Genomic DNA, 144179 nt, shown 5'->3' on the forward strand with positions numbered 1-144179 from the left:
CCTGCATCCAAATTCCAAAATGCATACTCTCGGGATCTCCAAATTTTCAAAAGTTCGATCGATCGTAAACCATTTCGATCGATCGAACTACCTTTCGATCGATCCAACATGTGGTTCGATCGATCATGAGTCCCAACACTTAGAAAAAATTTGGACCTGCATCCAAATTCCAAAATGCATGCTCTCGGGACTTTTCAAAATTTTTCATGTTCGATCGATCGAATTCCAAGTTCGATCGATCCAAGGTTCCAACACCTGTCAACTCTTGAACCCTTAAACTTGTACATTCTTTATCCTCTTCGATCGATCGAAATCTTTCTTCGATCGATCGAAATTTGCATCTCATTAATTTAATTTCATTTGATTTTTCAAAATTTATTTCAACAACAACAACAAAAAAAAAAAAAAAAAAAAAAAAAAAAAAAAAGAGAAAAAATATCCAAAATTTCAAAAAAATGCCATTAAGAGTGGAGACATAAGTTCGATCGATCGAACTCCATCTTCGATCGATCGAACTCTGCATATCGTGTTTTTAAAATATAACCGAGTTGGATCAATCACTTTGGATCGATCCAACTTCAAAAGGAAACCAAACCCTAGTCTCCCTCTTCTTTCAATCTCATCCTAATCCGGCAAAAACCCAATTCCCAATCATCTTCCCCATCTCCGGCGAGCAAATTCCGGCTAACTCAAGCTTCTTCTTTTTTTTCACCGCGGCTTCGCCCCCTCTCTCTCATCTCATCCCTCTCGGTTTTGAGGTAAACCGCGAGCCATTTCTTAATTTAAAAGTTTAATCGATGTATGATTCATGATTTTCTACATTGATTTATGTTGTATGTGTATTAATCATCCATTTTGAAGCATCAATTTCATGATTATGATATACATATACACACATGCATTCGGCCAAACCAAAATTGGGGATTTTTTATTTGATTTGGCATTCGGGGAGTGTTTGGGTGTTGAGGATTAGATGTTTGGTGTGTAGATAGGCCCACAAACACGTTTGTGTGGGCCCCGTGCTCTAGAGCTCACAGATCTGCGACTTTTCAGATTCGGCATTCGCACAGTTCGATCGATCGAACTTGTGCTTCGATCGATCGAAGTAGTGAACTTCATCTCACTACCTTCGATCGATCCAATCTTATGCACTTTCATGCTTCGATCGATCCAAGTGTTGGATTGATCCAATTCACTTCGATCGATCCAACTTTTGAACATTTTTCACTTCGACCGATCGAAAATTTCTGTGATCGATCGAACTTTCAAAGATCACACATACACACTCCATTCATCTTGTGTCGTCTTCATGCTATCTTTATATGCACAATGCCTGTGATATTCCACATTGGATGTATTTTATACCTACATTGCTTAGCATGACTCACATTTCATCATTATCATAGATTCATGTCATCCATATTTTGTCTATCTTATTTGACATACATGTTTCTATTATGCATTTAAAATCTTATATATCTGGCACTGACTTATATATTGAAATTTTCTTGTCTTTTTACAGATCATGCCTCCGCGGTTCAAGACAGTAGCCAAGTGATCTTCGGGACCACAGCGACCCCGCAGACATATACGGCCCAGGATAGAGATGGTTGTAGAGCCATCTCATGCTCAGGAGGAGCCCGCACAGGCTACTCTCCCTCAGTCCCCATCCCACGAGGCTGAGGAGGGAGCGGACCACGTGCCATCTACATCCCAGGCTCCTCCAGCCTTCACACCATCACCTTCTCCTACGCGCCATCAGGCAGATGCAGCCGCCATGCCATCACCGCAGCCACCTCTACCGGCTCAGCGCCATGACCAGTTGCTGCCGAGATATGCAGCCATGACCGTGGCTCAGGAGTCGTACTTCGATACTGAGTACTTCTCCGAGTCTATCCTGACCCGGTCTGGCTATCAGGATATCATGCAGCGAGGCCTCTCAGCCATCCTTGCCCCAGTCACCGGCCTTGTATACCCGCGACTGGTGCGGCTATTCTTTCAGCATCTCCAGCCCTCGCCACGATCTACTGCAGAGATGATCACTACACTGGACGGCCACGAGATTGTCATCATAGTTGACACTCTGGCCCGTGCTTGCCGGTGCCCACACCGGTGTCCACCTGAGCTTGCAGAAACATACCCGAGGCTGCATAGGCCTTCATCTTCTGACATGGCTGTCTCCTTGACAGGCCATCATGCCGGTGGTCAGACATTCGCCACCAGGACCTTCTTGCCTGACGACCTCTGGTTCATCGACACAGTTCTCATCCAGAACATTTACATGGCGGGCCACAAGATCCAGAGGCGTCATGACTACTTGACAGCTCTTTACGCTTTTTACACGGGCTGCTGGGTATCTATCACAGTCCTCATCTAGAGCGTGATGAGGTTGCTGTATGATTCTTTCATTTCCAGGAAGGACCCTAAGCGGTCCAAGGTCCTGCCCTTCGGACACATCATCACGCAGATCCTTCTTGACCAGCGCTACAGAGTGCCCCCAGATGAGGAGCCCCTTGCACGGTCCAGCTTCTATAGGAGGAGCGACTGGAATAAGAGCTACAATGCTCTTATTCGGAGTCTTCAGGAGCCAGCTGTAGAGGCAGCAGCTGAACTAGAGGATGAGGAGGCAGCCCAGGCACAGCCGGCACCTCCAGCAGCAACAGATATCGCAGCGGACGACGCACCAGTCGGTCTGGCTACCGATCGCATGGACATTGACCTGGAGCGACCTGCGGAGGAGTATGCTGATGCTGCAGATGATGCTAATGCCGATGATACCAGTGATCGAGCCGCTGCTCAGGAGCGAGTTCGGGAGTCTTCTTCAGAGACATCTCTGCCTGAGTCTCTAGTTCCCACTCCCGGATTCGGAGCACGCTTGCAGACACTGGAGGAGGACGTAGCAGCCATACGAGCCGACATCACTGCCCACTGAGCTGAGTTCACCTCTTTCAGGGAGGATGTCATGGCTTGCTTTGCCGATCTCTCCAGCCGACTCCCTGCACCTGCACCCGCACCTGCACCTCCAGCCACTGCAGATCTTCACGATCAGGCCTCCTGAGACTCCACTTCCAGTTATTCTATGCTTTCATTTCTTTTATTCTGGATCTGTATTATACTGTCACTGTTACTGTATTATACTTTGCGACCGGTCTGTCGGCTTTATTATTTTATTGATGTACCTGCACTTTATATTCTCTATATATTGCTTTTTGATTATAGATGTCTCTTAGTATCTCATATTTGTATGTTTGACTCCATCAGGTACACCACAGTGACCTCAGTGAGAGAGTGTTGCCCAATTTTTCAGGACCACTCTTACACCTCTCTCTCTATTCTCTATTTATCCCATTTTACACTTGCATGTCCACTGTGCACTGATTATCCTATCTTGTTATCTAATGAGTTTATCCGAGTGCAAACTTTTCAGGACCACAGTTTATCCCAAGTTTGGAGGGGCCATGCCACCCACTTTGGATACTTCTATCCCGATCATTCATGTCTAAAGCACTGGTATACTCTTTCCTTTGTTCTCTTCACACATTGAGGACAATGTGCAGTTTAAGTTTAGGGGTATTGGTGTATGTTTCAGAGTTACTTTAAAATTCAAATTTTGAGCATGTCTTGTGTATTTGAGGGATATTTCTATACTTGGTCCATTTTTAGCTATGATTTTGATCTTTTGAGGACTATATTACTTAAAATTTAAAAATTGCTTGACTTGAGAGTCCAATACTCCTTGTATGCCTTGAGGATGCCATTTAGGAGTAAATTTTTCAAAAGATTGATATCTTGCTTGCATTTGTGGTCCGCATCATCCTGAATTTGTGATTGTTTTGAGATTCATTCTAGGATTCTACACTAGCACCGGTGCACACTAGCATTCATTTATGGGGTACATGCTTTGTTGATTATTGAATTGGTTATATCCCAATTGGGCTAGTAGTGCATTGAAAGCTTTCATTCTTAATAAAGGTAGATAACAACCCCTTTTCATTGAGTAGCCGGGATTCTTGCCTCATTAAGCAGTGAACTTCTCGCACCGAAAGGTGGAGGGCCCAAACTCTAGGTTAATAATTGATTATTATAAAATAAAAAAAAATAAAAAAAAAAAGAAGAGAAAAAAAAAGTTGCAAAAGTAATAAAAGTGAGGACTTCTCCCAAAAGGTGAGAAGTAGGAAATGATTAGATAGTTGTTGTCTTGATTTGTAGCCTAGTTGATTTGAGTTTGTAAGTCCGTAGGGGTATCTTAACACCTAATGCCCTAAAGCCATCTGGTTTGGGAGTCATTGACCTAAAGCTCGCTACATGAATCTTCTAGAAAGCTTAAGAGATCAACACATTGCACAAAATTTCCATCTTTGATCCTCAATAAATAAATAAAAAAAGAAAAAAAAAAAAAGAAAAAAAAAATAGAGTGAAAAGAATAAGCGCACCTAGACCAATAATGCTTTAATAAAAGGTCCAATCTCTTATCTTGATGATCGGTACTAGATTTGTGTGCTAGTTTGAGGGTAAGGATGTGATTACTTCTCTAGTTGGCTAAGATAGCAACACACTTGATGCCGGACCTCTCACATGGATTCTAGACTTGTTTCGATTTTCATGATCATTTTCTTGATATGTGGAGGACCATACTTGCTTGCTTGATATTAAAATTTTGGGAGATTGCTTAGAAACGGTTGAAAAATTGCATACTTGAGGTAGTTTTCTCCCAATGCTTGTTTGTAATATTGGTGCCTCTTTTGAAAGAATGAGCTTAATGTTTGTGGGTATCATTTCTGGAAATCCTCACGAGACTTCACTCGTCCACTAGGGGTAACCTAGGGGTTTAAAAGGCTTGTTGCATATGCTAAATGCAATCGTGTTCCCTACGAAAATGGTGTTATCATTTTACTTGCTTTCCAGTTTATACTTGTTTAGTTGTTCATTTCATTCCTTTACTTCTTAGTTCACTGCTAGGGACTAGCAATATTTAAGTTTGGGGGTGTGATGAGCACCGAAAAGTGCGCATTTAAACCCGTTAAGCTTAAGCATTCTAGTACCTTTATCAATCTTACTTTGCCGTTTTAGACTTATTACGTGTTATTTATATTTTCAGGCACTAATCCCAAAATTGAGCTAACTTAGCCAAATAAGAGCTTAATTGAAGCAATCCTGAGATAAACCAAAGAAGGGAGCAAAGTGGAGAAAGAAAGAAGCAAAAAGGAATTAAGTTGTACAGCTGAAAAGTTCGATCGATCCAACTTAGAGTTCAATCGATCGAACATCTATGATCGATCACAGTACTTCTCGATAGATCCAACCTTGGCCTTTGCTGAAATTCCAAGTTCGATCGATCGAACATCACCTTCGATCGATCGAACCCTATTTTGTCCTATTCAAATGATTGATCTTATCCACAGCTGTACGCCTACCAACCACTTTTGTCCTTTTCCCCATAAATATCTTTGAAATATCTCATCCTTGTCCTTATCCAGAGGAGTCAGACCACTTCAATCGATCCAAGATGCAGTTCGATCGATCGAACCCATCTTCGATCGATCCAAGTTAAGGTTCGATCGATCGAACTTCCTCCAGCGAGAAAAAGTTAAAGTCCAGCTCATTTATTCCGTCCTTCATCCAATCATTGGAGAATATGCCTTGCACGACCACAGCTTATCATAGGGTGTATTTGACCTACCTATATAAGCAATATGATACACTTTTTGGAGGGGGCTCTAGAGTCTCTTGTCACACATTGAAAATCATCTTGGAGGCTATTCTTGGAGAGGAAGAAGGGAGAAAGCTAGAGCAGCCATTGGAGGAGATCTTCACCAACAAGGAGCAGCCATGGAGTTAGCCCTTGAGGGTTGGATCATCACTACCATGAGTGGCTAGACATCTTCTTGGGGCTAGAGTTAGCCCCAAGCATGCTTTCTATACTCTAATCTTGTGTATTATTGAGGGATTAGTGTTGTATGATACATCTTGATATTCATGTATATATAAATCTTGATTATTTCATGGTTTGTATGGTTTAATGCTTCCAATTGACTATTATATTCTATCCATATGTCTATGTATGCTAGAGTAGGATATTCATGTGCTTATCTCTAGATTTAGTGTTTTTGATGCATGTCTATGTGTTTTGATGCTATAGATCTAGAGATTATCAAGATGATATGCTTAATGAATGCTATTTTGGTTCATTTGATGGTTTATGCCTATTCTTGATGGTTTGTGCCTCTCCCCTAGTCTAGATAGCTTTATTTTCATGCTAGTAGTGTAGATTTAGTGTAGTGGTAGTGTAATGTTAGATGGGAGGAGAATCTACTCTTGATATTTGATGTTCCATGCTTGTGAGTCCAAATGGCATATTCCTCTAACATTGTGTTGCATGTGGATTGTGAGCTTAATGAAGGATTAATGACTTGTTTTGATCTATTGTGCTATCCCCATGTTGTCTAGACAATATATGCTCTATTGTTTAGATATATTGTGCTCTTTACATGATGTTTAGACAATACTTGCTTGATTTGTCATCCTTGCCAATTGAATCAACCTAATGCACACACACCATTATCATATTGCAACACATCCATTACCCTCAATTGATCACTTGTTAGTAGTATAGAAAAGTATTGCTTGGCGGTGATCTCTACACCCCAAGACCTCTCTCTCTCTTGTTTACCTCATATTATTTTATTTAGTTGAATTCAATTTAGCTTAATCAACCAACCAACCAATTGTGTGATCACTCGACCTACTAACCCTAATTACCATAGTTTCACAATTCGATACACCATCAAATCCCTTGGGACGATCCCTACTCGCCCTATCTATATTTTATATAGAGAAAGGTAATAGTGGCTTTCTATAAATGTAAAACTTGGCCACCTCCTAAATTCACACACAACTTTCAAGCTTTGTTGGTTGTGGCGACTCCATCAAGGAAACCAACAACAGCCCGCGTGGTGGCAAGTTCTTACATTCTTAGATAAATCGTGAGCCCACGTGGAGGCAATTTACTTTTCTTTGCATATTGTTTAAACATGGGAGTATGGGACCAATGTTTGTGGAGAATGTTTATTGATTGATTTGTTGTGGGGGCGAAGTGATTGCTAGTTACTTGTTATTTGTTTCGCTAGTGCATGCATGGTCATAGGTCATTAAATCCTACTCTTGTCCCTCCTAATTTATATCTTGAATCGGTTGTTCGTAATCCAATGGGATGAGGTAGTTCTCATCACTCCATTTCATTAATGGAGGAGCAACATGACGACCAGTGGAGGACCTTGGTCACATAGACCAACAAGGCATCCTCCACCCTAATGTGCATCATGACAACATTCAAGTACCATTCATTCCACCACAGCAACAAGGCCAAATTCCATTGGGAATGCCTCGGCCAATTTTTGCTCCACAACCTCCCATGGTTCAAGTTAATCAAGGTGCTTATGTAGCACCACCAATTGTGAATCCTCCTCTTGCTTTAAGAGACCATTATGTGCCTAATGAATATAATACACCCACATGCATTCAATTTCCCCCATTTAGAGCACATCACTATGAGATTAAACCGCAAACCATTCAAATGCTTCCTAACTAACATGGACTTCCAAGTGAAGAACCGTACAAGCATTTGGATGAGTTTCTTGAAGTGTGTTCCACCGTGAAATACACAGACATGCCAGAAGAAGTTTTAAGACTCAAACTTTTTTCTTTTACCCTTAAAGACAAAGCAAAATATTGGTTCAACAATCTTAGACCTTTTTCGATAACTTCTTGGGCAGAAATGCAACAAGAGTTCTTGAAGAAGTACTACCCGGAATCAAAGACCTATGCTATGAGAACTTCCATTCGTGAATTTTCTCAAGGGGATGGGGAAATGTTTCATAAGGCATGGGAAAGGTTTAATGACTTGCTTAGGAAGTGCCTACATCATGACATACCTAAATGGTAACTAGTTCAATATTTCTTTGAAAGTTTACCAGATAATCACAAAGGTATGGTTGATACATCTATAGGTGGTTCTTATCTTGACAAGCATGAAAATGATGTTTGGCAATTGTATGAAAGCATGAATGAGAATTCAATGCATAGATTTTTATCTTCTAAAAATGGTAGAAATTTAGGTGGAAGAAAGAATGTTAGCTTATATCAAGTTGACAATTCCAATGACATAGCCGTCGAAATGAAATCCTTATCTCAAATGTTTAATCAATTTTTGATCAACCAAACTTCAGCGAATCAAATGTCTTCCTGCCTTAACCATTTTCATCGCAACTCTAATGAATCATGCATGGCTTGTTCTACTGTTTTACATTCTACTTCCAATTGTCCCCATGGACATGTGCCTAGTGAAAACCATGAGCAAGTCAATGATACATTTGTTAACCAAGGGAATAATCCCTATGGAGCTCATTACAATTCGAGTTGGAGGAACCATCCAAGCTTCTTTTGGATACTTATATATATGAATTCAGTACAGATCATACATCAATGTAATGTAAAAACACTAATTTCAATATAAACTATCATCTTTCCCCAAATTAAAATACAAAGAATTACATGCTTAAATCGGTGAAGGCTACCTCAATCCCATACAAGGAGATTTAGCTCATCTTGGTGGTGGTTGAAGCTCCAATGGTTGAAGAGGAAGCCTCCATCTTCAGCTCCATATCAGCCCCTCTCAAGAACATTCAAGAACCCTAACTATTCCTTACTTTCTCTCTAAAAGTATACAAAATTTGAATTCTATATTGATAGATGATGTGTGATAGATGATATATATTATAACATAGAGAGTTGTATAACACCCCTTCTGGCCAAAATCAGTCAAAATCCCCCCAAAACTCGTGCATTCAAGTTGGATAAAAGAGAGAAAAATAACTAAAAAAATTCAAATTCAACATTAACTCGCAGGTTGGCGTATAGACACTAGGATGGGCTTCCGGACGTAGCTTGTCAAGCTGGTTGTTAGGCCCGCGCTAGGTGCTGGTGTGTAAGGCCTCTGGCACTTGGTGTCCGGACATAAAGCTGGGCATCCAGACGCTATTTTGCTTGGCTACTGGAATTTTATTTTAACTTAAACTTGCAATTGTCAACCTCGATTACAAAGGGCGTCCGTAAGCCAAGAATGGTCTTGGAGGTTACATCCGTACGCCAGCCTTACTCTTCAAGGTGGAATTTCTTCTTTCTTGCTTAGCTTTTCTGGTCAACTTCCTTCCTCAAACTCAAAGACTTAGAACCACTTTGTTGGTTTCCATAGCTCACCATGAACCTTGTTCATTAAAAACCCGCAAAAGCATTGTTTTATTCCATTTTGGAGATAAGACCTGAAAATAGACAAAATACAACAAAGCCTGTAAAACATAATATATTAACACGCTAAATAGACTTAACTATGCAATTAAGGGCACTTGAATATGCAATATTCGGCGCTTATCACACTATAATTGCCACCACCACTGCAACCTTTCACCACCACTGCCTCACTGTCTTCCATCAGCGTCGTTGCAATCACCACCACCACTGTCACAGCCACCGCCTTTCACCACAACCACCTTTCACTACAGTTGTTACCACCACCACCATCACCGTCACCGTCACCACCATCTTCCATCACCACTACTTATACCACCGCCCACTATTACCACATTCCACCATCACCAGCTCTACTACCGTCCACCATCGCCATTGCCACCACCACCACCACCACCATTTACACCACTTCCACCACCACCACTTACACCACTGCCACCTTCCACCACCGCCGCCTTCCATCACCGTTACCACATATACCACTGCCATCTTCTACCACCAACGTCTTCCATCATCGTCATTGCCACCGCCACCACATACACCACTGCGACCTTCCATCACCACCACTTCCCACCATCACAATTGCTACCATCACTGCCTTCCACCACTGCCACCTTTGACCACCTTCACCTCCAATGTGTTACATCACCGTCATTGCCACCACCACCGGCTTCCAGCCACGACCTTCCACCACCACCACTAGCTTCCACCACAGTCACGACCTTCCACCACCACCTCATCCACCTTCCACCATTGTTATTGCCACTACCACTGTCACTATCGTCTTCCACCTATACCACCGCCACCGCCATCGCCACTGCCCTCTACTGCTACCATCGCCACCGGCTTCCTCCTCCATTACCACTGCCACCTTCCAACACCACCACCTACATCAATGCCACCTTCCACTTCCACCACCATTGTCCCCGCCATCCACCGTCGCTACCATTTCTTTAAAAAAAATTAAAGATGAATTTTATTTTGTTAATTTAATTTATTTGTCACTGAGAGGGTATTTTGGAGAATTTAATTTAAAATTCATTTCATTCTAGATTTTAAATTGGTCCAACCAAACACCAAATGATTATTATCATTCCATTTGTATATCATTTCATATTTGTAACCAAACAATAAAATGAAAATAACCATTTTATTCCATTCTCATTATCATTCCATTACTACTTACATTCTATTTCTTTTTATTCCTACACACCAAACGAAATATTAGGTCTTTTTATAAGTCGATAGGGGTTTGTGGATGCAAGATTTTAAAACCTAAGGGGTGTCATTGTAAAGTAAAACATTAACTTGCATCTAAGTGATATTGATCAAAACATCAGGATTGGCACTGCAATTAACCCTAATAAATACTATATATTAATAGTTTCATGAATCTTGCTTTTTGGAAGATACGTGTTGACAATTTTGACCTTCAAAGTTTCAATAAGAAGTGTGTGTCAGAGTGGCAGTTCGATTGGCGAATAATTCGAAATCACAATTTCAATGTGGTCTGCAAACTCCACAGTACCATGCCTAGAGTGTGTACAGGTATGTGTGTATAGACAAAGATATCATACATAGACGAAGAGGAACAGAGAGACAGAGAGTCATGGCTTCAGTCTCAGAGACACAAACTCCATTATTCATTCCAGAGGAGTGGTGCGACGCTGCGGACACCATAGCATACGATTCAATCACTTCGCCGCCTCCGATTGCCTTCATTTGCGGCGCCAAAAATAGCGGCAAAACCACCTTCTCCCGCTACCTCCTCAACGTTCTCCTTAAAAGGTTTTACTCAATCTCTCTCTCTCTCATATATATATATATATATGCATATAGATGTGTGTATATATATTTATAAACATATTCAGACACCTTAATGGTGTTTAAAGACCAGGTTTCTCTTTTCAACGTTCTTTCATGTCCATGAGAAGTTGGTTTCTGCCAATTACATGATTATTTGTGATATATTCTTCATAAACTATCTGAGTTTGCAATAAATTTAAAATATATGGTTTAGCGTTTGCTTTTCTTCTCTATTGTAGGAATTTGGTAATTTATATACCTGATTAGTACTTCAAGACAAAATTGAACCTGAAATTAATCTTTGATGTCCATGCTCAAATGGGTTTCTGGAAATCAATGTTATTATGATGCAATTACTCTTGAATTTGATTATTATATGTGATATATTTTCTATAACCTACTGGGGTAGCTTTCAATCTGAAATTCCTTCAGTTGGGGTATACAACTAGATTAACAATATGGGTTTATAGCTACTCTGGAGAAATGGGCGCAAAATTCATCTTTTATGTGATTTAATCTGTAAATTTTTTACTTTCAATTATATTTGGCATTTATATTTCTAATTTTTTTTTCCTTTTCTCCATGTACATTCATTGAGTGTGAATTTCATTAGTTCATGTTTGTGTATCAAAATGCTGAACTAAATTCTGAATGAGTTTGGTACTTTTCTTTTCTTTTCTTTAATCTATTTTAGAATTTTGTAGTTTCCTTTTGTATCCATTCTTGATTTTTCCAGTGCTTGATATGCAAGATTTTTTTATTAAATCTATTTTAAAACTGTATGCAGATACAAAAAAGTAGGTTACTTGGATACAGATGTTGGGCAGGCAGAGTTTACTCCTCCTGGTTGTTTATCACTGACTGTAATTGACGAAATAACTCCAGGTATATGTCTAGTCACTCTGTGTTCCACCAATCTGGCTAATATATTTGTCTTGAATTTTGTAAAGATGTCATTTTTGTGATGTCTAAGGTGATGTTATTTCTTCTATTTCTAATGTGTTATTTGTTCTATCTCTAATCATTCTTTTTTATTTAATTAGATTTGGCAATTCCTTGCCTGAAAACGCCTGAGAGGTACGCATTCTTGAACTTTTCTTGATTATTCTGAATAAATGTGACCTCCTGGTCTTTAAAGGTGTATTCACATTTAGTTCAGATAAGGTGCATAAATGAGACACATGTTTTTAAATGTGACTAATTAAATAGTATGGTGTGTATTGAGGTGCTGCATTATCAGGTTTTTAGATATTCAATTTGAGAAATAGAGGAATCATTTTGACCCATTAATTACCTATAACAATAATATGCAGATCTCGTTATTTGCGGCATTCAAAAAGCATAAATTTGGGATTTCTTATGATTTTAATGAAATTTTTTTCTGCAGTCCAAAAAATTTTGTCTTTCGTTTTCAGTTCAAATGAGAATAACTGGTGGGATGTTTACTTTAGTAAGTAGGATCCTTGATGAAACCCTTATCTTGTTTTGGAGAAAGAAATCAGCAAAATGGTTAAGTGAACTCTAACTTCTAAAAACATACGTTGAGATCAAAACACCTTCATTTAATGGAGCCAAATTCAATAAAATTAATTGTGCATGTGTTTTCCACTCCCAGGAGTGGGTCACTTATCCTTCAATTTGTGGAGCTTTATTTGTGAGAGTTGATGAAGCTCAATAAGGATCCTTTCTCACATTCAGTTGAGTACATTGTAGATATGGTTTGGTCAGCCTTCAATCCAGACAAACAAGATTTGGTCCTATCGCTGTTGGTTGATAGAGTAGGATTCGGGAATGAAATGTGTAAAAAAGGAAAAATGAATAGAAGCAAGATAAATGTTAAAAGTTTGAATGTAGATCGCCCAGGAAGTTACTGTTCTGTGTTGTATGAAACTTCTGAAAGTTTGAGGGAATTTTTGAAATGGTTAAATGTTGTCTTAGGAAATGAAAATTTGATCAAAAGCCTAATACGGTTGGTGCTAGAATTGCACATGGAGTGTTGCTACATCTTGTAAATAGTGTAATTTCAACATTTCCAGTGAGCTTTTACATGAACTCAATAATGTGTTGGCAGCTCAGCTAGGCAGGAATTAAGGTCAAGGGAGCAGGGAAGAAAATGCTGTTCACAATTGGCCCACCCCTGGAGCAAAACCCCTTTTTTTGCTCCATCTATTGATAGATCAAGGGCCATCCTTCCATTGTTTCAGTGATTCGTAGGGCTTCCCTTGTATAGACAAACCTCAAGATATGGTCCTATCCAGTGTTAGTTTTGACGCTTTTGCTGGAAAATGAATCTGATAATGTCTCATTGTAGTTCAATTTATTATCCCAGGCTTTTGCTGTAAAAACTTCTAATTTCTTATAGCACCTCTTAATATAATCTGCCATCTATTGAAGGCAGTCCATTCTCCATACACAGGTCATATTTCATTGAAGAAATGCATTTGAATTTAACTCTGCTTAGCAAAAATATTTTTATATACTTAAGAAAAAAGAGAACTATTGATTTATTCAGAATTAGTCTTTTTTCCTTTTTACCTAAAATTTTCCTTTCCAGATGCTTTTTCTTTGGAGATATTTCCTCAAAAAGGGATCCAACATCATACGTGACATATATATTTGCCCTATACGACTACTATCAGAAAGAACTCTGCACGTCTGATAAGAGCGGAAGCCCTGGTAACACCGGCTTGCCCCTTGTCATTAATACACCTGGCTGGGTGAAAGGTATGCTCATTCATTTATTCTTCTTTTTCTTTTCAAGTTATAACTATTAACTAGTTTGTGTTTGTCTTATAATACTTGTCTGCTTGATAGAATCACCTTGTTGAGTATTATTTCATTTGCTACAATGATCACTCTACGTTTCTCATTCCCCCTTTGTGTAGGTATTGGCTATGACATGCTGGTGGATATGTTGAAATATATTTCTCCTTCCCATGTAGTTAAGACATGCATATCTGCTGAGAGTAAGAATCTACCGGCTGGGGCATTCTGGTTGGATCAGGAAGTTGATGCGGCAGTGACACTTATTGAGGTCAATTCAGCTCGTCAGGATTCTTTCAAGAGAGTGTAATCTCTCAATCATTGCCATAATGGATCTAAATCTTTCTTTGTAGATGAACTTTCGATTTGTTTTTGGTATGATCTTTTGGAAGTAGTTTTTTACCCCTTGGAATTATTTGTCATCGTTACTAGTAGAAACATATCGCTTTTTCACATTTCTGGCCTTTTCTCCTTGTTCTGATTATTTTGCCAAAATTTTAGTCTGATTCTTGTCAAAAGATGATCTATGCTCAAGAACTAGACTTAATGTAAAGTCATTAGTTTGAATAAAAGCACTGTCTTAATTTGTCATAGTCTGAATTTGGTTGGTTAGATTTTTAATCAGACTAGATTAAGTCATTTGAACTTTTTCTTTGGAATTTGTTGCTTCTAGATTCTACCTTACTGAAAAGTCATTAATTTGTTTCAGAAAAGGGTAATTGCTTTATTTACCAAAAAAAAGGGTAATTGCTTTGACTATTCTATTTCCATTGATTTTATAAGTTTAAACTAATAAGCATCATGCTTTTGATTTGTTTGAAGATTTGGAAACTTTTTAAAGATGTATGTTCCTTTGTTGCATCATTTCTCTATTGTTTTCCAGGGTTCTGGCACAAAAAGATGCACGCCTTCTGCGGGATTTGCGTATGATAGCTTATTTCAGGCAGTGCTTTCCAAGTGACTTAGATATCTTGACGATTAAGAGACTTGCTGATGCATTGGCTGCTCACCCTCCTTATGAAATTCCAATGTCAAGGATCAAGATTAAACATCTCCATTGCCAGGTTGGTTCAGAAAATTGAATCAAGTGCTTCGATGTTGTTTTAAGAATACAATATTTTGGTGTATTTTACAAGAATACCACTTAGATAATTGCAATATACCTCTTTTTAGTTTAGGATTGCCTTGAACATGACAAGGCAGAAAGTCAATGATATTTTCATTAGTAGAAACTTTTTATATCATTGCTTTTTCTTTCTATATATATACAGGAAAGATTACTTTGCTTATTATACGACTTTTTTACACTAGGTCCCAAGCGCTGAATTATTCTGCAGTTTGAATGCAACCATTGTTGGCTTGGCAGTTAGTTCTGGAGATCCTGAGCATTTGCCTTCATGTGTTGGTTTAGGTGGGTTATTTTACATCTCTGTCTTGCCTATCTTCATTGGATATTTGTTAGTTTTCCTTACTATTTAGCTTCTCCTAATATTTTTCACTCTCATGGTTTATTGTAACTCTACCTTCTTAGAAATGCCGTTGTAATTATATCTTTCTTTTATCTGTCAAAGAAGTTTTAGATGTATTTATTTACATATTTTTCTGGTTGGCAAGACACATACTTAGCTGCACCCCTTAATCTTCCAATTGAAACTTGAAAGTAGAAGAGATATCATCAGGTTTTAAAGTTGCAGTCGCAGGGTGTAACTGGAGTTATATACCGGTTGTGAATTTTTTCAATGTAAAGAGCTGTTAGGAATTACCCCAAGATCTCACTCAATATTAGGAACAAAAATAGATGAAAGCAAACACACAAACAAATGAGATTTATGTGGTTCGGCAAATCACCTACGTCGTTGGGCGAAGAATGACTATTTTTACTTCAATTCTTTGATTACACACTCTTTCTCTACTCACAAACTCAACTAACTCTCTCTCTCTACAAATATCTCTTTCTGTCTCTACCTTAATCTCTCACACCCATCTCTATTTATAGATTCATCAAACCCAGTTCCTTGTTGGACAAGAATTCCCCAACTTGTCTACAAGGAGTTACTATATCAATCTTGCTCCACAACTTCCCAAACGGAATAGGAAACTCTTTCCCCCACATATCAGGCCGCACATATCAGGCACGTTGGACAGGTCCAAGGAAAGTTGGACTGGTCCAACTTTTCCAGAATCTTCACTTTAGTTTCCCAGGCATGTTGGACCAGTCCACAGAAATTGGACCGGTCCAAGTCTTCCAAAACCCAATTTTGGCAAAATATGAGCCACACTCTAACAAGAACTTGATTAGAACGAACCAATAAATAACTTCCAATTCTGGAATCCAATATAATCATGTTTGTACTGTTTTTTAATGGAATTCAATGGTGATTTTGTATGAGTAATGGCCGAGAAATTTATCTTAAGGTAATGACAGCAATATCAGTGTAATAATTTGTACTTCGGACTAAATTTATGGCCACAATTCATATTAAAACAACATGTCATCTTCACAAAAATCATATATACTAATAACTTAGAAGTTGCAACATAAAAAATATATAATGTTACTTATTTGCTACTTGTTTCTGATGTTTTACTAAATTTCAATGAATTTTATTAATTTTCAGATTTTTAATTCACTTTATTTAGTTTTATGCAAAACAAATATATATTTTAGCGTATGCATAATATGTTTTACTATACATATATATTAGAGTTTACTAAAATATAATAACTTACCAATTAATCTCGAGTTTGGGACACAAAATGTAAATCTATTGAAAAAGTCGAGAATTTTTGTCTTCAGTCGTAAACCTTTAGTTTGGTAGAGTAGGGGTTGGAATTCTTTGTATTGTGGTTTACAGATTTGGGAAAAATGAGAGGAGGTTTTTAAACCCAGGTCGAAATCGTGGTAAGAGATAGTAGTAATTTTTGTTCTGGATGAGAACTCGGTCTGTCTTGCTCTTGAACTCAGCCAAGTCCGGGATGACTCGGCCGAGTCGGCCAAGACACGTGAAGTTTTAAGACCTTGGATATCACTAGAGCTAAGCATTAGCTCTTAGAGATAAAATTTCTCAAATCCTTTTACGGAATATATTGCATTATTGCTGGCATTCATTTGAAATTATTGCAGTCAAATACATTTTTTATCACGCATTACTAAGTACCCAGTTAACTACATTTTATATACTGCATTACCAAGAACCCAGTGCTTGTTTCTCAGGAGCTCTCTCTCTCTCTCTCTCTTTATATATAGATTTGAACATATATATATAGAAGGATGATCGTATTGGCAATCATAATATGGCAGAAGCTCCAAGGTGTTTGACTTAATTTCTAATGACTATCATTATTTCCTTGGTGCTAATTTAGTATATAAAGATGACATGATTATAAAACAAGATGCAATATGGTGAATCTTCTTAAAGATACTGAAATTTTACTTTCCCATAGATTCACATCAGACATAGGTAAGGAAAAAGTGAAATTTCCATACTGCTGATTGGTACTGGTGCTGTCAACCACCTTCAGTTTTGATGGATATTGATCTTTAACTGCTCTTTTCAGAATTGCGATTTATCACTTTATTTCCGAGTCGTTTATTAAATCTACTTACTAACGGATCTGTGGTCTTCAAAATAAAGGACTCCAGTTAATCTTTCCTTTCACAAAATGAAACTCTATTTCGGTATGTTTAATTGCTATGCTAAAAGATCGGGTTGGTATATATGAATGGTCCTGTGAGCCTGTGATTATTGAGTCACATACGTATGCACTATTTATTGAGAAATAGAGTTGCACATCCTCAACGTTTGGGTGTGGCAAAACATCAAATCTAGAAGTTTGGGGCAAGGTGGATGTATACAATGGAGTAGGTCACTTTCTTGGAGTATCAGTGTATCATAAAGTGACCAGTGGGAGTTTTTATGTTATGTTTTAAATGGAATCACATCCTGTTGATAAACTGCCACTTACTGCTTAGAATTGTTTCCCATCCTGTTCTATTGATGATTTCTTTAAGGCGTACATTTATGTATCTTGATGGAAAATGATTGGCCCAACATAAATATTACATATTTGGTAGTCATATATTGGTCGCCTGTTGTATGTGTTGGTTTATGCTGCTGTAAAACCAAAATTTCTTTTACTTCAGAGACAGTCAAACTGTGTGAATGTTGCCTTTTTTGCCGGATTTATTTCTTATATGATTCACCTAGAATTGTATGGTGTTGATAATACCAACATCTTTGGTTTTATCCTTTTAATCATCAAATAATAATATAAATAATAAGTTAACAACATTTAACCTGAAATTGACTTCTAATGTTTTCTTATTACTTAATTCTGTATGAACCAGGAATAGTAAGAGGCATCGACACTTTCAAACGTTTACTCTCCATCATTACCCCTGTTCCACCGAACACTCTGGAAAAGGTTGATCTTTTACTACAGGGGTTTATCAAAATTCCTGATTGTTTGTCGCAGGTAACAAATTATGCCACACTGCTAAATTTTGTTTCCTCGAAATTCAATTTTTAAATTTATTTTCTTTGAAAATCCCTTGTCTTGTTCTCATTTATGTGTCAGATCATGCTTGATCTCCGTTTCTCCGCAATTATGTATCCCATAGTACAGAACTTGAGAGCTAGAATATTTTTGAGATTACAATTCTCTCTCTCTCCTCCCATTGTTCATTTTTAGTTGCACCAATAAGGTTACTCTCTTATTATTGGATATCTGTGGCGCTAATCTGTAGTCTGGGTGTTACATGAGTCATTTTAACATTGATAAGATTATGGCACACTGGGTCTCGGTTGGGGAAAGTGCTTGTCAAAGATTGAAATATATAGGAAGACCATTCAATTCTAAATAGGTAATTGTTAGAATATTTGCTGGGAAATTTTCTTATTTTCGTGTGTTGCTTTCTAGTAATTTTTTGTTGTCAGGCTGTGTTTAGTTTCACAGTTTCACAAAGTCCCACGATGATTTGGACCTTTATATGTTTTCTAGGAAGTCGTTTTGTGGACATTTAACAGGATAGTAGGATACTATACTGATTTCATACATCCGATTTATGTATTGCAGAATAATGAAACAATTGCTTGATAGCGTTGGTGTTATAATGGTTCGTGTGTAATAGAATAGAATAGCGTTGAGACCTTGTCCATTATACAGTTCCTTGATAAAACTATTATTTCTATCCAGGTGCAGGAATATGTCTCACCTTTGCCCACAAACTAGCGGATTCCAGTTGCTGATATTCAAAAACTTTTGCCAAGTCTCTCTACAGTTGATTAACTAACTACAGATTTAACAAACAAAATGAATTATATCAGATATATATACATGTTTGTAACACATGGCATATAGTTGATTAGATATGCTATTAATTCGGGACCTGGTGTTTCTGAATATTTTACAGGGTTTACTTAATACTGGAAACGATGTGCTATAAATTGATGCAAGACCATAATCACTGGGTTGTTTAACTGTGATTACTTATTATTACATTTCGGGATACGAAATTTGGTTGCTCTTGAACAATTATGGTAGTTGGTGTGTTTTATCTTATGAGCAAATCCTCATCATTTATGAAATGGTAAAGGTTCTGCTGAATCACGAATCACAGGATGAAAATTTGAACCGTTTTGAATGAATGGCGTATCACGATTTTTGTAGTCAGAAGACACGGGAACAAGTGTTTTTGATGGTCAAAGTTTTGCAGTTCTTCAGTCCTGTGTATGTTTCAAAACTCTCAAGCAGTTCTGATCTCTATGGTTGTAAGACCTTGATGCTGTGTGGTTGCTGAGCAAGGTACTGATCATATGTGTCATGCAGTTAGTTGCCAAATCAATGCTCTCTCTCTCTCTCTATCTCTCGCTCACACACACACACACAAGGCAACTCTGTAAACTAATTGGATGTCATGATGCAGACAACGGTATAAGCTAAGTGGTTGTCATGGTACAGTAAGTTTGGATCAGAAGATAAGTTTTAGAAATGTGATTGTTGATTACTCAAGGCACCTACCAGAGTCAAGTCTGTCATATGTTTGCTGGTTAATGGCCATAGTTTTCTTGATTCTTGCTATTTAACACCTTGTTTGAGAAGACCTTCAGATATTCTAGCTTGGGAAATTGTCACATTTTTTTCTCATTCCATATCAAATATTGTTACACCAACCAATTCTTAGTATATTTGATTTTTTTTTTTTTTTCAATTAGTATATTTGAATTTGCGGTATTATATTTTTTATATGTAAATTTGGTCCAATTCAAATATGGACGTGTGATTTGAATTTCATTACCATTATGCTAAAGCATGTCCATTCAGGCTCAGTTTGGTAGGGTGGAGATGGGATGAAAAGAAAAGAAAGGTTATGGAGAGTGATAAAAAAAACGTGTTTGGTATTGAAAGTTGGAAGGAAAGGAAAGGGAATGGAGGGTTTGGGAGGGATAGAAATAGGCTCAACAGTGACTTTTGTAAACCTCCCAAAAATGGGAGGGAATGGAAGGAAAGGGGAGGACAGAGCAGGAGAGAGCAATGTAATACCAAATTTACCCTTGATTCTAGGGTGCCAAAATTCACTACGTTGAGGAGAGGCTGGAACAGAATTGCAGTCGCCGGAGACGAAGGGGCGCGTGTGCACGTAAAAGACGCATTAGCTCTACTCGCGTGCGCGCGTGACGGCCAGTGGGCGGCGAAGTTCAGTCCGGCGATGAATCAAGCATGGTGATAGGTACATGGATGGAGCTAATTTCAATTTTGTAGCTGACCAGACCTCCTCACCGCTCATGAAAGCCGTCGGACCTAACTACTTCACTATTGGTTAATGGGTTTTGAACTTCTGATTCTTGTAGATTTTGTAGTTTGCAGTTGCAGAGAGAGAGAGAGAGAAAGAGTGAGAGAGAAGGCAAGTTCAGAGTTGAGAACGAGAATAGAGATGGAGGCGAAGGCTGAAATTATTTGCCCTAATATTTGTTTTTCGGGTGGCCCATCATCCATGGGCCTATAAATTATGAGGCTCATAACTTTATTTTTTATAATATAAAAGGGTATAATAGTAAATTTACAAAAATACTTTCCTTCTCTTTCTTTTCCCAAACATAATTATTATCCCTTCCTTTCTTTTCCTTCACTAATCAACCAAAAACGACAGGATTTAAAATTATCATTCCCTTCCCTTTCTTTCCCTTTCCCTCTCCCTCGTAACTAATATTATCCTACCCCTTCAAACCTACCGTATCAAACATAGCCTAAAGGCCCAGAGCTTAGTTATAAATTGGTGTCACTCTCCCACACACGCACTTCCGCTCTCATGTTTTGTACGAACTCTAGCTTCTGTTCCTATTCTATTTAGATTTTGCCCTTTTTGGGCTCCCGCTCTCGCACGCTCCCATTCTATGTAATTCTTGCTATGCGTGACTCCACCCGTATAAGATGTTTTCTCACTTTTGGCCCTGCTTGGCTTCATTCAGAACTGGAAGTTAGAGGCAGATTTTTGGAGGGACCCAAAAATAATCTCACTAAGGCAATCGGAAACTTTTAAATCAATATATTCCCCTAAACGACAACGTTTTCGTCCTTGTCTTTGTTGGTTAGAGAGTCCAGTATTGACCGTTAATTCACTTAAAAGATAATTGTCCACCTAATAGCTCTATTTTTGAAACAATAACGCGTGAGTTTTCTATACATAACCAAAATTTTGATATCATTGTATTTGACAGCAATCTCTCTCATTCCCAAAATCCAGAGAGAGAGAGAGAGAGAGAGAGAGAGATCATGATCTCGGTCTAGTTCTTCCCCACCAAGGTCATGATCTGTCTCATCAATTTTTTTACAATTTGATCTCTCCATCTCAATCTCTCTCAATCACGCACTTAGATTTTCACATATACATATATCTTTGTATATATATAATCAAGAAAATGCCATATTTTCGTATTCGAATTCCGTTCTTTTTAGGTAGAGGAATTATGGCATTGAAGCGTTTTGTTGAGCAAAAGTTGGGAAAGTTACCTCATTTCTTGCTACAAACCATCCTTGAATGGGCACTGATAGTTTTGCTATTCATCGATGGGTTTCTTGCATTTTTTTCCAACGAATTCGCCAAGTTCTTCAAATTGAAAACACCATGCTTGCTCTGCACGAGGATCGATAACATTGTCTTTAAAAGGAACTCCAAGATTTACTACAATGATTGTATCTGTGAAGCTCACAAGAAGGACATTTCATCTCTGGCTTACTGTCATATGCACCAGAAACTCTCCGACATTAAGAGCATGTGTAAAGGGTGCCTTCTTTCGTTTGCTGCTGAGAAAGAGTCAGATTGTGATGCCTACAAGTCCCTAGTTGGGGTTCTGGACAAGGACATCGGTTGCTTAGTCGAGGATGATCAAAAGATGCAGTTGAAATCAGGAAGGAGGGGTGATTTGGTGAAAGCTGAGAAGAGTAGTACTAGCGGTGTTGTTCCCAAGTGTTCTTGTTGTGGGGAGACCCTGAAGATGAAGCCCACTTCGAAGAGGATGGTTCGTAGTTCGTCACTGAATAGGAGTGCTCTTTTGCAAAGGAGTGCTCAATCTCCTCGATCATGGACACTGGCATGGAAAAATGAGGAATCCAGGAATTTAGAGCTGCCCCACATTCGTTGCAGGAAGCTCAAGAAGTTCGTGTCAGACAATGAATCAGAGATTCCAAAGGATGAGGATGGACTTAATGGACACAAACAATGTAAGTTTATCTGGGAGGTTTCTTTCCCTGTTTTATATTATTTGGAAATTTTTTTTTTTTAATCTTTTTCAGATTTCTTCTTCATGGAATGGATATCATAACATAATTGTTAAAAATCCTGAAATAGCCTAATTTTTTGTTTTTAACCTTGTTTCTTGTAGATGAATGTGAAAAAATGTCATTTCAATAGCAAATCAAGATTTGTATACGGGACTTCATGTAATAACGAGTTAGGATTGTAAAAGTGTTTGTGCAACTGGGTAATTGTGTATAATCCATGTAGTTGCAGAAACTATCAAAATGGAAGAATCAATGAGAGTAGCAAGAAATACCATAGGAAAGAAACAGAACAATTTTCTGTAAATTTCATGTGATCATGATTTAATTATGAATACCGGGAATATTACTTCTAAATCACGATTTATTTAGAAGTAGTTCCTGAAATATGATAAATCCTTTCATTTCCATGATTGCTTTAGTTTTCAGTGTCCTAAGTTCCTTTCTAGTAGTTATTTCTTCTGCATCAAGTACTAATTTCTTACCAAATTTTCCTGTCCCTCTAAGGGAACAACCTTACGGTATCATGACATTATATGATGTTTTTGTTTGATATTATGTAGCAAGAAAAGAAGGTATTAAGGATTCTACCGTGCCATTGCTACGAGAGCACAAGGATATGAATGGAGATTTCTCTAAGACCCCTAGAGGAAGCATGAAGTTTGGGATCCCACTTGCACTTTCAGCTTCAGCAAGTCCTAGGTGGGCTACTAGGCTTCAGAGGAAACTGCAAAGCGAAAAGCCAGAGTTGTTATTCGAATCCATTGACGCCAACACTACAAATGGAGAAGATAGTGACTCCATTTTGAGACAATTTCGTTTAGATCACAAGTCGCTTGAAGAATTGTACACAGAATTGGACGAAGAAAGGAGCGCCTCAGCTGTTGCAGCAAACAATGCAATGGCCATGATTAGCCGGTTACAAGCAGAGAAAGCTGCAGTCATAATGGAGGCCTTACAGTATCAGAGAATGATGGAGGAGAACGCTGAGTTTGACCAAGAAGAGCTGCAAGCTATGAAGGATTTGGTTATCAAGAAAGAGGAAGAGACCAATGCTCTAGAGGCTGAACTAGAGGCATATAGAGAAAAATATGGACACATAAACGAAGTAGGTACTGAGGAAGATGAAATTGATTCTAATGAAGATTATCAAGAGTTGAATTCTCATTCTTTCTCATCCATGAGTGAATGTGGCTGCCCCAGTGAAGTGGATCATAATGGTGGAAATGAGCTAATGAAGGAAGAAAATGGAGGGGAGACCCTTGATGAATCATTATTGGATTTTAAGCGCGAGAGATCTTATCTTTTCGGAATGTTAACAAATTTGGAGAAGAAAATTAATCCACCTTCAGATGATGGGACTCAATCTTCACACAATGATTCAGACATGGTTAAGTATGAAGATAAATACACAGGTTAACGTCTCTCTCTCTCTCTCTCTCTCTCTCTCTCTCTCTCTCTCTCTCTCTCTCTCGAAACACACACACATATTCCTGACTGGAGGTGTTGTTGCTTGAATTTTTGTTTCCATCCTGTAATCTATTCACCAAATGGTGTTTCTGGATTGGCAGGATATGAATATAAGACCATCCTTACAAGAGAAATGTCTCAAATTCGGGAGAGGTTAAATGCAATTGAAGCAGACAGTGGATTTTTAAAGCATGCTGCTATGACACTCCAGAAGGGTGGTGAAGGGACAAAACTCTTGGCAGAAATAGCCCATCATCTGCGGAAGCTAAGGCACTCGGTGAAAATGCCCCAAGAGGACATAGTTGCATGACTTCCATCCCCATTGCTTTCGTGGTACTTTCTTTTTGAAGTGCCTTCTTTTCTTTTTCCTTTTTATTTTTAACATGTTTTTGTTCTATACCTATTTATATTCTTGAAATTTCTTTGTGAGAGTGAAAATAAATATCTAGGTATGATCGAGTGAATTTATCCACATTAGGTTTTTTTGTAATAGTGGTGACACTTCCTAGAGTGCTTAAGGACTACAAGATGGAATGACCTCTAAATCTGTGTTCATTGATGGCCAGGTTAAGCATTGTATTGAACATTTTTGTCAGTCAAATATTCAATCTCGTGTACGGTTTTGAATAGTAGTTCAGTAAGTTTATCTTGTTATTGTTCATGAAGAGCGTGTTCATAATACGCTTGCATGTAATTGCTTTCTAATCTGAAATATAAACTGATCATTGAATGCCTTTCTCCTTCACATCCCACACCATTTTATCTCTTCATACTATATGTTTTGGATTGACTCCTCATTTCAGTTCATTTTCTATAATATACTAACTAAACCGGTATTCAGTTATTTATGTAATTTGCTTTTGTGGTTTCAGTTTTTCTTCTCTCTTTTTCTCTACTACAATATTAGGGTGTACATACATTTTGCCATGTTGGAGAGAGCATTTAAGTTCAAGCTTTGCATCTCCATGGAGCTCTCGGTTCACACTACTAGTGGTAATATTTTATTCGGAACTTTCTTTTTGGTGTTTGGCATCAGAAACACACACAGACTCGTCACAAAGTCTAAGACTTGAGAATACATAATTTTCAAGGAAATGTGGTAGCTCTGAAAGTCCAAATGATCTGAGTTGTATTTACTTGGTTGACCTTATGTTAATATTTTTCATAAATTAAGCTCTTAATTATTCCAACTTTTGCAGTTCCCAAAATTTTCAGTTTTCTTCATCCTCTAAATATTCAGTTTTTCTTTTGAAAGTTACTTTTCCAGAGAGGCCAACTGTCTGAACTACAGATGGAAGCTTAGTTATTGAACAAACCCCTTTCTGAGTTGTAATGTCCTTGATTTTGATAATATATATGTTTTTTCATGAAATTATTATTGGGTATGTAACTTATGTTGTGAAAATTATGGACATGTGTAGTTTTATAAAACTTTTATCAAATTTTTTTTTTAATTAAAAAAGAAACATTTATTTAAAATTAGTGAACAAGGTTATCAAAACCATTTGTTTTTGACATGCATTACTTGAAATATTTATAAAATTAGATCTTATATGCTAAGAATCTTTGATCTGTTTTCTGTTTCCGAATCATTGTTTACCTATTGCAATGAGAAATTAGATAGAAGGCAATATATCTTGATAAAAAAAACCTCAAACTTGCATTCTAATCCACATCTTTAAAGACTGAATGGTCTGCAAGAAGTTCACATATCTCACCAATTTGTGAAATCATACAAAACTAGCAAAACATATCAAGTTCAAATACAAAATTTGTCTTCATATATTTATAGTTCATTTTAGGTATAAAGAATCCCTGTAAAATCTTAAACTGTTCTCTTTTCAATCTTACTGCAGGCAAGTGGCATTGAAATTCAGCAGCTGTTGATGTCTCAGGCATGGTTTTACACCTCAATAGTCCAAACATCTTAAATTTAGAGGGAAAAACAGTCAACTAAGCAATGACAAGGGTGTGTTCTACATATAGTTCATGTACCTACTTGTACCTTTTTGATTGTTGAAACTTCAAAAATTGCAGTTCTGCTTAACTGTCATGCATGTCTTCATTGTTACAAGCTCCAAGGCCAATGATGGTCACATCTTGGAAGGTAAAAGAGGGAGCACATGGAGCTTCATAGCTGATGAATAAATCCAAACTTGGTGGACATAGTGGCTTGTAAATCCTCCAAATTTACTAGTCTGAATGATATTTGACTTTTATTTGAAACATTGCTTCATCTTTGGATGAAAGTTTTTATCTATGGTTGCATTAAACAGGAGTGTGCTTAATTTTATGTTCAAAAACATACTTATGAATCATTGCTTGTGGTAACATGCAGTGGAGTAAGTTGAGCATGGTGAAAAAAGTATTTAGGAGTTGAAGTAGCCATAAATTAAGATGATCATTAGTTTTTTTTTTTTTTTTCAATAAAGAAAATGGGACCATAATGTTTAAATTGAGAAAAAAAGAATATATAAATTGTAACAACCCAACCCAAACCCTTAACCGGGTCATGACCTGACCCGGAACCACCCAAGGGTAAAACGGTCTATTTGACCAATACCGCGTACTAAAGACTTTAATAATGTCTTAACACTCAATACAAACCACTTTGGTCCACTTGTGGTTGAAGAATTCAACTTAATCCTTAAACTGGTCCAATTATGGTTATAGGGGTAATTTGGCCTTTTTGGACTGTGCAACGCATCGGGAACCTTATAACTGTCTTCTAAGTCATAAATGATCATTTGGAATCGCTTGGAATTGAAAGAAAACAATTCGGTTCAATGTTGCCCATTTTAGGGCTAAAAAGGGTAAAAATGACATTTTAGACCATTCAACTCGTAACCGGGCGCAGCCATTAGGTCCCGTACATCCTAAAGGTCATGTAGGACCCACACGAAGAGGCTCGAAAGGATTAGAGAAAGTCAAAAAAAAAAAAAAAAAAAAAAAAAAAACAGTGGCTCGCTCCAAATAACGAACGCTCGCCCGCCCCTCAAAAGCGCTCGTGGGACATGTTAGGCACATCCGCGCGCGCTACGGCATGCCCCCATGTTGGATGAGCGCTCGTTCGCCCTGGTCGAGCACTCGACGCTGCCCAAAAATGGGGCTCCTTGCCTTTTTTTTTACCCTTGAAACCTGTTTTCGTCACGCCTTTTTGGTCGTTTTGACATTCGATACCTTCTCCCAACTCACTCCCATGCATTTGACAACATAACTCGTCATTTTAGACACATATAATCAAACATGCATAAGTATGGAAAATAAAATCAAGGCATCCATTTAAAACCTTTGAGTTACATCATTTACATTAAAACATAGTCCGATGGAATAAAGATACAAGTTTAGACCCTTCCAGTCACAATTACAATGTTTTACAAGAATTTACATTAACTTAAGCATCTAATACGAGATAATACAAATGGTGTTTCCATCAACCTAACTACACTTGTGAGGTTCCATCCTCAACCGCGTCATTGCTATAACCTGAAAAATATTAATGGAAGGGGTGAGCACGTGTAATGTTTAAGTTATTTTTATGTATATGTATATTAGTGGTGGGACCCACCACCACTTGCTTTTTAATTTAGTGGCCAAGAGGCCATTAAGCCTCATTAGTCTTTCTCTCCCCGACAGAAGCCTTCTGGTCTCACTTCTCTTATTTTTTCTTTTTCTTGCTTCATAAATTTCACTCTTTGATTGCTCTCTCATTTGTTCGAAATTTTGGATGCTGTTTGCGGCAAATTGAAGCCCACGACGAGATCTTCAAATCCATACCAACAATTTCAGCTTTTGGCTACTCTAGGGAGTCCAAAAATTGTGACCCATTTTGAGGGTTTGAAGTGAAAATTGGGGGTTTTGCATAACATAGAGGTAGGGGTCTCTAATTCTCACTACCTTGTGCCTTTGTGAGTCATTCTACCATAATTGTTGTCAAGCATAATCAATTTGATTAACTTGCCTCTTAAATGACTTGATTTTGTATATATAGCATGTGAGTATGTGAAATTATTGAATTGTATGCAAAATATGCTTGATTATTGGATTCTGTATATTATTGTGTTGATAAAATTGCTAGAAATTATTCATGGAAGTTTATGGAATTTCTCCTAGAATTATTGTAAAGTATGCTTAATATGTTAATTGTCATGCCTAAGTGTTTATTATATGGATGCATGCTAAATTGTGTAGTAGAACTTTTTTCTAATTTTTTTTTTTTGTTTTTGAAATGCTAAAAGCATGTGACATGCATCCATAACATTGGGCATAAAAGAAAAGGGGTACAATGTTTTGATAAGAATGAAAAAGGGAATTTTGGGGGAGAATTTAATAAAACGGTTTTTGAGAAAAACCCGGTCGCCGCGGAGTCACCAAAGGGCCGGTGTGTTAATATAGCCTAAAGAGAATTAGGGAGATTGCCTTAACGTGGTTAAGCTATCTGGGCCCCAAATGACGCTACGGAGGTACCAAAGGTCAGGGACAGTAGCCAATCCTTCTCTCATGTCGCTGCGGAGTCACCAAAGGGCGGGTTATATTAACAGTTTGTGAAGTAATAATGTTTTTCTGAAAATGGGGAGTGACATGTATAACATTGCATTCATGGCACGAGATTTATTTGGTTTGAACTTAGAATTGATATTATATTTTCCCGGCTTTGCATGACCTAAAATTCCTATTGTCCTATTCCTTGTTTGGATTCACGGGGACACAAGAGGTGTGTCATAGGCACTACCTACTGAGCAATTTTGCTCACCCCTTTTATTTAACATTTTTTCAGGAAACAGGAAAGAAGTGGTGGATGACATTCTACCACAGACTTAGTATGGATTAGAAGCTTATTTTGTTGTTTTTGTACTTGGGTCTCACTATTTTTGTAAGACTAAGCATAATGTATTTTGTACGACAACTTATGAACTTTTAATATTATAATTATACCTATGGGCTGTAACTTTTATATAATCTGTCTAAATGTTGTAAAGCATGGACATTTGATATTAATCTTGTATTTTGGGACTGTAATTATGATACCTGGATGATATAGTATGTGGTTGTACCACCATGGAATGTATTAGATGTTTATTGTGTTGTGATAGATTAAAAATGCATTTAAACAGGTTGTTGTAGGACAATTTTTAGCGAAGGTCATGCCGAATTTTTTTATATTATAAATAGTATCAATTTAGGGTCATTGCAAATTTGGTCTCAAAGCCTTAATTCGAAAACCATTAGGACGACGGGTAGAGGCCTACCTCTGGGAAGTCATTTGCATTGTTAATTCCTTATTTGCAAAAGTGTTTTGCTACGTGAAAAGGCATGCTTAACTGTTTACTTGTTTACGTGCTTATGTGCTTATATTAATGTGTTCATTGCATAGTATTGCATGCTAGGTGTTAGTATAGCATCCTTTTATATTGAGTTGTTCACGGTTGGACCTTAGTGTTATTGTTATTGAACTGTTTTCTTTGTTTTATAGAACGATGTCACGGCGTGAGGAACCAAGGGAAATTGGCCCTAGGCCAACAAGGGGTGATGTTGACAAGAGGTCAAGCTCTAATCCGGCGGAGCCAGTTAATGAGGACACACTTCTTAGGAATTTGATTGCCCCTAGAAGTGTTCCTACAGGGAGGGATAATGTGGAAGCACCCGTTGAAGAGGGTGAAAGTCCGGCGAAACTAGTATTGAATCGCTTGTTGCAGAGGGCCTTGAGGGCCACCATTGCTACTCAGCCGCAGCCGATACTGCATCTGGTACCACAACCGGTAGTGCAAGTAGAGGAGACGCTAGCACAGAAGTGTCTCAAGATTATTAAAGGGTTTTCTCAGTTGATGCCAGTGATGTTTGAAGGTGGTGCAGATCCCATGGTAGCGGATGACTACATGGAGCAAGTTGAAACTCAATTGACTTCTATAGATGTGACGGAGGATCACTTGAAAATCATCCTAGCCACTTACAAGTTCACAAAGGATGCCAAGTTTTGGTGGAAGTCGGTCACAAATCAGTATAAGATTGAAAAAATGAGTTGGGATAGGTGCAAAGAGCTTTTATGAGAAGTATTTTCCTGCTCCCAAGAAGTGGGAGTTAAAGGATCAGTTTATTGACCTTATCCAAGGCAATATGTCAGTGACAGAGTACGAGAACAAGTTCACTTCTCTTTCCCACTTTGGTCCAAAGATGGTGAGTGATGAAGTTGATAAGGTTCGGAAGTTTATCTCCGAGCTTGACTATAAAATAAGGCCGTTGTTAACAGCACAGGGCATCAAGGTTTATTCTGAGGTAGTGGAAAGAGCATTAATGCTAGAGGCGGAGGCCAAAGATAAAGATGCAAGAAGGGAACAGTGGAAACAAAAGAGGAATGCAGGACCATCTACAGAGGGACTTTCAGGGAAAAGGAATAGAGGTGGTTCATTTCAGTTTCAGGGGCAGCAGTCTGCACGATCTGCTCCTACCACTCCTTTGCCAGCTGGGTTTGATAGGAGTGGAGTCGTTTGCTTTCAGTGTCAACAACCTGGATATTACAAGTCCAATTGTCCCATGAGATTGACTTCAGTTTCTTCAGCTCTGAAGGCTTGTTATGGGTGTGGCCAGCAGGGCCATTTGATTCGAGACTGTCCGAGTCACGGAGCAGGCACCACTAGTGGCAGAGGGTCACGGTAGAGGCCGTCACAGTCGGCTACGGTTCAATCAGGTTTCAGACCACCGCCACCACCATAGTCTGCCATGTCTTCTCAGGGTTCATGACCAACTAGGACGGATACTCCTACTGTGTCGGCACAGCAGTCTGGTGTTCAGATTAGTAGTTCACAGGCACAGGCACCATAGGGACGTGTCTTTGCACTTGCACCGACTGATGCATCTCCTGGATCTTCAGTTCTCCGAGGTATATTTCCAGTGTTTGGTTCTTGGGCCCATGTTTTGTTTGACTCTGGTGTATCTCATTCTTTCATTTCATCATCATTTGCATTTGCATCGGGGTTAGAGATCAGTTTCATAGATCGGGCGTTATGTGTTGATACGCCAGTTGGGGTTTCAGTGTCTTTGAGCCGAGTTGTGCGGGATTGTTCCATTGTGATAGTCGGGCGGACCTTTGTGTTTGACCTTATCCTCTTAGAGATGACTAGCTTTGATGTCATTCTCGGGATGGATTGGTTAGCTTCCTTTCATGCCACGATCGACTGTTACAGAGGAAGGGTTACAGTTTGCACTCTTGAGGGAGACTGTTTCTTTTTCGTGGGAGATCGGAGTGATTCCCACATTTCATCATTTTATGGAGTTCGTGGATAGGCTAGCCTTATAGTTAAAGAAGATGATGTTGTGGAAGAAGATTATCCTGCAGTTGTTCGTGATTTTCTGGATATGTTTCCAGAGGATTTGACAGAGTTGCCTCCACACCAAGAAGTGGAGTTCACTATTGATTTAATGCCAGGTATCGCGCCGATTTCTATGGCACTGTATCGTATGGCACCAATTGAATTGGAAGAATTAAAGAGGCAGCTTGATGATTTGAGGATGAAAGGTTTCATCCGACTGAATGTGTCACCGTAGGGCGCATCAGTCTTGTTTGCTAAGAAGAAAGATGGTTCTTTGAGGTTGTGCATTGATTACAGGAAGTTGAATCATGCCACCATCAAGAATAAGTATCTTTTGCCAAGGATAGATGATTTGTTTGATCAGTTGACAGGAGCCAGTTGTTTTTCGAAGATTGACTTGAGGTTAAGCTACTATCAGTTACGGGTTAGGGATGAGGATATCCCAAAGACAGCGTTCCATACACGGTATGGATACTATGAGTTCCTTGTTAAGCCTTTTGGCTTGACTAATGTGCTAACGGCATTCATGGACTTGATGAACTGCGTCTTTCACGATTACTTGGACCAGTTTGTGGTAGTTTTCGTGGATGACATTCTCGTGTATTCACGATCTCGGGAGGAGCACGAGGTCCATTTGAGTATTGTTTTACAGATTTTGCAGGAGCATCGATTATATGCCAAATATGAGAAATGTGAGTTTTAGCTACAAGAGGTGAAATTTTGGAGGCATGTTGTTTCAGAAGGTGGAGTGTCAATAGATCCATCAAAGGTTGAAGCAGTTTTGAATTGGGAGTAACCCAAGAATGTTTTTGAGATTTGGAGTTTCCTTGGCCTAACAGGTTACTATCGGAGATTTGTGAAGGATTTCTCCCGTTTGGCAGCGCCTATGACCCGTTTGACCAGGAAAGGGATCAAGTTTGTCTGGAATGAAGCCTGTGAGTCATCTTTTCAGGAGTTGAAGACAAGATTGACTACAGCTCCAGTGTTGGTGATACCTGAGCATGGTTTGGGTTATGTAATTTATTGTGACGCTTCACATGATGGCTTGGGATGTGTGTTGGTGCAGGATGGTAGAGTAGTAGCTTATGGGTCTCGATAGTTGAAGACTCATGAGCTTAACTACCCTACTCATGATTTGGAGTTAGCGGCAGTTGTATTTGCCTTGAAGTGTTGGAGACATTACTTGTATGGTGAGAGATTCGAGGTGTACTCAGATCATAAAAGTCTCAAGTACCTTGTCTCCCAAAAGGACTTGAACAACAGACAGAAAAGATGGGTTGAATTCTTGGAGGACTATAACTTTGACTTGCAGTATCATCCGGGCAAGGTAAATGTGGTAGCAGATGCCTTAAGCCGAAAATCTTGTGAAACTTTGGCTAGTTTGGCATCCGAAAATGGAAGATGCTTAAGGATTTGGCAGAAATGGGATTGTATTGTTTTGATGACGATGTTGACAGTGAGCCAGCATTCTTGTTTAGTCTTATGGCTTAGCCTACTCTTGTTGTACGAGTGATTGAGTCACAGAGACATGACCCGGATTTAGATGCCATTCACGTTTTGATCTCCAGTGTTAAGATAGTGAAAGATTGGGCTTTGCATGCAGATGGGGGTCTACGGTTCAGGGGTTTGTTGGTGGTTCCCACAGGTTATCGTGAGGACGTCTTATGGGAGTTTCACACTTCCCGCTTTACAGTTCATCCAGGTGGTACCAAAATGTATCACAATTTGAGACGTCAGTATTAGTGGAATGGGATGAAGAAAGATGTTGTACAGTTTGTGACTAGATGCCTTACCTATCAGTAGGTGAAGGCCGAGCATCAAAGACCAGCTAGTTTGTTGCAACCATTACCTATAGCACAATGGAAATGGGAACATATTGCTACGGATTTTGTGACAGGTCTTCCAAAGTCACAGAGGGGCAATGAAGCTGTATGGGTCATCGTTGACAAATTGACCAAGACGGCTCACTTTTTGCCTATTAAGGCAACAGACGATGCAGAGAAGCTTGGTATACTTTATGTGAAAGAGATTATAAGGTTGCATGGAGTTCCAGTAACTATTGTCTTAGATAGGGATGCCAAGTTCATTTCGAAGTTCTGGGAAGGACTTCAACAAGCGTTTGGTTTAGCGTTGCATCTTAGTACGGCATTCCATCCACAGACAGACGGCCAATCGGAGCGTACTATCCAGATCTTGGAGGATATGCTTTGGGCATGTGTGCTCGACCTGGGTGGTAGTTGAGAAGATCATCTACCGCTTATTGAGTTTGCCTACAATAACAGTTATCAAGCGAGTATCCAAATAGCTCCATTTGAGGCATTGTATAGTAGACCTTGTAGGTCTCCTGTTTGTTAGACTGAGGTGGGTGAGACCACTGCCTTAGGACCCGACATAGTACTCGAGACTACTAAAAAGATTAAGCTGATCAGACAGAGGTTACTTATAGCTCAGAGCCGACAGAAGAGTTATGCGGATAAGCAGAGACGGCCGTTATCCTTTGAGGTGGGAGACCACGTTTTTCTACGAGTTTCTCCACAGAAAGAATTGATGAGATTTGGAAAAAGTTACAAGTTGTCGCCACGATTCATTGGACCGTTTGAGATTTTGGACCGAGTAGGAGAGGTGGCCTATAGACCTGCTTTGCTACCACAGTTGGACAGGGTTCACAATGTCTTTCATATATCGATGCTACGGAAGTATGAGCCGGATCCATCTCACATTTTGAGTTGAGTTGATGTGGACATTGATGAGGATGTTTCCTACGAGGAGGGACCAGTTCAGATCCTTGACACACAGCAAAAGGTGTTGAGGAATAAGACGATACCAATGGTGAAAGTTCTTTGGAGACACCACGGAGTCAATGAGGCTACTTGGGAGCTCGAACAGGAGATTCGCTCCAAGTACCCAGCATTGTTTTCTTCCTCAGGTATGTCTTGATTTCGGGGACGAAATCTTTTAAAGTTGGGGAAAATGTAATGTTTAAGTTATTTTTATATATATGTGTATTAGTGGTGGGACCCACCACCACTTGCTTTTTAATTTAGTGGCTAAGAGGCCATTAAGCCTCATTAGTCTTTCTCTCCCCAATAGAAGCCTTCTGGTCTCACTTCTCTTATTTTTTCTTTTTCTTGCTTCATGAATTTAACTCTTTGATTGCTCTCTCATTTGTTGGAAATTTTGGATGCCGTTTGCAGCAAATTGAAGCCCATGACGAGATCTTCAAATCCATACCAACAATTTCAGCTTTTGGCCACTCTAGGGAGTCCAAAAATTGTGACCCATTAAAATTGGGAGTTTTGCATAACTTAGAGGTAGGGGTCTCTAATTCTTACTACCTTGTGCCTTTGTGAGTCATTCTACCATAATTGTTGTCAAGCATGATCAGTTTGATTTATTTGCCTCTTAAATGACTTGATTTTGTATATATAGCATGTGAGTATGTGAAATTATTGAATTGTATGCAAAATATGCTTGATTATTGGATTCTGTATATTATTGTGTTGATAAAATTGCTAAAAATTATTCATGGAAGTTTATGGGAATTCTCCTAGAATTATTGTAAAGTATGCTTAATATATTAATTGTCATGCTTAAGTGTTTATTATATGGATGCATGCTAAATTGTGTAGTAGAACTTTTCTCTAATTTTTTTTTTTTTTTTTTTTTTTTTTTGAAATGGTAAAAGCGTGTGACCTACATCTATAACATTGGGCATGAAAGAAAAAGGGTACAATGTTTTGATAAGAATGAAAAAGGGAATTTTTGGGGATAATTTAATGAAACGGTTTTTGAGAAAAACCCGGTCGCCGCGGAGTCACCAGAGGGCCGGTGTGTTAATATAGCCTAGAGGAAATTAGGGAAATTGCCCTAGCGTGGTTGAGCTATTTGGGCCCCAAATGACACTACGGAGGTACCAAAGGTTAGGAACAGTAGCCAATCATTCTCTCGTGTCGCTGCGGAGTCACCAAAGGGCGGGTTATATTAACAATTTGTGAAGTGATAATGTTTTTTTGAAAATGGAGAGTGACATGCATAACATTGCATTCATGGCACGAGATTTATTTGCTTTGAACTTAGAATTGATATTGTATTTTCCTGGCTTTGCATGACCCCAAATTCCTATTGTCCTATTTCTTGTTTGGATTCACGGGGACAGAAGAGATGTGTCTTAGGCACCACCTACTGAGCAATTTTGCTCACCCCTTTTATTTAACATTTTTTCAGGAAACGGAAAAGAAGTGGCGGATGACATTCTACCACAGACTTAGTATGGATTAGGAGCTTATTTTGTTATTTTTGTACTTAGGTCTCACTATTTTTGTAAGACTAAGCATAATGTATTTTGTACGACGACTTATAGACTTTTAATATTATAATTATACCTATGGACTGTAACTTTTATATAAGCTGTCTAAATGTTGTAAAGTATGTACATTTGATATTAATCTTGTATTTTATGACTGTAATTATGATACCTGGATGATATAGTATGTGGTTGTACCACCATAGAATGTATTAGATGTTTATTGTGTTGGGACAGGTTAAAAATGCATTTAAACAGGTTGTTGTAGGATGATTTTTAACGGAGGTCATGCCGAATTTTTTTTTTATAAATGATATCAGTTTGGGGTCGTTACAGCACGGAGGCTCAGTAAGAGATGCCAACTTTGGACTCCATTGAGCCACATATCACACATACGGGATAAAAGAAAACCGGGATCATACTTGGGGTTTTCATAACATTTACTTCACAAATCAATCTCAACAAAAATGTTTAGGCATTTTAAAACAAGTATGCATAGAATGTAATACAATGAAATACCCCAAAATTTCCCAACCTTAGTCTCTACCAACTCCAAACTTGGCCTTTACCGGCCCTAAACTTGGTCTCTACCGACCCTAAACTCAAATTTTGAAAACCGCTAACTGACTTTACCGAGGCGAGATTGATTAGTTATCATTGGCCTCTAAATCGACGACCATATGGGACCTAGTAATCAACTTTATGTGTCCTAAACCGGCACGTGCTCCCTCTAGATCAAGTTAATACCGGAATCGCGAAATCCGGTTCCTTTTTATAAAATCATTTCAAAACCCTTTTCTTATTCTCCCTTTCCCACCATGTAATGCACATGTACCAATCTCATCAATTCAACTTCAATTTCATTTCCATACTAACAATGGTATAAGCATGATAATTTTTATGAACTAAGTACAAGCATGACATTTTCCATGAATTGAATACAAGCATGGCATTTTATATAATATAACCACAAGGAAGGATTTTTGTAAAAAACAATTATAAGCATGGCATTTTCCAAACTTTGGCAATAAGTATGCTCATTATAAAGATCATATCAATACAACCAAGCTAGCACTTAGCATCTAACATAGAATAGTGACTCTTTTAACACACATATGAGCATGCTTTCACACCTATCATCGTACCATCATCATCTAGCTCACAACTTCACATTTAGAGAGAATTTAAAAGAGATCAAAACATAATTACTCAATGAAAGACGAAGCTTAGAGCATTAGGAAACCCCTACCTCAATTTGGTGCAACCAAACAAGCCCTCAAGCCTAGCCAATTTTGAAATCCCACCAAGCCCTTTCACTTTGCCTTCTTTCTCTTCTCCAAAAACCCACTCCAAGCACCCCAAATATAAGCTTCAACAATGGAGGACATGCATGTGCATATAGATGTAAAGATATAGAGAGAGAAGATGACGAGATAGGGAGTGTGAATGGGTTACCCGAAATTGGAAAATCAAAGGAAAAAGAAAATGGGTCACTTGTCATGCATCCTTCCATGCCACAATTATGCCAAGTGTCCAACTTTGATCGGTTATTAGTTATGCACAAGTTACCTTTTTGCTCATGCCCTTTTCATGAAATGCCAAACCTATCCCCAAAATATCTCCTCTAATATATAGACATAGGTGTATGTATATATTTGTAAAATGACCATAATGTCCCTCAATGCAAATTGCCCAACCAAGAGAAGTTCCTGAGCTCGAAAATCACCCCGACTTCCAAAATATTCTAAATATAATCCTGTCAACTGTAATTCACTTAAAATAATTAAAATGCACTTCTAAAATCCTCGGCTCAAGAAAATCACCTAAACGGCCCTCGGGGCCCGCATGACAGGCAAAACGAGAAAGTGCACCTTTTCATTTATACAATTATATACACCTACAGAAATCAATCACAATTGTAATTACATGATTGTAGAAATTATTTAAGGAATAAGAAAACATATGACAACTATAGTTGACTAAGAATTGATTTATTTCCTTGAATAGTTCTACGATGATAGCCTTCATGAGATTCTCCATGATCTTCGGTGAATGTTAATTTATTTCCCTCAACACCTTCAACAGAATTTAAGACATACACCAACACATTTTACAATAGTAAACTTAAAAAAGATTTTCTCTTACAAATGGGATAAGTACATTAGGCGACCCTTTTTTTTTTTTTTTTTTATCCAGAGAAAAAAAAAATCGTGTTTCACCTTGCTCTATCCAGGTCTGTGTACCTTAACCATCTCGCCACATCTTCAATAATGGCTCACATTGCAAAAATTAAGCTAATGGTGAACGAGCAATTGGTGCGTCGCTTGCTACATTATAAAAAATATTGAAGATTTCAACAACTGAGTTGAGAGTAACATTCAACAATATTTGAGTTTGCGATTTAAGAAGGTATTTAGTTTGGTGGCTGAAATCCTAAACCCATCTTTTAGCTAATGCTTTGAGAGAAGACCGTTGACTTCCGCACATCCCAACTCCACATTACCTAATGTTTGCCTTATTTATCTGATTAATTAATTACTCTTATTACACTTACAGTTTGTTCAAATAAATTGCTCTCAATACTTTATAATTTTTTAATTTTTTGTCACTATAACAATATTCATATAATTTACCTAAGCATAACATCATCCACCCTCCAATAACATCATCCACCCTCAAATTTGATCAAGATTTGAGTATGAAAATGACACCTTACCAAGCCCAAAGGGTGGAACCACTACTTTGATTCATGACACCTCTCTCTCTCTTCACCTTGGTATCTCACCTTGATATCTCTCTTCACCAAGAAAAGAGAAGTCAATGATTTTGAAGACTAAGTACTTGCCCACAAATAAATAAATGTGTCAGTTTTGTATTTATTTATTTATTATTATTATTTTTTTTTTGTCAGCTAATAATTGATAAGGACCATTTCTCTTATATGGCACACTACCATCTTCTCTTTATCAAATTTGCCTCTACCCTACCAATGAGCACTAGTTTATATGATATAAGCACTTCTCCTCAAAGAGAGGTGAATATTCCAATACAATAGAAACAAAATATAGGGTAAAGTATAGTCACACTCTTTGAGGTTTGACAAAATAACATTCAGAAGAAACTTATCTGTTTTTTAGACAAATACACCCCCTGAAGGTTTAAAAATAGATAAAGACACCCCTTTACATGAAAAATTGACTAAATTACCCTTTGACCGTTTATGAGACTTTTTAATTTTACAATTTAATAAATTGGACCAATCTACCCTCATGAACAATTTATGCATTAAAAAAATAAAAAATAAAAACAAACTTTATATTGTTCATTCTTTTCTTTTTTTCTTTTTTACTTTATAAATGTCCTAACTTCTTAAAAATGTAGACGTCTAAAATGATTTTTTGATCCAATACATATATTTCAAATAAATTATATTTTGTTATTACTTCTTTTCTTTTTCTTTTTTATTTTTAAATTAAGATGCTTAATTCTTTCATCTAAAAAAATTAAACCAATATCTTTTCCTTAAAAATAAAAAATATAGTACCAATATAACTTTATGTATCTTAAATTATATATCAAATACTATGCATTTCCCAACATAAAAGGGAAAAAAAATAATAATAATACTAAAACAAAGGGAAAAAAAAATAATTAAAAAAAAAAAACAAAGGCATGCATAAAGTTATACTGGTACCTATTTTCTTTTATGTTGGGAAATGCATAATATTTGATATATAATTTAAGATGCATAAAGTTATACTGATACCATATTTTTTATTTTTAAGGAAAAGAGATTGGTTTAATTTTTTTAGATGAAAGAATTAAGCATCTTAATTTAAAAATAAAAAAGAAAATGAAAAGAAGTAATAACAAAATATAATTTATTTGAAATATATGTATTGGATCAAAAAATCATTTTAGACATCTACATTTTTAAGAAGTTAGGATATTTATAAAGTAAATAATAATAATAAAAAAAAAAGTGAACAATATAATTTTTTTTTTTTTTTTTATGCATAAATTGTTTATGAGGGTAAATTGGTCCAATTTATTAAATTGTAAAGTTAAAAAAGTCTTCCAAAATGTCAAATGGTAATTTGGTTAATTTTTTATATAAAGGGGTGTCCTTGTCCATTTTTGAACCTTCAGATGGGGTGTTTTTATCCAAAAAATAGATAAATTTTCTCTTAGTGTCTTTTTGCCAAACCTCTATGGATGTACTTTACCCCAAAATATAAAAAGAGTATGAGTTTGCTTGGACTTTAAAAGAAATAAAAATAATAATAATAATTTTGCCTCCCATGCATCCTCTCATCTATGATTGGCTATATTAGTTTGTTGGTTAAATTTCTAGACTTGTATGCTTCTGTTCATGAATTTAAAAGAGCTCGTGAGATGGACATAGAAGTAATTATTTTAAGGGATAATTTCACTGACACCCCCAGTAGTTTGGCCAAATATCAATCTAAAATATCTTTCGAAAATAACTATCACTCACATTACAAACATTTGCTCCGTTTTTCACTCACACCCCAAAAGTTAGTTGATAGGTATGTCAGACCACTTTTTACATGTAAAAAGACATTCTTACCCTTTGACTTTGGTTTGACCCATTTAATTATTTCTTTAATGATTGAAATGACATATTTATCCTCATTCAGATGACATATTTACCCTTCTTTGCCATTGAAATCAACTAACCGCTTCAGCCATTGTATATCTTGGCTCCAAAAGTAATTAGTGGTTGAAAAAGTTGCCTTGGCTCCAAAAGTGACTCAAAAAGTAGCCGTTGCAATTAAATGACTCCAAAGTAGCCGTTGGTAGTTGCATTATAAATACACACTGCACTTCTTCATACATGCGTGAACTGCTTGCACTTCATACATGCTTGAAGGCTCCAAAGAAAGGAATAAGGTGTGCATTTGGTAAGAAATTTTTTGTGAAATTGTAATTTTGTTTGTAACATGTAATTACAATTTTTTTTTACAAGTAATTCCTTTATAATTGTTTGTTGATTTGAACCTCATAAATGTGGAAAAAAAATGTATTTAAATTTGAGGGTGATATTTTGAAAAATATTTTTAACCTGTAATTACAAATTATATTTTTGAATATGTAATTGCCAATGCCAATATTTTTTAACCCGTAACATGTATATTTTCAAGTAAACAGGGGCAATCAAGTGTGTGTTGCCAATGTTCAGAACTAAAATATGTTCATGTGGAAGAAGAGCAGCATTGAGGGTATCTCATTCAGACAAAAATCCTGGAAGACACTTCTACAATTGTTATAATGGAAGATGCGCATACTTCAGATGGTTGAGTCTTGAGGATGTACTTGCACCTGATGTGAATGCTGCTAATGTCAATGATGGAATCAGGAATGACATTATAGATGGTTTAATATCTTTGATGAGGTCAATTGTGTATGCAAGCATGGGCATTTGTATTATAGCTGTCCTAACAATGTTCATTGCCTTTCTATCTAAATAAAATAATTAGTGTTCTATTATAATCAGTATATAGTAATGCAACACAACTACAATATCAAAGCATGCATACGGCCTTTAACTAAGTCAAAACCATTTTTCAGATCAAAATATAATCCATCAAATATCACAAACTTTAAAAGCCAAAAAATACATCCCTTCAAATCCATTACCAACAGCCACATAGCTAAGTTTAAATATCTCTTCAAATTCATTACAAAACTTTCAAAATAACCAAAAAGGTATTCCCCATTACATATCATTACTTGCATAACCCAAAAGTATCCCCCATATCTACTTGCATAACCTAAAAAACTGTGTTGTGTGTGAAATTTAGCCTGTGCAAAAAATTATGTTAGCACTGTGTAAAAAGTCATGTTTACCATAGACTATGTCATAATTCCTGTTGTAGGAGGTAGAGTGGTGCAACATGGAGTCTAAATGCCTTATGTTGCTCTTGCTGGTTCCATAAATATTAAAGTTGAACCCTGAATAACAAGGACATAAATATAAACATAAACTGAAATGCACAAAACTTTATAAATTATTTTGTTAAATGAATAATCTCAGACAAATATGAATAATATACCTGAGTGCCTTGTGCTGTTGGTGGTGATGCTACTGTTTCTGTTGCCCTATTTGTTGAATCCTTAAATGAAAACAAAGCTTCATAATTTATACCTATACCTGTTAAAATGAATAATACCAAACATATATGAATTATATACCTGAGTGCCTTGTGTTATTGGTGTTGTTGCTGCTGTTTCTGCTGCCATACTTCTTGAACCCTGAAATGAAACAAAGGTTCACAATATAAATATAAACTGAAATAAAAAAAAGTTTTACAATATAAATCAAAACTTTAAGAGATGAATTAAATACCTAAAAACCTTGTGCTGCTGCTCCAATCCTTCTTGATCTTCTTGGTACACTTTTCCTCCTCCTTACTGTTGAGGCTGTTGATGATAATGGGCTTGTTGTTGCATTTGCTTTTGCTGCTTTCACTTGTGCTGCAGTATGAGCCTTTTCACATCCCCTCTTGTTGTGTCCAAACACACCATATATGCTGCAAGTGATAACACTTGACCTTCTAGTTGCTTCTGGTTCACCAACTTCCCTCTTTCTTTTCACTCTAGGTCTGCCTATTGGTCTTTTGAGAACTGGTGGCTCTAATGGTGCTTTGTCAACCTCAGTCCACATAGTGTCATAGTGCAGTGGGTGTATAAAAGTACTGTAAGTCTTTGCATATGTACTCTTGCTGTAAAAATCTGAACAAAAACTCTCAAAATCATGCCTTATGTGTGTAATAGCTGCACATGCATGCTTGCAAGGCACTCCAGACACTTGCCATTCCCCACAACAGCAACTCATCTCACCTAGGTTCACAATATAAGACGTGTGTATCCATTTGTGTAATTTGATACAAATTCCCACCAGGCCAAATCAGTTCACATGTAGCAGCTTTAGAGATGTTAGAATTCAATTTGTTCCTAGCTTTTGGCACTATTGTATTTGTCCACTCTACTATCCTTTGAAATATTTTACCAAACTTGGACATCAGCTTTTTTGCTATGCTTTCCAGAATTCCAGTGATTGGTTTTTGTCTGATATTCCCAAGCCAAGAATTAAATGACTCCACATGATTGTTGGTGATTGCCTACAGTTGCCCCATTGCAGATTTGAATTCTAATTGATTATATGCATTAACAGCTGCCCAGAATAAACTTTTATATTTCAGACCAGGATATTTTGTCCTAAAATTGGCATAGATATGCCTGCAACATCTCCTAGTTAGTGCCTATGGAAAAATATCAGAAATAGCTCCCAAAATTCCCTTTTGCCCATCTGACATAAAGGTCCAAGGAATAGCTCCAGCTGTATCACCAAGGAACTTGTGCAGGTGATCTAAAAACCATTTCCAACTGTCATTTCCTTCAGATTCAACAATGGCAACAGCAAATGGATACAACCCATTATTTCCATCAAGTCCTATAGCACTAAGTAAAGTACCCCCAAAAGGTCCCTTCAAGAAACATCCATCAATACCAATAAATGGTCTGCACCCATTAACAAACCCATTCTGACATGCAGCAAATGATTAAAAAATTCTCTTAAATCTTTGAGGCTCATCTGCATTTTTCCGTATGAACAATAAACTAGCTGGATTTGTTTTCATCACCTCAGCTGCAAACTTCCATAGCTTTCCATATGACTCAGTATGACTCCCTTCAATCTCCTCTTTTGCTTTCTTTTTAGCCCTCCAACAACTCATACCAGTAATAACTGTAAGAAATTTCTCTCCAACTTCTTGTTTCAAATCCTTTATTGAAATGTCAGGATTTTTTTTGAACCTGTCTAGAAGGTTTTTTGCTATAAATGTAGAAGTCACACCTTTGTTCTTAAATGTTCTGATGCAGCAATGTTCTGGGCCAACTCTTTTTCTTATAAAACACATTTTGTCAAGTAATAGGATTGCATGAATTCCCCAATTGCAGCCTGCATTCCCACAGTGTCAGGTAGTTCTTTCCTTTCATTTTTTTCCCTCACAAGTTTAAAACATTTTTGAATAGAATATTCTACCAAGACATCTCTGAAGTGGTGGATACTATCAAAGAGATGGTACTTCTCAAATACAATTTTACCACCCTCACCATATTTAAATGGCTTTCCCTTCAAAGCTCTGTGTAAATACTTCATAGTTATATTTCTATATTTTCTGTTTCTAATTTTATTTTTTCCACTTTGACTCTCACATGTCTCTCTTTCTTCCTCACTTTCACTTTCTCCACTGAAATCGTAATCCTCACTATAATCAGAAAACTCACCATCACTATGGTCTGAAGTCTCCTTCTCCAACTCAATATTATCCAAATTGTCATCTCCCAAATTATTAGCTCCCCTCCCTCATGAACACCAGTCTACTCTTCATCATCACTGTCAGAAAAACTATACTGAGAATCTCCTTCACCACCATCACTCCCCTCATCATTCCTATCATCATTCATCTCATCATTCCTCTCCTCATCACTCCCCTCATTTGACATCACTGTTTCATTTGGAATGACTTCCTCAACATCACTGTCTCCTCCCACCTCAAAGGCATTACTAGAGCCTGCACCATTACTACAAGAAGCTAAATAATACTGAGCAATTTCAACAAATACATTTATATCCTTACAGCCCTTCATCAACTCAAACATGATAATTACATCTTCGTCTAGTTCTAGCAATATTCTATCAGTACAATCAGGAATTTGAAAATAAATATTAAATGCCATAGAACCTTTCTCATGACACACTTCATCATGTAGCAAGTAGGTAACATGAGTATTCGGTGACAAATAACTATACTTATCAGGATTAATGTTCCCTATGACATATATGTGTCCCTCATAGTGAACAATGATATCATGCAAAGTATTAGATGCCATTTGAATCTGCCAATAAAAAATAAAATAAAAAACAAATAATCATGCTAACAAACAAAACTAATTGCTAATAGCCAAAATAAAGAATGGTAAAAGTAATTGCTAACAATCAACAAACCTTAATCTAACAAAAATAAATATGTTAAAAGTAAACCCAAATGTAAACCCTAAAATGACCTAAAATTTGGGTTAATAAACCCTAATTTTGGGTGATTTCAGAGATAATTAACCTAAAGCAGGGTTAATCCAGCAAAAGCCCCATCAATTAACCCTAATTAATTATGGGGGTTTTGCTAGAATTAAGGTTAATTACACCATCTTATTCCACGAAAAAAGAAGATCTTAATTGCATAATAACATGCAAAAAAGAAAACAATAACATGCAGAAAACAAAACAATAACATAGCAATGATTAGATTAGGGTTCTTGGAAAAAAAAAACAAAACCTGAGATTAACGTGCAAATGACTCTGAAATGGGTCAATTGTACATGAAAAAGACCTGAAATGGACTTGATCGGCGGTACACAGTTGGATGAAAGGTATATGGCTCTGGAACTACGACTCTGAAACTAGCTAGGGTTTCATGCTTTTGTTAATCTATGGGTCGCATCTGTAGAGAAGAGAGAGTGTGGTTTTGATCTGTAGAGAAAATAAAGAATGGTTTTCATCTGTAGAGAAATGAGAGAGTGGTTTTGATCTGTAGAGAAGAGAGAGAGATAGACAAGCGTCAGATACAGCTAGATATAGAGGAGAGATAAAGTGTCTTTGTGTATTGGCGGGAGAGTGGATAGGTGAGAGTTTAATGAGGGGTATAAAAGTCATTTACCTTATCTAATATTTTGTATTAAATCTGATTAAAAATTAAGGGCAAATATGTCTTTTCCCACGTTTTTAACGGAGCTAGTGACGGAAAAGCGAAATTGGACCTAACTGATAGTTATTTTTAAAAAATATTTTAAACTGATATTTGGCCAAACTACTGGGGTGTCATTGAAATTAACCCTTATTTTAATTACTTTAATGCCACAATACACAAAGACAAGGCATGGACTATTTTATAATTATTTTAATAACACTCTAAAATGAGGACGACACATGGGCTTTAGACAAAGGGCGATTGAGGTCGCGGTGCTGATGATCCACCCGTGCACGATAGCAACAGCGGCCGCGTCTCACTCACTCTTCTTCACCCGCTCCGCTATCGTACGCCCTCCGCCCTTCTACGCATCTCTTTCCACCACCACAATGAACAATCCAGAGCAGAGCACAACCACAACCACAACCACAACCTCTCATCTCGATGCCGTTTTCAAGCAAAAACGGGTCCTCCGATCCAAAGTCAAGAAGGATCTCAAGGGTATGGACCCTATCCAAAGATCCCAAGAAGGTACTCAATCTATATATTTACATATACATATTTGTTGATGATATTATTTGTTTTGTATAGGATATATTGTCACTTTTATATATATGTATATATATATATATATATATATATATAGTGTTTAGCATTTTGGTGCGAAAGATTTATACCCATTTGCTTCTTTTTGGTCAGATAATGCAATTCAGAGTGTTGTTCTGGGAGCTCCATGGTTTAGGTCTTGTAAGAGACTGTGTGCTTATATAAGCTGTAGTGCTTTGCGAGAAGTTGACACATCAAAAGTGTTGTCTGAAATTCTACAGAACAAAGCAAAAGGTGAGTTCTGTTTTCTATTTGTAGCCTTCACTGCTTATTTTTATCTATTACCCAAATGGGGATTCTGCAAATTTGTTCGGCTTGTTTGGTTGCATAGTTGTTAAACCAAAAAAGCCACACGCTCGTCAAGGCTTGGTTAGAGCACCTCAATCTACTATGCGTCGCCCCTCCTTCAATCAGGCTCACATAAAGTCCTGAGACTCACACTTTTTATTAGGCTCCAAGCTAAAATAAGGGTGCGCCTTGTATTTTTTAATCAATTTATTCTTATCATTTTCTTTTTTACTTGATGACTAGATAATTAAAAGGTTCTATATCATATATCTTGTTGTATGAAATATTTGACAAAGTTCATAACTTTATAGTTCATTACTTACATTCACTGCAATTACTGTTTGATTATAAATATATACTGTATTTAAATATGCATTATTATATACACGCGTACTTCGATTAGGCTCGCACCTTATATTGTGCCTTACGCTTAGGCTCCAGAAGACATTTGGCGCCTTAGTGCGCCTTAAGCCTCTAACAACTATGAATTGGTTCTCAAGAATTCAAGAAAACAGAAAAAAAAATGTTTTTAGATAAAGACAATTAATCCGAAAACAAACCTTCTTTTTAACTGTATTTTCATTAAACAGTTTTCAAAAACTGTTACGAGATCACCCCAAGGACGCCTTCGGCATCCAGTGGTCATAGACCGACCATAGAACCCTGTTCAATAAGTGGAATGCATTAGCTGTCCACTCTCACTTTGGGCAGTAAGGGTCGAAAAAGGGCAATCACTCCTTAAAACGAGACCAAAGAGTCGGGCGGAAAAGGGTGAAAAGCTCTCCGTTCGATCCTTCGCAACCACAAGAATCCTTAGTTAGAATAGGATTCCAACTCTCCGAATTGTAATCTCTAATGAAAAATATAGGCAAAAGCTCATGTCATGATAGAATCCTGCGATGTATTGGTGATTGGTATATAACACAGCCTGAGTAGTAAAATCATGGGCTATGAAATCTTGACATATAATGGAGCATGGTTGTCACATGATTGTTCTTCTTTAGGGAATTTCTTAGAGGGATATTTTTGGATTTATTCTCCAAAGTTTTTTTAATTTGTGTGTGTGCTGGTTAACTTTACCTTGGTCTTGGATAGGGTTATTAATGTGAGACAGATTTTTAAATTTTGTTTAAAAGTGTCTTTGCAACCTTTTCCATGTAAGTGGCAGTTTGTAACTGTTCTTCCAATAGATATCTTGGTAAATCAATTATTTATTTTGTACTTCGAAACTTAACATGTATTTTGTTCTTTGATTGTAATTCTTACAAATCATTTTCAACTGAAGATGGTCATTCGCAGATGGGAAAAACGCTCTATGTGCCGCGGGTGGAGGACCGGAATTGCCACATGCGAATGCTCCACATCTCAAGTATTGACGATTTAATTGCTAATTCAATGGACATCTTAGAACCAGCTCCAGTAGATGCCGAGGGAAAGGAACGTGAAGACGGTAACTTTCTGATTTCCCTTTGTGTTGCAATAGGAACTTAGACGAAACATTGAGTTCCTCTATTTTAGCTGAACTTGATCTACCGGTTGCCTCTGTTTCCCATCATGTCCTGCACTTTTTAAGGCTCCCCTGGATTGTCAAAAACAGGATGGGAGCTAAATTCTATCGTTGTTAAGTGTTCTGGAACTCAAATTGATTGAATCTATTGTCTCACAACTTTACAGTTTTTATTTTTTATTTTTAAAAAAACTTACTATTGTGTCTGCTGGATTTTATCAGAGTTCTTGAGTAATAATGACGAACAGTGGTTATACAATGCTATTGATTTGTTTGTCCCTGATTTTGGACAAAATACCATGGAGTATAACATTATTTTGTAGGATGTGCTTTACATATTTGCCCAGAAATGCGAGAGAGGGATAGACAGTAGCAGATTCGGTATCAGAATGTCAGTCTCAGTTTGCTAATTGTATTTATTAAAGAAAGAAAATGAACAAGCTAATAGAAATATTCTTCAGTCTTTGGGAGTTGAAAATCTTATCTTTTAGTGCATCAAGGCAAACCAAGACTCGTGAAGTATATTAAGACGATATTTCTATACTTTCTTAGGAGCTTCAAAACTCTCTTCACCTCATGGTACAAACCCCATCCTACTTGTTATGAAGCATTCTCCTCAGCAAAGTAAAAATTTAAATTTCTTATAACTACATTTGTGGTTTAGATTAGGATTTGTATTTGTTTACATCTTTTTCCCTTGGAATTTGTACCAATTACTATATGTCGGTAACTGCTGAAAGGGGGTGGTAGATTAACTACTTCTAAGAATCTAATGGTTTTCCTTAGTAATAGCATACACTAGCCGAAGAAATATGCTGCTGTCTCATGCCGAATGAAGCTCGGGTGGGGTTCACATGATGTCATCTCATTTCTTTTTCTCTTATTCACTTATTTTGGCAAACTTTTCCAGTCCTCTTAGGCAAAAAATATCATTCGATCTCCTTTATTTTCTTGCAGTTATGTTGGCAAATGATCCAGTAGATTTGCTCCTATTACCTGGTAAATAATTCTGTCCCGATCTCTTAATTAACTGAACAAGTTCCAAGTTGGAAGCAAGAACCGTTAGATCACATTTGTCTTGACTCTGTTTGCAGGACTTGCATTTGACAAAACTGGAAGACGCTTGGGCCGTGGTGGAGGGTAGGTTTATGCATCTTGACCTAATTAAAATCTGAGTCCAGACTTACCAATATATATATATTTGAGTTCGGTCTCTGAAGTAGCACCGGATTGAGCTGCTCATTATTGTTAACAAACTTTTCTGTTTCATCTACCATATTAGTATTCTTTTGTGAGTTGTGTTTTTTGATAAATAATTTTTTTTCTTCTTTTTGTTAGGTAAATACTCACACACACCCACAAATGCCGACTATGGGTCTCGAACCCCTCACCTCCCCTTTGAGGGAGGAGAGAAGTATTCTTTTATGAATATTATTTACTCAAACGAACCAGCTTTTTGCTTCTCTTTAGCTGTGATCACGAAATTGTGTAACCATGTGTGCGTATTAAATTTTTTCAATGTTTTATCCATAGTCATTAACATCTTGCTTTGATTTTCCATTGTACATGTTGACATATTTGGTGATACGTCAAAAGTTATTATGATACCTTCCTAATGAAATACCAAGAGCTTGCAAATGAGCGTAAATGGAAGAAACCTCTCCTTGGTATGTATCGTTCTGCTGCTTCTATAAGAAGAATCAACCCCTTAATATAGTCGGATGCATTCTCTTGTTTTCCGTCTAGTAATGTGTTTGGCTCTTGTTTGCAGTTGCCCTGTCTTATTCGGTGCAGATAATGGATGAGGGAGTTATACCAGTCACTCCCAGTGATGTTCCGGTGGATGCTCTTGTATCTCCATCCGGTGTGATCCCCATTACCCCTGCTGCCTTGGAGAAGTTTCACTGAGAAAAATCTCTTCTTTTCATTCAACCCATTAAAGTGCTTTCTGAGGACAAGCAGAACCGACTTCTAACAATGCGGTTGGCGGATTTTAGTAGTTTGTCAGCCTCTGAGCTGTTGAAAGGATTTGTAACTCTGTTTTAGCCTGTGCTATCATGGGGATCGGTAGATTTTTACTTTTGCTATTCCTAAGATAACATTGATTGTATGTTCACAAACTTTGCCTATTAGAGGAACAGCAAAATGTCGATATGGATTCAGAAAAAGCCATACCCAAAATTTGTTCCCTTTAATTAGGGATGCTGGGAGGTGAACTAGGTATGGACTTGAACGTTCGACCTTATTTGCACAATGGTTGCCCTTGGATTAGAACCCGTTATCGCGCTTCTCTGATGCGTAATTGAGAGGGGCTTGCAAACTTGAAATTTGGTACTATTCAAAAGTTGTTTCCATGCTTTCATGTTCTGGAATTGGAGGATTCGTGCCTTTGAGTTTCAGATGTGTAATTTTACAGATCAATTGGAGGGTATGCCATTTCAACATAGTTATTTTGTATGCTACATTTCTTTATTTTGTACTTGTCTAATAGTGTCCTTTCGAGAGGAAAGCTCTTGTAAATGTATCATTCTGTCTCGCAAATAGGTTCCCCAATAAAATGGACAAAACACTGAATTTTCCACAAGTCAAACACTGAGGTTGTTTGTTTGTCATTGTCAAATTCATGATAACGGTACGAATGCAATGGATGATTTCTCAGGTGTGACAACTCAATCTTGCAAAAAAAGTCAAAACTCAATAGGCAACATTTTCTTGCTCCAAATGCGTGACAGATCAACCTCTTATTATTGTGTCAACGTTCGCCTCGCCCTTAAAACTCAATCCTCCAACCAATTTAAAAATACCAAAAGTGCATTTGCATTATAATACTGTAGCCTTTCTTTCCTATAGTTGGTCTTTCTTTATGATTTATGACATTTTTTACCAAGACTAATTAGGGTAAAACCGCTCTCGTCACTTGCCAAAAAATAAAAAATAAAAAAAATTGACCATGTCAACTCTTCAACATTGCCTCCCTAAGCACGCTGTTCTTTTGTGCCCCCAAAGTCCAACTGTGAGACCTACTAATCTCAACCAACTGCTTTTCTTATCCATTTATCTACTTTTCAAGAGGAACTTTTCAATAAAGCAAAAGCAATAAATAGAAACAATGGTCCCATCAATTACATTGTGAAGAAAACTATCTTCAATTGCTTATCAGTCCAGAAAACTAGACAGAGCTGCCATGACCAATATATCAAGTTTACGCATCCCGCCAATAATCTGTTTGATAGCCATGTTGCTTCTTCTACCCATGCCTTCGTGTTCTGCTGATCCTGATTCGTTACAGGACTTCTGCGTTGCAGACTTGAAAGCTTCTCCTTCTGTTGGTGGCTTTCCCTGCAAACCTGCCTCGGAAGTGAGTTCAGATGACTTCTTTTTCGATGGGTTGAGCAAAGAGGGGAACACAAGTAACGTTTTTGGTGCGACTGTGACGGCTGGAAATGTTCTCGCATTTCCTGGCCTTAATACTCTTGGAATATCAATGAATCGAGTCGACTATGCGCCTGGAGGAATCAACCCGCCCCACTCACACCCTCGATCAACAGAGTCCGGGGTGATCATCGAGGGTAAAGTCCTCGTAGGGTTTGTGACAACTGGGAATGTGTTTCACTCTAAAGTTTTGACTGCTGGGCAGATGTTTGTGATTCCTAAGGGACTCGTGCACTTTCAGATGAACGTCGGAGAAGGGAAGGCCCTGGCGTTTACGGCTTTCAACAGTCAGTTACCTGGGTCTAATGTTCTTCCTACGACTCTCTTTGCTTCAACACCTTCAATTCCAAATGATGTTTTGACTAAAGCTTTTCAAGTGGAAGAAGAGGTTATCAATGGCATAAAAACCAAGTTTGGTTCTTAAAACTTGGTTTTTAAATGGCAAAAATGTAATTTGCTGCAGCTGTTATTGTATAAATATTAATAATACAGGAAAGAGGAGGTTCTCTGGTAAACTTCTAAAATCAAATGTATGATTGCAATTTTCAACTATGAATAGGGTTTGTTATTGGTAACTACTAAGGCATGTTAAATAAGTCACTCACTGATTCAGAGTAGTTCCTGGGAAAGGAACAAAGAGCATATAATGCATTCAAACTAATCGTCTTTGATTCATTCTACAGGAAAATTTGAAGGGTCACTTATTACCCGGGATTTGAAATTTTCAAAGAAACAAAATCGATTCACACTTTGTTAACATTATCCGGTGATAATTAAAAGTTGTTTCATAATCATTCCATTTTAGCTCTGGAATTCATATAAAAACTGATAACATAACAAGACAATGAAGAGGAGGAGAATATGAATTCTGAAAAGCAGTTCTCCGAGTACAAGTACTAAATTCACATTAAGACTGTTTTTAGATACTAATACAACAAAATACAGATAATTAAGTTAGATTATACAAATGCAATTTTCTATAGAACAGTATTTCATGATTACAAATGGTCATATATATATATAGGAAAGATCTGCACTAGATGTAGAAACCAGTGACAGATGTCCCTTCTGATTAATTATGATTAACTGAATAATATGCTGCTTGGTTTCCTAGCTGCCAATTAGTGAGGTACACAAATCATGTGGCACTACCAAAGCTACCACCAACCTGCATATGAAGCCACTCGGGTTGCGATCCTTGACCATATTCCCTTGTTGCTTGTGATCCAAAAATCATCCCGGTAGCATATGACGGTGCTCCAAGCTGCAACACCAAATAAGTCCGATGAATGATATATAACAAGAAAGCACCAACATTATTCTAAAACAATAAGTAGTTCATTAGAACAACTCCTTTAGGAATATTTTTAAATTACAAAAAAAAAATACACTATACAATTATTAGGAATAATTTTAAAACAATTCTGCTTATAAGACCAAGGATATTGAGATGAATGATATCATGGCAGGAAGAATGGGTAAATTACACTGGCACCCCTCAGGTTTGGCCAAATATGACATTGAAACACCTTTTGAAAATAACTCACTCACATTATAAACGGTTGGTCCGTTTTTCACTCATACTCCAAAAGTTAATTTTCAGATGTGTCAAACAACATTATTACCCCCTTTGACTGTGTGTTGACTTACTAAAGGGTTGTTTGATGTATAAAATGATATTTTTACCCCCATTGGACCATGTTAAGTGACCAAAATACCCATTAGAATATGTGTGGGTATATATCTATATGTATAATTTTACAATAATTTCGTTAAAATCCAGAAAATAGATAAATATAATCCAGAAAATATATAAATAAAACCCATAAAATAGATCGCTTAATTCTTCACACACTAATTCTTCATATATATATATATATATATACACACACTAATTCTTCATATACACACACTAATTCTTTATATATATACACACACACACACATACACCCTAATTCTTCATATATTTACAATTATGTTGGTGTAGTTGGATAATTGATAGGCGTAATTTTGTCCTTATAAAATTATGATGTTTTATATTAAAAGGCATTTAAAAAATTGAAGGTAAAAATGTCATTTCACACCCATTTTGACGGTATTAGTGACAAAAAGGTGATTTGGGGGTGTGAGTAATAGTATTTTTTGAAAGGTGTTTCAATGTGATAAATGGCCAAAGTGTCAGTGAAATTAACCCCAGGAAGAACAAAAAAGATTTAAATGCAATTATAAGAACCAAGAGTTAGCACCAGTGTGTGAATTAGTGGCGGAGTTTTTCTTAAAGGCCAACAGTCGACCAATAAAGAGGATAATGGTCAGATTGAAAGCTCTAGATAACACCTCAAAAACCAAAGAAATACAAGCCAAATTAGAGAGGATGTGAATGACCTGTGATTTAACCAAAAATATGGCCTTAGCAAGTGCCACATCAAGTAGTCAAACCCATGAAAATGAAAATAACGCTTACTTGAGTTGCATTAAGTATTAATCTACGTGTATTTACCAAATTTTAATATTCAGATCAGGGGCAACTGGAATATATGGACAATCTGAGAGAGAGAGAGAAAGAGAGAGAGAGAGAGATTCCAAGGACCACAACACCACTTCTTCCAAGCACATAATAAAGGTGAAGACAGCAGTAAATCGAAATCTAGAAAAAGAAAGAAAAGAACACGTGGTTAATCATTCTTACCAGTTTCTAAATGTAACATTTGCAAGAATTTATGCACTTTTGGACAGGGGAAAATGGTACAAAATCATGGATATTTTGCATATGAAACCTAATTTGGCGAATTTAGAGATTCACTTTGAAAATCACAAAGATTCAAAACTTTGAAATCTGAATGGACTATATGTCAAGAATAAATTCGAGAAACTCAAATGGAAAAAATTGCTTAAAAGACAAACAGACAACTTGGGGAAGCAAGATTGTTTAAGAGAAGTCTGACGTATACAATGAAGTCATGTTTTTGTATGTTAATATCTTCAAATATTTACATAATTATTTTGATTTTATGCATACCATTAAGTAGTAATGAAATAGGACCAGAAGTAAGGTCTTAGAGAGCATCTTGTGAATATCGTTAAGTATCTCCCCAGAGAGATTTGATTTTCCATCTTAATTCTAAAATAATATCAGAGATGTAATAATGAGGTCCTACTCTGAACTGCATAGATTGGAGAAAGCTCATTAATAAAGCAAGATTCATTTGACAATGGAGATTTGGGACTACTTTGTAAACTTTGGAAAAGTAAAAGTGAAAGAGGCTTGCTCAAAATATTCCAAATAAACTTATCAAAAGGGCATTACTATCAAGGTCCTAAGAAGGGAGGACTCGAGACAGACCGAACATTTCGTACTTCACAAAGTGACTACTCTGAGACTCAAACTTGCACCAATGGTACCGATGCTGGAGTGTTGCGCCAATGGTACCGATGCTCAAGCGTTGAGAACCCAGCAATAGCCCCCGTTCCAACAAGTTTATTGACACTCAAAAATAATATAGAGTGAGCCAATTCTTTGATTATACTTCAAAAACAAGCTACCATTCTCACTTAAACCTAAGGGCTCAGTAATACCATTTCAATACCTCCTTCTGTATATTAAGAATCTTTATGAGCAGAGTTGTTACTAGCTTTTGTTGTTGCATGCATGGCAGTGTTCCCACTGCAAGTAGAGAAATTGTCAGTTACAAGTACTATACATTGAAAACTCCTTAAGACAACCTTCAAGTTTCTCACGTGTCTTGTAAAGCACAAATCAGCAAGTACAATAACTTCACTCTAGCAAACCCAAGTCCGACTGACCTGTTAAATGGAAAGAGCCCATCTTGTAAAAGCTCTTTAGGTTTCTTTTCTTTCTATTTTAACTATAATAGTAGGAAGGGGGGAAGACCGCTATGAAGCAGCTTGTTATAAGTTAAATAGAAAAGTGAAAAAAAGAAAAAAAAAAGAAAAACTAGGTACTCAGAATCATGGACATCGACGAACTTTGATAAGTTTTGCGAAATAAATCTTGTAACATCCAAATCTACTAGCTAATGGAACTACATCTATCACCGTCATCATCCTTGATTCAATGTGGTTGGCCACATGAATTCTCTTTTTTCATTATTTTCTATTACAAGTCATGTCTCTTATTATATTTAATTTTTGGGTAAATTATACTTACAACCCTTGAGATTCGTCTTAATTCCTAGGATACCCTTTATCCCCCCGTGGCAACAAGAAAAACTTAATTGAGCCGGTTGTAGTGATGACATGGTAGTGATAGAACCCACTAAAATAAAGCACTTTTACTTATTTGACATGATGCAATTGGTTGATGGCACAGATAACGAAGTATTAAAAGTGCAAGGAAGTCTTTCTCCCTGGCAACGGAAGTTTCACAATATGTTGACACCCACTGTTGTTAGTTGGACAAGGGGCGACAATTCGTGTTTCCGTGTCGTACTCGTATCGTGTCATTATATTCACTATACCCCCCCCCCCCCCCCCCCAACCACGGCGGATGTTTCGCTATACACTGACACCCTCTGCTGCTAGTTGGACAAGGGGGTGACAATACGTGTTTCCGCGTCATACTTATTGTGTCAGTATATGGGTATCCCGATGGATCGACACGAACACGATACAATTATTGTTCCGTGTCAAGGAATCTTGACTCGAACACGACATGATTATTCGACAGGTAGCATGAAACGACCTACGTAACCTATTTAATAAATGGGTCAAGACTTAACACGCCATGATACACGTTTAATTAAAATTTCATACTATTAGAGTCATTTCTAACATGAACATGTCAAGTTTACTGGACACATTTAGTTAAAAGGGTCTAATATGGTTATAAACGAACACCAATAGGATGCTTAATCTAATGGGTCATATCTAAAACAAACACAACAGGTTAATAGGCCTTGTCATTTCTCATCAACCTATTTATATTCTAGATTATAAAGTAGTTTATCGGCCTTGCCATTCCTCACCATTGCATACTTCCACTACTTGCGAATTACAAGGCCAATACTCAAAGCGAATGCCAATTGGATGCTCAGAAATCCTAGATTTTTGGGTACTAGCATCTATTTGGCGCCAAGGATGAATTTTGAAGAAAAAACCCTAGAATCTTTATTTTGTTATGCAAGGGTTAGCAAGAGTGGTGGTGGTGTTTCTGCATAAAAGGCCAATTGGTGAATTGGATGTACAGAGCTATATGTATAAATATATATCGAGCGAGAGCGAGAGCGAGAGAGAGAGAGAGAGAGAGAGAGAGAAGGGGCGGGTGGTGGTGGAGGTTGTGTGGTCGGCAGAGAGAGAAAGGGTAGGCAGTGGTGGAGATTGTAGTGGTGGGTGGAGGAGAGGGAGAAGGGGTGGATGGTGGTAGAAGTTGTGTAGTGGGTGGAGAAAGAAAGGAGTGGTTGGTGGATTGGTACATCGATATCACCACTGCATACCTTTACGGTGGGATTTTTTTTTTAACGAACGGTGGAAAAATCAAATACCTACTTTATAATGTAGTTCTCCTTTTCTCTTAACCTAACAACTAAACCTAACTATGCCTACATACAAATAAATATCTACCAATATCTTCCAAATACTTTATAAACAGAAGCAACATAAACAAAAAGCCATATATTTTCTACTAGTATTTAAACAAACTATCAATAGTTATTCCAAATAGAAAATACGGACTGTGTGTTGTATATAGATAAGATAAACAACATGCAATGAGACAATCTATATATATGGTCTAGTATTAAGGAATAACCAAAAAATTAAACAAAGAAAATATAGGTGAATGTGCCTAGAAGAATTAAATTAAATCTATACTTATCAAAAAAGAATGAAACTATATCTATAAATTAAAATTAAAATTAAAATTAAAAGAACAACAAGAGATATATTTTCTATTATTACAGAACAAATTTACATTTGCCGCTTAATTTTCCTTGTTATGTATATCAATATATATGTGTGTATCTATATATATGTGTGTGTGTGTGTGAGAGAGAGAGAGAGACAGACAGAGAAAGACCCTCAATTATTGGATTACAACCAAAAGACAGTGAGGTTACTTCTTCTGAACTAAGTAAACAGTCAGTGCTCATAGACTTACTTCTTTTGAAGGAAAACTTTCAATACTGGGGTTCATCCTCGAATTAACTGCTTCAAGCTTCATTGACAAGAACTACAACATCAGATTTATAAAGCAAATGATCAGCTTCAACAGTGTAAAGGCCAATAATGTTGTAAAATGGCAATAACCAAGGCAAGATAAGGGTAGTTACCTCAACCTGACGCTGTAATGACTGGATGTAATTAATTATCTCATCAAGGACAAGTGCTTTCCCAATAATCTGACCAAATGAAAATTATGTAAATAAAGCATGGAAAGATTACAACATCATAAAGAAATTGAAACAAGAGTTCAGGTAACATGCTACTATATTTTGGACAACTGGATTTCTAATTTCAAACAACAGATATTAAGTATTTCTCAAAGTATTTCTCAATGATGTAATTTGGGCAGAAACTTTCCTTTGCTTAGATTATAATTAGTGAAAGCAGTATCAACAGCAAAAATAGCACAACCTTATTACATCCAGGGACCAAATCTTGCAGAATCTTCATCCTCTCACTAATTTTTTCTCTCCTGGCCTGGCAAATCAGCAACATGTTTCAAAAGTCAGTGGATAAAGGAACAACTAGAAATTGAAAATTTGAGAGGTTTAAAGAGAATTACTCTCTCTGCCAGACTGTGGCTATCAGTAGCTTGACCCCTTCTTGCTCTCACATGGATATAATCTTGCTTAGGCGGCTCAGAAGGTTTCGTGCTTTGTTCAGCTGGCTTGTTCCCCGCCCCTGAACTCCCTTCCACTTCAGATTTTGAAGCACCATTTTCCTCTTTGGATCCCAATATTTTTTTCATCCGTTTACCATTGGAATCATTCTATCCAAAAACAATAAATAAGAAACCAATTCAAGCTGGACCCTAGTTCTAAAAGGTTATGACATATCTCAAATTTCAAGAGAAAAACACCAAGAAAATAATAGCAAGGAGTAATATTCAGATCAAAGTTTTAATATACTACAGTATAAAAATCAATTAACAATACCCATTTCAATTACTAAAAAGGAAAACTTAGTGGGAAGACAATAGAGAATATGATGTTCAAATTCAGCAGAAAAGGCCTAAATAAGATATTAACTACCAAAGGAAGGTAATAATTAAGTAAAAGAAAAAAGAAACCACATGGAAATTTACAAAAAAAAAAAAAAAAAAATTTCACTAACATATAAATCAGCCTAAATATAGCAAGGATAGAAACAACAAAAAAGAAAGAACAAATCAAGGTTAACTGTAACATACACATACACACATATCAACTACCAAATCAATTGCTGAAATTCAATAGAATGAGATAATGAAGGTTAACAATTGACCAAAAAATCTTAAAATAACATATGAGTAAATGTACAGAAAAAGAAAATTACTAAAACTGAAAAAACAAAGTGAATTACCAAATGATTGCCACTGCTGGTGGAAACAATCTTCGAAGATTCATCCTCTGAATTGGCATCCCTCCGCTTCCTCCCACCACCATTGCCACCACCTCTACTCCCACTCTGCTCCGTCACCGTCGATTCGTCGACAGAAACATCTCGATTCAATGATGCCTCCGCAAATCCACTCAAATTGCTCATTCTCAAACCTAAACCTCCACTCGGTTCACCTACCCCGCCGTTGCCGTTGATCGAAAACGGCCAAATCTCAGTCAAACTGTACGACGAAGGATTCGCCGCCGAGAACGAAGTTTCATTGATTATTGGAGGATCCATTTTCAAAACTCAAAGGTCATTCAAACTTACAAATGTATATGTATATAAACACACACACATATATATATATGATTATATGTATGCGAATTATAGAAATCCAATATTTCTTTGGGTTTAAAGGTGTGTTGGAGTGAGAGGATAGTGTGTGTAGTTCAGGCTATTTATGGAGTAGAGGGGGTTCACTGGTAAGTTGAAAGTGAAGCTAAAGAGAGAAACAGTGATGGGGGATGAAACTGAAAGCAACAAAGATAAAAATAGAGTTGTAGAGAGAGAAAGTGAGCGTGGAGAGAGAGAGAGGTGGGGGAGAGTGTGGGACTGTTAAGGTTGGGGAAGGAGAGCGATGGGTGAGGGTAATGGTGCGCACTACACTCGCCATCTTATAGTGACACGTGGTCATATAGTTTTCTGTAACTTTTGTTAGCTACGTTATTTACGAAAAAATCCCATTCACTCTGGTGAAATTACTAAAGTACCTCGATTGTGAGTACATCCTTTTTCTGATTCCCCAACAAGTAACGTTAGCAGCCTTTCATTTTCCATTTTGGGATCTCACGCCTAAACGCAGCTCAGCTAGTACATTCTATAGGGGGATTAGGGGTGCGTATTATACTCCTTGTTCCCCCTTACTTTTAGTTTTGCCATTCCAAAATAAATACTATCTCATTTAAAAATTATATTATTATTTTTTATAACATTACTAATTTAACTTATAGAAAAAAAAAAAAAAAAAACCACTGTTTGCCTCAATGTTAAAGGTCAGAAATGCATGCGAGTAAATAACTCTACTAGGGTTGGATCGCCTTCACAAAACAAAAGATTTATATAATTCATCGACAATCAATGTAATAAAAAAATATTAAAACTCATCATCTAAAAAAATTAAATCAACAAAAAGAGATTTTTTTTTTGTTTTTTTTGTTTTTGAGACTAAGTAAGGTGGTTAGTTACCTATTCGATCCGAGGTCTTGGAATTGCATTATATTCAGCAACGAATCACCAAATTTTGGTGATTTTGTTTATCTAATAAATGGATTGGCGACTTTAAATAGTCCGTTCTACACTCATTCCTTGAATATATGTTTAAGTGTCAGAGCGGTTTGATGTCAAAGGGTAAAGCCACACAATTCTTTTAAAGGTGTGTTGCTCTCATGTTCCGAACGTATTCCGCATACACTCTTGTTCTAATTTTCACCAAGTGTGATTTATACATTGTTGCTTTCACGATAGCACTAACTCTCTTACACTTGCTTTGTATGACTTAGATCAAAAGTGGCATAATTTTTTTTTCTCGTGTCCACTCATAGATTTGTAATTATTGGAAGAAAATTATTTATTTATTGTTTTTCTTCACTTGAATACTCTTTCAATTTTAGTGATGCTTATTGTAATTGACACAAATAAATAACATTTATGTGAGATGCTATGTTTTTATCTCGAATCTCTCTAATATTATGAAATTATAGACCATTTGTCAATGTAATAAAAAATACCAAAGTATACCAACCACTATGGTTTCTTATATCTTATTTCCATCGTTTTCATTTGGTGTAATAGGTTTTTGAAGTTAGAAAAAGTATAAATAAAAGTAAAAATAATCTGCAAAGACTGCAATCTAGAAAATGCATAAAATTTCATTTTCAATGGGTGATGGACATAAAATTCAGTTTTTATGTGTATCGTTTCAACTAAATTTTACATATTTTTTAAAGTTAAAGTAAACACAGATATTCATATTTACATTATGCTTGTAATACGATTTTAACTCTTAAACTTTTTATTTTCTTTTTCTTTTTCTTTTTTTTTTTCTTTTTTTTGAAAACGAGAAATTATTCCATCCAAACTAGAAATCTGATGAATTAATAGGGTTTTTACTGTTCCTAACACTGCATAGGCAATGTTTTAATGAAATAGAATTGACGTTTGACCTTAATAATATGCACAGGTAATGGCAATTATACTCCAATAGTGGCCTTAATGAAAAAGTGCCGAAACCATGAAAATAACCTTTGGCCCTCAAGTGGGGCACTTCTGGGAAGTGACACAAATTACGTGATAATATGTCATGTCATCATCTAACTTTCCAGAAGTGAAAAAAAAAAAAAGAAAAAAAAAAGTAATAATAATAATAATAATAAATAAATAATATATACGATTAATAAAAGTACAAAGAGTTTAGTATTATAATATTTTAGTATTTATTTATTAATATAAAATATTTATTAATTAGTATATAAAATGAGCTTCTATAAAAACTCTAAAACAAAGAGTATTAATATTTCTGTATTTATTTATTAATTATATATAAAAAGTTATTATAAAAGTCTAACCCAAATAGTTTCAGTATTTGAGTATTAATTATAAGGTGTTTGAAAAGTTTCTATAAAACTCTACCGCATATTTCCTATCTTATTATTTTATATATACATATATTGTTTGAGGTTTTCATTTTCCTTTTAAAAATTAGTTTTATTAATTTGTTGAATATTATCCATTACTAAAATAAATATTAGTGAATTATAATAAAAAAAAATATAAAAATGGAGGCCATATTCGCACTCCAGCTTACTCTTAAGGGAAAGGACAATTATATCTCTAATTTTATAAATAAATAATAATATTTGTTTTCAAATACCATAATTACCCTTTCAGTTATAGAAATATATTTTTATCTTACACTCTTTCCCTAATTTAACGTTTTGGGTCACTTACAGCCTTTCTTAATTATTTCTTTACTTTCAGTTAGGACTTAATATTGATCTTTGTATGTAACAATACAACTAAAGAAAAAAAAAAAAAAAAAAAAAAAAAAAAAAAAAAAAAAAAGGAAAATTAGCACAAGAAACATGTAAAAACTATCAAAACTTCATAAGTCATTCAACACCATGGATGCTAATGGTGATGGTAAATTTTTCTTTTCCTATCGAGTGTTTTGAGTTTAATTACATTTTTTTTTTTTTCTCCTTAATGTGATTTTTAAGAACTCATTTGAAATGTATTTAAATGTTGAAAATTTTCTTGTTGATAAGAAAAGCGCTGATGGTTTTGACAATAAAATTTCAAGAACAGAGATTTTATGAAAAAAAATAAAATAAATAGAGAGATGTGTATCATGTCAAAACCTACTTCCATAGAATTGATCTTCCAATATTTTTTTTTTTTTTTTTTCTTGGGGTATATTGTTATTATCATTATCATTATATTTATTGCGAGTATTATTTTATGAACAAGCATTAGGTCAACAAGTTAATTTTCTAAAATCTTCCAATTTCTTTTCTAAAAATATTTCTTACCAGGGGAAAAAAGATATATGCAATATTCTGGGTATTCGCGAAGAAGGTCTGAAGGAGAAATATCTAGGCCTGCCAGCCATTATTGGGAGATCAAAATGGGATGTGTTTCACTATTTCTATGAACGAGTTGTTAATCGTTTGGCAAGCTAGCAATCTCGCATTCTTTCTTCCACAGGACGCAGGGTTCTTATCCAAGCCGTATTAAGTGCTCTCCCAACCTATGTGATGTCGTGTTTTAAACTTCCACGTAAGCTTTGTTCTTCATTAACTTTTATTGTCCGGCGATTTTGGTGTGGTTCTTAGACTTCTTCTAAAAAACTATGTTGGGTGAAGTGGGATGATCTCTGTACAAGTAAGGATATTGGTGGTTTGGGCTTCTGTGATTTTGAAAGTTATAATGTGGCACTTCTCGCTAAACATGGGTGGAATTTTCAAGTTGTGATACCCCTCGGATCTGAGACACGGGTTGATCAGGCCCAGGCCCAAACCCGAGGGAGTATCAAACAATTAATATGTTATAGCGAACACAGAATACAAAATGAATTAAGAAATGAAAGTTTAAAGCTGAAAAGAAACTAAAAGATAATCCTTAAATAATTAAATACTTAAATTTGATAAACCAAATATCCATAATTTGAACAACTCGGGAATCCATCTCTAGTGGACCCCTAATAAAAATCTCACATTAAAAGAAAGTAAAAAGAAAGATAAAACCCAAATCCAAGATCTGGAAAGAAATCCTACATCGTCGGTAGAATGGAAGATCGTCCCTGCACAGCACGAACAAGCTCAAACCTGGAACTGACGTACACCTGAAAAATAGGAGTGGGTCAGGCCCACGAACAAGTTCTATCCTACTACAATCCAAGCAGAGACTCGATACGCATGTACATTCTAACCAACTCAACATTAGCTAACAGTCTGTATGTATATATATATAATCACACTAAAGGACTCTCACTGGACTACAGGCCGGTCTCAACCTGAATAGAGGCAACATGCAAAACGCACACAAAGTGGGCATGTGTACCTAAGCCTAACAGGGTACACCTCCAACCATCATAGCCAGCTATGCATCCCAATGCATATACGCTCCCTAACCGTCGATCCTGAGACTCAAGCTCATATCGAGGTACCATAAAAATATATCTAAAATCCATCCAGAATCCATTGACACTACAAATCCATAGGATTTCACCTTTAGTCAATCCATTTCCTTAATCCCAGAATAGGTAGGACTTAGCGGTTTTTGAGCTAATCCCCCTTGTATGCCCCCGTCCCATACCGGTGCATACATTCCATCCATCCAGTAGTTGATAATACAGACCATGCATGTAAATATCAACTGATCCATAAATCCAACAATTTAGAATAAAAATATTAAACTAGACATTCAATTGTTCCATAAAAAGCATACAAAAATTATGTAATTTAATATGCTGCTTTTAAACTACGCAACCATAATCTAGTAATTGGTGATATAACAGTATATGTAATTATCAATTTATCCCAGAATCCATATTATTGAGAGAACATGAATAAATATCTACCTCCATTGATTCCATAGCAAGCATAATGAACATTGACAAATTATCATGCTTATATCACCAATCCAACAATTGATGCGATAAATGCTGAAATTTAAACATCAATTACTCCTTAACAAGCATAGTAAAAATATATAGATTTTAACAATGCTTATTCTATACCATTAATACATGACTAGAATTTGATAATCATTTACAGAAAGTTCCTACAACAAGTTAAGCAACTTAAACCACTTGCATTCCCTAACAGTTTACAACTTTGTTTAGAATTGGTTATTGTTCAACTAATAAACCCCAAGTGGTTTATTAACCATTCCCACACCCTCTGGAGCTTTAATATAACCTTAAAACTCATTTAGGTTCCCATGTACAGTCCCTGAATGTCCCAAACAGATCAAAAACTCAGCCAAGAAGCAAAATTCGTCAAAAATTGCACCAAAAGGGGAAGGAGCCGCCTCCCCCACATAGGGAGCCGCCTCCCCCTTGTGTGGAGCCGGCTCCACTCCATGTGGAGCCGCCTCCACACACCCTAGAGCCGGCTCCACCTTGTGTGGAGCCGCCTCTTCCTCCTGTTCCCCTCTCTGCTTGCGTTCCTTCTTCAGTTTCATCTCCGGCGACCCCCAGTTTGATCTGTCCTTAACTCTAAAGGTTTCTCTTGACTAAAACTAGGTTTCTAATGTTCCATATAATTTAAAACTCATTAATCTTCAATCTACTTGAATCAGAACAGGAAATAGCAAAGATGAGTTATAACAAGAAATCTCGAAGCATGTAAACACATGCGGTTCGAAACGAACCTACCATACAAACCAGATCTCTGTTATTACTTCCCAGTGTGTTACAGACGAATTCAACACTGTTCACGTTAATCTACATGAATTAATTCAGGAGTTACGCAAGAAAGAATCCGAAACAACCAATACGTAACATGTAACCACAACCAGTTTTGTTTTTCATTCAGACAAGCCATCCGGTTTAATATTAATCTTTATTAGTCCTGGAGTTGCATTAAACATGTAATGAACACAAGTCCAAGGGAGAGAGTTAGGAATAGAACTTGCCTTTTGCCTTTAGCCTTGCACAGTCGTCTTCCTACTTTCTCCGGCAACGTCCTACTGAAATCCTCCTCTGTTCTCTCTTTCTACCTCCACTGTCGTGAATAGTTTATTTTTCTAAAACCCTAAGCAGACTTAATACTTATATTTATAAGTTTATGCGGAACCTAAAATCAAGCCAAACCCTACAATGAATCCTAACCGTCCCATAGAGAATCCTAATTAAAAGCTACGTCGGCTACCAAGACTTAACTTCTAAAACAAAACCCTAAAGTAAACGTTAACTAAACCCTAATGTTAATCAATTAAGCATTTAAAAGAATTAAAATACAAAAATACAATTAACTAATCAATTAAATAAATTAAAACACCATAAGTCAAACAAGTAAGTCAAATCCTTAAAAAGTCAATTAAACATAATTCAAAAACAATTAATCCTTAAAAAGTCAATTAAACATAATTCAAAAACAACTAATGAACAGATAATGAACAGAAAACAATTAATTAACAGAAAGCGATTAAACAAAAATACCACAGAAAACAATTAATTAACAGAAAGCGATTAAACAAAAATACCACAGAAAACAATTAATTAACAGAAAGCGATTAAACAAAAATACCGAGACTATCCTTTTGAAAATTAGGGGTATTACACAAGTGCAGCAACAAGGGTTAGCTTTCTAGTTATTCAAAGCTAAATATTTTAAGCATTGTTCTTTTTTTTCAAGCTTCCCTCGGGTCCAATCCATCCTGGGCATGGTGAAACATTTGGTCCATACAGCGCATTTTGAAAGAAGGAGCTCGTTGGATCATTAGGAATGGTCAGTCTATTGATATATGGTCTGACAAATGGATCCCCAATTTTGCAGGTATGCTTCAAAAGCCCTCGTCCTCTGTTTGTCCCCAGAAAGTTTCTCAACTGAGTGATCCTTCTTCTAACACTTGGAATATGCATGAGGTAGTTAAATGGCTCCCTCCTTCAGTTGTTAATCATATACACCACTGCTATTTTAGTTTCTTTAATCTGGAAGATAAACAATTTTGGGCCCCGAACCTGAAAGGTATTTTTTCGGTTCGCTCCGCATATTATCTAGCTACTAAGTTTTTGAATGGGGGTAATTTTGCGCCTTCTCCAACCGATGATGGCGATCATTTACTAGCTTTTTCCACTAAAGTGTGGCGTGGAATTTGGAGATGCAAAGCTAACGAGAAAATTAAGATATTTGTCTGGAAATGTTGTAAAAATGCTCTTTCAGTTTCAGCTAACCTTGTTTCCCGTGGAATTGCCATGGATTCTACATGTCAAACATGTGGTCTTGCCAAGAAGAATTTAATTCATTTGCTTTTTTCATGTCCCACTTTTGTTAGTGTTTGGAAATTGTCGCTATTTCGGTTTGATTTTTCTTTAACTCAGCCTTCTTCTTTTCAAAAGTGGTGGGGGAGCTTAATTTCTTTATGGGCATTTCAACAGACGGCCTTAAAGCTCTTGGTTTTGTTGCTACTTTTTGTTGGCAAATTTGGAAAGCTCGAAACTCCGTTATTTTTAATAATGAATATTGGGCTAATATTCGGATTGTGAATTCCGCCTGCTCTCTTTATTGGGAATCTTTGGACGCTTCGGAGTCTGGCCTTCCTCCCTCCTTGGTTCCTGTCACAGAGACTATCACTTCTTTTCCCTTTGACTCTGGATGGACCCTCCCTTGTGTTGGTGAGATCAAATGTAATGTGGATGCTTCGTTCTCTTCGGACTCCCTTCAGGGCGGTGGTGGGGCTGTTTTTCGTGATAGACATGGGTCCATTCTGTATACAGTTGTGTTTTGTCCTTTCAAAGCTCAGAATGATTCTTTGGCTAAAGCTATATGCCTTCGTAAAGCTCTGTTGTGGGCTCATTATTTTTCGTTCCATTGCTGTTGGTTTGAGACTGACTCCTTGATTGTTTGTAAGGCTGTTTTGGATGCTGATGTTTGTGTTGGTCCTAAAGTCCTTTATGCAGTGTTTGCCTCTTTAATGTCAAAAATCAGTGTAGCAGTGGTTTCTTCATTATTAATGTTGCTTGAAATAAGACTCAAGGGTTGTGTGGTCATTTTCACATCAGTGATTCATACTCCATATCTGTCCTAAAAATTCATCACAGTGTACTAGCCTGTTCTTGCTGAAATTGCTGAATTTTGTGTGGACTTAGTTCATAAAGTTGTCTCAGATGGTTCCGGGGGTAGCATTGTCATTTCTCAGCTTTATTAAATATAGATACATATGTTCAGGATGCTGCATTGCACTAGAGTGATCTCATTGAAGCTGCATTGTCACTTATACAGTCTCAGGACTTTTTCTTAGCTGAGAAGATATAAATCTGTTGGAAGGGTATCTTGGTAATTTTCCTCTATGCTCATGTGTATGTCACGCTCCAGTGGTCCCAGAGCAAGTGAATATGCAAGAATATTGCATTTCTTAGAGATTAAGTATTGAGCTAAATGGTGTGCACTGTCTTGTAGTGTGTGTGTGTATTTTTCAGTGTATATAGTGTCAAAAGTGCTGTGGTGTCCTTCAGTAATTGGCTCTTGCTCCTGAAATTATCTGTATTGTGCTTTATCAATGATTGGCTTGAGGTGACAGCTGTATTATGAGAGTGTATGGAGTTTAGTGCACTTTGTGGTTAGATATATATATATATGCTGTTATAACCATTTTAGGTATTCTAGCCTTGAGAATGAAAAGTGATATTTAGCTGCAGCCTGAATTACCTCGAGAGCATCGAATGAATTTGATTTACTGAGAGTCTTATGATGATTTATGCTATAAAATCTCAGTGATTCAACCTTTGCTGAGGTGCTTTACTGAGAAAATGTTGCTGCTGCTGTTTTTGCTGTTGCAAGGGCTGGATTGAGTAGTGAATTTTAGTTCAAAGGTGCTATGGTCTAATTTGTAAGCTGACACAGGTATAATTCACTGATTTACACTTGCTCAATACAAAGTTATGTTGAAAATCATGCTGCACTCATATTTGGACAGTAATCACATCAGTGTTGCTGAATTTAATGATTGACTCTTGGATTCCAGTACTAATTAGTTAAGCCTTGCTATATTATGAGTTTTTGATCTTCTAGCAAGTATATTTTGATGAATCTAGTCAGTTGAAATTGACTTTGTGAGAGAATTGTGGTTAGCTGCAATTTTCAGTATTCAAACCCTTGTTTTAAACTGAGTTTTGCTGAACCAAGGCCTGTTATGAACTTTGTGATTTGCTCATGGTATAATTCATTGTTCAATGTTATGATCATGAGTACTACAGTGAATGAAGACTGAATATGATGGTATTGATTGATTCTAGAAAGGAAATTCCCATTTTACCCCTCAAGTACTGATTGCTGCAAATAGTTGTTTTGAAGTGGTAATTTGGAATTCTGAGGTGTCTGCCCTATTTCAAATTGTAGGAAAGACTTGTGTTTCTTGTATATCATCTACTTAATGTATTTAGTGAGCTTAGAGAGCTTGTTTGGTCCTGGCAGGGTTGCCTAGGATAGGGGGAGTGTTTGTATACACTTTGTTGAGCTAGTGTGTGAAGTGAAGTATGTGAAAGCTAGTGTCTACTTCTGATACAAGGGTGTGTGCGGAGAGTGAGACAGCTGAGTGTGTAACAGCTTACTTATAACTAGTGGATGCTTGCATTGGCTGAGGCCAAGACCCAAGGTTTTCCCTAATTAAGAGGGTTTACTTGTAAAACCTGTTGCATTGTTTTATCTACTGTTTTAATTTAACTTTCAGCTCATCAAAAAGACTTGACCAATTAACCCTCCCTCTTGGTCCAATAATTGGTATCAGAGCTTGGGTTTGCTGCACAAGGTTCTAATAAGCCTGCAGCTGTTCTTTGCAATGGATGAAGGCTAAGTTACAAACAAAGCTCCAAGGTTCAGTGGTGTGAACTATGATTCATAGAAAATCAAAATGGAGGCATTTTTAATGTCTCATTCTTATGATGTCTGGCATGCTGCTGTGCATGGTATTGTAATTGTTAGTCCTGAAAATCCTACTGAAGCTGACAAAGTTGTTGTTACTAATGATGGTAAAGCTAAACATGTCTTCTATTGTGTTTTGAAGCAACAAGAGTTTACTAGAGTTAAGAATTGCAAAACTGCTAAGGAGATGTGGGACTCTCTTCAAGCTGCTCATGAAGGAAGCACTGTTATCAAAGAAAACAAAATTCAACTCTTCAAAGTTCAGTATGAAGCTTGTAAGATGGAAGAAAGGGAAACTGTGGTTGATTACTTGTTCAAGATCAATGATATTGTGAATAATATGAAATCTCTTGGTGAAGACATTAAGGACTCTGAGGTTTGCAAGAAGATACTTAGGTCACTCACACCTAGGTTCAATGCAAAAGTTACAATTCTTGAGGACAAAGACTTATCTCAAATGAAGATTAATGAACTACAAGCCTCTCTCACTGCTTATGAAATGAGAATTGGTGTTCCAACTTTTCAAAGAAGAGAAGCTGCTCTGAAAGCCAAAGAAGTTATAGAGGAATCTGAACCTAAGTCTGAAGAGGATGATCTAGAAGAAGATGAAGTGGCCTATTTGTTAAAGAAATTCAAGAAGTTCAGGTTTAAGAAGAAAAACCAGTCTCAAAACCTAACCTGTTATGGTTGTGGTAAGGCAGGTCATTATGTCTCGAATTGTCCATCTTCCAAAAGGAAACACCAGAGAAAGAATGAGGGAGGAAACTTTAAAAGAAATTTTGGAAAGAAGGCCTTTATTTCTGATTGGGACTCTACACCTGAAGAAGACAAAATTGAAGAACCACAAGAAGATGAGTGCTTGTTCATGGCTACTCTTGAAACCTCACAAGCTATATCAAAAGTTGAAGAAGACAGTGACTCAGAAATAGAAGAAATACTTGAGGAATGTGAAAGACTTGCTGTGAAGTGCAATCAATAGAAATCTCAGATAAAGACACTCAATTCAGAACTACAAAAAACCAAACAACTGAATTCTAATAAGGGGGAAAGGTAGAGCACGGCGAGGGGAACAACAAACGTTAAGGCCGAACACTTTCCATCAAGGAAAAGTGAACCAAAAGAGGAGAGAGAAGATGGAAGCACCCCTTGGGCTGCCATGGGAGCTCCAGGTCGTGTATGAAGAGGGGAGAAGATGAAAAATGAAATATCTCACCCCCCTTTTATAAAAATCTCAAAAAGTGTCCCGAACGGGCCCGCCAGGTCCGAAAAAGTAAAATTTGAGAAGACGTGCTCAAATGGCAAAACTCTGCGAACAAAAAAGATTCAAAATGATAAAATATGAACACCGGAAGAAACGGCGTCAAAAACTGAGTCCCGAGCAGAATGTTATGCCCAAAACAGTTTGGCGAAAACCGAGGCCAGAAACCCTGAAATTGGAAAACATCGACCAGGAGGAAATTCCAAGAGTACACAACTCGATGAAATATGAAAATGAATCCCGTACGAGGATCCAGGCTCAAAACAAGACATTTTGCAATAACTTTCATTAATTGCACAATGGCCCCTCCAAAAAGTGAAAACTGCACTTATGGCCCAGAATGAAAATATCTTCCAAAAGATATTTTCTTAGATGCCCCTGAAATAAAATATTTTCAAAAAATATTTACGAAAAACACCCCAAGAAATGAAAAAGATTTTGAAGAATTGTGCATCTATGCCCCTGTGGACACCGGGAGCAACCAGAGTACTTTCTTGCAAAAGTAAAGATACGTATTTCAAGGAAACCACTCAAGATAAAGGCACGTGAATCAAAAAACAACTCCGAGCATGAGAAGTGAGGTTGTGCCAAAAACTGACAAACGGAGATAAGACAGAATAGGGAAAAGGACGAAATAGCGCATAGTGTCGAAAAACGAAAAATGTGAAAATGACTCAGTCCTTAAAGGAAGTTGTCAATTCACGAAAAATAGTCTCAGGAACCAATTCTGAGCACTCGAGATGACACTAAGCGACACAAAACAGAGCTCAGAAAAGAAAATTAAACGAAAAAAATTCATTCGTAAAATTTCAGGAAAAAGGAAAGGAAGGCAAATGACCGGGTCGTTACAACAACTAAGCTAACGACATGAAAATTAAGTTAATTTAACTAAGCATGTGGCACAATCCATCAAGAAATAAATATGAACCATCAAATAAATTACAAGAGTAATCAATTAAGCATCATACCTTGGCCATCACTAGATTAACAACATCAACACACATAGACATGTATCAATTTCATTAAATCTAGAGAATAACACATGAATATTCATTCTAGCATATAGAGACATGTGGATAGAATTAAATAATAAATTGAAAGCATTAATCCATACAAATCATGTTAAAATTACAAGATCTATATTTATTCATGGTCAAAACATCTATTACAATTAAAATCCCAAAAAATACACAAAAGTTAGGTTTAGGAAGCAAGCCTAGGGGCTATCTTTAGCCCCAAGAAAAGGATTTAGCCACTCATTGTAGTGCTCATGAAACCCTCAAAGGCTAGCTTGGAGGTTGGCATCATCATCTTCTTCATTGCTTTCTTCCTAAAACCCTAGTTCTAGAGAGAAAAACTTTTTCTATATTTTGTAAGGAAAACTATCTGATATTTTTACAATATGATTCAATGTATCTATTACAAGCCTCTTTGAGTAGTCACCAAGTCAGCAATATAGCCTATGATTGGAGGAAATTCGCAGCTACACAAGTTAGGTAGAGTCCGGCGTGCTCGGGAATTAAACAGCTCACTACTAGCAGTCACTTCGATCGATCGAAGCTGACGTGTCATCAAAAATATCTTCTAGGCTATCCACTTTGCTGAGCTAGCACCGCCTCATTTCGATCAATTGTAGCCATCTTCGATCGATCGGGATTCCCTTCGATCGCTCGAAGCTCCTCTGATGAAATTTTCTTGGCTTCTTTCCAACTTTACTCCTTAGCTTCAAAAATGAGCTAAATGGCTCTTATTAGCCAGTTTGAACTTTATTGACCTGAAATAGGCAAAACACAAATAAGTACTAAGACATGAAAGTAAGATAGATGAATGGACTAAAATACCCTAACTTAGGTGCTAAAATGTATCACATTTGAGCACTTATCACAACCCAATGTCAACCACCCAAAGGAGACCAAGGCAACAACACGCCGGAACAATGAACACAACCAGAAGCAACATGGCAGCACGAATAGCGGCTAGAACCCGCGTACAACGTACTCAAGGTACGGTAGCATCGACAACATCAAGTGCTCTCCCACACTCACATTACTAGCTAGGTAATACAAGGCAGCATCGACGACAACTAGCACTCGCCCACCACACACAACTTATACGGTAGCATGATAGTATAAGGCCTTAATTCGTCACCTGCCCCCAATGAGTTTACTCATGAAACTTATCGATACAAATGACATCAATGTCAAAATGGTCATTACTAAAAGCACCACTGAAATCAGGCATTTTGTGAGGGTTGAGATATGGTCCAAAGATGTCCGATCGGGCCATTCTGGCCAATCCCAATACTCTGACAACAATGTCATAGGCACTGCCACGCTTAAGGCCTTAAGTCCTCAATATTAGAAAAACTGACAACCCCAAGTCTCAAAACACCGTTGTCAACCACACCAGTCACGAATCCAAAGCCTGATGAGTCTATGCCCTCAAGCCAATGGAACGGACTTTACAAAATCAAACAACATCACCATCACCCTAGCCACAATGACTCCTAACAAGATAATCCACCCAAGAACCTCCACGTCATCCTAAAGCTGACCTACTACAAGGCTACGCCTAGGAATCAAGACACTGGATTAAGCTCACACACACAATCCCGACAACCAAGGTCATACAACCTCAAGTACAGTACAGGAATGATAAAAAAAAAATGAACTAAATAAAGCAATTAGTTATAAAACACACACACACACACATATATATATACAAGTATACACTCACAAGTATACTAAGCAATATTGAAACGGAAACGCAATATATACATATATATACAAGTATACATTCATAAGTATACTAAGTAGTAAATCCATGGCATACAAGTATACAAGCTCAAGTATACTAAACCAAAACGAAATGAAGTATACAACGCACAAGCATACTAGGCACAAGTATACTAAACGTAAATGAAAATCCACGCACCACATAACTAAACACATAGTGTACAAGGGCAGTCAAATATGATACCTATTACATAGGGGTCAAGCAATAGAGATACGCTATACATCACCTATGACGCTAGCATGGTAAAACAGATATAGTATATGGAAACATATCATTTATATCATCACACAACTACCAAATAGTCACATCCCCTAAACATGTTTTTAAGGCATGCTCAAAACAGTAAGGCATATAAACATGCAAGAGTGACTACAAAAATAACAATCCCAGAAAATCAAAAGCAAGAAGGGACGAAACGTCTCTCAAAATGACAATCTCACAGAAAGCGAATCTCAAAACCCCGGATGAGTCCAATCCCTCACCGCGAGGAAATGAAACATCATTCAAAATGAACACTAAGGTCCCTGAAACAAAGAGACTACAAGTCTTTCCCAAGACTGGCTTAAACCCAAGGTGGAATCCTAATGCCACACAAAACAAACAATGATGTAATGAATAGGTCCAACACTAGTCATTATAAGACATCAACAAGAGAACACCTCTCAAGAAACTGATGAGTTCGATGGGAACTCTACAAGATCTTATCGAAATTCTAACACACCATCAACCTTAGCTTATAAGAGCTGTCCAAGGCTACACAAGAAGAGATCCTACGTCAACGTACCTATCAAATCCCTAACCATCACTCTAAGAAAAAGAGACACAAGGACCCTGCCATTGAGGCTCACGAAAACAAACCTCCCAATCCCTAAGGAAGGACTCGAGTCAACCCCAACTCATCATCCCATGACGCTAGAAACAAGATCCCAATGACGTCATCACATCAAGGTCACCACGAAACCCCAAAAAATGATACCAACACCTCCTACTCTCTCCGACCACGTCTTGAAGTCATGAAAGAAAGGAAATGGAATGGTGCCTACTTGGCCCACGTCTCATTCCACCAGACAAGGACTACAACTCTACGCTCACATGAGCCTTACTCGCATCAACCGTCAAACCAAAGTCTCGAAACGCCCTACCCAACAAAACAGAGAAGGAGGTTCCCGTCGTGAGGACCTTACAGAAATGAATTTCCCCTACCCAAGGAGAAAACTCCGCAAGACAAGAATGTATCCAAAGGGATGCGGCAGACTCCAAGAAACAATGCCCTAGCATCAATCTCAACTAACCAAGCTGGGACAACATGTAATGTCAAAACAAGACAAAAAAATAAACAGTTACCAAGCAACATGGCAATGGACTACCTACTTACACAAGTAATAAAGAATCATATATGGCATGTCAGTGTATGCATTATATAGTCATGCTAAGAATAACAAGCACATACAATACGCTAAAGAAAATAAGCATATCCAACATGCTAAGCAAACAAATGTAAAATAACATGCTAAGGCATATAAGCATATACTATGTACTGAAGCCGACAAACATATATAGTATGCTAAGGTAGACAAACACATACAACATGCTAAGACCGACATGTATATACAACATACTCAGGCAAACAAGCACATACAATACGCTAAGGCCGTTAAAGCAAACTTCTAAACATACATCCACATAAGTATGTAAACATGCGATCACATCCAACATGTTATCAAGAAGCAACTAAACACATAGAGCATGGCAACATAAACATGATATGCACCCAAAACCCATTGTCTTAGGGTCAGTTTGGTGCAATGGAAAAGGGAGGAAAGGAAAGGGAAGGTGATGGAGGGGGATTAAAAATTTGTGTTTGGCAAAAATTGTTGGAAGGAAAGGGAAGGGTTTAGAGGGTTAACACAAGGCCTGAACAGTGTTTTTCTTATCCTCCTAAAATTGGGAGGAAAAGGAAGGAAAGTGAAGGGGAGGGTTGATTTATTATCTGTGATGCCTAATTTGCCCTCAAGATTACATATACATACAGGTTAGCAGTTGCAGAGAGAGTGAGATACGGCGGGCCGACGGTTGAAGCTTGCAAACGGTGAGCCCGAACTAAAACAGCGGCGATGGAAACTGAAAGATATGGGTTTTGATTTTTGATTCTTGCAGACAGATAGATAAACTGAAAGAAATGGGTTTTGAACTTCTGATTCTTGTAGAGAGAGAGAGCAAGTTCAAAGTTGAGAACGAGATTAGAGATAGAGGGGAGATTCGGGAGGCTGAAATGATTTGCCCTCTTTTTTCTTTTTCTTTTTTTTTTTTTTGGTCTTTTCTTTTGGCCCATCATGGCCTGGTATAGGAGTAGATAGTCTATGTATATATATATATATATATATATAGGCAAGATTAGGGAGGTTGAAATGATTTGCCCTATTATTTTTTTTTTTTTGTCTTTTCTTTTGGCCCATCATAGCCTGGTATAGGAGGAGACAATATATATATATATATATATATATATATATATATATCTATATTTATTAAAATATAAAAGGGTATAATAGTCCATTTATTAAAATAATTTCCTTCCCTTTCTTTTCATTTCTTTTCCCAAACATGATTATTACCCTTCCCTTTCTTTTCCTTCATTAATCAACCAAACACAACAGGGGGTTAAAATTATCCTTCCCTTCCCTTTTCTTCCCTTTTCTCTTATAACTAATATTATCCTTCCTCTTCAAACCCACCCTACCAAGCATAGCCTTAAGGTTTTCAAACCCAGATACTTTGATACCACCTGTAACTAAGGGTGCAACTTGGGTTGGGTAACCCGAATCCAACCCGAGCCCAGCCCAATTTTTCACGGGCTTGGGCAGTAATTTTTACAATTAGGATTGGGCTTGGATTGAAAAATCTCAACCCGAATTTAATTAGGGTTGGACTTGGGTTGAAGTGCTAGCAACCTGAGCCAACCCGAACCTGAATTCTAATATTATTTTCATATATATTTTTACTTTTAAATACATTATATATAAAATTTAAACTATGATTACTTTTTTTTCTTTTCAACTTTTTTTTTTTGTTAAATCTTAACTTATTGTATGTTAGAATTCAAGATAATTAATTTTCTAAAATTTTGTTGTAATTTATTAAAATTTTACAAAAAGTCTTTAAACTTCTTCTTGTTTAAGAGTAATTTAATCTAAATCTAATCCAAGATCATATTAAATTTTTGATATAAAGATTAGTCATATGAGTAATCCGAAATAACTCGAAGTTTTAATCTAGAATATAAGCTTGAGTTGCAAGCTCGAATTTAAAAGTAGAAGGTTGGGTTGGGTTCGGGTTGAGTAGTTAAGGTTGATAATAGGGTTAGGGTTAGGGTTGGGCTTGGGTTTAACATTTTATATGATGGGTTGGGCTCAAGTTATACCTTAAACCCACCAGAGTTGCAGCCCTACCTGTGACAACCCTGAATTTTTACAAACCCAGTGTGTCCTGTGATGACCTGAAACGGATCCAAACTGCGAAACTTAAACATAAACAAGTTTCTGGAGATGTACGTCATCCCTAAAACACAAGCGTTACTTTCTGAAGAGTCCCAAGACTCAACGGAAGCAAAACGGAGACAAGGGTATCAGAACCCTATAAAAGAAGGACCAAGGGGTTATTTTACCCTAAGTGGAGTGAATTTAACTTACAACAAGTTAAATGAGATCAAAAATACCCAAAAACATCATTTGGTAACTTCACAAGAAGTCCTAAGGGCAAAAGAAGAGAAAACCCAAAATAACCCTATCCCGGTTCGAACCAAATTCTGACACACTCATTAAAATGAGGATATCTCGAGTTAGGAGTAAAATATGAAACTAAAATTGGTGCAATTGGAAAGCTTACTTACCGCGGTTCCTTTAGACTCAAGAATGGACTAATTCAGAGTTAAAACGAAAAAGTTACGACAGTTCAAAGTTGGAAGGCCAAGACAGAACTTGAAGAAAAAGTTATAGAGAACTTGAACCCGTTCAGCACTCCTGAACCGGTTCAACATGGCCAGAACGTCCATGTTGGACCCAAAAGTGCACCTTGAACCGGTTTGGCCCCTCTGAACCGATTCAAAAAACCTGATTGTGAACTAAAATAATAAAAAATCAGAAAAATGGAAACGATGCGGGGTTTTCATGACCAAGATGACATTTTTCGGAAAAACTCCGTAAAGAAACACCCCCTAAAATCACATTTTCCAAGTGACTCTGTCAAGGCCAGAATTTATTTCTCAAAGGAAAAATCCCAAAATGCCCCTAAACCAAATTATGCAAGAAAAATGTGAAATGAGTTCATAAAAAGCTCATTTCAACAAGGAAAGGGTTTTTCCTAAAAATGATCATGCACGCAGACGTAACTTACCTATTAGGATGCGCTACAATGATCCACGGCTTAAAAATATCACTGATGCAAAATATGACCTATCCGAACCCCCAATGCGTGAAAAATGCCCTTTAAGGGCAAAACATGCAACAACCGGACCTAAATGCAATCAAAAGACCATTTGCCCTTGGCCAAACTTCATGTATATTAAATGAGTCCCAGTGAATGTGCTCGTGCACACTTTACGCCACCTGATTTGAAAATAAACCACTAAAACCTCGCATTTTTCTATTATTGCCTAAAAATGCAATATATGAAACCAAAATGCAAAAATGAAAACAAAATGGGGTTTAGCCCTTGGGCACACCTCATACATATTAAATGAATATTAAATAATAAATTTCATACACAATGCAAACTCCGATGCAAAAATGACATGCTAAAACCATTGATTTTCATATTATTCTCATTTAAGGCAAATTCTACATTTTTTAATATAGATGTAATTCAAATATGTTTTGGCCCTCAGCCTCATGTCATATACATGAAATAAATGCTAAAAAGTGTACTTAGGTACACGTTACAAGTTTCAAGGTAAAAATAACGTTTTTAACCTAACTATGCATTACAACTTGAAAAGGCAAAACGATGCATGTTAACACTTGCATGCTCATTAAAATACATCAAGGTATCTGTACCTAGGGATGTTGTGCATCCCAAACCAAGGTATCTGTACCTGAAAATAACCCAACAACTTAGGGTGAGTAAACAAGTTACTCGTAGGAAAAAATGCATGCGCATACCCTAAAGTTTCAAATGCCATGCAAGTTCAACATAGATCATCACAAAGGATCATTCCTCCTAACGTCTATGTTCCAAGGTGAACTAAGGGATCATCTCAAACTACTCATGCAATTGCAATAAACTACAACATGCAAGCATACATGCTCAAGTATACAAAACATTGTTGAAACACGATACACGATAAATAAACATATACTTACAAGTATACTAAGTCATGTTACACCAGATAAGCAATATCTAAGCATACATACTTACACAAGTATGCGATTAACATGGAGATACTCGTAAATCAAGTATACTAAACTATATAAAATACACATAAGGCGAGTATACACAGTACAAGTATACTAGGCTAATTCTAAGCTACATCATCAATGTACAAGTATACATACTAGGTACACTAAACAATATGAAACTAAATATTCAATATAAGCAAATATATGTCCCTAAGTACACTAAACAATATTGAACAGAATACAATATACATATATATAACCATAAGTATATATTCACAAGTATATTAAATGTAATTTTAAACACATGGAACAAGTGTACAAGTTCAAGCATACAAAATGAGGTTTACATAAACGAAGCAAGTATAAAAGTTTAAGTATACTAAATGAGATTTAAATATGCAAGGCAAACACCAATTCACAAGCTACAAGTAATCTATGATTAACTACTTGGAATTTAATGCGAAATCAAATAGTTGAAAGACTAGGATACGTGGTCACAGACCAAGCAAGTTATTCTGGGTAATTACGACCCAAAAGGTATTACCTAGTGTGCGCGTGTAAGTTATTCTGGGCAATTACGACCCACAAGGTACTACCTATTGCGCACTTTACATGACTTAGGAAACTTTTGTCTCCGTACTAAAGCCAAACTCTAGCCATCACATATATATTGTCCTTACAAGCCTTCCAAAATCAGTAAGTTCAAAACTTATGCAAAATCAATAAGTTAGACCAAACTTATACAAAATCAAATAATGTATAAAAACCATCTTCCATGCACAAGTAAGGTTGAATCCACACAAATCATGTCCTAGAATTTAAGTCTAAATGGCGTATGACATGTCAAGCCCTCAATATGCAATTTATACACAAAATAAGAATATTTTACAACAACTGAGCCAAATTACCATCCTAACCCACAAATACTAAATAAGCTACAATTTAGTAACTAGCTTTCAAAGTAATTAATTGTAATATTCTAAACAAGCTTTATACCTATGCATATATTTAAACAAGCTTTGTAAAACAATGATATCATATATCATGCTAAGTTCAATTACCATTTTAAGAGGCCACAAGTACTAATTCTACATAAGTCTAGTAACATGCTCACAAGGTAACCAAATGTACTATATTTCAAGAGATGACCATCCCAACATGGAAAGTCTCTAAAATCAAATAATTTAGTAAATGAAACAATTTACCTACGGTAAGATATACATGCTCTCAATGCTTTAAATTATCAAATAAGCTATACAATGCATATATATTATAATTCCTTAAGCCACTAAATACATAATATCTCTACACATTATATATATATAAGCTAAGCATGCCTCTAAATCATGAATTTAGCTATACAATATATATGTAAACTATACTTTGGCAAGCTATACATATATATACCCCAAACATGCTATTAAATCACTAAACCCTAAGTCCTTTGACAGATTTTCAATCTATACACAAGACTATGGTTTAGTAAGCATGTAAACAATATATATTAAGATCCAAAAACACCTAAACACTTATAAAATAAACATACAACAACCCCTACCTCAATTTGAGATGAAATATTAAATCCCACCAAAGTGAAACCCTTCCGAATGCGACGCCACTTTTGGGTTTTGTCGGGGACAACAAGGGAAGCAATAAACCTTCAAGAGGTAACACCTAAATCCATACTTGACTTTAAACCTGAACTCGAAAAATGGTCAAAATGAGATTCCAGTTGGTTAGAATCGAAGGCCTTGTCAAGGCCGACATTAAAGCCTGAGACATCACCGAAAAAATCCAAGGGGAAAGGCTTCAAAAGAAGATAAGTAAGGTGGCAGCCTATGGCTGCCGGCCATGGAGGAGAGACAAATCTTTTGTCTTTTTTCCCCTATTTATAGAAAACCTAAAAAGTGACCTGAACGGGTCCCGCTCGGCCTGAAAAAGTAAAATTTGCGCAGACGTGCTCAAACTGTAAAACACTGTGAACGAAAAAAGAACCGTCATGACAAAAAATGAATAACAGAAGAAACGACATCGAAAACCAACTCCCGTGCAGAGAGATATGTCCCAAACAAGTTCGGCGACAACTATGGTCAAAAACCCTAAAACTGGGGAAATCGACCGGAAGACAATTCTAAGAGTATACGACTCGACGAATTGAGAAAATGAATCTTGTACAAAGATCCAAGCCCCAAGGAGACACTTTGCAATTAACTTTCATTAATTACACAAAGGCCCCTACACAAAAGGATAACTACGCAAGTGACCCAACTGAAAATATCTTGCATTAAAACCCAAATCAAAATATCTTCAAAAGATATTTATGAAAAATACCCTAAGAAACGAAAATGTTTTAGAAGAATCTCTTCATCTACGCCCCTTCGGTAAAAAAGAAACAACCAGCGAGCTTTTCTCTAAAAGTAAAGCTATGCATTTCAAGGAAACTAACTAGAATGAAAACATGTGGAGTCAAAAATCAACTCTGAACATGAAGAGTAAGGTTACGCAAGAGAAAAATATCAACGAAAAATAATTAATCCGTGAAAATGAAGAAAAAGGAAAGGAAGGAAAATAACCGGGTCATTACATTTTTTACTCATCTTAATTAACACTATTTTATAATGTTAATGGGCTCACATGTGTTATCATGTGACATCCCCCAACTTCTCACTTGGCCTATATAAGGAGGTGATCCAAGGCCAAGTGGAAGGTAGAGCAAAAAAGGGATGAGGAAATAACTTCTCATGCTTTCTCCATACACCTTCATTAAGGGAGTCAATGATGTACTAATATACACAGTCATCTTCAGCCTCTCTCTCGAGTTTGCCTGTACTTTCACCTCTCTCAGTCCACCTCGAATTCTATTATGTTGTCTAGATTACTCAGATTTGTGTATAATATCACCATTTATATGTATTTTATTGTGTTACGAAAATGAACTCCTACAAAAGATCATATCAAATAACAATCTTTTTTCTATTTGAATATCGAAATATCAACATTTCAAAGTTTGAGATATTTGGATACTCCCTTTAAATATGAAATTCACCAAAGATAAGTCTAAACTTGAAACGAGTCAAAGTTTGCAAATCATTCGGAATTCAAAGTGAAAGCAAGTTTAATTCTAAAAAAAAAAAAAAAAGGAAAGATAATATGCCACTTGGCCTGAGCTCTTTTCGTTTGCCCTATATTTGTAGAGAGAGGGAGAAGGTAGGTATGAACTGGAATTGCGTCAAAGAACAGCCACAGTGGACAATGCAGAAGAGTGGATGCAAGTGTTATCAATATGTACAAACTGCTCTTCGTCAAGTATTTAAGCTTTCAATTTCTTAGGCCTAACCAGTCTAATATCCCTTTGTCAAGTGCCTCTCTACTCAATTATCACTGTGCCTAACAAGTTGCCTCCCCCCTAACACAAAACTTTAGCTTAGCAAATACAATCACTAGAAAGTCTCTTGGCAACATTCCCAACATGGTATTTTTATCATGTGGCTCTCATTCTTCCACAATAATTAAAGTTGACCGGCCACAATTGTATTAGTGATGATGGCTTTGTGAGAGCGACTAACTCCTTTCATGGGTATTTGGCACGGAATCATATTCTTTAAGCAAGTTCTAACACTATTATTTTAAAAGGTATGAGGTGTGGGGACCACTAGAGTCGGATATTTTATCTTTTTTCTTATTTAGAGTTTTGAGATAATGATATTGATTGTAACATATTACAATGATGTGCAATTATTTAAATTCTCGACTTTTAATCTTGAAACAATTATGTTGTCCCCTTAATTTAAAGTGTTATACATGTATACACTACAATGCTGGAACCCAAAAGCAAAAAACAAAAAATACATCACTAGACGGAGATCCATTTCCAACATGCTCAAAATTTTGGATTTGGAATATATGAGTGACAATTTCATCATCAACGTCTTATTACAGTATTTACTTTGATTGCATAAAAAGAATAATATCATCATAAATGTATATACACACACGTATTATAATGATAAAACAAAATTGCATTTAAGTTTCTTTGTTGTGAATGTTTTATGCTTATAGTTGATCTTGAAAAGTGGCAAGAGTTGATAGGTTTATATGCTAAAATGATAAGTATACTTTTGGGATAACACCACCATTCCCTAACATATAGTAATTGAAATAGCCCTAAATATCAAACACTCTCCCAAATCCAATTTAATGTTGTTCGTGTATCTATTAATCATTAAGCAAATACTTCCATTAGTTTGTCTTCTACTTGAGGCTGTTTGGGTGAAGACTAACAAAAACACTAAAACACAACCCATCTTCTTCTTGAAGTTTTGGTTTCCTCCAAAATCTTAATTATTAGATGAAAAACATAAGACAACTTCCTTTATCATAATCAAATATTAAGGATAATGTTTTGTTTTTTTTTTTTTTTAACTCACAACAGTCTAACAGTTTCTTTTCAATATGTGGACAACAAATTGAAGAGATTACAAAAGGTAGTCTTATAAGTAAGGGGAATTTCATATGTGTGATCAGAGATATATTATGTGGCATGACTAATCATAAGTTATATGTTATATGGCATGAAAATTCAATGACCACTCCCTTACCATGATAATAATTGAAGTCAAAAGATTCATTGAAGAAAAAGAAAAAAAATCTAAATGGAAGTATGAATAAATTTCAATAAAAATATCTATTAATTTTATTAATTTTTTGTTTATTAGTTGTTTTTCAAGACCACCCTTTCTCAAATATTTTGTTTTGAAACCGATATCAATGGGGTTGATGTTGCTTATTGGAGTACAATTAAATTGTAGGGTTGGAGTTTCACAGCAAAAGGACCTGGCTTCTTGATTAATTAGCTGAAATACATGGCCCCATTTGTCCCAGCCTTATGGAACTAAATGGAAGGCTCTTCTATACATTGAGGCTATTTGGGAATTTAGTTTAGTATATCGTTTGAATAAAGTTAGAATACTGCATTTCAGATAGAAGTTGAATATTTTGAATAACTTTTTTTATTGTTATTTTTATTTTTTATAAAGACAATTACACCCTTTTCTTAATAAGGTTGTTATTATTAAATTTGGTAATATCATATTAAAGGATATTATTGTAAAATTAGGAATAGAAGTGTTTAAAAAAAATTGTTACTAAATAAATTTAAAAATATTTTAATTATAAAAAGTACTTATTGTGATGTGTTACCAAACACCTAACATACTTTTTACTGACAGTAATTTTTGACAGCTCTTTTGATAAAGTGTTTTTTTTATATTCCAACAGCAACCTCAAACATAATTTTTTTACAGCACTATTGATAAAAAGCTCTTTTTTTAATTCAGTCACCATCCATATAAATATTAAGAAAAGTAAATCAATTTCACTTGAGTTACAAAATGAAGTGCACCTTATGGTTACTGCAGTTTATTCTACCACAAGGGATAAGGATCAAAAACTCCTCCCATTAGTGATGTACGTTACGAAATTATTGTGATATAGACTGAACATCACAACATTTTTGTGGAGTATTGATCTAACTAACTGAAAGGGACATGACACTATTTCGCGAGAGAGGATTTTAGTCCAAGGGACAAAGGGTATTTATCAAGTAACTAGAATCTAACATTGATACGGTGGAGTACAAGGTTTCCATAATTTCTGAGATTACATAAATAAGGATCATAGTTAAAGCTAGTCAAAGACTCCTCTCACTCCCTCATTCTAATCAACCACTCTCTCCCTCTCCTCCTCTTACATAAGAGAATAAACCAATGTGGAGTCTAAGCTGTGTGTGGTAAAAGTGGATGATCACCAATAAAGCATTACCCTCAATAATAATATTTGGCATCTCTTCTTTCATAGCCCAGAAAGCTGCCAAAAGGGCAGCACAGGCCTTAACAACCAAAAGGGAGACAAGGCCCTAATTTTCTCCCCATGTTGCTTGCAAAAGCTGCATCGAATCTCACATCTATGAGGGTACCAAGTCTATCAAAGGGGAATCGAAATCCTCTCAGGGGTCACAATTTTCCGTGGTTCCATCCGGTGGGTGAAGTTTGGATTTTGTTACTATAATGGTGTAAAGTTCACTTCTTTAATTTCATTACTATTTACTTACATGTGAGTTTCACACCATTACAATAATGAAATTCACCATTAATAGTGATGAACTTCACCCACTGAATGGCGCCGGCGAAAATGTAACGGCCCGGCCCCTGACTAATCAAGCTAATATTATGGTGATTGTAAAATGTAAATTACTAAATTCTGACATGCTCTTTCACAGCCTTCAAGGTAGACCTATTGAAACTTCTCTAATAACTTAAGTCTTTTGTATACTAACTACGAGGAGTCACTAACAAATCGGGAGCTACACTGACATTGTTCTAGTGATCTGCAAGAAAATTATAATGAAGGCCATCAAATTCAAATCCATACTTTATAAATTCAGTTATGAACACACCATTCCACTGTTTAATTGAGGTCCAAGACAGAAAATATTTTTAGATATCTATATAATATTCTCTTGGTGTTGTATATTGTGAATTCTGTGCGACTTTGAGCACCGAAAACAACGCGAAAGATACTCCATCGAACTGAGAAAATAACGAAATGCCCGCACCATCAGTCCCTTGCTTTTGGTAACAGAATGACCATCACTGCATTAATGAAACAAGAGGGAAATATTATATTTTTCCATATTTCAATTGTTATTACAAGAATGCAAGTAATAAAACAAAACAGGTGCCTCATGGGTAACATGAGCTTAAATTAATAAGCTTAAAAAGACCATCCGGAATAAAATAAATTAACATGTACAACTAAAATCCTACACAGGTAGTTTAGCTGGCATAAGGCCCAGACATAACCCAAAAGTATTGTGTTCTCCAAACCCCAACACCCAAGAGTCAAATTTTACATGTGGTTTGAGGTATGGATTGTGAGTAGGGATGGAAAAATATCCTGATACGTCGGGTAGCCGCCCCACCCCGCCCCGTTTAGAACGGTTATGGGGAGTGGTTAAATAGTTTTAGGGGCAGGGATGGGGATTAAGATTGAAAACCCGCATAGTTATGGGGCGGGGATGGGGAAAGGTCACTCCACCCCACCCAACCTTGTTTATCGTGACAAATCACAATTTTGACCCTATACTTTATTTTATATTCAATAATTTAGGTATATATTAAGTAAATCCTAGTTTATTTTATTCCAATCACTAAATATTCTTTTGTATTATTCTTATTTGAGAACTTTTATGTATTATTTTGATGTTCCGACAATAATTTTAGTTTTAAGTTTCAATTGAGAAGTTGAATCTTGTTTTTATTCGCATAAGAAAAAAAATTATCATGGTTGAAAATTTGTTTTATTATTTACTTTCGTTAGATTTGCATTACAATTATGAAAATACTCAACAAAACTCACTCCCGCCCCGTCCCCGCTGCGCCCCGTTTGGTAAACTATTTTGGGGCGGGGATGGGGATGGTGTTCCCCGTCCCAAACCGCCCCATTTTCATCCCTAATTGTGGGTGTTCGAAGGGGGTGTAGACACCCTCTGTTTACCAAAGAAAAACATATATAAAAAATAATAATTAACTTTTCCAAAATATGTCTCCTTTCAAGGTCTAACAGGTTACCATATAATTCAAGATGAAAGTTTGACTAAAATAGCATCACAACTCTAATCTCAACTTAAGTAAACAAAGCCTTTTCCCAACTATTTTAATACTCTCTTCATTTTCATTTAAAAAGGATAGAAGTTTGATTTCAACAGCAACTAAAAAAGTTACAGGATGACAGATTGATAATTTAAAAAAATTTATATTCGTCTCCAATCTACAATAAAATGTAAGAGCATCTGTCATCAAACTATCCAGAAATAAATCAATAGGCATGCATTTTCTTTCTAATATAAAAGGCAGTATTCGTCATTGTGGTACTAATAACAATTAAATTCACTAAATATCCTGAAGCTGTGTTTTTTAAAACATCCAATGCTTCCAAAGATATATTTTACATAACAAACAAATAAGCATATTAACATAATCTGCAAAGATAGAAAAAGTATATATAAAAAGAAAGAAGGGTTAGATCAAATCCCTAAATCACAAAAACAAAAAAAAAAAAAAAAATTGATGTGATAGTATGCTGATAATATATATGTGAACATTGTGGAAATAAAATATATGTGAAATCCACAAACATATGTATAAATATATTTAAAGAAAATAATGTGTATTTATATATATCAGTCTTTATAGGTATATATATGTGTGTATATATTAATTAGTGTAAATGGGTGTGTGTGTATATAGAGAGAGGGGAATACAACCGAACTTTGAAGCTCAATCTACAAATTTCTGAAGGAGCCAAGGTATTTTCCTCAATCACAAAAATGGTCGCTCAAATTCAGTAAAAAGAAGCTGCTCAAAGTAACTGCTTCTGGGTGCATCTGCTTTAATTTGCGTCACGCGTTTTCCTTTGAAATTAGGTGGTCAAATACAGAAAAGGTAACTTGTTAACAACATCCTACGAGAAGAAACCACTGACATAGATATATTCTATTTCATGTGGAGCCATGATATTATCTCATCATGTGACTAATAATAAACGGTGTAACAGGTCATGCATTTTCCATTCAACCCAAAATTTATGTTGTGGGTGGTGGTATCACCCTTAAAAGTCCAAGACCCTTCCCATCTATATCCGATATGAGACAAACTCCTGTGACATTTTCCCCACCCGAATCTGCAACACAGGCACTTGAAGTGACCCCGAAAAGAGATTGGGTTGGCTCTGTTACCAACTGTAACAGGTCAGGCGCTTGCCATCCACAACTCAAAATCTCAAGTTGTTAGGTGGTGATGTCTAGCCACTCTTATAAGCCATCCGTATCCGATGTGAGACAACACTTTATGATACACGGGCACATCTTTTGTTATTATAAAATCAGAAAAAAATAAATAAATAAAAGAATGAAGTTGGATCGACCCGAACACATTAATTTAGAAAAAAGGCAAGAATGATGATGACAATGATGGAAGTCGAATAGACCCAACTTCATTTGGGTAAAATGCTTATGTTACAATCATCATACGCCCTCTCGCGAGACTAAAGAGATAGATGGAAAAGTATAGAAAACAATCTCTCTCTCTCTCTCTCTCTCTCCCTCTCTCCCTCCCTCCCTCCCTCCGTGTGTGTGCTCATGCCATATGTCATCATCTTCTTGCTACCTCAACCCAACTTTTTATCCTTTCAATTCATTCCATGGAAAGACCCATGTCCTTTCTTGTTTTTTTTTTTTGTAGTGCTATCAACTTGAACTAAAACACTCCACTCTACTCTTTATTAGGTGCAGATATTGCTCTTCCTTGCACATACTACTAAAGCATTGTAGATGACTTCCCCTCTCATTGCATATACTACTAAAGCTCAAATTTTTAGAACTCACTTCTAAGCATATCTCCATGTTCCTAATTTTATTGATAAGGCTTCCTTAGGAGTAGCCAATAGTACAATGTCATCCACAAGAAACGCACCATGGGGCTGTCTTCTTAAATATCCTTCTCTATTTCATATAAACTATTGTAAATAAATATTGACTTAATATTGAGCCTTGGTGTAATCTTACTTGTACTTTATTTATAAGCAACGTATTAGTTTAATCCTACTTGTATATAGAAATCACTAGTCTCTCCATGTATAGTACAGACACTAGTCCTTATCTTACTATACATATCCTAATAAGATGTATAAGTTTAAAAAGAACTTGGTTTCTTTGTAGAGCCCACCAAATTGTGTCCGTTGGTATTCTATCACATGTCTTCTCTAAGTCTATGAAAACCATGTGTAGATCCTTTTGTTTACTTCTACACTCTTCTATTAATTGTCTTACTAAGTAGATGGCCTTCACAGTGGATCTACCTGGTACAAATCCAAACTGATTATGTGATATTGAAGTTTCTCTTCTATTAATTCTCGTACTAAGTAGAAGACTCATTAATTTAATTCCTCTATAATTTTCACAATCTTATATAATTCTATTTTTTATTATTATTATTATTTTTTTTCACTTATCAAAAAATATATATATCTCTCTTATTTTTATAAAGTGGTACTATGGCACCCATTAACTCATTTGGCATTATTTCTTCTGCACGAATTTTAATTCTGTAAGAATTTTGTTAAATAAATTTGTTAATCATTCAATTCCCTATACTTCCTCAAATTCTCCATACTTCTATAGATATGTTATCATATCCTACTACTTTATTGGCACCAATCATCTTGAGTGCTTTCTCTACTTCCTTAGTAATAATTTTGTTTATCATTCTTATGTAAGGTTCATTATTTATAAATTCTTCTTTAATGTATTCCTCATTTACTAATTTTTTGAATGTAATTTTTCCATCTTGCTAATATGTCATTGTCATTGACTAGTATTGTTGATCAACATCCTTAATACACCTTAACTGAATAACTGATCTATATCTCTAGTCAACCTCGCTCTATTTTCTGCTAACTTGTAAATAACCATTTCACCCTCTTTTGTGTTTAATTTCTCATATAACTCATTTGATGCATTTTGTTTAGCTTTAATTACCATCTTTTTAGCTTTGCTTGTAAGTTTTTGTATTTCTCTATATCATCTTGTTTCTTACCTTTGGTTTCTCCTAAAGTTGTCTTAGCCACCGTCCTTGTACAATTTGTTATGTTTGACCAAAGATTATTTATGTTATCATTCAAATTCAATTGATTTTCTTGTAATTTTTTTACTTTGAATTTTATCAACTTGTCGCCTTTCAATTCATTTCATTTAAGAGTTTGAGCTCTTTTCCTTTCCTTTCAAAACTTAAACCCTTTATTGCTAAGTCCAATATAAGTAGCCAATGTTCATTAGTGAGACTTTCTTCAGGAATTACTTTACAATCTTTAAAGGTATTCCACTCCTCTCTTCTATACAAACAATAGTCTATTTGTGTCTTAAATATGCTTTTGAAAAAATATTAAATGCTCTATTCTCTTTCAAAAAAATGTATTTGTTATTGCTAGCATAAGCTTTTACAACTTCTAAGCGTGTCACCCTGCCTTCATTTCTTTCTCCAAAACCATATCCTCCATGAATTCAAGCATAAGTGTTAAATTTGAGCAGTAAAATGTCATCTTGGCCCTTCATTTTTAATTAAAAAAACCGAATCTAAAATGATCATATTACCCCTACCAATAAAAAAACAGAACCACATCTCTTCACCACCAGCTCCACCATTGCCCCACTCACACCCATACTCTCTATCGCCGCTGCCAACTCCATTCTCTCTCTCTCTCTCTCTCTCTCTCTCTCTCTTCTCCACCAACCAGCACTGCCACTACCACAACAAATCCCACCTACGAAAGGGGTGTGAGAGTAATTTAATATGCCATAGCGGGGAAATTAGCAGGATTTGCTGTTGTGCATACGTGTTCCAGAAATCAAAAGGAGCTCAATGAAAAGTTACAAGAATGGGAAGGTAAGAGATTACAGTGGTTTTGTTGATGACATCATCAAAATCCTTGTAGGTTTTAACATGGTATATGCCTAGCAAAACATATATTGAGTCGGGTTTCTTGCCGCGAACGAATGACTCTGACGTAATAGCAAACACCATCAATGTGCTCTCGTACTGCAAAATTATTTGGCTGGAGAATCTGGCTCTATTTCCGGCCGGCAACAATGCCAGATTGATCGACAGTTCGGGGAGACGCAAACATCTGAAAACGGTCGGCATCGTTCACCTCACGGTAAGAGTTTTAGAGAGAGAGTTTGTTGTAGAGAGAGAGCCAGCAATTATATGATGGTGGTGGCATCGGCCACAACAACGAAGAAGCTGCAGAAGAGGAACCTTGGAGAGTCCGAAGGCTTTGTGAAGAGAACAAATGAGATGAGAGAGAGTGCCAAATGGAGTCCAAGAGACCAAAAGGGTTTGAGTCTTGGCAAATTTAGTATTTTGAAAAAAATTCCTAACCATCTTGACGGCTAGTTAAAAGATGGGAGAATTTGAAATGTCATGTCATACTTCAGGGAAGCGAGTGTAATTAGGCCTCTTTTCGATCACCGTTTGTAATTAGGGCAAACCTCAAGGGTTGTGAGACTAATTTACTCTTTTATTTAAATTTGTGGTAAGGGTATTTTAGACTTTTTAGTATTCCATTCATAGCAAATTGACCGTGTACTTATTTGCACAATTACAAAAATGTAAGGGGTTAATTGAACACTAGGGGGATATTCACACCTTTTTCATATAACAGTCGTTATTTTATTTTTTTTACTACCCATTTTATTATTAAAAGAACAATTTTACATTTATGTGTGTGTGTGTATGAGAGAGAGAGAGAGAGAGACTGAATTATTGGATTAGGGCCAAGAGACAGATAGTGAGGTTACTTCTTTTGAAGTAGGTAAACAAGTGCACATAAACTTACTTCTTTTTAAAACCTTCAATGCTGGGGTTCATCCTTGAATTAGCTGATTCAAGCTTCATTGACAAGAACTACAACATCAGATTTATAAAGCAAACAATCAGCTTCAACAGTTTAAAGGCCAATAACGTTGTAAAATGGCAATAAACATAAGACAAGGGTAGTTACGTCAACCTGACGTTGTAATGACTGGATGTAATTAATTATCTCATCAAGGACAAGTACTTTCCCAATAACCTGAAAAAATGAAAATTAAGTAAATAGAGTACGTAAAAGATTATAGCATCATAAGAAAATTGAAATTAGAGTTCAGGTAAAATACTATTAAATTTTGGACAACTGGATTTCTAATTTCGGACAACAGATGGTAAGTATTTATCAACAATGTAATTTGGGCAAAAACTTCCCTTTGCTTAGATTATAAAGGTCTTATCTGCATAGAAATAAATGAAAGCACTACCATAAGCAAAAATAGCACAACCTTATTACATCCAGGAACCAATTCTATCAGAATCTTCATCCTCTTGTTAATATTTTCTCTCCTGACCTGAGACAAAGCAACAACACGTTTCAAAATTCAGGAGATAAAGGAACAACTAGAAGTTGCAAATTTGAGAGGTTTGAAGAGAATTACTCTCTCTGCCAGACTGTGGGTATCAGTAGCTTGACCCCTTCTTGCTCTCACATGGATATGATCTTCCTTAGGCGGCTCAGAAGGTTTCGTGCTTTGCTCAGCAGGCTTGGTCTCCGTCTCTGAACTTGCTTCCACTGATTTTGATCCACCATTTTCATCTTGGGATCCATATATTTTTTTTCGTTTGTTTACCATTGGAATCATTCTGTCCAGTAATAAACAAGAAACAAATTCAAGTTGGACCCTAGTTCCAAAAAGGTTATGACATATCTCAATTTTCAACGGAAAATCACAAAAAAAAAAAAAAAATTATTAAAAGCAAGGAGTTATGCTCAGATCAAAGGTTGAATATAAATAACAATATCCACTTCAATTTCTAGAAAGGAAAACAATAGAAAATATGATGGTCAAATTGAGCAGAAAAAGGTTTAAATGACATATCAACAACCAACTGAACATAAGAATTAAGAAAAAGTTAAAAGAAACCACATATAAATTACTAAGAAGCAAATGAAAAGTTTCACTAACAGACATATAAATTACCCTAAATATAGCATATATGACAAGGATAGAAACAGCTGAAAAATAAATAAATAAGGAACAGATTAAGGTAAACTGTAACACACACAAATATATCAACAATGCGAAAGGCGATTTTTTTTAATATTAAGAACAAATTAACATTTGCCGCCCAATTTTCCTTGCTATGTATTCAATATATGTATGAAAGAAATACCCTGAATATTAGATTGAGGCCAAAAGACAGATACTTAGGTTATCAATGTTATCAAAGGCCCAAGGCACACTAAGGTGCTAAAGGTCCTTTGAAACCTAGGCGCAAGGCGAGGCGCGCGGTTGAGTGAAGGGAGGTGCACAATTGAAAAAATAAATTAAGGCGCAAGTGTTGTCAAAGGCGCACCTGGGCAGGTGGGCACACAACAGGCGCAAGTGTTGTGCCTGTGTGAGCTTGGAGCCTAGGCGCACGCCTGACAACACTCAGGTTACTTCTTTTGAAGTAGGTAAACAGTCGGTACTCATAGACTTACTTCTTTTGAAGGAAAACTTTCAATACTGGGGTTCATCCTCAAATTAACTGCTACAAGCTTCATTGACAAGAACTATGACATCAGATTTATAAAGCAAATGATCAGCTTCAACAGTAAAAAGGCCAATAATGTTGTAAAAAGCCAATAATCATGGCAAGACAAGGGTAGTTACCTCAACCTGACGCTGTCATGATTGGATGTAATTAATTATCTCATCAAGGACAAGTACTTTCCCAATAACCTGAAAAAATTAAAATTTATGTAAATAGAGTATGGAAAGATTACAGCATCATGAAGAAAATGAAACTAGAGTTTAGGTAAAAAATACTACTAAATTTTGGACAACTGGATTCCTAATTTCGAACAAAGGATATTAAGTATTTCTCAATGATGTAATTTGGGCAGAAACTTTCCTTTGCTTAAATTATAATTAGCGATAGCACTACCAACAGCAAAAATAGCACAACCTTATTACATCCAGGGACCAAATCTTGCAGAATCTTCATCCTCTCGCTAATCTTTTCTCTCCTGACCTGACAAATCAGTAACATGTTTCAAAATTCAGTGGATAAAGGAACAAGTAGAAATTGCAAATTTGAGAGGTTTGAAGACAATTACTCTCTCTGCCAGACTGCAACTATCGGTAGCTTGACCCCTTCTTGCTCTCATATGGATATAATCTTGCTTAGGGGCTCAGAAGGTTCCGTGCTTTGTTCAGATGGCTTGTTCCCCACCCCTGAACTCCCTTCCACTTCAGATTTTGAACCACCATTTTCATCTTGGGATCCATATAGTTTTTTCATTCGTTTACCATTGGAATCAGCAGCTCAGAAAGTTCCGTGCTTTGTTCAGATGGCTTGTTCCCCACCCCTGAACTCCCTTCCACTTCAGATTTTGAACCACCATTTTCATCTTGGGATCCATATAGTTTTTTCATTCGTTTACCATTGGAATCATTCTATCCAAAAACAATAAATAAGAAACCAATTCAAGTTGGACCCAGTTCTAAAAGATTACGACATGTCTCGATTCTCAACAGAAAATCATAAAGAATATAATAGCAAGGAGATCAAAGGTTTGATATAACAATACCCATTTCAATATCTAAATTTGTAAACTAAGTGGAAAACAATCGAGAATATGAGGGTCAAATTCAGCACGAAAGGTCTAAATAAGATATTAACTACCAAATGAACCTAATAATTAAGAAGAACAAAAAAGAAACCACATGGAAATTTACGAAAAAGCAAATGAAAAGTTTCACTAATGTCTTGCCCAAAATTTTCCATCCAGAACCTACTGGAACTTTACGCCCAATATGGAGGCCAGCTGTTGTGAGATGGAGAGAGAAAAAATGAACCTAAAATGCGATAGGGGTGGCTACAGCCTTGAAAATTGGAAGGGTGCGGTAGGGCCAAATGGATGAGATTTTTGGAGTCACCACATAACATTAACATTAAGGTCGCCTATTATGAGGAATTGAAGAGTGTGGGGCCCTAGATGACTACCGTTTGGTCTACTTAACCAAAAGGTTGGATTCGGGGGTTTGATTACGCTTGAGGAAAGGGTTAGGCACCCCAAGACGCCCTTAACAAGTACAGTTACCTATTCTTTGTGCTAAGTTCCATTCCATTACATGATTATATTGTGAAGGATAAGGTACGTGTATGATGGATGGTATGGAGGGGGAGTGATGAAAGAGAGAATGAGGACGGAATGATGAGAATGAAGAGGGACTTGACTGAACTTAGGTTTGCCTAAGCTGCCTACGTATCCCGTTGTTCAGGAAATCAAGTCAAACGTAGTTCGGCATGCTGAGTTTAAGGACCTCCGTCTGCATGAAATGGGATGAATCATAGATGATTCGACTTTAGTTTTAGAGCTTCCCCCCACACAAAGTGAGCTGTGGATAACTCGGATTTTGAGTTTTAGGGTCTCCACCCGCATGAAGAGGGATGAGTTGTAGATAACTCGAATTAGAGTTTTAGGTCCTCCGCCCGCATGATTCGAGTTTAAGGACCTCCGCCCACATGATTCGAGTTTAAGGACATCCATACATGAAGAAAAGGGATTGAGTTGAATGCAACTCCAAATGAGTTTAAGGACCTTTGTCTGCGTAAAATAAGTCGTAGATAACTCGAATTTGAGTTTTAAGGCCTCCACCCGCATGAAGAAAATGAATTTGAGTCGAATGCGAGTCTTTAAGGACCTCCGTCCGTATGACTAAGAGAATGTGCCTTATGTTGGCTCGAATTGACCACGATTTGGGATTAAACGAACCGCATGTGGCTAGGGTTGAATTTCAGGGCCTCCGGCCATGATTTGAGATTAAACGAGCCTTATGTAGCTCAGGTTGAGTTTTAGGGCCTCTGCCCATGATTTGAGATTAAACGAGCCTTATGTCACTCGGGTGGAGTTTTAGGGCCTCCACCCATATGGTGAGGAGATGGTTGCTAAGAGGGTATTTGGTTGGAGTCATTTGATCTCAAACTGAATGTGCTTTCTTCGAAAGAATGTTTCCGAATTGTAGACCGTGATCGCTTAATACACAACCTGGAGTGTTCCCAAAAGGAATGGGCAGGATCATGACAATCCTACTTAGATACCAAGCTCCTTAGACAACGGAGTTGCCTATTTTTGACAGAACCTTCCTTAGACATTGTGATGTAGAGGGAGTAATCGATGGCAACAATGATTCTTTAGTTTAGGATGAAATGGAGATTCATGATTTGGAATTGATTTAGAGTTTGAAGGTGTTTTGGAAAGAATGTTTCTAAATTGTCAATCAAGGTTCCAATAACATACAACCAAGTAAGCTCCCAGGAGAATGGAGGGGTCACATCAGTCCCATTTAAAACCCATAATCCTTGGGCATGTATGCCGTTTGACAGAGCTTTCCTAGACATTTTAATGTCAAATGATTCATTCATTGACAATGATTATTCTTCCTCACCCAATACCTTTAAAATGAGGGATAAAATGAGTCTTGGAATGTGAATGCAAAATGATTATGGATACGATTTTGATTAATTAATGATTTGACAATTAAAATGGAAAAATGTATTTGGAATTGGTACTTTTGGATTAGAGGAAAGGAAAAGGATTTTTGGACTTGAATATGGTCGTTTTCCTAAAGGTAGCTTTTTAGGAGTTGAAAATTACACACTTCAAAAGAAGTGGTTTTTGGTGGTCAAAATGTAATGAAAATAGCCATTTTATTTGAAAAGTGCTTTTGATGTAAAAAATAACCAAAAATACCATTTTGGTAAAAAGAGTGTTTTTGGAGCCAAAATTGGTGAAAATTACCATTTTTTAAAAAACGAGTTTTGAAGCTTCGAAAATGACAAAAATGACCATTTTAGTGAAAACGGTTTTAAAGTGACAAAAATGACCACTTTTGAAGAAAAACGACAATTTTGCTATGATGTCAATTTTGAAGGAGGAAATGGTCGAAAATGACCGGAATGTCAATTTTTGAAAGGAAAAGGTCAAAAATGGCCAAAATGATGATTTTACAAGTAAAAAGGTGTGTGTTTAGTCTATATGCAAAACGATGATGGTTCCGAAAATAAAAAAGCTATCGGCACATCCCGTGATGGAAATTACTTTGGTTAGTTTCCAAAAGATCGTAGAGATCTCACGAGAACCATGTTTTGCGTGTGAAATGCTCATTACTACAACGGTTTGACAAGAATGTCATCTCGTTGAAATAAACACGCGTGTAGCCTTGTACTCGCGTGTGAACGATTTTAATGCAAAAATGGATGAATGAGCACACAATAAGCAAAATATCAAAGGGTTTGCATAGATAGTAAACCTACCAAAATACTACGTTGTTTGACACAAAAGGGTGACCAAGGATGCTCATTTCTACGGTCTTGGTTTTATGAGGTGTGTGGCTTTCGGAAACTGCTCCACCACACACCCGTTTACCTCCTTCGTAGAGACAAGGGTTTCAACACACAAACATGGGCTAGTTTTAAAATACCTCTTTTTACCCCTTTTTTTTCTTGAATACTTCCTTTGTAGAGATTTCTTCTCCTTTTCTTCAAGCCACCTTCTTCTTTGTAGAGATTTGCAAGTTTAGAAGAGGTTTTGGCTCCTCCCTACAGGTGTAGAGAGAGAGAGAAGAAGAAGAAAGTGGTGTAGAAGGTGTAGTAGTGTAGAGATATGTGTGTTTGTGTGTGTATATGAGAGTATATGTGTTTGTGTACATGAGAGTAGATGTGTGTGTGTATATGATTTTATGGGTAGAGAGACAGAGTTTGAGAGAGAGAGAGAGAGAGGGAGAGTTTTAGAGAGAGAGTTACGGAGGGGTTGTGTGCATGTCAAATGGAAGAAAGTGTCTCCTATTTATAGAAAAATAAGGAGTAAATTCGAAATTCTTGGAGGCCAAGAAAGAATCAATGGCTGAAATTCAATTTTGTAAAGTGCAATGAGGTGGACGGTTCAGATTTCGAGGCTGCCAAAAAGTGGGGGTATTGCGCCTCGAGGCGCGGCACCATTGTTCCTCCTTTTTTTCTGCAATTTACAATATTGCCCCCAAACTTCCAAAAATTGCATTTTTGTTATTTTTCTTATTTCTGATCATTTTTGGGACATACATGTGACATCATCTATTTCGTCCCCTGGGACTGGAATTTTGGTCAAGACTGGAACATACCCAATATTATAATGCTATTAAGGTTTTCCAACCTTCTGAACGCAATAGCCATGTCCCTTTGACAATCGGTTTGGAAAGTCAACGTTCAAGTTGACCGTTTGACCCACGCTGAAGGGTTTTGGTCAAAGGTGGGCAGTATTTTTTTTTGATAAGTAAAATCTTATGGATGTTATTGAGGAGCTCCTCCTCCATGTTCATGGAACCAAAACTCTTCAGCTCATCGGTTTGGACACCGGGGCAAAGGTGGGCAATATTACAGTGCTTTTTAGGGTTTTTGGACCTTCTTAGTAGACTGGTGATGTCTGTGGGTGAGTTTGACTGTTGATTTGAAAAGTCAATGTTGGAATTGACCGTTTTGCCCTTCTCTTAGGGTTTGGTCAAACAAGATACCGGATAAGGGTGGAGATCCCGAGGAGGGGCATACCCTAGGGTTTTTGGGTATTCCGAACGATACAATCCATTTGTTGTTTTGACAATCGGATGGAGCGGTTGCTGTGTAAAATCTCAATTTTGCACTTTTTGGGGAATTGATGATCAGGCTCGGGAAAGTGTGTAATGGTCTTGATCTTAGGTGTTTCCTAAGGTTTGGGAGTGCTCTATGTGCAATTGTGAAGTCCGATTTCCAATAAGATGGTCAGATTCTCATTTTTCAATCTTCTGCCCCATGTGAGCCCTACTAATGACTGGACCAGGAGATGGAAACGTCATTGCTTCCCTATGGCTATGATGATTTGTAATGCGAGGAAAGGAGGCCAAACTTTGGATTCTACAACTAATATATAAATGAACCTAAATATAACATTATATGACAAGGATATAAACAGCAATAAAAATAAAAATAGCAAATCAATTACTGAAATTCAATAGAATGAGATAATGAAGGTTAAGAACTTAACAAAAAATCTTAAAACAACATATGGATAAATGTAAAGAAAATATGTATATGTGTGTGTGAATATATATATATGGATACACACATATATATAAGAAAGATTATTGAAAAAACTAAGTGAATTACCAAATGATTGCCACTACTGGTGGAAACAAGCTTCGAAGACTCATCCTCTGAATTCGCATCCCTCGGCTTCCTCCCACCGCCACTGCCACCGCCTCTACTCCCACTCTGCTCCTTCACCGTCGATTCGTCAACAGAAACATCTCGATTCAATGCTGCCTCCCCAAATTCACTCAAATTGCTCATTCTCAAATCTAAACCTCCACTCGGTTCACCGACCCCGCCGTTTCGGTTGATCGGAAACGGCCGAATCCCAGTCAAACTGTACGACGAGGGATTCGCCGCCAGGAACGAAGTTTCAATTATTATCGGAGGAACCATTTTCAAAACTCAAAGATCATTCAAACTTACACATATATATATGATTATATGTACGCAAATTGTAGAAATCCTATCTTTCTTTGGGTTTAAAGGTGTGTTACAGTTACGTAGTGGGGTTAGTGTGTGCAGTTTAGGCTATTATGGAACAGAGGGGGTTCAGTGATAAAGTCGAAAGTGAAGTTAGAGAGACAAACATTGATGGGATGAAACTGTATAATAAGGGAATGAATTAATTACAAATTATCCTCCAATTACTTCTAATATGTCGTCATTTCATCATCCAACGTAACAAAAAAAATTCAAAATACTATTTTTTTTTTGAAGGTTAAAGCAACTGACATATATAAGATGGGGAATCGAACCTAGGCCATTGGCCACAAGCACAGCGCTCTTACCAATTGGGCTGTCGTACCACACCTGACACTGTATGATATTAAGGCCATATTAGGAAAGTAATTTGTAATGTTCTCGCACAGTAACCCATTTGTAATCCAAAACATGTTTGACCCGCCTTGTTCTGTTTCCAGAACAACTCAAGATTTCGGGCCCAAAGTTAAAACACCATTTTGGTGTTCTTGTTTGTTCCAACTTTTTTTTGGGTTACCCAAGGCACTGTAACGGAAGGAACACATTGGCCCAAACCAGTACAGGTATAAAGGAAAGTTACAACAAAATGGTAGGGTTTGTTCTGCGCTCTCGTGCGGCGATTCCACTGTTCGTGTTTAGTTCGTCGGATCTGTTGAGTTTTTGTTCAAATCGGCCACCAAACTTTGCTATTTGACTCTTCTCCTCTTTTCCCACTCTCTTTCCACATCCTGTTTCTCTCTCTATAGTTGCGTTCTTTTGACTACACGGCGCAGATCCGAGGAGTTAGGAAACCCTAGCTCTTCATCAAAACAACACAACAGGAAGCTCTTTTTCTCTATCTACTCCGATCATCACCAATCTATCTCTCTCATCATTCGCAGGTTTGTTCTCTTCTTCTCCAATGTATTCTACAATAACTGTTTCCCATCTATACCTATCTTATTCTGTTCAAATACTTTATTTTTTTTCATTACTGATTTAAGGATCGATCGTAGTATAATTTTATTATGTATACCTATACGTAATGTGATTTGATAATATTGATTTTTTTTTTTTTTTTTTTTTGGTATATTGTGTGATTCTTGTTTGGTGTGGCCCTTTACTGATTACTGACAGATGAAAAAGTGAGGATTAGAAAAGAAAAAAATTGAATCTTTATCGATTTATTTTGTTTTGGGAAACAATAGAATTTACTTGGTTTGCCATTGAATCACTGAAAGTTCATTCTTTTAACCAATGGAATTTGTTAAAATTAGAAGCATACGGATTTTTGTTAAAATGGAATTTGCTTATTCTTCGATCTTATATTTAATTCGATAGTTAGTTTTGAATTGTTCTTAAGTTATAGCTTATACTGATTTTTGTTGATATAGATTTTAATTTTTACATATTCGATTAAAAAAAGTTATGATCAGTTTAATATTTTTGATGCATGTGAGAAAGTTTAGGTTTGATTTGTCTAGTTGATGATTCATGGAACTAATTGGTTAAATTGAGTGATTTCGTTGCCACCAAGCTTTCTTAATTTAGAGAAATCTTTGTGTTTGCTGTGTATAAGCTCATTGGTCTAGCTAAATAAAAATTAGGGCTTTGTTAATGACCCTTTTAACCCATTCTTATTAAAACTATATAATTGGATGGATATCATGATAAGCGCCGAATATTACATATTCAAGCGCCCTTACTTGTATTAGTTAAGTTCATTAGTGGAGTTTAAAGTACAGTTTAACTTTATTTTTGCATTTTTGTCTTCTTTCAGGTCAGTTTCCCCGAATATGGTTATAGAAGCGGTTTTGACAATCTCTTGTTGAAGGAGGTGCGCTGTTGCTGGGAGCCATCTTTTGGACCGAGCCTTTTCAATCGTTGTTTGTGTGGAGTTCGGGGCATAATGATCATAATGGAAATCGCGGCAACGGACTGGCTTGGAGTGGCACGAGAAGTTTTGCTGAAGTGTTACAGCTGCAAGTCTCCGCGGGCGCTCGCCGTTTATACCAGTAGCTTCTCTCGAGCCATGAAAGCCCGCGGGTGCCCGCGGGCGCCCGCGGATCTGCAGATGACATCTTACCTGCTCCGGATTTCAGGCTGATTTTGGTCTCCTATGCAATTTATGTGGTTCTAATTCATCTAGGGTGGTTGGAGGTCGGGATTGGGTGGATGGAGAGTAGATTTTGGGTGGATAAGAAGGGGAAAAGCATGACTTATGATGCATTAAAAATTTTAGCTAAGTTTTAGAAAGAGAAAGTAGTGTTTTTAGAGGGTTTGGAGTGGTAGCTTGCTTGAGCACGAAAATGGATGGTGGATTTGCTTCTTTTTCTTCATTCCTTGTTCATATGGGTAACTAAACTTTCATTTAGGGAGGTGATGAAGTCATCCCTTGTAAGCATGTTCTAGATTAATTTCTATTTTGGGGATAATGATGTATAGTTTTGGTCTTTCCATAATTTAGAGCATATTACTTGTTGTAATGGATTCTAATGTATATTAATGATTGTTTTAAGTTAATTATCTTGTCTTAGATGATTTCTTATCTTAATCATAATGCTTGCATTTTCATGGTGACAATAGAAATAAGGTTGTGGAATGGTTTTAACGGCATGTTGATAGAGAGCCTTGATAATTCATTGTTTAGGTAATCTCTTTGAAGGTTTATGTTTGATTCCTAATTTCATGTGCTTTACCATTTGATTAAGGGCTTGATAATCTTTTGCTTAAGTGAATATGTTTGATACTACACCCTAGTTTAGGTAGTTCAATTATATGAACTTTTGATGGATCATTCTTATTTTTGATTTAATGAACTTCTTGACGATTATATGGTAACCATAGGTTGCTATATAATTCTTGACCATTATATATATTGTTTATCCCCAATTTAGTCTTTTTCTAGCATGTGTAAAGGGTTAGGGTGGATTCATTTCCCTAGTCCTCTATTTTTGAATTTCTTTTCTTTAAAGTTTTTGCAAGTCATTGTTTTATGCATTTTAAATTCCTAAGTTTAGTGACAAACCAACAAACCTCTATTTACACCCTTCATCAAATTAAAGGGGAATTTAAAGACCTTAGTTGCCATAAACTGGCAGTCCCAGTAGTTCGACTTACCCGACCAATAGCTCTGTTTTACAATGATTTGTGCTATTGCAAATGTTGATGTATAATTGTCATACCGATCAATTTTTGGCGCCGTTGCGGAGGACTACAAACGGTTTTGCAACCGAGGTTTTCGGATTACCTTTGGTTTGATTGTTAATATTGTGTCTTGTGAATATTTTCTTGCGTGGTTTTGATCATTGTGACATTTTAAGTATTTGTGAGATTCTAGGTATTCAAGGCTTGCTGAGGGAAGCTAGCAAATTTGTAAGTCTAGACGACTTCAGGTAAGTTTTCGAAGCTCTAGTTTCAAAGTTGTGAATATCTTGCATGTGTTTAGATTAGATTTAGTTAAGTTGTGAAGCCCTTGTCGAGGTTATAAATTGTTCTTTTCAATTGCAAGCATCGGTCCTTATCGTGACCATTTACATTTCTGTCTTGATAATTGAAGAGAACGGGAACATCGTATGTGGAGGTTATGGTGATGCATTGTTGTTTTGATTGTGTTGTGAGTTGTTGATATTTGGCCGTAAATCACTTTCCTTACCGACTCTGAACTCGCCAGTTGACATAAATTCACTTGAAAGGACTCTTAGAAGAAACCTTAGGGAATCTACTAACATAAGAGGAATTGAACTTGAATTTAATACAATGGCTGAAAATGTAGGAAATGTCGGAAATGAGGGAATTAATAATGATAGGGCCGAAATTCCAAAAGTGGTTCCCATGACTCTTAGGGACCATTTCATTCCTATAACTTATGCCTCTCCCTCTTGCATAGTGATGCCAAACATCGAGGTAGCCCAATATGAAATCAAATCTAGCACTATCCAAATGCTTCCATCTTTTCATGGCTTTGAAAATGAGGACCCCTGTAAGCACCTTGATGAATTCCTCGAAATATGTTCTACCATCAAGCTGAGGGGCTTCCCTGACAATGCTCTCCATTTGCATCTCTTCCCATTCTCCTTAAAAGATAGGGCAAAATATTGGTTGAACTCCCTTGCTGCAAATTCCATCACTACATGGGCTCAATTGCAACAAGAATTCTTAAAAAAATATTATCCAGTGAGTAAGACCAATCTAATGAGGCGTTCTATTCTTAGCTTTTCACAGAGTGATGGGGAACAACTCTATGAGACTTGGGAAAGATTGCAAGACCTCCTTAGGAAATGTCCGCACCACCTAATTCCAAATGGCAATTGGTGCAAGCTTTCTATGCTGGTTTGACCGACACCCATAGATTCATGGTTGGCTCATCTTGTGGAGGGATGTTCATGTCTAAAAGTGCGGATGAGGCGTGGACCTTACTAGAGAGTTTGAGTGTGAATTCATTGCAGCACAATTCTCGTAGGGCTCTCAACCAATGCCAAGAACACCAACCCTTGTCAACCGAAGACAATGAGGGAAGAATCATCTCAAGTGGATGCCATAGCTCATAAATTCTATCAATTGATGGCACCACATCTATCTCCTTCCTTGTCTCAAAATTCAGCTAGTGCCGTGTGTGCATTATGCACTAGTCTTTTCCATCTCTCGGAAGATTGTCCCACACCAGAATAATTTCCTAATTCCAATCAAGAACAAGCAAATGCAATGTTCTCAAGGCCCGAAAATAATCCATATTCTAATACTTACAATCCAGGATGGAGAGATCATCCAAATTTCTCATGGAGGCAACAAGACCCACAAAATTCGCAATTTTAAAATCAAGGGCATCAAAATCAGCCCTCTTCTCAATTTCAAAATAGTCCATTTTAGGCCTCGTCAAGCTATTGTCCTTCGTATAATCCAAATGTCTCTAATCAACCTCCTGCGTTCCCAACTGATGAGATTTTGGCTACAAATAAGCAAATGATGGAATCTCTAAACAAGCAAATGATGGAATCCAATAAGCAACTATTGGCATCATTGCAGCCCACTCTCCAAATGGTTCATTCTTACACTCAGTCTATTGCTAAACTTGAGAATCAAGTAAGGCAAATAGCCACTTCAATGAACCAACTCCTTCAAAGAGATAAATGGAAGCTTCCCACTCAACCATTTGAGAATCCTAGAAGGATTCATGTGATTGACGAAACCCCTCCTCCGAGTTGGCCAACTCATGAACAAGTCCAAGCAATCACCACCCTTAGGAGTGGTCGAGTTGTGGACAACAAGGTTGATGGAAGTAACAATGACAAAGTTCTTCCTCCCAAAAATTCAAATCTTCTCTTTTCTATTCCAAAGTTCACTCTAGAAATCCAAAGTCTAATGCTGAAAATTCCAAGTTTGTCAACCCAAATGTGGAGACATCTTACTAGTTTACTCTGTTTCCTCAATATCTCTAAGAGTCGACACATTTTGGGAACAAGAATTGCAAAATTCAAGACATGTGGGAAGTTTTCAAACAAGTAAAGATTAACTTGCCTCTCTTGGATGCTATAAAGCAAATCCTTCCTTATAAAAAATTTCTCAAGGATTTGTGCACTCAAAAGCGCACTTCCAAAAATCATTTGCCAAAGAAGGTGAGATTAACTGAAAATGTGAGTGCAATCATTCAACACAGTACTCCTCCAAAGTATAAGGATCCGGGCGCCCCAACTATCTCGTGTGTCATTGGCGATAACAAGATAAAAAGGGCCCTCCTTGACTTAGGAGCTAGTGTAAATTTGATTATATATTCAGTTTACTTATAGCTTAGTTTAGGGGATTTAAAGCCAACATCCGTGGTCTTGCAGCTTGCCGACAGATCGGTCAAGCACCCACGAGGCATTCTTGAGGATGTCATTATCAAAGTGGACAAATTCTACTTCCCGGTAGATTTTGTGGTTCTTGACACGGAACCGGTCTATGACCCAAAGAAGCATATTCTCGTGATCCTCAGTAGGCCATTTTAGATACGGCTAACACTTCAATTAATTGGCGAACTGGGGTCATGGACATCGCCTTTGGAAATATGCAAGTCAAACTCCATATTTTCCATGCCACTCAATATCCTTCCGAAGAGGATGATTGTTTCCTTATTGATGTGGTCGATGAAGTGGTTGAAGAATCTCTCCCCTTCATTCTAAGCAAAGATCATTTGGAAACTTGCATGTCTCATTTTGACCTCTCGAACTTTGATATTGATCAAGCTATCCAAGAAGTAAATTCATTGCTCGACATAGGTGCTATCATGGATTTTCCTCCTTGGAAGATACCAAAAGAACCACTTCCTCAACTCTCTACTACTCCTCTGATCCCTTCCTTGAAATCTCCACCACAACTTGAGTTAAAGCCGCTCCCGGCCCACCTCAAGTATGTGTTTCTTAGTGTCAATCAAACTCTTCCGGTCATCATTGCATCGAACCTTTTACAAGACCAAGAAAATAGCCTTTTAGCGGTGCTTTAAGAGCACAAAGAAGCTATTGGCTAAGCGGTGGTTGATTTGAAAGGAATCGACTCTTCTATTTGTATGCATCGCATCCATATGGAGGAGGATGCTAAACCTTCTAGAGAGGTGCAGTGCCGGTTGAATCCCAACACGAAGGAAGTGGTTATGAAAGAAGTGATCAAGCTACTAGATACGGGAATCATTTATCCCATCTCTGATAGCAAGTGGGTGAGTCCCACTCAAGTTGTCCCCAAGAAATCCGGCCTCACCGTCATTGAAAATTCCGCGGGTGAGCTCGTGCCACAACGAACCACCACCGGGTGGCGTGTATGCATTGACTACCGGAAACTTAACTCTACCACTAGGAAGGATCATTTTTCACTCCCATTCATTGATCAAATCCTAGAGAGGTTAGTCGGCCAAAGCTTCTATTATTTCCTTGATGGTTATTCCGGCTATAACCAAGTGGCAATTGATCCGCAAGATCAAGAGAAGACCACTTTCACATGCCCCTTCGAACCTTTGCTTATAAACGCATGCCTTTTGGGCTATGCAATGCTCCGGCCACGTTCCAAAGATGCATGATGTCCATATTTTCGGATATGGTTGAAAAATTCTTAGAGGTGTTCACGGACAATTTTTCCATCTTTGGATCCTCCTTTGACTCGTGTCTCCACAATCTATCTCTTGTACTTCAAAGGTGCAAGGAAACAAATCTCATTCTAAGTTGGGAGAAAAGTCACTTTATGGTCCAAGAAGGCATTGTTTTAGGACATGTCATTTCAAAAAGGGGGATTGAGGTTGACAAAGCCAAAATTGAGTTAATCTCTAACCTCCCTCCTCTAAACTCGGTCTGTCAAATCCGTTCCTTCCTTGGACATGCCGGTTTCTATCGTCGCTGTATCAAAGATTTTAGCAAAATCTCTCAACCCTTGTGTAATCTTCTTGCCAAGGACGTTCCGTTCAATTTTAATGAAGCTTGTATGGAAGCTTTCGTGAAACTTCGCACTCTTCTCTCATCCGCCCCAATTATGAAACCACCTAATTGGTCTATTCCATTTGAGATCATGTGTGATACATCTGATTATGCATTAGGTGCGGTTTTGGGCTAGCGTGTGGACAAGCTTCCACATGCTATCTATTATGCGAGCAAGACTCTCTCTGATGCTCAGTTAAATTACAGCACCACTGAAAAAGAATTGTTAGCTATGGTGTATACCTTGGATAAATTCCGTTCCTATCTTCTTGGATCCAAGGTCATTGTCTTTTCGGATCATGCCGCTCTTAGGCATTTGCTCGCAAAAAAGAGACCCAACCCCGTCTAATTCGATGGATACTCTTACTTTAAGAGTTTGACATTGAAATCCGGGACAAAAAAGGGACGGACATTGTTGTTGCAGACCATCTCTCTCGTCTACTTGTTGAAAAATCATTTGAATTTGCTGCAGTGCGTGATTCTTTTCCGGATGAGCAACTATTTTAGATTTCCCATTCAAATCTCCCTTGGTTTGCGGATATTGTCAACTACCTTGCATTAGGCAAAATTCCCTCCAATTGGTCAAAACAAGAGAAAGACCGGTTCTTCTCCCAAGTTAAACATTTCTTTTGGGAAGATCCAGAATTGTTCAAGTATTGCCCGGATCAAATCATCCGGAGATGCGTTCCCAACAATGAAACCACAAGTGTCCTAAATTTTTGCCACACTCTTGCTTGTAGGGGACACTTTAGTGCCAGAAAGACCGCTGACAAAGTCCTTCAAAGCGGATTTTATTGGCCATCCTTGTTTCGGGATGCTTACAATTTCTATAAATCTTGTGAGCATTGCCAAAAGCTTGGATCCATGTCTAGGAGAGACATGATGCCTCTCGCTCCCATCCTAATTATTAAAATTTTTGATGTGTGGGGGATCGACTTCATGGGACCATTTCCATCTTCTTATGGCTATGAGTATATCCTTGTAGCGGTGGATTATGTTTCCAAATGGGTTGAAGTCGAGGCTACCAAAATCGATGATCATAAAGTCGTGATACAGTTCATTCAATCCAACATTTTTAGTCGTTTTGGTACGCCCCGAGCAATCATCAGTGACGGTGGATCTCATTTCCGAAATCGTTACCTTAAATCCGTCCTCTCCAAGTACTCTGTCATTCATAAGGTTGCCACACCTTACCATCCTCAAACGAGTGGTTAAATAGAAGTATCTAATCGGGAGATTAAGTATATCCTATAAAAAATGGTTCGACCGGACCGCAAAGATTGGTCACTGAGACTAAACGATGCGCTTTGGGCTTACCGGACAGCTTATAAGACACCAATTGGCATGTCACCATATCGACTTGTCTTTGGCAAAGCCTGTCATCTTCCAGTCGAACTAGAGCACCGTGCTTATTGGGCCATAAAAATGCTCAACTTTGATCTCAAACAAGCCGGCTCTACTCGCAAATTGCAGCTCAATGAGCTTGAGGAACTTCGTAATGATGCGTATGAAAGTGCCAAAATCTGTAAGGTAAAGACTAAAGCTTTTCATGACAAGCACATTGTCAAAAAGTCTTTTGCCCCTGGACAAAAAGTTTAGCTTTTCAATTCTAGATTGAGACTCTTTCCCGATAAACTCCGTTCCCGGTGGGATGGTCCATATGTCATCACCACCGTTTTTCCTCATGGTGCAGTCGAACTCCAAGATCCTACCAATGGATTTCTCTCCAAGGTTAACGGCCAACGGCTTAAGCCTTACATCGATGGCATAGTCCCTATCCGAAAAGTTAAGAAAGTCCTATTAACGGACCCAATTTATGAGGACTAATACACCATGCAAAGCCTGGTTCGTCTAGCTATCGATGTTAAATTTAGCACTCATAGGAAGCAATTCTTCCATTTTCCGAGCTTCCTTCTTCCAAGTGCCTAGTTCCACGAATTTTCTGGAAATTCATTAAGTTTAACCAAAAATGTGCATTCTTCCGGACTTGACTCATTGAGCATTCCAGCAGTTACATTTGGTTTCCTTCCTCATTTTCAGGTCTTTGTACCATTTCTGAAAAAAAAATTTAAGGTCAACTAAGCATTTGTTCCGTCTAATCCAAAGTGTAATTGGCTTGCGGATTGCGTGCTTTTCTCTTGGGCCATTAAGTGCCAAATCCTGACTCGTCGTCTCTTTGCGGTAGCTAGGACCCTCTGTGATTCAAAATTTATGTTTAAATTGCTTGTAGTCGAAATTCCAGGCATTGCAACCTGAGCGTGGCTGCCAAGGCAGCATATGCAGAAGCACTACGGGCGCCCGCGAAAGTATCCAGTAGCTCCTCTCGTGGGCCCCCGCCGTTCCTAGCGGGGCCCCACCAAACTGTCCAATAGTTTCCGTCGCTCCGTGGGCGCCCGCAGCTCCTCTTCGGCCCATTTTAAATGGGTTTTCAAACCCATTTTGTTTCTTTTAAACCCTCCATTCTCTTCACTCTCACCCCCAACTTCTCTCCTCCCCTTTCTCCAACCTTCCATCTCTTTCCATACTTTCAATCTCCCCTCTCATTCATCTATTTCATTCTTCATCTTTCTCTCCTCCATCATCATCTTCCATCATCCAAGAGCACTTAGGGATTTGTTCAAGCAAATTGGGTAAGACTAATCTCTTCTCTTTTCCTATCAATTTTTGGATTAAAGAGGATGGGATTCTAGTTGTGGGGGCTTGGTGATTGTTGGTTGTTGCTTGCATGTCCATTACAGGTTACAATTTTTGGGAATTTTGCAAGCCTAACATCATTTTTCCCCTCTTCACATTCCTTATGCCCTCTAGGTGTTTGTCAAAAGTCTTGAACCAAATTTTCTCCTTCAAATGGCTCCCAAAGCTGCGTCTAAGCGTGCTCGCTCGTCCGAGGGCCCTTTTAATGTGCTTCCAACTCTAAATTGGGCGGAATGGCCAATTGTCCCTAAAGCAAAATTCAACATTGCCAATGATTTTGAACAAAATCAGGAAACCGCATGGTCAGTCCGTGAATTACGGGCACGTGGCCTCGCATCGCTTTTCAAACCACGCGCTTATACCTACTACCCGCGCGTGGTCTGTCTGTTCTATGCAAATCTGTTCCATTCATGTGCGGAACCTGAGGTCATCAAAACCACCATTAATGGCGATGTTTATGAATTTGGCTTGGATGACCTTGCTATAGCCATGGATTGTCCATTGGCTTCGCCGGTGGATGCGGCAGGCCTCCCTCTTTATGTTGACCCACCGGCTCAGTTTCCCTTGGCGTACATTTTGGGTGAAATTTGTCACGGTCAATTTACCGGTAATCGAACCACAAGCACCAATAAATCCTTTTTACCATGCCGGCTATGGTTTCTTGATTCGGTCCTAGCCAAGAATGTCCTTCCCGTGCCAGGCCATTCCGAGCGTAAGGGGGATTTTCTGAAAGCCCTCTACGCTGCTGAAAAGGAGTACTGGTTTTGCGTCCCACAGCTTATCTGGGACTAAATTCTTAAGATTTATAATGAGTTGATCTTGGTGAGGTCCAGCAGTGCCACCACCTGGGCATTTCCATTTCTATACCTTATCACCAGGTTACTTAAAGATGCCGAATTTAAAGCACCTTGTGGTAAGGCGAAAGAAAAGACAGTGGCCGACTTCAACCTTTGGGTCTGGAAGTCCAGCACAGTGCAGCTCAAGACGTCCTGTCAGGCCCGAATTGGAGATGACTTGGATTGGGGTGCTTCAGCCCCTCCTATGGCTCCGGCCCCTGAGGCCCCCGCTGCTCTAGCTGCCCCTATTGCTCCGCCGTTGGATGTCATAACCCGTGCTGATTATCTTGCCCTCAATGCTCGTCTTGATGCATTTGACATACGTTTTGGCAATATAAAGGGCGCCATTCAGCAAACTCAGGAGAGTCAGGAGGTTTTGCAGGCTATGCTCCAGACTTTGCTTGACCAAGCACCCGGCGCACCTGGCGGTTCCTCCACCACTCCGATGATGGAGTGATTTTATGCTTTTCGTCTTATTTCCCTTTTCAGTAGTCCTTTTTAGACTTCCTTTGGGCCGCGTTTGGCAATTGCTTTCTATCTTCTTTTGAACTTACAACTGCATCGCTTTTGCTACTTTGCATAAATTATGGTTTTTAGTTGAATAAATTGCAGTTATTTCATTCATTTTGGATTCATATGATTCTTGCTGTGTATAGATACTTTTGACAGGTTTTTGCAACCAAGTTTGGGGGTATACTCATGGAATTCACGAAGTGGCCTATTTTTGCACCGCCACTCAATTCCTATTCAACTTAGTACTATTGTTCTTGTTGCACTCTTCATTTTTAATTATTTATCCTTTGTCTTCTCACATTGAGGACAACGTGAAATTCAAGTTTGGGGGTGCATTTTGCATTGTTGCATTTTTGAGATAGCATTTTTGGGATGCATGTAAGTTAATAAAACAATTTTTGTTGGAAGCAATGATAGTGTAATCATGGAACCTTTTGGAGATTGAGTATGTGTTTAAAACCTTGTGTATAGAGGCAAATGATAATTTTGAAACTAAAATTTTTTTTTGAAATGACCATGTTAATTCATTTTGCTTTGTATAAATGCTTCAATTGAATTTTCGTCGGAATTCATACTCTTCTATGCTTCACATTGCACAGACGCATACCGGGAACCTAATTGTGAGGTATGCAACCCAACTGACCTTGATCATGACATAGTGGATTTGAATTGATGGCCCTAATGAATAGTTACCTTTGGCATAAGTGAAAAAAAAAAAGAAAAAAAAAAAGAGCAATTATTGATAATGACCAGTTTAAGTTTGTAAACTTTCCAACTCAAGTCATTAAGCCCTAGGAGTGTTTCTACACTTAACACCCTAAAGCCATCCGGTTTGGGAGTTGCTGGCCTAACACTTGCTACATTGGTTGGTTAGAAAGCTTAAGGGACTTAGACATTGCACGGTCATTCATAAAAAGATAAATAAGTAGATATGGTTCGTTGGAGTTCGTAGCCTTTCCAACTCGAGTCATTAAGCCCTAGGAGTGTTTCTACACTTAGCACCCCAAAGCCATCTGGTTTGGGAGTTGTTGTCCTAACACTTGCTACATGGGTTGGTTAGAAAGCTTAAGGGACTTCGGCATTGCACGACTATATAATGTATAAAAAATAAGCAACAAAAAGTGTATTGTTAATAAAGTCATGCCTTAAGGATCCCATTTAGAAGGAAATTCAATTATTTGAAAGCTTGTGTTCCTGAGATTGGAAAGAGAGGGTAAAAGTCGCATATTGGGGATCTAGTTCACTTTCACTGAAATTAGAGTTCAATTCTATTTTAGAAATGACAATTAAAGTGTTTATATAGACTATGATGATTGATGCATAATAGTTTAAATGTGTTTTATCATGTTGTACATCAAGGCCTCATATATGCAAGGTCATCTACCTAATGAGTCTGTCTCCAATTTTCTGTTGTTCCAAGTTACATTTGAGCTTTGTAGATATTTTTGCACTTCACGATTGATGCATGTTGTCAGCATTCCATATGTTGTCATTTTTATTTAGGTTCTATATTTTGGTTTTGCTATGGGACTAGCAAAATGTAAGCTTGGGGGTGTGATAAGCGCCGAATATTACATATTCAAACGCCCTTACTTGCATTAGTTAAGTCCATTAGTGGAGTTTAATGTACAGTTTAACTTTATTTTTGTATTTTTGTCTTCTTTCAGGTCAGTTTCCCCGAATATGGTTATAGAAGCGATTTTGACAATCTTTTATTGAAGGAGGTGCGCTGTTGCTGGGAGCCATCTTTTGGACCGAGCCTTTTCAGTCGTTGTTTGTGTGGAATTCGGGGCATAATGCTCATAATGGAAATCATGGCAACGGACCGACTCGAAGTAGCACGAGAAGTTTTACTGAAGTGTTGCAGCTGCAAGTCTCCGCGGGCGCCCGCCAAATCCACAACTCATTGCCTTGTTTCATAGGCCCCGCCACAGGTTCGCGGGCCCCCGCCGAGCTCCCGTGAGTGCCCACCGCGCCACTGCGGGCGCCCGCCGTTTATGCCAGTAGCTTCCCTAGAGCCATGAAAGCCCCGCGGGCGCCCGCGGATCTGCAGATGACATTTTGCATGCTCTGGATTTTAGGCTGATTTTGGTCTCCTATGCAATTTCTGTGGTTCTAATTCATCTAAGGTGGTTGGAGCTTGGGATTGGGTGGATGGAGATTAGATTTTGGGTGGATAAGAAGGGGAAAAGTATGACTTATGATGCATCAAAAATTTTAGCTAAGTTTTAGAGAGAGAAAGTAGTGTTTTTAGAGGGTTTGGAGTGCTAGCTTGCTTGAGTACGAAAATGGAGGGTGGATTTGCTTCTTCTCCTTCATTCTTTGTTCCTATGGGTAACTAAACCTTCATCTGGGGAGGTGATGAAGCCTTCCCTTGTAAGTATGTTCTAGATTAATTTCTATTTTGGGGATAATGATGTATAGTTTTGGTCTTTCCATAATTTAGAGCATATTACTTGTTGTAATGGATTCTAATATATATTAATGATTGTTTTAAGTTAATTATCTTGTCTTAGATGATTTCTTATCTTAATCATAATGCTTGCATTTTCATGGTGATAATGGAAAAAAGGTTGTGGAATGGTTTTAATGGCATGTTGATAGAGAGCCTCGATAGTCCATTACTTAGGTAATCCTTTTGATGGTTTATGTTTGATTCCTAACTTCATGTGCTTTACCATTTGATTAAGGGCTTGATGATCTTTTGCTTAAGAGGGTATGCTTAATACTACACCCTAGTTTAGGTAGTTCAATTATATGAACTTTTGATGGATCATTCTTGTTTTTGATTTAATGAACTCCTTGACAATTATATGGTAACCATAGGTTGCTATATAATTCTTGACCATTATATATATTGTTTATCCCCAATTTAGTCTTTTTCTAGCATGTGTAAAGGGTTGGGGTGGATTCATTTCCCTAGTCCTCTATTTCTGAATTTCTTTTCTTTAAAGTTCTTGCAAGTCGTTGTTTTATGCATTTTAAATTCCTAAGTTTAGTGACAAACCAACAAACCTCTATTTACACCCTTCATCAAATTAAAGGGGAATTTAAAGACCTTAGTTGCCATAAACTGGCAGTCCCAGTGGTTCGACTTACCCGACCAATAGCGTTATTTTACAATGATTTGTGCTATTGCAAAGGTTGATGTATAATTGTCATATTGATCATATCAATAGTGATAATATGGTGGGAGAAGAAATAGAGGACCTTAAAGACAATACCGATGATAGAAGGCTAGTATAGGATGATTCGCAGCTCGAAACTTTCATTATCTGTATGGAGGAAGAAGTGAGGGTTGGTAATCGGAGTAGCGAAACTTTTAGTCCAACTGGTTGGAAGAATATAGTAAAAGGCATGAGGGTCCAGATAGGGAAGAAGTATGCACCGAAACAACTTAGGTGCAAATTCAACCACGTGAGGGTAGAGTACAAAGCCTTTGTGAGTTTGTTAGTAGAAACAGGCGTGGGATACAATGCTAAGACGGGCATGGTTATAGTTGAAAAAGAAAGATGGCCTAGATTGATGAAGGTTAGTTATTCAAACAAATGTATGTTGATTTTACAAATGTATACTTAACTTAATAATAATAATACTTTAATAATTTGTAGGTGAATAACCATTTTAGTAAGTTTCGAAAGAAGTGATGCAAGCATTTTGATAAGCTCACCACCATATTTGGAGGCACATACGCTATAGGTGCACATGTCCATACTTCGACTAATCCACCCATTATCAACCAAGCCCCCGTACACCATGCAACCATATATAGCTCAATTGAAATTGATGATTTAGCTGAGTTAGGCGGTCATGAGATCAATCCCTCTCCTGAACCTCGTGGTAAGAAACCTAAGAAAGAGAGTTTTGCCTCCACAATGAGCAATGTCATGCGTAAAATGAAAGACAATGCTAACATGAAATGTGATCGAATTGAAAAGGCCTTAAAAGAAGTTTTATAATCTAATATGAAAACAGTCCATGAAGAATGTCAAGTTGAAGTAAATTCTCCGGACAAGACAAAAGGTGATTTTAAGTTATGTTGTAGTATTTTGAATCAGTTGGAGGGCGTTGATATGAAACAATATGCTAAGGTCACCCAGATGTTACGTAATGATGAAGTTTGGAGGGATTTATTTCTAAATGACCTTCTTGATGATAAGAAGGTTAATTGGATCATGAATCTTTGATTTGGTGTGTTACTTTTATTATGACTTTGGATGACTGTACTATTAAGTATACTTTATTTGGTGTGTTGCTTTTATTTCTAATTTGGTTTTGTTATAACTTTAGATGATTGTAATATTAAGTACACTAGTATTTATGTTATTGGGATGATTGTAATGACAATATCAGTATTTGGCTTGGGATGATTTTATTTGTCGTCTTGCTTTTATTTCTTATTTAGTATTTGGCTTAGGATGATTGTAATTTATGTCGTTTCTTACATTTTGTATTATACAGATGGATATTAGGACAATAATTGAGTTATATGATGATGATGATGACGAGAATGAATGTGTTATCATAATGTCATGTATGTTGGATTATTATATGAAACATTACCATAAACAACCTTGTAGGGATTTACTTTTAAGCGGGGAAGCATATATAATGGAGATCTTGAAAGGGCATGGAAGTAGATGTTTTAAAAACTTCAGGATGTCCACCCCTGTTTTTTTGAAGTTGTGTGGGGAGTTTAGGTCATTAGGGTTGAAAGACTTTACATGTGTAAGTGTTTATGAACAAGTTGGCATATTCTTGCTTACTTTAGCTCACAATGAAAGGAATCGTGTGGTAGCAGAAAGATTTCAACACTCTACCTATACAATTTTAAAACACTTCCATTCGGTTTTACAAAAAATGTGTGATTTAGGAAAAAAGATTACTATCCCCCCATATTTAACCAAAGTTCCTAACCATATAAGGAAGTCAAAAAAGTACTACCTTTTTTTTAGGAATTGCGTAGGGGCAATTGATGGAACTCATATCCATGCGAACGTGCCTGTTGATGAGCGCTGAAAAGTGTGTATTTAAACCCCTTAAGCTTAGGTATTCTAGTACCTTTATCTATCTTACTTTACCGTTGTAGATTGATTTTGTATTATTTCCATTTTCAGGCACTTATCCCCAAAATAAGCTAACTCAGCCAAATAAGAGCAGAAATGAAGCAATTCTGGGATGAATCAAATAAATGAGCCAAGTGGAAGCAAAAGGAAGAAAAAGGTGGAAATCAACATCTTCGATCGATCTCAGATCAAAGTTCGATCGATCCAATATGATCGATCTCAGCACTTCAAGATGGATCAGAGCCATGACATGTGAATCAGCAAATACCATTTCGTGATAGGAAGGGGGATACCACACAAAATGTAATGGCTATTTGTGATTTTGATATGATGTTCACGTACGTTGTAGCAGGATGAGAGGGGTCTGCTAATGATTCTAAGATATTAAACAAGACCATTAATAATGAGGATATATATTTCCCATAGCCTCCATACGGTAAATGTCATACTTTCTACAATTTTGTAATAGTTATTTTAAATATAATGGTACAATTGTTTATAGTTTGTAAAATGGCAGGAAAATAATATTTGGTTGACTCCGGGTATGCCAATCAATCGTGTTTCTTGGCTCCCTACAGGGGGTCAACCATACCACTTCCAAGAGTACCGTAGAGCTTCTCGGCAACCCCGAGGTAGAGAGGAAATATACAATCACAGGCACTCGTCTTTGCGAAATATCATTGAGCGTTATTTTGGGATGCTTAAGATGAGATTTTCCATCTTGAAGTAAATGCCCCCATATAAGTTTGAAGCTCATGTTGCTATTGTTTTAGCCTGCTGCACACTTCACAACTTTATAAGAAAAGAGTCGCAAGTAAATGCAATATTTGATGATGCAACTGTGGAAGCGATGATAGATGAAATTGTTAAACAATAATTGACTTTAGAGGATGGTGAATAGAGTCAATGGCCAATTTTTCAAATTTTCACCTTTAAATTCTAATTAACAATTATGCAATAATCAATTAAGGTAGACAAACAAATCAAAGCATAAATGTAAGAGAGATAGGGATAAGAAATTACAAACAATGACTCGGAGATTTTAGCGAGGTTCGGAAACTCCTACTCCTCGGCTCAAGATCCTTTTTGAGACTTTCCAATCCACTAGAGCTTCTCCTTAATGGTAGAGAGCAAACCTTTATATAAAGCAACCCCTTGCTTTTCTTTCTTGCTAAGAGAACACCCTTCTCCTAGGCTTCTTTTGGGTTACACCAACCCTTACAAGTTTGTACCAATGTATATATTTGAAATACAAGATAGATATACAAATGTAAGCTTACAAGACTAGAGTAATAAATGAATCAAATGAAGCTCAAGTCTAATATGATTGAATGAATAATTGTTAGAGTAAATGCTCTTGAATGATATTTCTAATATTCTCTCAACCACACACATACCTTCTTCAATGCTTGGTCTTGAGTGAAGAGGTAGATGAGATGCATTAATTCCTCAAATATGATTGTTGGAGTTGGTTGCGCAGCATTAAATGAATGAATGACCGTTAGAGTAATTTATACTGAGGTTCAGATCTGGCTTAAGTCCTTTAAAGTACTCGAGAGGATGAGATTGGATCGTATCTAACCGATTATAGAATTCTTTCTAACCGGTTACATCAGCTATGAGTACATTTGTAGTTTTAGAGCAGCTACTCGATTACAATAAGCTTTCTGACCGGTTATAACAATTGCAATGAAAAATGGTCTTCTGTTTTAGTAAAGGTAAACGGTTGCATAGATTTTCCTAACCAGTTACGAGTAGTCATGATTGGATGGTTCATTCTATCCATTAAACTACTCGATTAAAACATGCATCCTAACCGGTTACAAGATGTGATTGATCAAGACATGCTCTCTGTTTCGTTCATCTGCTCGGCTAGAGCAATTTTCCTAACCGGTTACAAGGTGGGTTTCACAGGATGTGTATTCTGTCTATTCACTTACTCGGTTAGAGAGATCTTCCTAACTGGTTACAAAATGTAAAAGATGGAATTTTTTATTTCCTTTTTAAAATGCAAGATCTTGATGAGTTATGAAAATATTTTTGAAGTTAGTGCATGAGCCTATAGATATGAGCTTCAAATAAATTCATAAATTACTTTGACAAGAATCATAACCACTCACCAATCTATTTACCCCTTTTTCTTCGAGTCTTGATCATGATTGCTTTGAGCTTGAGGTAAACTTGATTCCTCTTAAAATGATGTTTTCATCTTGTTTGATTAAATATAATTGTTTTGCGTATGTGATCTTTTTGCTCTACATGCTCAATATAAATATTAGTCCAAGAACATTTTTAATAGTTTGTAATCATCAAAATCATTAGATGGTCTTTGAATGACCTTTAAGGTCAACAATCTTCCCCTTTTTGATGATGACAAAACATTGATGTGTTCATAAGCAAGTGAAATAACATTTTTTTTATATTTAGGAATTGCTCCCCCTATCATGATGCATAGAATGAATATAACTTTAATATGCATGTTTGTAATATAGACAAATTTGCATTGAAAATAATTCATGTTTATTTAAGAAGTTTTGGCACATAACACATCATTGCATTCTTCTCCGCCTTTGACATCTCAAAAAGGTAAGGGGAGGCACAAAAAAAGATAGGATATCAATGAAAACATAAAATGACCTAATAACAAAAGGGTCGGACACTAGCATAATAAAATAACCAAATCAATCAATAATCTCCATGGCAGGGTCACGACCCTTAGGAGGTAGGGGTGGGGGAGGAGATGGAGCATCGGACTTCTTACGCTGTTCTAGAAAGACAAACCCAGGAGAAATGATTTGAATGCGTTCAACCACCAATCTCATAAAGTCCTTCATAATTTCGACATTTGCATTGTGGATGGCCAGTCGACAATCAATATGATCATAAGTCTCCATAGCTAGCTGAATAACGACTTTTAAGTCGGATGACTGATCATATGAGCCAGTGATAAGTGACGTCCCAACACTATTAGCTCTAGTCTCAAAAGCTGTGACTCGGTCAGCTAAGGCTTGAATAGCTTCTATAGTCTCGGTGTGCTGGTCATGAAGGAGCTGAAAGATATCAGGAGGAACAGGGGGCTGATTTTAAGGCTCTACAAGGTCCTCGGGAAAGAAGTCATCAAGATGAGCAAAGTCGAATGGATTGTTCTGAAAAGGATCAACCTCTGGTGGAGGAGGAGCAGCCGCACGTGCAGGGACTCCAGGAAGTCTTTCCAAAATACCATTAACTTTGTGACAATGCATATTTTTCAAGATTTTCAGAGAGAGCTTGTCTTCCCGAGTTGGATCCTTTTTGGTAAATTCTGAATCAAGAGGGATATGAAAATGTTTAAAAATCTGAGTGAGTACCATCCCGTATGGTAGGGAGGCTAGTTTGACAGCTTTATCAGGAGCGGAGGGAGTGTCGTCCGAATCAGCAAGAAATTGGAGAAGGTGCTGAAAAATGATGTATCCCAAATTTATCTTTTTCCCAATTGTGATACACCAGATTAGGAAGAGATCAAGGTGAGACACATGAGTTTTGCCACTCCCCCGAGGAGTGATGCAGTAGAACAATGCATTGTGGATAAGTCTAGCTTCAAATGTAAAGTCAAAGGTGGTGAGTGGAAACGCTTTGATGTCGAATAAATTTTGAGTGAGGTGCATAACAACCATCATTTCACTATACTAATCCACCTCAATTTTGGATCTGTGAGCATAAATCTTTTTGCCTTTGTTTTCAAGATCCAGAATTGAATTCAAGGTTTTGTAGTTGAATTTGATGTTCACTCCTTTGACATTTGAAAAGATAACCATTTCTGAGAGTGAGATGAGTGTAGAAGACTTGAATAAGAGTGTGGTAGTAAGGTTCTTCAATTCTGATGAAGGAATCCCATCCCATGGCTTGATATTTTTCAAAGAAGGACAGTTTTTCTCTAATACATAATTCTGCTTCGAAGATCCTACCCTGAGCAATACCTCTATTATGGAACTGAGTGTAAACAATGATTCTATTTCCTCTATGAGATAAGAAGCAACGAGAATAGGAGGATTGGTTTGAGAAGTACCTTTTTGAGACTCAGTTCTCTTTCTTTTTCTAAGTTGAGTTGCCGAAGAAGATGGATTGTACTCTTTTCCTGATAAAGAGGACTCTTCAATGAAAAAGGAGGAGGAGGTTTGAGAAGCCTCTCTTCCGGAACTACCATGGCCACTGTGACTACCTCGGATAGGGATATTTTTGGGACGGAGACTACCACCTTGAACATGAACCATGGTGGATGGGTTGAGGTTTGAGGAAGAAGATGATGAAGTGATCGAGTGAAAAGAAGATGTACTTGAGTAGGACGCTTGAAAGTGACTTGGGGTTTTTATAGAGTAAGAACAACTAACTGGTTAGGAGGTGGGAAGTACTCGAGTACTTTAGATCTAGATCTTAAGTAACCGGTTAGAACCCTCTTGATAACCGTTTAGATGAGTAAAAGGATTTAAGATTTAAATGCATGTAACCGGTTAGAGAAAAGTATCTGATCGGTTAGTTCAGATTTAGATCTGATGTAACCGGTTGGTGTGCACAAATGTGTACCAATTAAAAATACCACTTATAACAATAGCACATATATCAATATAGAATAATGCTATAGTAAGGGGTTGTCGAACCACAAGGATTGCTAGTTTATGGCAAACAAAATTATAAAATTACTTTTTAGTTTGATAAAAGAGATAGTAGTTTGATTGGTTTGTCACTTAATCTATGAATTTAAATTGTATAAAACAATAAATAAATTGAATAGAATGGATTGAACTTATTAAGAGAAGGCTAGGGAATTGACTTCACCTCAACCTCACAAACATGTTAACTTGCACTCAACTTGGGGATAAACAACTATATATATATAAAATGATGTGTAAAAGTATAAAACAACCACAACATCTTCAAGAAAATCATACATTTCAGGACTAAGCATAACCCGTCTTTGGTTGGCATGGTTCATCCACCTAAACTAGATTGTGGTATGAACCATCTTCCCTAGGCATGGCCTATCAAGGTCCTTCAATGTTATGTTGCAGCACATGAAATCAGTTAAATATCATAAATTATCTTTAGTTGGTATGGACCATCTACCTAACTAAATTAATCTAAAGGTGTGGCATGGTCCATATTCCTTAACTATAATCTATATAAATACTCAATTACATGCCAATATAAGCATTCCATAAATTCTGTCCCATTATCACTATAGGAAATCAAGTGTATAATTGTGTCAATGTGATTTCTAAGACAAGATAAACATATCAACATAATTATATATTCAAATGAAAATCACATACATTAATTCAATGTAAAACACATTAATTCACACTAATTCAATGTAAACACTTCTAATTTATGAAATCAAATATATATATAAGAAGAATCTCCGAATTGAAATACAAATTACTACATATTTACTTGGTCTAGGTTACATCAACTCCTAGAAAGGAAGTTAGCCTCTCACAGATATGGTAGCAACTTCAAGGATTGAAGAAGAAAAAGATTTCTCTTTTTCCCCCATTGTTGCAAAACTCAGCATAAGAACCCTAAGAAAAATCCTCTCACTCACAATATATTTTTAGAATCCAAAACTAACTGAACTAATTCAAGCCTTTGCCTCCTCTTTATCCCCAAATGAGTTTTAAAACAAAACAACTCGTCAAAATTCAAATCCCCACTTAATATGGAACAAACTCTGACTTATTCAAAATGGGGGCCCGTAGCCTTGCATCCGGACACCAGTTCCTGCGTCCGGACGTGAAGTATTGCTTGTTGGCGTCCGGACACCAATTCTTGCATCCAGACGCGAAGCATGCTGTTTAGCTTCTTCTTTTCTTTTATAATGCTGCTTGTATCCATCGCCTGTTTGGGCCATTTCTTCTTGAAAACCACTTGATGTTTAGGCCCAATATGACTTGTGCTCCAAAACCTTAAAACCTTATTTTTATTCCTTTTTAGTAATTAGACCTGCAAAAACACAAAAACATAAAAATGGAGTTAATCTATATACATAGATCAAATAATGAGCTTAACTAATGCAATTAAGGGTGCTTAAATATGCAATATTTGGCGCTTATCACACCTCCAAACTTACATTTTGCTAGTTCCTTAGCAAAACAAAATTGAAATACAAATTTCTCCTTTTTCGTGGGAGTGACGATTGCATTTAGCATATGCAACAAGCCTTTTAAACCCCTAGGTATCCCTAGAGGACAAGTGAAGTCTCGTGAGGGTTTGCCAGAAATGATACCCGCAAACATTAAGCAACAAGGCTCATTCTACTATAAACTGAAACATGTGACTTTGGGGGAAAGACTCTATTATGAAGACTCCAACAAGTATGTATATAATGACATCTCAAAACAATATTCAATTCCTAAAATTCATACATCAACAAAATAGTCCACATACATGATCTTCAACATCTCATTTATAATAAAATTTCATCTCAAGTTCCTTAGAAGTGAACTGGAATTTAATTTTCTTTTTATAATGCACTTTTAACCCTTTTATGGCTCATACAATGCCTTCAACATCCTTAATTTATATTTTGAAATCATAATCCAAAGCATGAATTTATTTGAACACATTTTGTGTTGCTTTTTTTTCAAATAAAAAAAAAATTATGCATAACCATGTGCAATGTCTAAGTTCCTTAAGCTCTTTAATCACCTCATGTAACAAGCGTTATGCCAACGACTCCCAAACCAGATGGTCTTAGGGCGTTAAGTGTAAAGACACTCTATGGGCGTAATGACTCAGAATGGTTAGGCTATAAACTCAAATTAATCATACATCTTACATTCTTTCATTGTCTTCCTTTTTAATCAGTTAACAGGTTGAAAGAATGCAATTTTATTCATTTTTTTTTTTTTAATTCCAAGGATTATTTCATTCATCCAACTTACTAATTCAGGGAGCCAATTAAGTAAATCCACAAGGAAGGGAATGCAATTTCTGATGTGCTCAATGTGCATTGTGAAGTCACTTAGAGATGAAAGACTCCAAAATAAAACATTTAAATCATGCAATAGACCTTTTTAATTTGAACAATCATGCTGGCAACTTTCAATCATTCATTGATATCATATATAAGCATACAAGTTGTACTAATCACAAAGACTCCCCCAAAACTTAGTTCCAATAACACCAAAAATTATTTGCCTAAACATACAAATTTTTTATTTTTATTTTTATTATTTTTATTATTTTTTAAACAATTCAACCATATTCAACAATGACAATATGCTTGTGAATAGCTAACTCTCAACACCCCCAAACTTACATGACACATTGTCCTCAATGTATGAAAACAAGTATATAAAAATTAAGCAGACAAAGAAGTTTAAAAGGAGAGAAACTACTGAGTGTGAGATAGTAACTCCAGTGCAACCAGTCGTAGTGACAAAACTAAACTTCTTTCCCCTAAACTTGTACCAAGCATAAAAGCATAGACATATATAAAGATATGAATATAAAATAACATGTTATGCTTTATTCAAAATCGAGAAAGAAATTAAAATTGTGCACATCAAAAAGTGCACCCACAATTATCATGCCAAACATGGCCCAAAACCTAGAATTATTCTGAAAACACACAAAGCAGAAATAAGTAGCATGAACTAAAAAGCTAAAGATAAAATCAGTTTGCTTTATTAAATAGAGGGCGAAGTGTCGGCTTCTCCAGGAGCATGATCATTCAGTGATTGCACCATTGCGGGCAGTAAGTTACTCATTCGAGTCTTTGAAATTGTAAACCTTTTTTGAAATTGCCCGTTGCTCATTACATGGAATCACAAACCCTTGGTCCTTAATCATCTTCATGATTAGATAGGGAAATGGGAAGGACCAAGTCAAAGAACTTTCCTTTTGGCGAACAATCAATTTGTTATAGACTTTTAAGATTTGATTTATAATCAAAGTGGGAACAGAAAACCAAAAGTCATTTTCCACTGAAAAGAGAGAATCTAAGAGGACACTATTATGTGACGTAGGTTTGCCAATTATAAGAACATTCGTAGCCAGTAGAAACTCAATGAACCAAATTCGGGTTGGCACAAAAGACCTTTTTGGTGAGGTGCTCGCTAAGTTTGTGAGATTGCTATGTGCTATTTCTTTCAAAAGATCTGCTAGGTCATCTAATAATTCAAGGATATCCGGGAGTGGAGCATAGAGAGGCTGACCGTTCATATCAACTAGGGAGTTGTGATACCCCTCGATTCTAGAGCCACGGGTGATCAAGTCCGAGCACAGATCTGAGGGATACCAAACAATTAAGTATATAAACAAGCATTTGATTACAAAAAGAAATAACTAAGAATAAATAAAATAGAAGAAAAGAAAAATAAATAATAAATCCTTAAATAATTAATACTCCAAATAAAATATCCAAAACCTCTAATATCATTACAACTCGGGAATCCATCTAGTGGACCCCTAATAATATCCCAACTGAAATAACTGAAATGTAATGATCCAAAACTAAACATAAAGAGGACCCTGTGTAGAACCAAAAGAATGATATGGACTGTCTCTGCTCAGCACGAATAAGCTCTATGTCTGAAACTGACGAACACCTGAAAAATAATAATGGGTCAGGCCCACGAACAAGTTCTTTCTACGACAACCCAAACAGAGACTAAAGAAACTATATATCTATAACTAACCTATGCAATAATTACATAGTCCATAAATAAATATACACACTAATGGAACCTCACTAGATTATAGGGTTGCATCAACCTGAATAGTAGGCAACATGCAAAACACACATATAGTGGGCATGAGTACCTAGACCTATCAGGGCACACAAACACACTATATCTAGCTACACATCCCTGGCAATATATGCACCCTAACCACTAATCCTGAGGCTCAAGCTCATATCATGGTATATGTTTATATATATATATAATATATATCCTATCCAATATAAAGTAATCCACTATGTAATATCCAACTTGTTCAGTTGACCTGACACGAATATAAGTAGAACTTAACACTTTAGTTAATTCATTTCCTTATAAAGTAGGTAGGACTTAACTGATAAGTTAATCCATCCCCAGAGTGCCATCATCCCATACTGGTGCACTACATCCACATAATCCAATAGTTGATGTAATAATTAAAGAAGTACATAAAATAATTCAGAAATAAACATAATAACATAATATCATGCTATCACATAATAAGAATGACTTATAATTTATTTAAGCTTCCTACATCATATATCCTACACAAACTGAATCTTAAACATACTGATATTTTATTATTCAGTCAAGTAAGCATTTTCCATATACAATTCATGCTACACATTTAATCACGATTTCTAAAACAATAGCAATCCATTCATTTCTCAAAGAATTCAAATAGAATGCATTGTTACATTTAAGTCTGTTTAGAATTTATTTAAACTCATTCCTAGTCCTTATTTAATATTTAGGACCTCTCAAAATCAATTAAAAATTAATTTAACGTTGTTTACGAAACTTCCCAGGTAAGGCTCGAGCTTTTGTCCTAATTGCTCGAGCTTTCTGTCCAAGGCTCGAGCTTCCTATCCATGGCTCAAGCTTGATATCCAAGGCTCGAGCTTTTCACCTATAGCTCGAGCTTTGCTTCCAAGGCTCAAACTTTTCGTCCATGGCTCGAGCTTTGCCTCCAAGGCTTGAGTGCTGTAACAACGGATCGAACACTGTTTACGTGATTCAACCCAGAACATCTACAGTGAAAACATTCTTTATTGTTTAAGGATTCTAAGGCATGCTTCTAGGTTCCATCAATACACAGATATGAAATTACATCATTAAAACATGTGAAAATTCATAAAGAAACCAGATCAAATCCATGAATTTATCAACTCATACAACAAGAATAACTAAGAATATAATTTATAAATCCTATGTTCTAGATCATTTAAATTATAAATTCCAGTTTTAATTGTTCTTTAAACAGCCCTAAGATTATACTAGAGATATAAATTCCACAGATCAAAGGAGAAGTGTAGAACAAGAACTTGCCTTTAGGGATTTGATAAAAAAAAAACCCTAACCTCCTTCTTCCTTTTTCTATTCCTTCTTCTTTCTTCTTTATTTCTCTCTAAAATATATTACGTGATATATTTCTGGTCTCGTTTTCCAACACTATAGTTATATATTTATAGGCTAAATAATAACCCTATTCCTTTTCCTAAACCAAGTCAAACTAATAAAGAAAATAATAAAATTAAAATACTAAAAAGGTAACTAAAATATATTTTACGTATAATCTATATATTATTTTATTATATAAAATATATAAATATACATCAGATTATTAGTAAAGGACTTTCCTTATATATATATATATATATATATTATTATTATTATATAAATATATAACTATCCATGAGCAATTATCCATACCCATTAAACCCCTTATTCAAGTAGTCCATGGAACCTATTTGGTTGGCCCATTACTACTAACCATAAAAATAAAAATAAAAATAAAAATAAAACAAAAGAAACATTTAATTACTTAATCTTTAATTAATTCCAAATAAACAACACATTAATTAAACCAACTAATTCAAATAACATTCAAGCACATAATCAATTAAGTCAAATAACTCATTTAAGCAAATAAAATATGTAATTAAACAATTCAATTAAACGCACAAACAAATAATCACATAATCAAATAAATAAATAAAATACAACTAAAACATAAAATAAAAAAAATAAAAAATATCGAAACTATCCTTTTAAAATTAGGGGTGTTACATTCTTCCCCCCTAACAAGGCGAATTTCGTCCTCGAAATTCGCCTTTACCTTTTTCCATTATTTTTGGAAATGTTGAGCGAATGACATCCTCTCATTCCCAAGTAGATTCAGCCTCATTGCGATGGCTCCACTGGACATGTATTAAAGGAATGACCTTATTGCGAAGAATCTGATCCCTACGGTCTACAATACGACACGGTGGTTCCACATAGGTTGCATCTGGCTGCAACTCAATCTCACCAACATCAATATGCTAATAACGATCTTCATTGCGAAGAAATTTCCGCAACATGGAAACATGGAACATATTGTACAAATGATCTAAATTGTCCGGAAGTGCTAAGCGATAAGTTACCGTTCCAATTCGATCCATAATCATAAAAGGACCAACAAAACGTGGTGGCAACTTCCCTTTCTTCCCAAAGCGCATTACTCCTTTCATAAGAGACACTTTGAGTAAAACCTGATCTTCCACCTAAAACTCCAAAGTACTAGTGCGGTGATTTGCATAACTCTTCTGCCTACTTTGGGCAGTGCGTATGTGATCCCTAATAAGAGCAATATTTTCTGAGGTATCCTTAATGAATTCAGAACCCAAGAATCTACTCTCACCAACCTTCATCCAACAAACAGGAGATCGACACGGTCGGCCATATAATGCTTTAAATGGTGCCATACCAATAGTTTTTTGAAAACTATTGTTCTATGCAAACTCCACAAGTGACAAATAGTCCTCCCAATGACCCTTAAAGTCAAGGACATAAGAACGAAGCATATCCTCCATGATCTGATTACCCTTTTCGGTCTGTCCATCTATCTGAGGATGATAAGCAGTGCTAAGATACAACTCTATACCCAAAGCCTGTTGAAAACTCTTCCAAAACCCTAACACAAAACTCGAATCCCTGTCCGATATAATAGATAACGAAATGCCATGCAACTTCACAATCTCTGTAATGTAAAATCTCGCCAACTGTTCCGAAGTGAAATTAGGGCGAATAGGCAAGAAATGAGCTGATTTAGTCAACCTACCAGCAATGACCCAAATGGAAGTGTGATCCTTAAACGAATTAGGCAATCCCTCCACAAAATTAATAGAAATGATCTCCCATTCCCACTCTGGTATAGGTAGTGGTTGTAGAGATCCTGGCGACCTCTGATGATCAATCTTGACCATTTGACAAGTACTACACTGAGAGACAAAACTGCCACTTCATATCCTGATACATCTTATCTCCTCTTGGATGAACAGAAAACTCAGAATGATGAGTCTCAGTCAACACATCATTCCTCAAACCTTCATCAGTCCCAACATAGTAAAATAGAACCTCTCCAGAAGCTATCTTTGCAACTTTGTCAATGTACTGCTGATCCGTGAGTTGTGACTTCAAAACCTTGTGAATGATAGAAGGTGTAACTACCATGCATGCCATAAAAGCATCAAACAACTCATTAACTGTCTTTAAAGTATTCCATTTAGTAGTGAATAATGCAGAAACACTCATAGAGGATCGGCAACTGAGTGCTTCAGCCACCATATTCGCTTTCCCTGGAAAATACTGTATAGAGAAATGATAATCTTTCACAAATTCTAACCATCTACGCTATCTCATATTCAGCTCCCGCTGAGTGAACAAATATTGTAGACTCTTGTGATCACTAAATAATTTGAAAGATTCTCCCAACAGATAATGCATCTAAATGCGTAAGGCAAAGACCACAGCTGCCAACTCCAAATCATATGTTGGGTAATTAAGCTCATGAGGCTTAAGCTTACGAGATCCATACAAAATTGGTCTCTCCTCCTGCATCAAAACACACCCAAGACCTTGCAAAGAAGCATCTGTGTAGAAAAGATACTCGATCTTACTCAATGGCGTAGACAAAACTGGTATAGAAGTCAACTTGCTTTTTAGCTCATCAAAAGCTTTCTGACAGTGTTTATCCCATAGGAATTGTACACCCTTCTTAGTCAAATGAGTGAGTGGTCCCGCTATCTTCGAGAACCCCTGAATGAACCTACGATAATATCCTGCCAATCTGAGAAAATTCCGAATCTTGGTAGGTGAAGTAGGCTGTCCCCACTCTACCATTGCTGAAACCTTGGTTGGATCTATCGTTATCCCCCTTTTTGACACTACGTGACCTAGAAACTTCACTTCTCGTTGCCAAAATTCACACTTCTCAAATTTGGCATATAACTGGTGTTCACAAAGCGTTTGCAACACTGTGCGAAGATGTCTAGCATGATCATCCTCTGTCTTAGAATAGATCAAAATATCATCAATGAACACGATGACAAACTGATCTAAGTAAGCCCTAAAGACTTTGTTCATTAGATCTATGAAGACTGCTGGTGTATTAGTCAATCTGAAAGGTATAACGCGAAAATCATAAGAACCATATCTATTGAGAAACGCTGTCTTAGGAACATCCTGCTCCCTAACCCGAAGTTGATGATACCCAGAATATAGATCAATCTTAGAGAAATATGTAGCTCCCTTCAACTGATCAAAAAGATCATCGATCCTGGGCAAAGGGTACTTATTACGAATAGTAACCTTGTTCAACTCCTTGTAATCTATACACAGACGAAGTGAACCATCATTCTTCTTCACAAACAAAACTGACACTCCCCAAGGTGAAGTACTCCTACGAATAAAACCCTAATTGAGCAATTGCTGAATCTGATCCTTCAGCTCGTGCATCTCTACTGGTGCCATCCTGTATGGTGCCTTAGCAATAGGCGTAGTGCCTGGAGCTAAGTCAATAACAAAATCTATCTCTCAACTAGGTGGCAACCTTGGAACTCTCTTGAAAACATCTAAAAATTCCTGTACAACTGGTATGCTATCCAGTGACACAGTAATCTCCTCCTCTACATAGAACAAATAAGTGCTAAAAACCATATTAGAACATAGCATAGCAACGACATACATATCCTGACCAGGTATAGTGAAAATAATAAACTTATCATAACAATTAACTTGGGCATGGTAATGAGATACCAATCTATCCCGAGTATCACGTCATAAGTGTGTATATCCAGGACCAATAGACTGGCTAGAAATCGAAGTCTACCAATATCTAGTGTCACAGGCCCATCACTTTTATGTAAAATAGCTGTATTGCCCATAGGTGTAGAAATACCATGAGGTCTATCACACACTCGCGTCTTCATCCCAGATAATACAACAAAAGTACTAGACATGAATGAATGTGTAACACCCGTATCAAATAAAACATTACCATATCTACCATAAATAGGAAACAAACCCTCAATAGCCTAAGATGCCTGAACATCCTGTGGCATGGGGTTATACACCCTGCCATAATGCAACTGTTATGGTGCCTGTCCTTGAGACTGTGGCAGTGATGGTAAAGCCAGATAAGTTTGTCCCTGAATCCGTGGAATTTGTGGAGCGAGTAAAGGTACTGATGCTCTCTGTCCTTGCCACACATGTTGTCCCTGTCCCTGTCCTACTTTAGGATACTGCCTGGAAGTGTGACCAAACTCTCTACAAGTATAGCAACTCCCCTGGAAAGTGCCAAATTTCCTCCTCTGTTGATTAGCCTGTGGCTGACCCTATCTTGCCTGTGGTCCCCCATGCTGCTGCCTCTAAGTAGGTGCTCCAACTCTGTGAGCATCTTCCAAGACTGCTATCACTGGAATTTGCCCTTATCATTCGGTCGGTGTCCATTACCGTTCCCTTTCTCAGCTGGTTGATTAGTAGAGTCTTTGTCACCCCGCTTTTTACCCCTAGCCTATCTGAAGTCAACAGTTAACTAATACTGCTATAAAGCGGCGTCTACCACTTGAGCATAAGTAGTATAGGCTAGACTACCTGTGATAGATCGTTTAATAGACCACATAAGCCCCTTAACAAAGCTAGCACATTTCTTCTCCTTGGTATCTACCTCCTCTGGAATAAATAGAGATAAACGCGTGAACTGCTGCTCATACTCCGCCACTATCATGTTCCCCTGCTTTAGATTAAGGAACTCTGTCTTCATAGCTGTTCTGACTGCATATGGAAAGTACTTCTCATCGAAGTGAGCACTAAACTGATCATATGTCAATGAAGTCCTCTTATCCGCGGTGGTAATTAACTCCCACCACTAGAGTGCATCTCCGACAAGCTTGAAGGTAACAAACATCTGCTTCTGAACCTCTATGCACTTAACTATACGAAGATGTCCCTCAATATCCTTTTTCCACTGATGAGCTATTTTCGCATCGGTGGAGCATGAAAATTCAGGTGGGCTCCCCTTTGTGAAAGAACTCCTAGCCTTCTCCCAAGGATCAGTCTGAACCACTAGTGCTGGGATAGGTGCCTGCTGAACTTATGGCTAATTCTGAAGTGTAGCTACTACATCTGTTTCAATAGCCCTAGCAATGAGGTCATTTATATGGGGAGGAAACTCTGAATCCCTGCCTTAATTGTAGCCCCAATCCTGAGACTCCTGAGTCTGCTAGACTTCCTCTTGCTCAATGTGCAACTGACCATCTTCCTCCTGAAACCCAGGCAGTTGTTATTTTTCCTCAATTTGCTGACGTCATAAGAAATCTTATTGCCTACATGCCGCTCCCCTTCGCTGCCTGTTCCTCTGATTGTCTCGTCTTCTTCTAGCGTTAACCATTCTGTTAACATAAAAAGACAGATATCAGTACGATTTAAGCGGACCTTAAAGGAATACAATGAATCCTAAACTTAGGCTTTAAATAAAAGAATACGCTTCGCGGAAGTCCTATACGAAAGAATCCTAGAGACACTTGAACCTGGAGTGCTCTGATGCCAACTATGATACCCTTCGATTCTAGAGCCACGAGTGATCAAGTCCGAGCATAGATCCGAGGGATATCAAACAATTAGGTATATAAAGAATCATTTGATTAAAAAAGAAATAACTAAGAATAAATAAAATAGCAGAAAAGAATACTAAATAATAAATCCTTAAATAATTAATCCTCCAAATGAAATATCCAAAACCTCCGATATCATTACAACTCAGGAATCCATCTAGTGGACCCCTAATAATACCTCAACTGAAATAACTGAAATGTAATGACCCAAAACTAAACATAAAGAGAACCCTACGTAGAACCGGAAGAATGATGTGGACTGTCTTTGCTCAGAACGAACAAGGTCTATGTCTGAAATTGATGAACAGCTGAAAAATAATAGTAGGTCAGGCCCACGAACAAGTTCATTCTACGACAACCCAAAAAAAGACCGGAGAAACTATATATCTATAACTAACCTATGCAATAACTACATAGTCCATAAATAAATATACACACTAATGGAACCTCACTAGACTATAGGGTTACCTCAATCTGAATAGTAGGCAACATGCAAAATGCACATATAGTGGGTATGAGTACCTAAACCTACCAAGGCACACAACCACACTATATCTAGCTACACATCTTTGACAATATACGCACCCTAACCACTGATCCTGAGGCTTAAGCTCATATCATGGCATATGTCTATATATATATAATATATATATCCTATCCAATATAAAGTAATCCACTATGTATCATCCAACTTGTTTAGTTGACCTGACACGAATAGAAGTAGGACTTAACATTTTAGTTAATCCATTTCCTTATAAAGTAGGTAGGACTTGATAGATAAGTTAATCCATCCCTAGAGTGCCACCATCCCATACTGGTGCACTACATTCACACAATCTAATAGTTGATGTAACAATTAAAGAAGTACATCAAATAATTCAGAAATAAACATAATAACATAATATCATGCTATCACAGAATAGGAATGACTTATAATTTATTTAAGCTTCCTACATTATATATCCTACACAAACTGAATCTTAAACATGTTGATATTTTATTATTCAGTCAAGTAAGCATTCTCCATATACAATTCATGCTACACATTTAATCTCGATTGCTAAAACAATAGCAATCCATTCATTCCTCAAAGAATTCAAATAGCATGCATTGTTACATTTAAGTCTATTTAGAATTTATTTAAACTCATTCCTAGTCCTTATTTAATGTTTAGGACTCTTCAAAATCAATTAAAAATTAATTTAACGCTGTTTACGAAACTTCCCAAGTAAGGCTCAAACTTTTGTCCTAATTGCTCGAGCTTTCTGTCCAAGGCTAGCTTCCTGTTTATGGCTTGAGCTTTACATCAATAGCTCGAGCGTTACATCCAAGGCTCGAGCTTTTCATCTATAGCTCGAGCCTTGCTTCCAAGGCTTGAGCTTTTCATCTATGGCTCGAGCTTTGCCTCCAAGGCTCGAGTACTGTAGCAACGAATCGAACACTATTTACGTGATTCAACCCAGATTATCTACAGTGAAAACATTCTTTATTGTTTAAGGATTCTAAGGCATGTTTCTAGGTTCCATCAATACACAGATATGAAATTACATCATTAAAACATATAAAAATTCATAAAGAAATCAGATCAAATCCGTGAATTTATCAACTCATACAACAAGAACAACCAAGAATATAATTTATAAATCCTATGTTCTAGATCATTTAAATTATAAATTCTAGTTTTAATTGTTCTTTAAATAACCCTAAGATTATACTAGAGATATAAATTCCACAGATGAAATGAGAAGTGTAGAACAAGAACTTGCCTTTAGGGATTTGATAAAAAAAACCTTATCCTCTTTCTTCCTCTTTCTCTTCCTTCTTCTTCCTTCTTTCTCCCTCTCTAAAATATATTACATGATATATTTCTAACCTCCTTTTCCAACCCTATAGTTATATATTTATAGGCAAAATAATAACCCTATTCTCTTTCCCAAACTAAGTCAAACTAATAAAGAAACTAATAAAATTAAAATACTAAAAAGGTTACTAAAATATATTTTACGTATAAACTATGTATTATCTTATTATGTAAAATATATAAATATACATCAGATTATTACTAAAGGACTTTCCTTTTATATATATATATATTTTATTATATATAAATATACAACTATCCATGGGTAATTATCCGTACCCATTAAACCCCTTATTCAAGTAGTCCATAGAACCCAATTGGTTGGCCCATTACTACTAACCATAAAAATAAAAATAAAATAAAACAAAAGAAACATTTAATTACTTAATCTTTAATTAATTCCAAATAAACAACACATTAATTAAACCAACTAATTCAAATAACATTCAAGCACATAATCAGTTAAGTTAAATAACACATTTAAGCAATTAAAATATGTAATTAAACAATTCAATTAAACACTTAAATAAATTATCACATAATCAAATAAATAAATAAAATACAACTAAAACATTAAAAATATATATATATATATATCGTGACTATCCTTTTAAAATTAGGAGTATTACAGAAGTTAATGGGACAGGAACATCCAATTGCAATATCATCCAATGTAAATGTAAGCACAGTGCCATCAATTGTAGTTCAAAGTTTGGTTAGTTCCTGAGGTTTGTGGTGTGTCGTTTGCCGAAGCTACCAAATTGCAATGAAGTATGGCCAAGTTTAAATTTATAAAGTGCCACTACTACCTCTAGCTACTAATATAGGTAGGGTGAGTAGGGATCGTCCTAAGGGATCTGATGCGTGTTTGGAATGGAAACAAGGTCGGATTAGTAGGTCGAGTGATCAAAAGGTGTTTTGATTAGTTAATTAAACTACAATGTAAATAAATTTAATACAAGGCAATTAAAATAAATAAAGGGTAGAGAACAAAAGTGAGAGGTCTTGGGATCTAGAGGTCACCACTAAACATCACCTTTCTAGACACTCAATGTGTAATGAATAAGGGAAAATATGTGTTGCAATACAAAGAGGTGTGATTGATTGAATCAACAAGTATGGATGACTAATTAAGTATACATTGTCTAGACAACTTAGTGAATAGCACAATATATCAAACTAAGCCATTATTCCTTCCTTTGAGCTCATAATCAATGCACTAACAAGTTGGAGAATTATACTACTTGCATTCATAAGTATGGAATATCAAACAATAAGCATGGCTTGTCCTCTTATCTAAGAAAATAAGGCAACTACACTACAACTAAGCTATAGGCATGAAAAGTAAACTAACTAAACTAAGGTAGAGGCACGATCCATCAAGAAACGAGTATGAACCATCAAACAAATCACAAGAGTATTCTATTTAAGCACTATGCCTTGACAATCTTTAGATTCATAGTATCTACACACACAAACATGCATCAATATCACAAAACCAAGAGATAAACACGTGAACATCTATTCTAGCATACATAGACATATGAATAGAATGAAATGATCAATTGGAAGTATTAAATAACATAAATCATTGTAAAAATATGATTCATATATAAATCAAATGTCAAGACAAGATTACAACACAAATCCCCTCAAAATACAAAATATCAAGGTCTATAAGGCATTCTTAGGGCTAACTCTATCCCTAAGAAGATGTTTAGCCACTCATTGATCTAGTCATGCCATCTCCATGGTAGGAAGTATCTTCTCCTTGATGGAAACCCTAGATGAATGGAAGAACTCCCAAATAGTGTATGTCTCTCTAATCTTTCTAATCTCTAGCCTCCTCTCCAAGATTGTATATGATGATATGATGTAAAAATGACTCAAAATCCTTATATAGGTAGCTTAAGTGTCACACCCAATGGTCAGGTCTCGTGCACTAGTGTGATACCCTTCGGATTCGAGACATGGGTTGATCAGGCCCAAGCCCAAACCCGATGAAATATCAAACAATTAATATTTTAAAACGAACACAGAATATAAAAAAATTAAGAATTTAAATAATTAAGCTGAAAGAATTATTAAATATAAAATCTTTCAAATAATACTAAATATTAAAACTCCAAATCTCTAAAACTGCCAAGAGTACAACTTGGGAATCCATCTAGTGGACCCTTAAACAAAAATCCCATCTGAACTAAATACTAAAAATAAAATAAACTAAAACATCGAGAGAAGCCCTACGTAGGCAGATGAATGAGAGACTATCCTCGACAAGCATGATCAAGCTCTAAGGCTGGAACCATCTTGTACCTGAAAAGAATAAAACAGTGGGTCAGGCCCACAAACAAGTTCTAATCTAACTACAATCCATACAATGACCCGATATGCAGATACAACCTTGATACCTCATAATATCTATTTAGTCCATAAGTATATATATATCCACACTAAGGGACATTCACTGGACTACAATAGGGGTCTCAACCTGAATAGAAGGCAATATGCGAAAACGCACCCATAGGTGGGCATGAGTACCTAGACCTAACAGGGTACACCTCAACCTACCATAGCCAGCAACGTATCCACTGCATATACGCACCCTAACCAATGAGCCTGAGACTCAAGCTTATCTCGTGGTACCATAACCATATATTTAAAGTCCGACCAAAACCAGAGTATGTCATTCAATTATTTACTGAGGTAACATACAAAATACAATCCAGTTAGTCACTTAACTTATTCAGTTGATATGACTTAATTACAACCAACCAATCCCGTAAGTCGTTCAACTTAGTCAGTTGATCTGACTTAAACACAATTTAGAATCCAATATTTTACAATCCATTCCTTTAATCCAGTAGGTTAGGTCTTAACGTTTTGAGCTAAACCGTCCCTAGTATGCCACCGTCCTATGCCGGTGCATACAATCCTCCATATCCATGTAAATTACAACACATAAATAATAGTTTAGCAATTTACAATCCAAAACCATTATCCCAATATTTGCAGAAGAATGTCTAATATTTCAGCAATTAAAATCTAGACGGTAATCCATGTAATTGTAGAAAAGAATTTAATATTTCAACAATTAACATCCATAGATCAAAACCAACAATTAGATGACCCCATCATGGACTTAAAATATAAAAATATATTTTATAATCATACTATATCCTATTAAATTGCTAAAATTTAGTTAAGCAATCAATTTGCCTTCCATCCGTTAATAGCATAAAAAGTTGTATACTTTTCTACTGTTCCGTCTATTAGCCTATGGGTATAATTTATGCCATTTGAGGTTTTAGTAATTCATGAAATTATATTTAAAACCCTCAGTAGACTTCCAAATTTTTTTCAGAATACCAAACTAGTCCCAAACAATGCCCAAAAGTCCAGATTTTACGAAAATAAGGGAGCCTGCTCTTAAACTTGTAAAGCAGGCTCCAAAAATTAGTGGAGCAGGCTCCAATATTTATTGGAGCCGCCTCTAGATGGGAGCTAGCTCTACACCTCCTAGAGCCAACTCTACACTTGTGGGGAGCCGGCTCCCTCCTCCATGGAGCCTGTTCTCTCCCTCTTTAAGAGCTGTCTGCTACTTTCAACTGTCGTCTTCGACTTCGGCCACTTCCTGCCTTTTTGTTTGGTTTTAAAACTGTTCCTAAGAGTCTTATTAATACCCAGTAGCATCCCAATGGTGTGTTTACAGCAATTGGAATCAATTACAGAGATTAAAATTTCTACAGACTTAACATGCTTTAAGAAACAAAACTGAAACTAGACATACACGAACTGTAACAGAATAGATTTCAACACATACAGATCATCAATATAGCATATAATATACATATAAATCTTAGTTAATGGTCAATTAAACCCTAGAGACTATCTAGGTGCATAGAACACGAGTCAACGGGAAAGAGGAAGAAAAGAACTTGCCTGTGATTTCAGTTATGAAATCCCGGCGTAGTGTCCACGTTTCCGGGAACACTGCAATACTGTCTAGCCTCCTATTACTTCTGCTCCTCCCTTCTCCTAGGTCTGACCTTTAAGCCGCTGTCGAAACCCTCACCGAACGTACTCTGTTTGCTCAAAACCCCTTTCTGTTTCTCTCTGTAACTTTGATATGTGAACAGAGGTTGTGTATTCTAAAACCCTAAGTTGACATACTGTTCTATATATATAGAGACTTAAATAAAACCCTATTCCCTGTATGATTAAAGACAGAGCCCTAATGTCGATCTTAGTCGGCCCATAGAGCAACTTAAGATAATCCATGTCGGCTACACATACTGACTTCCTAGAGGATCCTAGTTAATTAACATAATTTTTTAAAAAAACTCGTTTAACTTATTTACATTAAAATTAATAATTACTAAACTAATCCAATTCAAGAACATACAAAAGACAATTAAATAAAACAATTCAATTACTGAAAATAAGAAACCCATTAATGCAATTTAAACACATGAATAAACAATTAAACCAATTAAATGCAATTTAAACATATAACACACAATTAAACAATTAAATCAAATAACAAATTAAAATAATTAAACAATTAATAAATAAGCCAAATAATCACACAAAATACAATAAAATAATAATTAAAATGCCAAGACTATCCTTTTAAAATTAGGGGTATTACAACTAGGGCCCCTTCAATGATTGCACCACAAGCCATCTTTTAATGAGTTGGACTCTGTTTTATTTCAAACTTGAGGAGGTTCAATCGATCGAATTCAGATAGATCGATCGAACTATGGCTAGATCAATCAAAGTAAGGCCAGATCGATCAAACCTTCACAGCGTCTTTTTGGAAAAAGACAAATCTGAGATATTTTTGGGATATTTTGGAAAAAAAGACAAAAGTGATAAGTGGGGATAAGATCAAGGAAGTTCGATCGATCCGAAGAAAGTTGGATTGATCGAAGATGAAAATTCTTAAGGATAAGGACAAGGGGTTTGATCCATTTTGGCAAGGCTAGATTGATCACTGTGAGATCGATCGAAAATATATCTGATCGAATAAAGCTTACTATTTTCCACCACTTCACTTCTAATTTGCTCCATTCTTCCATTTAGCTTGAGATTGCTTCTTTTATGCTCTAATTTGGATGAATTGACTTATTTTGGGGATAAGTGCCTGAAAAAGGCAATAACATGAAATTAGTCTAAAACGGGAAAATAAGATAGATAAAGGTTGTAGAATACTCAAGCTTAAGGGGTTTAAATGAGCACTTTTCAGGGCTTATCACACCCCCAAACTTAAATATTGCTAGTCCCTAGCAATGAACTACAAAGTAAAGGAATGAAATGAACAACTATATAACTATGAATCTAGAAAGCAATAAATGGATCACGTCACTTTCGTAGGGAATACGATTGCATTTAGCGCATGCAACAAGCCTTTTAAACCCCTAGGTTACCCCTAGTGGACTAGTGAAGTCTCGTGAGGGTTTCCAGAAATGATTTCCACAAACATTAAGCTCATTCTCACAAAAGAGGCACCAATATTGCAAACAAGCATTGGGAGAAAACTACCTCAAGTATGCAATTTTTCAACCATTTCCAAGCAATCTCCCATAATCTCAACATCAAGCAAACAAGTATGGTCCTCCACACATCAAGAAAATGATCATGCAAATCAAAACAATTCTAGAATCCTTTTTGAGTAAATCGACACCAAAGATGTTGCTATCTAAGCCAACTAAAGAAATGATCACATCCTTACCCTCAAACTAGCACACAAATCTAGTATCGATTATCAAGACAAAGAGTGGATCTTTTATTAAAACTTTATTGATCTAGGTGCGCTTATTCTTTTCACTCGATTATTTTTTTTTTTACTGAACCTAAGGATCAAAGATGGAAGCATGGTGCAATATGTCGATCTATTAAACTTTTTAGCAATCTATGAGGTCGAGCGTTAGGTCAATGACTCCCAAACCAGACGGCTTTAGGGCACTAGGTGTTAAAACACCCCTAAGGACTTACAAGCTCAAATCAACTAGGCTGCAAACCAAAAAAACCTCCATTTAATTATTTCCCACTTCTCACCTTTTAAGAGAAGTCCTCACTTTTTTATTTGCTTTTGCAACAACCTTTTTTTTTTTTTTTTTAACATGTTCAATTATTAACCTAGAGTTTGGGCCCTCCAACTTTCGGCGCGAGAAATTCAGTACTTGATGAGGCTAGAATCCCAGCTACTCAATGAAAAGGGTTTGTTATCCACTTTTGTCAAGATGAAAGCTTTCAATGCACTACTAGCCCAATTGGGATATAACAAATTCAATAATCAACAAAGCATGTACCCCACAAATGAATGTTAGTGTGCGCTTGTGCTACTATAGAATCCTAAAGTGAATCTCAAAACAATCACAAAATCAAGATGATGTGGACCACAATTGCAAGTAAGATATCAATCTTTCAAAAAATTTACTCCTAAATGGCATCCACAAGGTATACAAGGAGTATTGGACTCTCAAGTCGAGCAATTTTTAAATTCTAAGTAATATAGTCCTCAAAAGAACAAAATTATAGCTAGAATGGATTTCACATCTCAATCATGCATTTAAAACTCAACTTCAAGTAGAATGCAACAAAGTCACCTAACCTCCAAACTTAAACCACACATTGTCCTCAATGTGCAATGAGAACAATGGAAAAGATGGAAAGAGTATACCGTGGTGGAAAAAACATGAAGCCCGATAGTGATCCAATTCGAAAGATGTCTCCCCCAAACTTAGAATCAACAACCTACTTAAATGACCACACTAGCAAACTCACATCAAATATTGAATGGGATAAGAATAACCAAGGCACGCAATTAAAGGCAATATAGCACAAGATGAAAGTGATATGAGATCAAGCCCAATAGTAAATAAGAAAGTAGCATGACTACACATAAGGGCACAATGGGAAAAAGTTTTTATATTTTTCTTTTTATGAATGTACAATGAAACAAAATAGAAGAAAAATAAATAAATGAAAATGAAAATGAACATGTATAATACAAGAGATAAAAGACACAATGTGTCGTATGGGTACTAAGTTTAACGTCTTTAGCAAGACGGAATGCTGCTTTGCATTTTTTTTTTTTTTTTGAATAATCTGATCGATCTAAGAATGATCGATTAAACTTCGATCGATCCAAACTCTGAAATTCTGCAGACAGTTTCGAACGATACATAGAGACAGAAAATATGCAGGCATCTTAAAATTTTCTAAGTATAGAACTTCGATCGAACCAAGGGAAACTGGATCGATCTAGGAATTTTCAGATCGATCAGGAAGATAATTCGCACTATACACAGAGAGCTGAAATATGCAGGAATATTTTGCACGATGGAACAGAGAGGTGATTGGATGCAGAGATGACTGTTCGATTGATCGAACTTCTTTTGAGATCCATCGAATATACAAGAATATGCAGGAAATTGGGCTTCTCTTGAGAACATTGAGTGCATCACTATATCTCTTCATAGATTGGATTTACCTAAAGGGCAACTTCTGCATGTCGTTGAAAAACTTATCCCTCAATGTAGGGTTTCAACCTTTGCCCATTCACTTTGAATGTAGTTCCATTTTTTAAACTTTGAATTTCTATCACCCCATGAGGTGCAACTGAGATGATCTCATATAGACTTTCCCATTTGGTCCACAATTTCCTAGGAAAGAGTTTTAATCTAGAGTTAAAAAGCCAAGCTTTTTGACTAGGCTTAAAAGAATTTTTCACAATGTGTTTGTCATGAAAAGCTTTGGTTATCTCTTTATAGAGTTTGGCATTATCATAGGCATTGTGTCTCAACTCTTCCAACTCACTCAATTAGAGTAACCGATTCTCTCCGGCTTTGTTAAGGTCAAGATTGAGCTTTTTAATCGCCTACATAGCTTTGTGTTCTAGCTCAACCGGAAGATGGCAAGGCTTTCCATAAACAAGTCTATAAGGAGACATGCTAATGGAAGTCTTATATGCCGTTCGGTAAGGCCACAAAGCATCATTCAACTTGCATGACCAATCCTTCTGGGTTGTGTTAACCATTTTCTCAAGAATATGTTTAATTTCCTTGTTTGAAACTTTTACTTGCCCACTTGTTTGAGGATGGTAAGGAGTGGTGACTTTATGAGTAACGGAGTACTTAAGAACTAATTGCCTTAAGAATTGATTGCAAAAATGCTTTCCTCCATCACTAATCATGGCTCTTGGCATACCAAAATGAGTGAATATGTTGGATTTAATGAATTGAATAACCACGGAATGGTCATTGGTTTTGGTAGCACAAGCCTCCACCCACTTAGAAATATAGTCAACGGCAAGCAAAATATATTGAAATCCATAAGACATAGGAAAGGGACCCATAAAATCAATGCCCCAAGTATCCAAGATTTCAGTAACAAGAATGTTTGTTAAGGGCATCATGTCTCTTCTTGACATTGATCCCATTATTTGATATCTCTCACACTCCTTACAAAAATTATAGGCATCTCTATGGATGTTGGGCCAAAATAGCCCACTTTGAAGCACATTCAAAGCGGTCTTCTTTACACTAAAATACCCACCGCATGTAAGGGTATGGCAAAACACATGCACACTTGGAATTTCACTCTCTGGAATACACCTTCTCACAATTTGATCTGGACAATATCGAAACAAGACAAGATCTTCCCAATAGTAATTCCGGATGTTAGCAAAGAAACGCTTCTTTGCTTGCTTTAACTAATTGGTCTGAAGCTTGCCAATTGCAAGAAAATTCACGATGTTGGAAAACCAAGGCATTTGTCCATTAGAAACTTGGAAGAGTTGTTTATCCAAAAATGAATCATGAATTGGTAGGCTCGAGGAAGATTCTACTACCAACCTTGAGAGATGATCGGCAACCACATTTTTGGTGCCTTTCTTATCTTTGATTTCAAAATCAAATTCTTGAAGAAGCAAAATCCATCTTATCAAACGAGGTTTTATTTCTTTCTTTGTCAAAAGATGCCTCAAAACAGCATGATCAGAATAGACAACAACTTTGGATCCTAAGAGATAAGATCGGAATTTATCAAAGGCATACACTACAGCAAGTAATTCCTTCTTAGAAGTGGAGTAATTCAATTGAACTCCTGAGAGGGTCTTGCCTGCATAGTATACGGCGCATGGAAGTTTTCCTACCCTTTTCCCCAAAACTGCTCCCATGGCATAATCAGAGGCATCACATATGATTTCAAATGCTAATGACCAATTAGGAGGTTGCATAATAGGAGCAGATGACAATAAGTCATGCAATTTATGAAAAGCATCAAGGCATGCTTGATCAAAGGCAAATAAAGTTTCCTTGGTAAGAAGATTGCACAAGGGTCTAGCAATTCTGCTAAAGTCCTTGATGAAACGGCGATAGAAGCCAGCATGACCTAAAAAAGGAGCAAACTCCTCGCACCGTAGAAGGTGGAGGTAATTTAGAAATGAGCTCAACTTTCGCTTTATCAACCTCAATTCCCCTTTTTGAGATGACATGACCCAAAACAATACCTTCTTGAACCATAAAATGGCTCTTTTCCCAATTAAGAACAAGGTTTGTTTCACGACATCTTTTAAGCACTAAATTTAGAATTTTTAGGCATGCCTCAAATGAAGACCCAAAGACCGAAAAATCATCCATAAAGACCTCTAGATACTCTTCCACCATGTCCTAGAAAATTGACATCGCACACCTTTAGAATGTGGCAGGAGCATTGCATAATCCAAAAGGTATCCATCTATAAGCAAATGTGCCAAAAGGATAAGTAAATGTGGTTTTCTCTTGGTCTAAAGGGTCTGGGGCTACATGATTGTAACCTGAATAGCCATCAAAAAAGCAATAATATTGTTGGCCGGCCAATCTCTCTAGAATTTAATCAATAAATGGCAAAGGGAACTGATTTTTTCTAGTGGCGGCATTTAATTTGCGGTAATCAATGCATACACGCCATGAATTGGTGGTACGCTTAGAAATTGCCTCACCTTTCGAATTTTCAACCACCGTAATCCCCGATTTCTTGGGAACAGAGATTGGATAAATGATACCAGCATCTAAGAGCTTAACAACTTCTTTCATGTTTGGATTTAATCTCTTTTGGACATCTCTAAAAGGTTTTGCATCCTCTTTCATAAGAATGCGATGCATGCAAATGGAAGGGTCCATTCCCTTTAGATTCGCCACACTCCTTCCAATAGCTTCCTTATTTTCTTTAAGCACATTCAAAAGAGCATTCTCTTGATCTTTTTCAAGATTTGAAGAGATGATGACCGGAAGAGTCTCTTTCGGGCCTAAAAAGGCGTACTTAAGATCGGGAGGAAAAGTTTTAAACTCAAGAGAGGGTGAAGAGACTAAAGATAGGATCGGTGGAGTGCTAGAGAGTGGAAGAAGAGGTTCTTTTGGAGCTTTCCAAGGTGAAAAATCCAAACTTGCAACGGATTCCATTAAGTCATTAACCTCACTCATTGATCTTTCATTATCAAACCGGCAACTTTTATACATTTCAAGGAGACAAGATGCAAGAGGATCCTCAAATAGAAGAGATGAAAGATTATCCTCGGTTGGTTTTTTTATAACCATGGAAGGAATAGACTCCTCCACAATCTCACCCAAGACATCTATGAGACAACACTCGTCTTCATCTATGGCATGTCGACTTATATTGAATACATTAAACTTAACCATCATGTTACCAAAAGAAAGGTCCATAACTCCGGATCTACAATTGATAATTGCATTTGCAGTGGCAAGAAATGGCCTTCCTAAGATGATTGGGAAATGGTTGGTAGGATTAGTAACCGGTTCAGTATCAAGAACCATAAAATTAATCGGGAAATAGAACTTGTCAACCATAATGAGAATGTCCTCAACCATGCCCCTAGGTGTTTTGATGGATCTATCGGCTAATTAAAGCACCACCGAGGTTGGCTTCAACTCATTCAAACCTAGTTGGACATACACGGAGTAAGGAATCAAATTAACACTTGCTCCTAAGTCAAGAAGAGCTCTACGAACTTCATGGTTTCCAATTACACATGAGATAGTCGGAGCACCGGGATCTTTGAACTTAGGTGGAGTGTTATGTTGAATGTTGGAGCTTACTTGTTCCGTTAGGAACACTTTTTTAGGGCCTTATCCCTTGCTCTTCCTCTTTGCGTGCAAAGATCTTTCAAAAATTTTGCATAAGGCGAAATTTGCCTAATTGCATCAAAGAGAGGGAGATTTATGTTTACTTGTTTAAACACCTCCATCATGTCATTGATTTTTCCTTCTTACCTCCCGAAAGGCGAAGTCTCTTTTAAAGCATAAGGAAATGGAGCTTTTGGTTCATAAGACCTTGCAGCTTGAGGGAATGATGGAAAGAGTTAAAATTCCTATTTGGAATATTTTCCTCCAAGGAAGTAGGAGTAGGATTGGAAACGGGACGGGTGTTAACTTTTGGTTACACCGGTTCACTATCTTCAATTGGTTGTTCAA

General features: G+C 36.8%; 6 protein-coding genes and 2 long non-coding RNA genes across 10 annotated transcripts; 5 read left to right on the forward strand and 3 right to left on the reverse strand.

Moving 5' to 3' along the window:
• The first annotated feature begins 10758 nt into the window (after nt 1–10758).
• Nucleotides 10759–19434, forward strand: LOC132283902 (polynucleotide 5'-hydroxyl-kinase NOL9-like). Its single transcript, XM_059785939.1, has 9 exons — nt 10759–11091; nt 11897–11994; nt 12153–12186; nt 13664–13833; nt 13995–14178; nt 14756–14936; nt 15184–15283; nt 18221–18348; nt 19069–19434. Exons 1-9 carry the CDS (start codon nt 10913–10915, stop codon nt 19102–19104), a joined length of 1110 nt encoding a protein of 369 aa, XP_059641922.1. The 5' UTR covers nt 10759–10912; the 3' UTR covers nt 19105–19434.
• A 2405-nt stretch (nt 19435–21839) lies between these two features.
• On the forward strand, nt 21840–24708 carry LOC132283903 (probable myosin-binding protein 5). Its single transcript, XM_059785940.1, has 3 exons — nt 21840–22593; nt 23214–24065; nt 24222–24708. Exons 1-3 carry the CDS (start codon nt 21840–21842, stop codon nt 24428–24430), a joined length of 1815 nt encoding a protein of 604 aa, XP_059641923.1. The 3' UTR covers nt 24431–24708.
• A 16617-nt stretch (nt 24709–41325) lies between these two features.
• On the reverse strand, nt 41326–42012 carry LOC132287056 (uncharacterized). The gene is made up of 3 exons (XR_009472924.1): nt 41947–42012; nt 41808–41867; nt 41326–41706 (listed from the first exon to the last, which is right to left on the reverse strand). It is a non-coding gene; the product is annotated as an uncharacterized LOC132287056 (long non-coding RNA).
• A 3693-nt stretch (nt 42013–45705) lies between these two features.
• On the forward strand, nt 45706–50488 carry LOC132287088 (5-formyltetrahydrofolate cyclo-ligase, mitochondrial). The gene is made up of 7 exons (XM_059789588.1): nt 45706–46034; nt 46203–46343; nt 47683–47847; nt 48862–48903; nt 48999–49044; nt 49501–49571; nt 49676–50488. Exons 1-7 carry the CDS (start codon nt 45743–45745, stop codon nt 49810–49812), a joined length of 894 nt encoding a protein of 297 aa, XP_059645571.1. The 5' UTR covers nt 45706–45742; the 3' UTR covers nt 49813–50488.
• A 481-nt stretch (nt 50489–50969) lies between these two features.
• LOC132287091 (germin-like protein subfamily T member 2) lies at nt 50970–51888 on the forward strand. The gene has a single exon (XM_059789592.1). The coding sequence runs from the start codon at nt 51089–51091 to the stop codon at nt 51758–51760; it is 672 nt and encodes a 223-aa protein (XP_059645575.1). The 5' UTR covers nt 50970–51088; the 3' UTR covers nt 51761–51888.
• Nucleotides 51889–52106: 218 nt separating this feature from the next.
• On the reverse strand, nt 52107–59482 carry LOC132287089 (transcription factor bHLH79). Of its 3 annotated transcripts, none has more exons than XM_059789591.1 (7): nt 58858–59479; nt 58079–58285; nt 57928–57993; nt 57624–57692; nt 57452–57523; nt 54924–55000; nt 52461–52600 (listed from the first exon to the last, which is right to left on the reverse strand). In XM_059789591.1, exons 1-6 carry the CDS (start codon nt 59173–59175, stop codon nt 54965–54967), a joined length of 768 nt encoding a protein of 255 aa, XP_059645574.1. In that variant the 5' UTR covers nt 59176–59479; the 3' UTR covers nt 52461–52600; nt 54924–54964. The 3 variants fall into 3 exon arrangements, with proteins under 3 accessions (XP_059645573.1, XP_059645574.1, XP_059645572.1); XM_059789589.1 differs by lacking the exon at nt 54924–55000 and adding an exon at nt 53837–53983 and having other exon boundaries at nt 52466–52600; nt 58858–59482; XM_059789590.1 differs by lacking the exon at nt 54924–55000 and having other exon boundaries at nt 52107–52600; nt 58858–59478.
• Nucleotides 59483–84877: 25395 nt separating this feature from the next.
• On the reverse strand, nt 84878–98863 carry LOC132283072 (transcription factor bHLH79-like). Its single transcript, XM_059784956.1, has 7 exons — nt 98273–98863; nt 93460–93549; nt 91546–91662; nt 91393–91458; nt 91086–91148; nt 90915–90982; nt 84878–85114 (listed from the first exon to the last, which is right to left on the reverse strand). Exons 1-7 carry the CDS (start codon nt 98588–98590, stop codon nt 84967–84969), a joined length of 870 nt encoding a protein of 289 aa, XP_059640939.1. The 5' UTR covers nt 98591–98863; the 3' UTR covers nt 84878–84966.
• Nucleotides 98864–99087: 224 nt separating this feature from the next.
• On the forward strand, nt 99088–101179 carry LOC132283073 (uncharacterized). Its single transcript, XR_009471933.1, has 2 exons — nt 99088–99558; nt 100437–101179. It is a non-coding gene; the product is annotated as an uncharacterized LOC132283073 (long non-coding RNA).
• Nucleotides 101180–144179: the final 43000 nt, after the last annotated feature.

This window comes from Cornus florida, unplaced genomic scaffold (genome assembly GCF_030987335.1).
Source record: "Cornus florida cultivar Cherokee Brave unplaced genomic scaffold, ASM3098733v1 CherokeeBrave_3.0.0_Hap2_Chr11, whole genome shotgun sequence".
NCBI classification, from domain to species: domain Eukaryota; kingdom Viridiplantae; phylum Streptophyta; class Magnoliopsida; order Cornales; family Cornaceae; genus Cornus; species Cornus florida.

What these genes read in the sequence shown, in the direction of transcription:
- LOC132283902 (XM_059785939.1), top strand. Translation starts at nt 10,913, where the DNA reads ATGGCTTCAGTCTCAGAGACACAAACTCCATTATTCATTCCAGAGGAG. An exon ending in CTCAACGTTCTCCTTAAAAG is followed by an intron (nt 11,092 to 11,896) that starts GTTTTACTCAAT and finishes AACTGTATGCAG; the next exon opens with ATACAAAAAAGTAGGTTACT. An exon ending in GCCTTCATGTGTTGGTTTAG is followed by an intron (nt 15,284 to 18,220) that starts GTGGGTTATTTT and finishes TGTATGAACCAG; the next exon opens with GAATAGTAAGAGGCATCGAC.
- LOC132283903 (XM_059785940.1), top strand. Translation starts at nt 21,840, where the DNA reads ATGGCATTGAAGCGTTTTGTTGAGCAAAAGTTGGGAAAGTTACCTCAT. An exon ending in ACTTAATGGACACAAACAAT is followed by an intron (nt 22,594 to 23,213) that starts GTAAGTTTATCT and finishes GATATTATGTAG; the next exon opens with CAAGAAAAGAAGGTATTAAG. An exon ending in GTATGAAGATAAATACACAG is followed by an intron (nt 24,066 to 24,221) that starts GTTAACGTCTCT and finishes CTGGATTGGCAG; the next exon opens with GATATGAATATAAGACCATC.
- LOC132287088 (XM_059789588.1), top strand. Translation starts at nt 45,743, where the DNA reads ATGGGCTTTAGACAAAGGGCGATTGAGGTCGCGGTGCTGATGATCCAC. An exon ending in TATCCAAAGATCCCAAGAAG is followed by an intron (nt 46,035 to 46,202) that starts GTACTCAATCTA and finishes CTTTTTGGTCAG; the next exon opens with ATAATGCAATTCAGAGTGTT. An exon ending in CGCTTGGGCCGTGGTGGAGG is followed by an intron (nt 49,045 to 49,500) that starts GTAGGTTTATGC and finishes ATACGTCAAAAG; the next exon opens with TTATTATGATACCTTCCTAA.
- LOC132287091 (XM_059789592.1), top strand. Translation starts at nt 51,089, where the DNA reads ATGACCAATATATCAAGTTTACGCATCCCGCCAATAATCTGTTTGATA.
- LOC132287089 (XM_059789589.1), bottom strand. Translation starts at nt 59,175, where the DNA reads ATGGATCCTCCAATAATCAATGAAACTTCGTTCTCGGCGGCGAATCCT. An exon ending in CCAGCAGTGGCAATCATTTG is followed by an intron (nt 58,286 to 58,857) that starts GTAATTCACTTT and finishes GTTTTTGGATAG; the next exon opens with AATGATTCCAATGGTAAACG. An exon ending in CATTACAGCGTCAGGTTGAG is followed by an intron (nt 57,524 to 57,623) that starts GTAACTACCCTT and finishes CTGATGTTGTAG; the next exon opens with TTCTTGTCAATGAAGCTTGA.
- LOC132283072 (XM_059784956.1), bottom strand. Translation starts at nt 98,590, where the DNA reads ATGGTTCCTCCGATAATAATTGAAACTTCGTTCCTGGCGGCGAATCCC. An exon ending in CCCACAGTCTGGCAGAGAGA is followed by an intron (nt 91,459 to 91,545) that starts GTAATTCTCTTC and finishes GCTTTGTCTCAG; the next exon opens with GTCAGGAGAGAAAATATTAA. An exon ending in ATTGAAGGTTTTAAAAAGAA is followed by an intron (nt 85,115 to 90,914) that starts GTAAGTTTATGT and finishes TCATTAATGCAG; the next exon opens with TGATGGTCATTCTGTTACCA.